At 53.0% G+C, this 121896-nt stretch overlaps 6 protein-coding genes across 6 annotated transcripts; 2 read left to right on the top strand and 4 right to left on the bottom strand.

Moving 5' to 3' along the window:
• Window positions 1-3732: 3732 nt before the first annotated feature.
• PEX16 (peroxisomal biogenesis factor 16) lies at window positions 3733-9740 on the top strand. Its single transcript, XM_052652831.1, has 11 exons — window positions 3733-4133; window positions 4347-4382; window positions 5210-5286; window positions 5596-5729; window positions 5869-5969; window positions 6902-6982; window positions 7127-7255; window positions 7345-7417; window positions 7544-7663; window positions 9068-9132; window positions 9582-9740. Exons 1-11 carry the CDS (start codon window positions 4022-4024, stop codon window positions 9638-9640), a joined length of 987 nt encoding a protein of 328 aa, XP_052508791.1. The 5' UTR covers window positions 3733-4021; the 3' UTR covers window positions 9641-9740.
• Window positions 9741-12208: 2468 nt separating this feature from the next.
• Window positions 12209-12785, top strand: FREY1 (Frey regulator of sperm-oocyte fusion 1). The gene is made up of 3 exons (XM_052653358.1): window positions 12209-12312; window positions 12435-12508; window positions 12664-12785. The coding sequence occupies exons 1-3, from the start codon at window positions 12209-12211 to the stop codon at window positions 12783-12785; spliced, it is 300 nt and encodes a 99-aa protein (XP_052509318.1).
• Window positions 12786-13663: 878 nt separating this feature from the next.
• Window positions 13664-32119, bottom strand: MAPK8IP1 (mitogen-activated protein kinase 8 interacting protein 1). The gene is made up of 12 exons (XM_052653108.1): window positions 32019-32119; window positions 20953-21058; window positions 18721-19044; window positions 17139-17220; window positions 16164-16976; window positions 15946-16021; window positions 15033-15205; window positions 14699-14808; window positions 14480-14596; window positions 14315-14385; window positions 14084-14182; window positions 13664-13736 (listed from the first exon to the last, which is right to left on the bottom strand). The coding sequence occupies exons 1-12, from the start codon at window positions 32117-32119 to the stop codon at window positions 13664-13666; spliced, it is 2145 nt and encodes a 714-aa protein (XP_052509068.1).
• Window positions 32120-34604: 2485 nt separating this feature from the next.
• CRY2 (cryptochrome circadian regulator 2) lies at window positions 34605-69523 on the bottom strand. The gene is made up of 12 exons (XM_052652182.1): window positions 69297-69523; window positions 59285-59393; window positions 56787-56929; window positions 55097-55281; window positions 54047-54135; window positions 48917-49057; window positions 47322-47633; window positions 46968-47119; window positions 46649-46851; window positions 46269-46361; window positions 45028-45169; window positions 34605-36701 (listed from the first exon to the last, which is right to left on the bottom strand). The coding sequence occupies exons 1-11, from the start codon at window positions 69521-69523 to the stop codon at window positions 45030-45032; spliced, it is 1794 nt and encodes a 597-aa protein (XP_052508142.1). The 3' UTR covers window positions 34605-36701; window positions 45028-45029.
• Window positions 69524-99180: 29657 nt separating this feature from the next.
• On the bottom strand, window positions 99181-106676 carry SLC35C1 (solute carrier family 35 member C1). The gene is made up of 3 exons (XM_052652679.1): window positions 106508-106676; window positions 105018-105544; window positions 99181-101095 (listed from the first exon to the last, which is right to left on the bottom strand). Exons 1-3 carry the CDS (start codon window positions 106603-106605, stop codon window positions 100536-100538), a joined length of 1185 nt encoding a protein of 394 aa, XP_052508639.1. The 5' UTR covers window positions 106606-106676; the 3' UTR covers window positions 99181-100535.
• Window positions 106677-119124: 12448 nt separating this feature from the next.
• LOC128060857 (non-histone chromosomal protein HMG-14-like) lies at window positions 119125-119560 on the bottom strand. The gene has a single exon (XM_052653222.1). It carries the CDS (start codon window positions 119558-119560, stop codon window positions 119255-119257), a length of 306 nt encoding a protein of 101 aa, XP_052509182.1. The 3' UTR covers window positions 119125-119254.
• Between the last annotated feature and the right edge of the window lie 2336 nt (window positions 119561-121896).

Genomic DNA, 121896 nt, shown 5'->3' with positions numbered 1-121896 from the left:
CCTTCAAAGCCCAGCCCAGGTGACCAAATTCAGGCAGGGGCCCAGGAGGGCGGGGCTGCCCTGGGTGCCTTCCGTACACACGACCCTCTTTGTCTCTGGGACCTAACGAGGCACAAGATCTGGAGAGGAAATTCAGGCCGCTGTGCTGCTGCCAACCTGGCTGAGCTCCTGATCCCTTCCCTGGCCTGAGGGAGAGAAGAGAAACAGCCTCCAGCCCCAGTGTCCCTTACAGTCTGTCCAAGGGTGGGGGTGGCGGGCGTGATCCTCTGTCTCCCATGCCCCTCTCCCTCCCCAGAAGCACTGGAACCACCAGCCCTGGGAATGCCAAAGAAACCCTGCACAGCCCCCTTCCTCACTCTCTCACTCTGCCTTCCACACTTCCCCTTCCTCACTCTGCGTCTCTAGCCTCAGATACAGGGGCAAGAGTACTGCTGATGAGGTTTGGCGAACAAGTTCTTTAAGATGGCAGGGGATGTAGGGAGGAAGGAAGGAAGAGCCCCAGCCAAAAGCCCTGAGCCCTAGTCTTAATCCCAGTTGCTAACTTGATTTATGACCAAGCGGTCTCAACAGTCACTGCTCTGGCTGAGCTGTGAGCAGAAGAAGAGAGGATCCCCAGAGAGAGGACCCCTCACTGTGGTCTCTTTGACCAGTGCCATGCTATGTGACCTAAGACTAGTCCATTCCCCTCCTTGGGCCTCTTATTCCCCATCTGTGAAATGGAATTCATACCAATCTGGCCAAGTTACTAGGAGGAGTTAGGTATGAGTGAGCCTGGCACCCAAGAGGTGGTGAAAAATAATGTAGATGATACCCTTGGCCACCTCTCTGTTCCCCAGGAGGTTTGCCACTCTTGAGGCCCTGGACACATCTCCCTGAGTCTTCATTCCCTGGCAGGGGCAGGGCGGGAAGTTAGATGCCCCGTCTGAAAAAGAAGAAAACTAAGCTGGGGGGAGACTTAGGGAGGCAGCTCAAAGATGGGTTGTGGTTTCTTGGTGAGGTATGTTAAAATGCCTGATTCTGTGGTCAGACTAGACCAGGATTCCAATCTTGATGAGGCGTTCTTAAGCGGATCCTTTGCTCTTGTGGAGATAATATCTGGTGGAGAGGATTAAGTAAAATACTGTACTATTCTCAGTTCAGTTCAGTTCAGTTCAGTCGCTCAGTCGTGTCTGACTCTTTGCGATCCCATGAATCGCAGCACGCCAGGCCTCCCTGTCCATCACCAACTCCCGGAGTTCACTCAGATTCACGTCCATCGAGTCCATGATGCCATCCAGACATCTCATCCTCTGTCGTCCCCTTCTCCTCCTGCCCCCAATCCCTCCCAGCATCAGAGTCTTTTCCAATGAGTTAGCTCTTCCCATGAGGTGGCCAAAGTACTGGAGTTTCAGCTTTAGCATCATTCCTTCCAAAGAAATCCCAGGGCTGATCTCCTTCAGAATGCACTGGTTGGATCTCCGTGCAGTCCAAGGGACCCTCAAGAGTCTTCTCCAACAACACAGTTCAAAAGCATCAATTTTTCGACGCTCAGCTTTCTTCAGAGTCCAACTCTCACATCCATACATGACTACTGGAAAAACCATAGCCTTGACTAAATGTACCTTAGTCGGCAAAGTAATGTCTCTGCTTTTGAATATGCTGTCTAGGTTGGTCATAACTTTTCTTCCAAGGAGTAAAGCGTCTTTTAATTTCATGGCTGCAATCACCATCTGCAGTGATTTTGGAGCCCCAAAAATAAAGTCTGACACTGTTTCCACTGTTTCCCCATCTATTTCCCATGAAGTGATGGGACCGGATGCCATGATCTTCATTTTCTGAATGTTGAGCTTTAAGCCAACTTTTCACTCTCCTCTTTCACTTTCATCAAGAGGCTTTTTAGTTCCTCTTCACTCTCTGCCATAAGGGTGGTGTCATCTGCATATCTGAGGTGATTGATATTTCTCCCGGCAATCTTGATTCCAGCTTGTGTTTCTTCCAGTCCAGCGTTTCTCATGATGTACTCTGCATATAAGTCAAATAAGCACAGTGACAATATACAGCCTTGACGTACTCCTTTTCCTATTTGGAACCAGTCTGTTGTTCCATGTCCAGCTCTAACTGTTGCTTCCTGACCTGCATACAGATTTCGCAAGAGGCAGGTCAGGTGGTCTGGTATTCCCATCTCTCTCAGAATTTTCCACAGTTTATTGTGATCCACACAGTCAAAGGCTTTGGCATAGTCAATAAAACAGAAATAGATGTTTTTCTGGAACTCTCTTGCTTTTTCCATGATCCAGCGGATGTTGGCAATTTGATCTCTGGTTCCTCTGCCTTTTCTAAAACCAGCTTGAACATCAGGAAGTTCACAGTTCACGTATTACTGAAGCCTGGCTTGGAGAATTTTGAGCATTACTTTACTAGCATGTGAGATGAGTGCAATTGTGCGGTAGTTTGAGCATTCTTTGGCATTGCCTTTCTTTGGAATTGGAATGAAAACTGACCTTTTCCAGTCCTGTGGCCACTGCTGAGTTTTCCAAATGTGCTGGCATATTGAGTGCAGCACTTTCACAGCATCATCTTTCAGGATTTGAAATAGCTCAACTGGAATTCCATCACCTCCACTAGCTTTGTTTGTAGTGATGCTTCCTAAGGCCCACTTGACTTTACATTCCAGGATGTCTGGCTCTAGGTGAGTGATCACACCATCGTGATTATCTGGGTCGTGAAGATCTTTTTTGTACAGTTCTGTGTATTCTTGCCACCTCTTCTTAATATCTTCTGCTTCTGTTAGTTCCATACCATTTCTGTCCTTTATCGAGCCCATCTTTGCATGAAATGTTCCCTTGGTATCTCTAATTTCCTTGAAGAGATCTCTAGTCTTTCCCATTCTGTACTATTCTCAGAGTACCATAAACCTGCTGCCCTGGTCCCCAACGGCGCAGCCCCGTGGGCCCCAGCCTTGCCCCGCCCCTTTGCCCACAGCCAATCGGCGGCCGCCTCTTCCGCGCATCGGTTCCCTCCACCTCTGGCCGCCTCCTCTACCGCCGCCACTTCCTTCCAGGGAGGCTACCCTGTTTGGGAAGAGATTCCCTGCAGAAGTTCTCATTTCTTGGGAAGCAGCTGAGAGCTGGAAGATGCACCGGAGGGCCAAAAAGCGCTGTGAAATTGATCCCGAGTTCAAACAGCCCGTCTGCCCTCTAACCATTTTACAGATGGGGAAACCCGAGGCCCAGAGAAGGGAAAATCCTCGTTAAGGTCACCCCGAGCGGAGAGCAGAAGCCCAGGCCAGGCTTTTCTCCGTGAAGATGGGAGTTCAGGTGCGCGATTTGGCGGGAGGGCGGCGGGAGGGAGGACATGCTCCTTGTGGGAGCCGGGGCACTAACGATGCTGGCCAGGGGGATCTTGACTGCGTAGGAGGCTGGACTTCTCGCTGCCTCAGTTTCCCCAGCACTACCTCTGGGAGAAGTCAGGCGACGAGGCAAGGGGCCAAACGCGCGCCTGCTCACAGTCCGATTGTCCTTAGGCTGTCCCCGCGCTCCCCACCCGCCCAAGTCTGATGGAGAAGGCTCCTCTGTGGGCGCTGCCTCCCAAGCCCTTTAAAAGCCAGTCTTCCCGTTCGAGCCTCTCGGCATTCTATTGGGAAGGCTCTCGATCCCTACTCCAGAATTAACTGCTCAGGCTGCCGCGGGAGCTTTTTCCCGGAGCTCTAACTGCGCAGGTGCAAGGCAGCAAACCCGGAAGGCGGAAGAGCCGGTGGGGCCGCCGGGGTCGTGGGCGGAGAGCGTGTGAACCAATGACCTGAAGGAGTTAGGAAGGGCGGGATTAGGCCCGCGGTTACTTAACGCTCCCCTGGTGGGAGGTGATTTAAGAAATGGGGTGAAGGGTGCCTCAACTGCTCTTCGCGTCGCCGTGCTTCTGGCCCGCGGAAGTTAAGCAGCAGAGAGGCGGGCCTAGCGCCGGAAGCAGGAAGGAGGGCGCAGGAAGCAGGGCCCCGTAGCCAGTATCGCTGTCGGTCCGTGGGTCCGTCGGTCCCGAGGGCAGGATGGAGAAGCTGCGGCTGGTGGGCCTCCGCTACCAGGAGTACGTGACTCGTCACCCGGCCGCCACGGCCCAGCTGGAGACGGCAGTGCGCGGCCTCAGTTACCTGCTGGCAGGTGCCACCCTGACCTTTGACCCATCCCTTCGGATCTCTGACCTCTGACCCCACCTGCCTCCCCCTCCCTTCCCTGCGGAGCCTGGGTAGTGATCGCTGTGCTTGAGGAGTTCCTTCCGGGTTCCCGTTAGGGCATAGGGAGGGAATGTCCAGGGACCCGAAGCAGCAGGGAGAGGCAGACTCACCGGCGCCTCCTTCTGTGCCTTCTCCCCAGGTCGTTTCGCCGATTCGCACGAGCTGTCAGAGCTGGGTGAGCCGGGCTCTGGGGTGGGTGGGGGGCGAGAGGGTGGGGGAGGGCTTCCCAGAGGGCTTCCTAGATTTCCCGTTAGATCATCCAGTTCTGTGATTGAATCAGACAGGGGTCCAGCGTCCACTGTCCTAGGCCGTCGCGTATGCCCCCTCCCCCGCCATAGTTGAGAGATATGTCTGGGGACCTTGACTGGTCAGGAGGCTGAGCCAAGCGCCTCTTCTGCCTTTGCTCCGTTAATCTTCCCTACAGTCATGTGAAGTGGGTACTGTTATTGTCCTCCTTGTCCAGTTAAGGGAACAGAAGTTTAAGTGGTTAAGGAACAGCCACCGAAAGCCTCAACCAGGATTCACGTCCCAATCTCCCAAATTCCAGAATGCCCAGACTGTAACTGCTTCAGTGGTGTTTACCCAGTCAGTACAGGAGAGACAGATCCTGAAAGGATGAGCTGGGTTCTAAAAGGTAGGGATGGAAGAGAATTTCAAGGACAGGCTGCAGAGAGAGCAAAGACCAGGAGGTGACTGCACCTCCCATGTCTCTTTGGAGCATGATGGGCGGTTCTGGGCTGCTGGATAACCAGTGCTATTCAGCAGGACAGTAGCTGGTATGTCATAGAGATCAAACCATCCTTTCTTGTTCTAGCTGCTCACACAAAGGTCGTTGAGGGGAGTGGAGAGCTCTGAGGAAGTGGGTGGCAGGACCTGTTGTTTCCACATATTGTGGGGATGGCTGAGCACAGCAGGGGATAGGTGATCCCTGCTGCTCTAGGGAGTAGGGGTGGGGGTGGAGGCTGCAGAGCCAGCCTCTCAAGGCCACTCTCTGCCCCTCAGTGTACTCTGCCTCTAACCTGCTTGTGCTGCTCAATGACGGAATCCTACGGAAGGAACTTCGGAAAAAATTACCCGTGGTAAGAATTGTGAAGCAGAGGGCTCAGGAACAAAATAGTAACCACCAGCCCATGTTTGGGGCACGCGTTATGGTCTCCTGGAGTACGAGACATGGCTGCATCCACCTGTGCCTGTAGCTGTTGGGCGACAAGTCCAGGCATCAGTGTCCCCTTATCAGGTGAAAAGACTGTGTTTCACAGGGCAGAGTCGCCTGTCCCAGCAGGAGATCTCAGGCTTACGCACTTAATCTTGGGAAGAGGGAGGTGTCCCCTGGGGGAGGAGCTGAAACCAGGGGGGCCTCCTGACCTCTTGGCCTGGGGTTCTTGCAGTCCCTGTCCCAGCAGAAGCTGCTGACATGGCTGAGCGTGCTGGAGTGTGTGGAGGTGTTCATGGAGATGGGGGCCACCAAGGTGTGGGGTGAAGTAGGACGTTGGCTCGTCATCGCCCTCATCCAGCTGGCCAAGTATGTCGGGACTGTGGAGGGCCGGCCTGGGGTGGGGGTCACTGAGACCAGCTGTACCGATGGTGTTCAGTAGAGCAGCCTGGACCCCTGCCAGCTAGCCACCTCCCCCTTCCCCAGCCCTGCCGTACTCCCAACCCAGGGCTGTACTTCGGATGTTCCTGCTGATCTGGTTCAAGACTGGCCTCCAGACCTCACCCCCCATCGTTCCGCTGGACAGGGAGACCCAGGCACAGTCCCGGGGTAAGTGCCTACCCACTCTGGAGTGGAATGGGGCACGGGGCTGATTGGTAGATGAGAGCTGACCTACTCACTGTCACCGTGGAGCACACCTCTCCCCATCAACTCATTTTGTCCTCATCGTCTTATACTGGTATTTTACAGAAGAGAAAGAATGATGAAGTCAGAGGCCAGATCAGAGCTTAAACTCAGAGCTTCTGACGTTGGAGTCCTCAGTCTCCATTGTTATGGGCTGCGGGAAGAGGGGACAGAGCATCAGGAGGAAGCAGGGGTCTTGCCAACCTTGTCTTTGGGCTGGCTCTGTATTAAGAGCACAGCCTCATGAGGCAGGGTACCCAGCAGATGCGCCCCTTTAGGGCTTTGGGCCCATCAGCTGCTGGCCTCTGGTCTTACCCCCTTGACTTTGAGTTGGGGGCAGGTCTTCGCTTCTGTTTTCATGGTCATGTTGAAAGCAAAGCTCTCAGAAGATATACCCTTCCCCTCCTTCTTAAAATTTTTTTTTATTGGCCACGCCACACAGCCTTTGGGATCTTAGTTCACTGACCAGGGGTGGAACCCTCGCCCCCTGCAGTGGAAGCATGGAGTCTTAACCGCTGGGCCACCGGGGAAGTCCAGATACAGCCCCTCTGGCTGTGGTTCCCATGGACCACCGGCCCCCCTGCCTTGTTCCAGTGCCTGGGAGGCCTTAGTTCTTGGCTGGTATATCTGCACAGGTGATACTGGCCTTTCCCCAGGTTGGGGAGGGCTGCAGAATGCTCCCTGCTATGGACAGGTCCCAGGCACAGCCTCTGCTGTGGTGTCCTTGACTCCGCTGCTGTCTTCGTACAGGTTTATCCATTCTCCCCATAGCCCATGAGTGTTCACTGCACCTGCATTCGCTTGTAGGCTCTGCACGTGTCCCTCTGACAGTATGACCTTTTATCTGTTCCCGCTAGATGGTGACCACAGCGCTGGTAGCCAGGAGCAGTCATATGTGGGGAAGCGGTCAAACCGGGTGGTGCGAACCCTCCAGAACAGTAAGTGTGGGAGGTTGCTGGATGAGACAGCTCGGTGCTGAGGTCAGCGTGGGCCTGAGGGCCTGGCTTTGGTCACTGCCTGCCCGCCCCTGCCCCAGCCCTCCAGCCTCTTACCTGCCTCTTACCTCTTACCTTGTGTTCTAGCTCCGTCCCTGCACTCCAGGCACTGGGGGGCCCCGCAGCAGCCGGAGGAGCTGGGCGTCGCCCCCACCCCACTGGGGCTGCAGGAGACCATCGCCGAGTCCTTGCATATCGCCCGGCCTCTGCTGCACTGTATCCTTAGCCCAGGCCTGGGTTGCGATAGACGGGGGCAGGCAGGGCGGGCCGTGTGCCGGAGACATCCTTAACGCCGTGGCCGGCAGTGCTCAGCCTGGGCCTCTGGGGTCAGCGGTCGTGGACACCCTGGCTCCTGTCCGGTGTCGTGGATGTGACCAGGTGAGCTGGGCCTGCCTGGGGGCCCCATTCCCTCCGTCCGGCTCTGTGCTGCAGGCCCGGCCTCACGTGGGCGGGCAGGGTCCCTGCCTCTGCTGTCGCTGGCCCGAACCTTGTCCCCTCCCCCAGCCTGAGCCTCCTGAGCGACAGGAAGGGCCTGGCCCGGCGGGAGCGGCTGGAGCTGCGGCGCCGGACCGTCCTGCTGCTCTACTACCTGCTGCGCTCCCCCTTCTACGACCGCTTCTCCGAGTAAGGGCGGGCTTCTCCGAGTAAGGGCGGGCCTCTGGCTCGAGGGCGCCCTCTCCGCGGGGCAGGGCGGGGGCGGTGGGCTGGCTCCCCAGGCTTGCTCACGCCTGCCTCCCCTCCCTCCTTCCCCGATCTGGGCTCACGGAGCACGTGCCGTGGGCTACCCTGGGTGTGCTCACTCCCGGTTTCTGGGGGCCGTCTGCCCAGTGTGCTGCTTAAGCTGCTGTTGGCAGGTGAGGGCACGGCCCCAGGGACCGTGGGCATGAACTTTCCCCATCCTAAGCTTGCTCGCCCACTTTCCTAAACAGTTGGGTTATTCCCCACTGCTCACAGGAGACACTGAAGTTCAAAGAGGCTGGGCAGCTGAAATGAAGCCACCCAGCCAGCCAGTTCCCACACCCATGCTCTCTCCTGGCCTGTCCCCTGCCTCACCCAGCCCTCACTCCATACCCTGAGAGGGTCCAGAGCTCCTAGCCACAGAGAGGCCTGCTGGGTGTGAGTCAGGGGTGACTCGGCGCCAAGTCTCCCAAAGAGGTCACCTGAGGTCAGACCGAGATTTGAGGAGGGGTCCCTATACTGCGACTGGGGCTGTGAGACAGGCTGGAGGCTCCCAGGACCCACTCTGTCCAGGTTGTAACAAGAACACTGCTTAAAGGCTGGGGTGATCGTTAAAGGCTGGAGTGATCATTGGAATCGTACTTAACATTCTGTACATACAACTTCTGTTCATTTTCTGAGTTGGTAGAAAGTAAGCTTAGGTCAGATTTAATAACCACCTCAATGAAAATAAGTTTCTATTTTCAGATCAGTTTGAAAGCTCACAAGGTTCCAAAGCCAAATCCTTTTCTACACTCCAGAGAAAATGCTCTGGAGACTTTGGTGGATTGTGACCTCTGCCCACAGATGGCTTGCACTCTACAGAGGAAGCATTGTAGCCCCAGTATTGGTCTGAATTGAGGATTACCTAATTGCAAAGGTGGCTTCCCAGGCTACAGGCCTCCAGTCTGGCCTGTCTTCCTGCCAACCTGACAAGCCCAGCACCCTTAGAGCAGTGGCCCAGACTGAGGAGGGCCCAGAGCCTGTCCCCCAGAGGACAGGGGCAGGGTGTCGAGGACCTCTGGGATATAGTCTGGGGAGAGAGAAGTTTCCTTCCCCATTCTTATTGTCAGACAATATAATCTCTGGCTCTGGGCTGCCTCCCAGCTGTGGGCTGAGGTGTGACCCTCCCAGGTGTGTGGCTGGGGATGGCTGGACGAGAGCCTTCTGTCTCCTAGGATGTCCTTGATGCACGTGGTGACCTTCTGGCTTCTGGGATGCACTGCCTTTAGTCAGGTGGTCAGCAGAGGTTTTACACGCCTGGGTTTGCAGGAACCCAGGACCCCTACTTAGGCTACTCCTTTGTTGCAGGGCCAAGATCCTCTTTCTACTCCAGCTCCTGGCAGACCACGTCCCAGGCATTGGTCTGATCACAAGTAAGCGTGGAGTGAGGGTGTGATAATTACCATCACGGAGCTTTTGTGTGGCCCGGCTCCCTGTACCTCCTTGTAATCTGACTCTTGGCACAGTTGGGAGAGGGAGCGCAGAGGTCAGGTTGGGAGGGTGACAGCTCCTTCAATGACATGAGACCAGCTTCGCTGGCCGGGGACTGTACGGAGGAATGACACCTGCTGGCCATTTGGAGAGGCACCCTCAGCAGAGAGGCCCTGGGCCAGGGCTACCCACAGGGACAGCGGGACAGCTGTGTGATTTCTGTGAGCTTGAAACTCTTTGTAAACATAGCCAGAGATGGCTCTGATGCTGGCGGGGAAGGTGGGAGGGCGGGGGCTCTGACCAGGCGGACAGGGGCCTCAGGAGGGCCCTGGGTAGAGCTGGATTGGAGTCTGGCCCTCAGCCCTGAACTTACTCCCCTCTGTCATTGCAGGGCCGCTCATGGATTACTTGCCCAACTGGCAGAAAATTTATTTCTACAGTTGGGGCTGACGGACATTCCGCAAGTGGGGTGTGGGGAGGGGCAGGGGGTGCCTCAGCTCTTCAAGTCCCTGGGCCCCTTTGCCCTAATAAAACTGACTCTGGCAGTGTCCACGCCTGTGACTGCTCCATGCCCCCGACCCGGGGCACCCGGCTCCTGCACTCTGGCTGGGCTCCGCACACAGCCCTGGTCTCCACTAGAGCGCCCTTAATTCCCTCTCGACTCCGCATCCTGAGGGGAAGCAAGCACACGCCGCACCTCATCACTGGCCGGGGTGCCCCGCTAGGACCGGGCCACGGGCTTCTGCAGCCTAGAAAGCTGGAGCCCACCTCACGGGAAGCTGCGATAGCAGATGCTGCTTCTCTCTTGATCCCTGCTGACGGCCAGCCAGGCTGAACCCAGACAGTGGGTGACAGCTGCCCCTGTGTCTTCCGGCCCACGCCCTGCCGGGGCCTGATGCCTGGCAGCTGCTCCATGGTGGAGCGTGGTGCTGGTGGGCCTGCCTCAGTGCAGAGGGGCACCTCAAGCCCTGACCCCTGCTCGAGAGTAGAAGGCCTTTGTCCTGTGGGAAGGGGACATCAGGCCCCAGCCAGGGCTGCGGCCGCCCCTGGGCAGCGGTAAGGTTGGCAGGGCTGGCAGCTGCCACGTGCGGGTTCACGGGGCATGAGCCGGCGTCTCCCCTGTGGTCTTCCTGGAGGCACCATGCAGGGATTTGGGCATGGCGGCTGCTGTCTTTCTGCCTGGTCTCTCCCTTCCCTCAGTCTCTGCTGCCTTTGTGCTATGAGCAGACCGCATGCTCCTGCTGGAGCTTCCAGCCGGTCAGGCAGCCGCTTGGGTTCTGAGAGGGCTCCATCTGCCTTGTGTCAGCTGTGCCTCCGCTGCCCCCAGACACCGTGGGACGGGCTGGCTGTCCCTGACTGCTTTACCCAAGTGCCTCTGAGAAGCCCCGTCCGGGTCCTGGGCCAGGGGCGAAGGCGCTGGGTGGTTACCACTTGAGACCCGCAGCCTTGGCTGGGAATGGTAGTGTGCTCTGGGGCTCGTGCTGTGCGTGGAAGCGAGTCAGGCCCAGCTCGCCGCCCTCGCTCTCGACAGCGCGGGGGACAGGTGTGTGGATGCCTCCGTGTGCCGAGTTGTTGCGGAAGTATGCGCGGCCCATGGTCAGACTGCCTGCCTGCCCCAGCCGGAGGGCACCCTGGTCAGGGAGCCCTCCACTCAAGCCGGCTTCTAAACTGCTGAGACTTCATCTGTTTTCAGCAGGCAGACGGGAGGTGGAGGCTGTCTGTGCAAAAACAGCACAGGTAGTTGTTGCAGTGGCGTGATGGCCCTGCCGGGGTGGGAGGGCGCCCGAGCGGCGGGCAGGGCCGAATCCACCAGGCCATCGCGCCCCAGGCCAGCAATGTCTCGCCCCAGGCCAGCAATGTCTCGGAGGAGGTGGTGGGGAGGGGCCTGTTTGAAAGCGCATCTCAGGGAGCCTGTGGGCACGGGAGGGGGAAGGTGGAGGCCTGCAACCATGGGTGGGGCCAAGTTAAGACGGTGGCAGGAGGGGTGGGGGGCGACCCAGCCAGGCCTTGGGGACTGGTTGTGGATACAAAGGAAGAGGGTGGCGTCTAGTCTTGGAGGCAAGGAAATGAGGGGTTTGGAGTTAAGAGGAGCCAGAGCATCTGAACTTGTGGTTCCTGGCGGAGGGCAGGGGGCGCAAAGGATGCTAAGGCAGTTTCGTGGGAGCCAGTTGTGTCCAGGGAGGGAGCCGGGTCCACACTGAGTTAACACGGGGCCGGGCAGGAAGCAGAGGGCCACACGGCCTCGCCACAGGCCTGTGAAGAGACAGTCTCTGGCCTCATCAAGGATTCACTGAGCACCCAGCAGGCATCCAGTACTGGACATCCCGTAGTCCCTGCCCTTGGGAAGCTTACACTCGAGAGGCCCAGGTCCCAGGCTTTGCCACCTATGCTGAAGTCCGTGTCAGCCTCGGAGGCGGGCCTGCAGCCATGCTAAGCTGCGGGGGGGCAGCCTGGGGGGAGTGCCCTCAGCATGGGCTCTGTCTGGTGGGGCCTGAGTGGGCCAGGGCCCAGGGACCTGCTCAGGGCTCTCCAGCTGCAGGACCTACCTGGGGCAATTCAGTGTGGGAGGAAGGGGGTGGGAGAGGGAGGCTGGGCGAGGAGCAGTGGAAATGCCGGGGCTCTGGGCGGTGGCTGTGACCTCTGCACAGGGCCTCCTGGGTGTCCGTCCCTGGGCAGGTTGTGTAGGTACCTTACCTCAGTGGTGAGGAAGCCCAGGCCCACAGAGGGAGGTAACGTTTCCGCCTGGCAAGAGGCGAGGTGGGGATCTGAGCTATCTGTGCCCTTAGCGGTGAGTCTAGAGTAAGATGGGCTCAGCACCTGGCTGCCCACAGCCTCAGCACAACCGGCCCACAGGCCTCAGCAGGGAGCTTCCCAGCCCGCCGGAGCCGCTGCCGCTGCTGACACGGAGCCACAGAGCTGGGGGCCTTTGTGAGGCGGCCGGGCGTGGGCAGCAGGTTCCGTGCTCCGGCCTGCCGGGGGAGGGGCAGGCAGAAGCCGGGATCAGGGACCGCGTGGAGGATGGTTCTCGCCATGCTGGGGGCTCTGCACCCCAGGGCCGGCCTGAGCCTCTTCGTCCTGTACCTCGTCCTGGCAGCCGCGCTCCTCCGCCCCCAGCCACTGAGGTAACTCCTGAGGTGGGCCGCCCCTCCCCGGTGTCGGGACCCCCCACCCTCAGATGTTGCTCCCGTTCTGGGAGGTGGTAGCTGCCCCCCTGCCTATGCTGAGCACCCCAACTTCTCCGCAGGCCTCAGCGAGCCGTTCCTGAGGAATTTTCGGCCCCCCTGGAACTCTCGGCGCCGCTCTCCGGCCTGGTGGATGGTAGCCTCTCCCCTTCTCTCCCCACCCTGCTCCCTGATGGGGGAGCCGTGCCCTGGGAGCGGGCACCCCGCCAGCCTCACACAGCCTGTGTGTGGGGAAGACTTCAGGGGAACACGGACGCTCCCTGCCACTCACCCCCTCTTCTCTCTCTCTAGACTACGGGGTCCGACCGAAACACCCGTGGCCTCGGGGGCCCCGACCCCTGCTCTCCCGGGCCCAGCAGCGCAAGCGAGACGGGCCCGACATGGCCGAGTACTACTATGACTCACGCCTGTGATGGGAACCCCTTATAAAACTATTCTGTGCAGCAAAGCCTTGGGCCTTCCTGGCGTGGGAATGAGTTGGGCGAGGTTGGGGGGTCCGAGCAGATGACACCCAGTGCGGTCCCGACAGGAAATGGCACTTTAATAGTTGAGGCCAGGGTCACAGGACCCAGAATGGGGCTACAGCTGAAGCAGCCAAGAGGCCCGGCTGGCCCGGGGCCGGGGCGGAGCCTCCTTTTCCTGCCGAGGTGGAGCCCCCGTTGCTGCCGTGCTCTCCCCTCCCCGCGGGGACCCCCACGCCTGCCAGGGGGCCAGCGCACCGGCGGGGTTGTGGTGGGAGCTGTCGGTCCAGAGGCCACACTGGTGACAGCTTGGAATGGGGGGCGGCACCCCCCACCTGCGGCCGTTTCCTGACCACAGAGTCCTCGGGAGGGGCTGGGCTTGAGCTCAGGGCCCCGCGGCTGGGGGTTGGGGAGTTGGGGGCAGGGCTAGGGTGGGCACTTGCAGGTGGCATGGGCTTTGTCAAGGCAGGGGCCGCCGGCCAGAGGCCCTGGTATGGGGGAAGTAAGGGAGGCCCAAGGTGAGACAGAGCCCTCTGCTCCTAGGAGGGAAGCCCATCCTGGCTGGAGGCTTCATCTTCCCCCCAGCCCTGTGCCCTCCCAACCCCCGGGCAGCCCACACCATCCTCCACAGATGAGTCTTAACCCCATATATTACAATAGACTGCATTTGCCTCTCCCGATAACCCCTGCCCTCCCCCACCCCGGCCAGCAGCCCGCCACTCCCCCTCCTCTGGCGGTAGCAGGTGCCCCCCTCAAGCAGTGCCACGTCCTGTCGGCAGCCCGCTGTCCTGGCCCTGGCCTGGGGATGCGAGGGCGGAGTGGCGCCGCCACTACTCCAGGTAGATGTCTTCTGTGGGGCAGGTGTACTCCACAAACTGCTTGTAGAACTGCTGAAATGCTCTCCTAGGAGGCAGGCAGACACCCAGGCGTCACTGGGGAGGGGCAGGATCTCCACCTGGGGTTTCCACCCTGGAGTGTCGGGGTCCCTATTCTGGGCTCTGTTTCCCACGCCTGCCCTGGTGAGAGCTGCTCAGCTCTGTTCTCTACACGTGATGTTTCCTGAGTAAGACTGCAACTGAAGAAAGGGCCCAGTGACTATAAAGTTGGGACTGCAGGACCGCCCAGCCCTCCTTCCGTGAGCCGAGGAGCTGTGCAGAGGCACTAGCAGAACTGGGGGTGTTGCCGAGCCTGAGGAGTGTGCTGGGGCCCTCAGGCCAGGACTGGGTGCTCGGCAGGACGCACACACTCACCCCACAGATTCTGCCAGCGCTTTGGTGGATTCTTCAGACACAAAGACGTGGCAAGCAAACCGGTGGTCAGCAGGGTGCTTGGTGATGAACCCAAAGTACCTGCAGAGGGGGAGCAGTCCGTCTGGGTGGGACAGGGGCTCAGGCCCCTGGGGCGCACGCCAGGCCCGGGGCTGGACTGCAAGCACCCTGAGCCAGCACGCCCGCCTCCACCCCTTTCCCCTCTGGTCTTACTTGTTGTTCTTTGGATGGTATCCACAGAAAGAGATGTTTTTTAACTGGAAAAAGTGGCTACATTTATTCCCCTACAGGAGGGAGAAGAGAAGAGGGTGGTCGTCAGCCCGTGAGGGCACAGGTCGGGAGTCTGGCGGGAGAGCACGGGGGGCCCTGGGCCGTCACCTTGGCCTCCTGGGAGTCATCAGCCTTGACGCCGATCTTCACGCCCCGCACGCTGATCTCTAGGACGCAGCTGGAGGGTGGGTTAAAGTGCACGGTGAGCCGGCGAGTGGTGGCGATCTGTGGGTGCAGGACGGGACATCAGGCTGGCGCCCCTCTCCCCAGGAGAGGATGGGGGACCAGGCCGGGGGGGGGGGGCGCCCTCCCCAGCGGAGCAGCTACCTTTTGCATAGCAGCACAGAGGACGTCATTGCCCTTGTGATAGGGGACCTGGACTGAGCCCAGGAACTTCACCCGGAACTGGTCCACCCAGTCGCTGTTTTTGGTCAGGGCTGGAAAGCAAGCGTGGAATGAGCAGCAGGCAACCCACAGAGGGTCACCACCCCTGCCCCTGGGGTTGGCCCTGCTGGGCTGGGCCTCACTTTTCTCTATTGTGAGATGAAGTCACTGCTGCGGGGCCCCCTCCCTGGGAGGCTGAGATCTGGAGCACCAGTCTGCCCAGGAGTGATGGGGCGGGACTGATGTGGGGGCGCCGGGGCGGGGGAGGAAACACTACCTGCCAGGTGCTCAGGCTCCTTGGTGACCTCGATGGCGTAGTAGGCAGGGAAGACGCCCCTGGCTCCCGTGCGCATGTTGTAGGCCTCGTACCAGTAGTCCTCAGCCTGCAGCTCCACCAGCAGAGGGTCGTCCACCTCCAGCTCGAGCTCGTCTTCATGTCGAGGCACAAACCTGTCCCCAGTGAGGGCCCGTGAGGAATTCACTGCCTGGGCCCCTTCAACCAGACATGTTTCCCCACCCGGCTCTGGGGTCGGGGAGCTACATTGACATCACTGGTTCAATAAAAATTTGTACAGCATCCCGTGTGCCTGTGACTCCTAGGGCCGGGAGGAGAGGACCGTCAATCAGACATGCATGTGCCACCGAGGAAATCACAGCCAAGGGAGCAGGGCCACAGGTCAACTGTGAGAGGTCATGGCGGTAGCAGTATTAGTCACTCAGTCGTGTCCGACTCTGCAACTCCATAGACTGTAGGCGCCAGGCTTCTCTGTCCATGGGATTCTCCAGGCAAGAGTGCTGGAGTGGATTGCCATGCCCTTCTCCAGAGGATCTTCCTGACCCAGGGATCAGACCCGGGTCTTTGGCATTGCAGGCACATTCATTACCGTCTGAGCTACAGGGAAGTTCTAAGTAAGGGGTCATGGGTAGGGACTATTTCCACGGGGGGAGGGGGAGGGGCTGGCGGGTTTTAATGTGTGGTCAGGGGTGTCTGCTGGGCACCCTCTTGGGCTCTGGCAGCAAACACATCACTCTGAGACCGTCCACTCTGTGTCCAAGCTCCAGGTTCCTAGAGGGTGGACACTGTCCTCCTGGGGCTGAGTGCAGGGGCTGTGTTTAGGCCATGTGGTGATGGTGGAGGCCAGGAGGGTGTGGCCAGCTCCTGCCTGCCCAGCAGGGCCCTCAGCTCTCACCTGAATATGGCCCGGTGGGTCTGCTCCTGCTCTTCCCCGTTGATGACGCAGGAGAAGAGCCCGAAGGACTCCGCACCTGTAAGCGACAGGGACAAGCTGGGAGAGGATGGTCCCAGCCACCGGCTCAGCCCTAATGCCGTGACCAGGTGGACCTGGGGCTGCCGCTGGGGACACCTCCCCCAGGTCCCCCCCCTCCCAGTTCCCTGCTGCCCACTCACTGGAGGAGCGCGAGCGGCCGCTCATGAAGACGTTCAGGAACTTCTTGGAGAAGTGGACGTCGGGTTCGTCGGGCGTGGAGTCCTCCGAGAGGCAGGCGGGGGGCCGCGGCCGGGGGGCCTCCTCGTACTCCTCCCCGATGGCCGACTCGTAGGGGGAGGAGGCAGAGGCGCAGTTGTCGTAGACGGTGGCCGAGTCGCTCTCGTCGCTGTAGTCGCCGAAGCACGGCCGCAGGCTCACCAGCTCCAGCTGTGCGTGCTCGTCCACCACCAGCGTATACTTGACCGAGTCGTAGGAAAGGGCGCTGGTATCGGAGCTCAGCGAGGCCCGCGGAGGCGGCGGCGGCTCCCCCAGGCTCCCGCGCCATCCTCCCACTGGCGGCTCGGCCCGCTCCGGGGACGACAAGCAGTCGAAGCCCTCGTCCTCCTCGCTGATAGAGGGGTGTGGCCGCCCGGCACTGGCGGGGTAGGCGGCGGGGTCGGGGTCGGAGCTGACCGACATCCGGCTCTCGGCGGGCGGCAGGAAGGCGGAGGTAGGCTCCGCAGGGTCCGGGGGCCTCTGCACGGGCGTCAGGTAGATCTCCTCGGTGGCCTCCAGCCGCACGTCCGCCTGGTAGTGGATGCGGTCTCGGTGCGAGTGGCTCCGGCCACCCGCGGGGGCGGCAGGGGGCCCACCGGGAGGCGCCATCTGGGTGGCGGCGCTTCGACGGCAGGGGCTGTCCGTGGAGGTGCCTCGATCCTTGGTGGGCGCGGGGCTGCTGGGGGGCGGCAGCTCATCGCTCAAGCAGATGTGCTCATGCGGAGGCGTCTGCTCCCCTGAAGAGCAGGCGGGGCGGGGCTCAAGTTGGCGCCCTCACCCGGGACGCCCGGACACAGACACCAAGACACGGTGGGGCCTCCCCACGGGGCGTGCGGCAGGCTCCAGGGCCACCGCTGACCACGGCTGGAGTTCAGGCAAGGGAAAGGGTCCCCACTTACCTGTCTTCAGTGGTGAGGATGACCTCGACACCCTATCCTGCCAACTGTGCTTCTTGCCCAGAGAGTTATTATTCAGTGTGTCCTGTGCAGGGGACAAAAGGCTCTTGTGACAGAGGCGCTCAACAGTGCCCGGCACAGGGAGGCCCGGCCCTGCCCCGCCCCCCCCCCCCCACACACACCCCAGGCCAGCCCTAGGCCATTTGCTGCTGCCCCTGCCCCCCTACCACTTGGCCAAGGGCCTCAGCCCTCTGGTACAGGCAGGAGGGGCGGCAAGTCACAGTCCTCCTCCCAGGCCTGCTGACGTGGGACAGCCCACCCCCTGGGCCCGGGGAAGCTGGCTGGGCCTCAGGGAGAGGTTCTCATTGGCCTCAACGAAAGTGGCGACACCAACATTGGTGGTGAGTGGGGAGGGGAGCCATCCAGGGACAGAGCCAGACCCCGGGGGTCTCTGACGTGGAGGGTTTACAGGCAAGATGCTCACTCCAGGCCCTACTCCCCTGAAGGCTGGGAAGCCATGGCCTAGGGAAGAGGCAGGGACGTGCTCGTAGAGCCTGAAAGAGGTGGGAAGAAGGGTCTCCGCAGCAGCTGGCCTGGGGGACTGGGTTGAATCATACAAACAATGGCTCCAGGACGAGGTTCCCCCACCCCTCCCCCCAGGAGCGCATGAGGTAGGAATGACAGATGTAATTGCCAGAGGCCCCCCTGCCTGGGTCTCCGGGCCACACACCCCACATTCTCTGGCCCCGGGGACCCCTCTCCATAATGCTTATATACAAGGCTCCCTACAGACACCTTGAGCCCCTTCCCCTGAGAACACCCTTGCAGGCTCCCACATTCCTGAGTTTGGCTGCCAAAACCCACCAGAGAGCATCCTGAGAAAGGGACCAATCCTCTCTCTGCAGCCCCTGCACCCTCCACCCACAGCCCCGCTCCCAGAGCTGCTCCTCTGAACCTCCCCAGACTGGGCCTGGGAGACAATGGCCCACTGCCGGCTCTCCCCAGACCTCATTCAACCCTACTTGGCATCCAGCCACCCAGCCCAGGGGCCCTAGGCCCCCAACTCAGCCCAGAAGCTCCGCCTACCATTTCTCTTCCCTGCCTTCCAGGAATTCCCAGCTGCCCGAATTTCAAAGCGGCAACCGCCACAACTCCTCACAACTTCCCCTGACTTTTCCCAGGAGGCCACCTCACGTGCCCTTTTCTCCAGGCCCTGCTTCTGCCCCACGTTCAGCAGGAGCCCAGACACCCTGGCAACCCCAGTTCTCTTAATCCTCTACTTCCCTCTCCAGCAGCATCTTCCCCCTGGCCCTCTCAGTCCCTACATTCCTTCCACGTCTCATCTCGAGGCTCAAAACCCAGCCAGAGCTACTCGGCCCGTCTCACTTAGGGCGGATTCTGCTTGCCTTCAGCGATCACCTCTCCAGGGACCTCCCCCTGGGAAAGCGAGGCCAAGCATCACCAGGCTGGAGACTTCTCCGACTCGCGCAGCCCCGCCGGCTCCGCGGCCCTTGCCGGGACCCTGAGGACACCTGCCGGAGCCCCGCCCCGCGGCGCCGCCCCCTGAGCCCCGGCCCCGCCTCACCTGAGACCGCGGAACCTGCGGGAAGAGGTTCAGCGTGGTGGGTCGCTTGGGCCGGTACGTGTCTCCGCCGCCCGGGCCCGGGCCCTGGCCCTGGCCCTGGCCCTGGCCCTGGCTCTGGCCGCGGGGCACCGTCTCCTGGCGGGGCTCGGCCTCGGGTGGCCCCGCTCCTGGCCGCCGCGCGGCGCGCTCCTCCTCGTCGTCGTCCTCGGCGCCGGGAGTCTCCCCCGCCGCATCGATCAGGTCCATCTGCAGCATCTCGGCCTGCAGCCTGCTCCCCCCGCCGCCGCCGCCGCCGCCCGCGGAGAGCAGCCCGGCGTGTGGGGGCTGCGCGGCGCGGACGGAGGGGCGTCAGGGGGCCGGGCGGGGGCGGAGCCCAGGCGGCCGAGCACCGCCCCCACCTGCCCCCGCCCCACACCCGGCGCGGGCGAGCCCATTCCGCGGCCGCAAAGAGGGGGAGACAGGGAGAGCGGCAAGGAGCCCCGCGAGAGGGGGCCGTGCCCTCCTGCCCCCTCGAGGACGCGCGAGGCCGCCGCCTCCTCCGCATGTCAGTCCGCATCTTTGGCAGTCCACACCGATCCCCGCCCCCACGGTCGCCCGCTTTCCGACTCTTTGCAACCCCCCTCGTTCCCTTGGCAACGGCCGGTGACCTCACCCGAGTAGTAAACCGAGCCCAGAGTGAGGTCACCGCTGTTGCCATGGGGACTGGGGACGGAGCGGTCGCCGAGGAGTTCAGGGCCCCACAAGGGATGGAGACCAGGGTTATAGTTTTTGAAGTGGGCAGTAAGGGAAACCCAGGAAATAGTCTCAGCCCGGAGGGCCGCAGTGCGGACAGGAGGACCCGAGCGCGGACGGAAGAGGGACGCCGGGCCGGGAGGAGCAGGTGGCAAGCACCCGCATGAGGCAGTGGCATCCACACCCTCTTCCGTCCTCAGGCTAAGGACCCTCCACCCTGAGGTCTTCTCTCGGCCTAACTTTGACAGTCCAGAGCTCCGTTCTAGCTCCAGGCCTGCCATTAATTCCCTGGCACCTTGGACAGATCCCTTGACTCTCCCAATTCCCTCGCCAGTTAACTGCCTCCCAGCGTCCCAGAGAGGCCAGGATTTACTGGCAAGAAAACGTGATAGCCCCCTGGAGCTTGGCTAAGGCCCCACAGGGTACACCCTGAGCTAGTACTGTCTCAGGGTCCGCTGGTTGCAAAGACCACCCTCTCCAAGGCTCTGCTTGTACAAGTCAGCCAAGAGGATGGTGCGGGAGTCCCAAACTGATGAATGACCTTAAAGAAGCTGTATTCGTCCAGAATCAGTGGCCTCTGCCTCCATCCCCTCTGGCCTGGCCAGGGGGTGGGGGTACAACGTAGGTAGGGTTTGCCCCACCCCTCAGTTTCCTCTTGCCTAGAAGGACTTACAGAATCTCTGGGGGTGAAAGGAGGTCAACACAGAGGCACCCCACCCCAACTCACACTGCGGCTCTCCTTTGCTAACATTCTCCCAGCCGCATGTCTACTCCGGCCACCCACCCTCCTGGGGGCTGAGAGAAACTCTGGGCTCTGCAACCTAGCTGCATGCTTGCTTTCCATCTCTTGGCCTGTGGCCCCTTTTTCCTGTTCTGAAAAGACATGAGGGATCTCTGTCTGACTGGGCCTCCCCAGACCCTGGGGACCTCCCTCCAGGCAGGATTCAGACCTTTGGCAGCTGAGAGAGCCATCTGTCCTATGGCAAAGCCACGGGGGCCCAGAGCAGCAATGCTGGATTAACCTTCCAGAGAGACCCTTAGGACAGGGGCCAGAGGGGGTCCATGAGGCTGTGTGGTGTGTTCGGTGCCTGGGAGTGCCCTGGCTCTCTTCTCCTGCCCCAAAGCACTGCAGATTCCACTGGACTCCGCCCTACACTGCCTCAGGCTCTCTGCCAAGGAAGCTTTGGAAAGGATTTAGGGTAGTCCTGAGTCTTCCCTTAATTATGGTCCTAACTGCTACTGTCCTAGGCCTCAAGACTTCCTGCTCTCTCCCTTCTTGTGGGCAACTGAAGGATCTGTCTCCTGCCTTTGCCCCTGGCAAAATAAATACATACATAATAAATAAAAAATCTGAGCACTCAAGATGTGCCAGGCATGGTCCTGGATGTTTCCTGCATGTTATTTCCTTAGATGGGAGTGCCAAAAAGACCCTGAGAGCCCCTCTAGATACGGGGATACCCTCCCTCCTGTCCCTACCCATCCCATCCACCCAACCCTTACCCGTAAGGACAAGGTGTCTTTGCACTGCAGGCTGATGCCACACTCATCGGTGATCTCGGAGAGGTCTTCATCCTCAAACTCCTCTAGGCTGATGTCATGGGTGAGCCTGGTGGGGACAAGAAGCCAAAGTTACCACTCAGGGGACTGCTGGTGGTGGGCCGAGGACCCTGGTGCCTCCCTTGTACTTCTTCCAAGGAGTAGCCCCTTGACATATCACAGCCCCTAGAGGATGGGACCTGAGGTCTGTCTGCATCAGTGCAAGGGGTACTGAACAGGCAGGGCAAGCTTGGGGCTCAGATCAAAAGGCAGGTCTCCTGGTGAGGACTGGAAGGGAGGGCTCTGGGTCACCGTGGCTCTACCCGGCTGGGAGTTTCCACCCTGCTGTCAACCAGGAGGCTGTGCCTAGAAGGCCCAGCTGGTCAGAGCCTCGGCTCTGCCAAAGAAATGGTTTCCAGAGTCAAGGCATTGACTTGACTCCAGTTCACCCATGGAGGAGGTGGAGCGTTGAGAAAAGACTCCAAGGGAGGCCAGGAGTGGGGCCTCCCTGTGCACCTTGGGGACAGAACCTAGGGTGCTGGCAGAGGCCCCGCCCCAGCTCAGAGGGGTGCTCCATGTCCCTGGCCCAGGAGGTCCCCCCTCAGAAGCCCTGGGAGCAGATGAAAGGGAACCTGGTGTCAATCTAGTTTCATCCAGTTCTAGGAAAGACAGTGCCCCTATTCTGTGCTCTTGGTCTCATCAATTCCAATGCAAAATCTCCTGCCTGGCATGTGGGCCCTGAACGGGAGGTCGCCCGTGGTGGGGCTGGGATAAGCTGGAGGTGTCCTGGACTCAGGAGACCCCACTCAAAGCATGGGAACTCTAACTGGCTGTACTAGGACCCTGTCCCCGCAAGGCCGGCCCCCACCCCAGAGTGGTGGGCTGTGCCAGCTCCTACTCAGCCCCAGCCCTGGGTATCCTGGTTTGGTGTGGGTGGGACAGTGGGAGAACTCTGTTAAGGAAGTTGGGCAGAATTCTGAGTCTTTTTTTCAAGAAGACCAGGAGATTGAGGGCTAGAGAACATAGACCCACTAGTCCAAGGTCACCTAGGAGAGGTGGTGGGCTCAGCCCCAGGGGGTCCTAGAGGGCCACACCCCCTGCCTCTGGCCTCCCCTCAAACCAAACAGAGACCTGGAGCTCAGTGGAGTCGCCCCAGAGCTTCCCCCTCCCCCACGCCGGGCCCCAAACCCCTACCAGTGCTCCCACTGATCCTCCAACCAGCTGTCATTGTCTGGGCTCGAATCCATCTTCAGCACCAGCTGCATGGAGAACCCTGCCCGGCCGGGGGGCTGCGGGGCCCCAGGGCCGCCCTCTCATGCCCAGAAGGGTTGGGGTGGGGGCCAGGGCTCGGGGCAGGGCTGGGGCCTCCGGCCTCCGCCGCCTGGGCCTGCCTTTCTGCGTCCAGCCCGCTGCAGAAGCCTGGGGAGCTCATTAAAAATAGATGGGCCGGGAGAGGAGGCAGCGGCTGGCTGCCGACCCCAGCTCTGCCCCGCCAGCCCTCCGCTGCAGGCAGCTTCCTCCCCGGCTCTTCCCAGCCGCTGCTGTCGCGGCCGCCTCCCCCGCGGGATCAGGTTACTGCAATCAATGCCGGGCTCCTCCTGCCCTTCCAATGCCCCGATCCTGTCAGGGGCTGGGGTGGCCCCCCCTCCCTGGCCCAGGCTTGGATGCAGATGGCAGAAATCTGGGCAGTTTCCCCCCAAAAGCCAGCCCCGGATCTGCTTTTAAAGGGCCAGCAGCACAATTAGGGCTCCTGGTGGTGAGATGGGGGTGGGGGTGGGGATGGGGGCTGTGCTTCCAAAATTCTCCACAAAGGGATGCTCAGCCCCCGCAGCTCATCAGGCAGGTTTCTGTGGGATCACAGACAGCGCTGCCTGGGGTGGGTCTGGGCTGCTTCTGTTGCCCACCTGGGTGCAGACAGAAGCCGGCCCCCTTCCCCAGGGCTCTGTCCTTCCATCCAGGAAGTGCCTGGAGGCAAAGGAGCTCCAAGGCCAGGGCTAAGGGCAGGTCATGCGTGGATCTCCCTGGGCAGGGCAGAAGGGCAGCCTGGGGGCCCAAGAGACTCCCGGTACCGTGGGGTGGCAGCAGTAGAGGCTGGAAGACCCCTGGAGGAGCGGCGCGGAGGCATTTGGCGGCCGAGGTAGCCGATGACAATGTGCTCTCGAAGGCCTCTTCTGACCTGGAGCCCAAGGGTGGTAGATTCCCAGGGCTGGGGCAGGGCGTGGAGGTAGGGGTAGGCTGGGGAGGGAGTCAGGGCAGCCCTGCCCAGTCTGGCGCAGGGTGGCATCTCTGATCCTGGGCTGAGAACCCATCTGCAGTGGGGAACACACACTGGCAGCCCGGCCCATCACGGAGAAAGCACCCCCTGGGACTCAGCTGGCACCAGGCAGCGGCAGGACCATTGGGTGACTAACCCAGACGTACCTTCAGACGACCCTTGGGGGCCTGGGACCCCTGCACACGTCTGCATGTTCTTGCCCTCACTGCCCAGCCTGGCCTAGCTCCTGCCTCTGCAGTCCCAGGCCTCCGCCCTGGGCTGTCTGCCTCAGTTTCCCCATGCCTGCATATCGCTCCCCCTCGCACCCACCACGATGAGGCAGATGAAGCACCACCCTTTGCACGCAACTCCTCTTGCCGACTCTGTGTGTGAAGGTCTATCTCTTGCATCTGCCTCCCAAGCGTCTAACCCAGCGCTTGGATGAAGCATGTGGCAGGCTTTCACCTGTGCCTGCTGGGAGAAGGTTTGGTTAAGCCCCCTCCTCCAGGAAGCCCTCCCGGTCCCCGGTGTCAGCGCCTCACAGCCCTCCAGGCAGCGCTTGCTGGTCCCTGTCATTCCTCCTGCTTGTGGTTGGTGTCATCCTGTGCGTGGAGGGAAGGCAGTGTGAAGGAGTAGAGGGAAAGAGGCCTGCATCAAGCATCCTTCCCATCCTCTCAGGGGGCTCCAAAGTAGATGGAGCTCACACCCCACCCCCACCCTGCACCCAGAAGGTTCCCCCCCCCCACCAGCAAAGTCTGGAGGGCAGAGCTGGTGAGGTCATCTTGCATACACTAGGCACTCAGTATGTGTCTGCTGATGGCTGTCCAGGACAGCCTCAGCCTCCACGGCTCCTCTCAGACCAGAGTGTTCACAGCAGACCTGCAGGGTCTGGCTTGGACCTGGGCCGGGGCTTCTCAGCTCATTTCTACACACGCAATCTCAGCATCACCCGATATTCTTGCTTCCTGGGAGGCAGGTCTGGGGGGCTGGCAGGGACAGCTGTCTCAGCCTCTACACATGAGCAATGAGGGTCACCGAGGGCAGTGGTGGACAGAGCCCTGGGCTGGGGCTCAACAGCTTGTACTTGATCCTTGGCTCTGGTGGGGCAGGTTCACGGAGCTCCTCAATCTTACTTTTTACTCCTAATCCAGGCAAGATGGTGGAATGGCCGCCATACCAGGCTCAGAAGCAGGAGGCCTGAGATCATATCCTGACTCCATCCAAGGATCAGCCGCCCTGTCGCCTGAGTGGCTGCCATGCCCTGGCCACCAACCTTCTTTATGCTCTGCGTCTCCCTTCATCTTCACTCCAGCCTTGGTAGATGGTTTTATTCTGCCCATTTTACAGGTGAGGAACACTAAGGCTCAGACAGAAGATGCCATAGGTCTGCAGCTTCTGCATATGTAAGATGAGGCCCCCCCATCTGGGTGCTGGTAAACTTAACTGAGTGGAGTGTGTGTAAATTACAGGGTGCTGTGAGGAGGTCCTGACCAAGGATCGGGGGCTGGACTAGTCCTGGAGTCATCTTTGCAAATCACACCCACCTCCCGCAAGGCCCACCTCTGCCCACACCTGTTCCCTGCCCTTCCCTCCTGCTCCTCCAGGCACCACGAGTTCTGGGTCTCTCACCTGAAGCCCCAGGAGGCCCTTTGTGGAGGGAAAGCCATACAGACCCTTAGTCCCTCCAAGTTCAAGGAGAGCAGCTCCTTGAGGAGGAAGGAAAAGATGGAGGGGAGGCGGGCAGCGGGAGCAGGAAGGAAGGAGGAAGGTCCCCTCCTGAACCCACTGATCCACTTTCCCCATGGAAACTGGCCCCCGGAGTGCCAGAAGACAGCTTAGGCTGAACCACACGACCCGCCGCAGGTCGGGTCCCCGGCTTTGCCTCTAGATCTGGGAACCCCAGCCCTTTGGAGGCAGCTGCCCTCATCACCCAGACTTGCTTGCCCATTGGGGTGAGACGGGTCACGAGGTCTCACCCACACTAACATCTGGTCACTCTATGGCAAGGGTTTGGTTTCTCGAGACTCCCCCCGGCCCGACCTTTGGCATCAATCTTTATCACCCAGGCTCCCTCTTCCGAGTTAACCTCATCGCCTCCCACTCTGGCGCCCCAGTCCTCCCCTCTGGCTCCTCACTGTCCTCTGAACGTGCCACCCTCAGGCTCCTGCTGCCTGAGCTGAGCTCCCCTAAACGGACAGACAAGCCTCTTGTGTTTCGATGTTTACGCCACGGCCTTTCCCTTGCCATGTGCCGTCAGTCACATCTGCGTTCCACCAACGGCAGCTCTTTCTAAGCTGCTGTTTCCACCCAGGAGGAGGTGGAGTCAGCAGGGCCTGCCAAGCAAGGGTTAAATGGTAAAGTGCTGAGGCTTCAAGCTGAGCAATGCCAAACCCAGCCAGGCATCTGGCTGCCCAGAGGCTCTTCCTGTCTTCCTGTTCCTGGCTTCTGGGGAGGGAGGTCAGGGTGCCAGTTGACTGACCGTGGGTCCCGGCCACGATGTCTCACGGGGCCCTGCTGTGATGGGGTCAGCTGCGGTCCGAGGGTCCCGCCTGTCTCTCTGCCGCCCTCTGAGTGCTGAGCACGGCTGTCCAGGGGTTTCTCGAACCCAAACCTGGGCTGCCCTACTCCGAGCAGCTTCCTCACCTCCCTTGGTCTCTCCTACAGGCCATTCTCCGAGGGGCCACCAAAACCAACACGTGAAATGCAAGTCTGGCTCTATCACCCGTTCCCAGCTCAGAACCCTAACAGCTTCCCCCATCCTTAGGCGAAAGGGCCCAAATTCTCACCTGTGGATCCTGCCCCCGCCTCCCACCCTGCCAACTCTTAGGTTCCTGCCCCACTGGCTCCCTGATCGGGCTGAAGAGCCCCGCTCTGGCCTAGGTCCCCTTTGCAGGCGTCCTGGGGTGGGGAGTCACTGGAATTTTCCCTGTGGGCTCTGTGACCAGAGGCGGGCTCCCCTGAGAGGCAACTGGCCCTTGAGGGCGGCATCATGAGGGGGCCTGACATGACAGGTACTTAGCGACTGCTGTTGAATGAATGAAACGCTGATGTCCCCAGGTCTTTCTAGACTTCCCCTTCGGAAATCTTGAAGCCAGCTCCCTCTTCAGCCTGACTTCCTGTGTGCCCAGAACCCTGCCTGCGCATCTGGGGTAGGAGTGGGGGCCTCTGGGAAGATGGTACTGGTTGAGACGGCAGAGTGGGGGGTGCCAGGCCCAGCCTCACCCTCAGAGTCTCCTCTCCATCCCACCCCCAGCTCTGGGGGACCCTGGGGTCAGGCTGGGTTTTCTCCTCTGGTCTGGAATTCCTTTCTCAACCATGTCCACACTGGGGTCATCTTCACTGAAAACTGAATCCAACCCAAGAAACCAGTCCCACAAGAACACCCCTACTTGGGGTTGTGCTCAGCCCGACTCTTTTGCAGCCCCATTGGGCTGTAGCCCACCAGGCTCCTCTGTCCATGGGATTCTCCAGGCAGGAATACTGGCGTGGGTAGCCATTTCCTCCTCCAGGGGACCTTCCCAACCCAGGGACCGAACCCAGGTCTCCTGCACCGCAGGCGGATTCTTTGCCAGCTGAGCCGCCAGGGAAGCCCGGTTGCACTGGCAGGCGGGCTCTCTACCACTAGGGCACACGGGAAGGCCCTGCTTGGGGTTAGCAAGCATCTAATCTGTTTAGATACTTTGGTGCTGATATGGAGCAAGAACTCTGGGATCTGGTGACTCGACTTTCAGGACACTATCCTATGGAACCATCCCAAACTTGGCAAAACCTTTCTGCCCAAGGGTGTGTATCCTCATGATGGAGACCACCGCGGAGTCTGGCACGCGGGGTCTTCCAGCGGATGGAGCATTGCTCACTGTTCGGGATGAACGTTATAAAGTCTGTGCGTTAATGTTGAAAATGGGAATTAATAGAATAAGCAGAAGACAGAGTGTGTCACCTTATGGGTCCACGTGATGACTCGCACACAGGAAGAGACCCTGACACAAACAGCCGTGGGACGCGGTGAGATCTGGGGGGCGTCTTCTCCGCAAGTCCGCTCTGGGTCGCACCCCCGAGCCCCCGTCCCTCGCAGAGCCGGGTTTCCTGGGGTAACTCTGACTCTCGCCCCTGCTCTGCTCTGCACGTGAAGCCCAGGACCCGTATACTGCAGGCACTAAATAAATGCTTGTTAGAAGCAGCGCTGGTAGACCCAGGCCCTGGGCCCTGCCTGTGTCTCTGGTGCCGGGTAAGGCCAGGCCCACGGTGGACGTGCCTAGAGATTTCTTGAATGAATCCAGGAGCAGGGCCAGCTGCAGAGACAGTGCCCTGGATGCGCAAGAGCCCCTGGATGGGAAACGGGACCTGGGCCCAACCTGTGGGTCCCCCTGGGGCCCCAGGAATCCAGAGGCCAACTTGTGGTTCTGACACCCAGTCGCTGGGTTGCAATGCTGCCTTGACCACAGCCGGCTGTGTGAGCAGAGTCCACGTTCTGCCTCATCGCAGCCATCTGGGGGCGCTGCCCAGGGCGGGGTTGGGGTGGCCCCAACAGCAGCAGCTTTTCACTGCCCCCCAGATGTGGCAGGTCCCCAGCCTCTCCCTTCACTCTGTCCCCCCCACCCCCCACCGTTATGATGCTCCTCCTGAGGCTTCAGGCCATCACTCGCTCTCTGAGCAGACTCCCAGGGTCTGTGGCCCCAGCCCCATCCTCTCCTTTGAGCTCCAGACCCCACACCAACTGCCTGCTTGAACCCTCTAACTGGGTCCCCCCTTGATCAGCAACCTCAGGCTCACCTTCAAGTGATATCATCAACCAAGCCTCTCTTCTCCCACAGGGCACCCCCTTCCTCGGACCAGACCGGCCTCATCCCAGGCACCTCTCTCCCCTCCCCCGGCTCCCTCCCAGGTGGGCTAATCTACCCTCCAAATGTCCCTCCCCGGAGCCCCGTCCACACCCACACAACAGCCGGTCTCCCAGTGGCCTCCCTGTCCACTCCTGGTCAGAAGCCCGAGGCACCATCTGATGCTGTCCTTCCCGAGACCCCTGTGGGCTCCCCTGCTTGTGGGGGGACAGGCCAGGGTCCCCACAGGGCCTTTGGGTCCCTGCACGCCCAGTCTCTGCACTTGGGCCAGCCTGGGTGTCACATGCCCCTTCCCTCTTCACCCCTCCTCTTGGGTGACCCTCACTCGCCCCCCAGGCCTGTGCTGAGCTCACCCTGCCCTGACCCAAGGCCCCTCCAGGCCCCTGACTTGAGTCACCAGCTCACCTACAACTGCCTGGTAAGGCCTTGTCTGTCTGTCTGTCCGACCACATAGACCACGTCGCTGCCCGCACGACAGGCCAGGCCCTCATCTGTGCCTCTGGAGTGTCTCAGTGAGCCCAGCAAAGTGCAGGTAACTTGGGTTTTTTGGGGGTGAGGTGGAGAGCCGGGCAGCACAGCTTATGGGATTTTAGTTCCCCAACCAGGGATCGAACCCAGGCCCTTAGCAGTGCCAGGGTAGAATCCTAACCACTGGGAATTCCCACAAGTTCTTGCTGAGTGAATGAAAAACAGCTGAGTGCACAGAACCCTGTGAAGAGGTGGGTAGGGGGCCCTTGGCTCCTGCGCCCCCCAGGCAGCGTGGGGGCCAGAACATGACCATCGTGCCCAAGGAGTCCTGAGACCCGGTGCCGCCCCAGCTCCGCTGCAGCTTGCTGTATGTGCTCCAGAACCTCCTCAGCCTCTCTTGTCTCCCCCTAAGGAAGGGGGTGGGCTGGGAGTGGGCTGGTCTCTAAGGTCCTCTCATCCACGCCGCCTTCGGCACACCCCGGGAAAGCCGCTCACTTGACCCCCCACCAGCCTCTCACGAGGACTGTCCCTCTCTTCCTCCTGCCACTTAGCTCAAGGTATCCGCTGCTAAGTCTTTAAATTCTCTCACAGAATTTCCTTAAAATGAACATGTATCACTTTACCCTCCAACTTTCTTTTATTCTTTTGTAGGTGACAGAAGTAACTTATGCTTATGGTAAAAAAGAACTCAAAGAATACAGAAGTTTGTGAAATAAGTGAAAATCCCTCTCCCACACTGGAGTCAAAGGTAATTACTAGTAACTGGTTGGAGCATTTCTAGAATCAGAAAAAAAAAAGTTTATTTACACCACCTCTCAACAAATAAATGCTCGCCCTCCTCAGAGCCACACCTGTGTCCCCCTCCCCAAACTCTCCATCCTTATCCCTCTGGGCCCTCTCTTTCCAGGGTGGCTCTGAACTTGACCTCTGCCACTTATCCAACCTCTTCCCTTCTCAGTTTCTTCATCTGCAAAGTGGGGATAACGACAAGATTCTGTCTGTGTGGTTCTAGGCAGGACGAGGCGCCCTTGCACAGAAAGTGCTTAGAACGGCGCCTGGGCAGAGCAAGGCCTCCCAAGTGGCAGGGTTTCCAGCGTTCTTCTCTGAACTCTCCAGTTGCATCCCCAGTTAAATAGTAAAGTACTGCACACCTACTCTGTGCCGGGCTTCAGGCAAACCGAAGTTTAGGTATTGACGTCTTGTGCCTTCTGGAAGTGGACAGTGGTGCTGGGTCACACGCACACATGCACGCATGCACACACGTGTGCACACACACACACAATAATACCCACAGGAACAGCCCGACATGAATACAGCTCTTCACAGCCCTTGAAACACTCAACATGTATTGTTTCATCCAAGTATTAGGGCCGCCCTGAGCAAGGGCCAAAGTAGGCATCATGGAGAAAAAACCAGCCCAAGGCATTCGGCACCCACTCAGCATGTGGCTAAAGGGACGGAGCCAGGATTCAAAGCCAGGCCAGAGCCACAGGGGCGCAGTCCCACCCGGGCTCCATCAGCCGAGCTCAGAACTGTGAGAGGCGGCCGGGGAAAGGGCAGCGGGGGCTGCTGGAGCCGGCAGGGCAGGCCTCGGGGCCAGAGACACTGGCCTTACTGTTCACATCTCCACAGCCAGGCCATGGTGTCCTGGAGGGCCAACCCACACTTAGCCTTGGCACAGTGCCACCCTTGCCCACCGGGCCCAGGGCTGGGCACACTCACTGGCGGGCCCTCCTTATCAGTCACTGTCCCTCAGGAGTCCAGGATAACCTGCCCGCCGGGGGCAGCAGGGACAGAAAGCCCTCTCACCTGCGGAGGGGGAAGCAGGTGGGGGAGGCCAAGCTGTCCTCCGGGTCAGAGGCAGGGCCTGAAGGTAGAGTGGACTGAACTCGCAGCCTCAGGCCCTGACTCCCCTCGGGGAAGCCACCCGCCTTCCTGAACCTCAGTCTCCTCATCTACAAAATGGGCAGGCCCATCCTGACGCCCAGAGTGGTGGGGAGGGAGACCTCAGCCAGCCCCGGGAACATGCCCCGAGCAGGAATGAGCCGCCTCAACGCCCGCCGGTGTGGAGGGTGACGCTTGTTGAGTGCCAGCGTGATGCACCTGAAGGAGTCAATATGAATTAGCTCATCAACAGATGAGACTCAGGAAAGCCCAAAGAGCCCAGGATTCGCATCCACGTCTGTCCCAGAGCTGTGCTCAGCCACCACAGAGGGGCCTCCTGGAAGGAGGGCAGCGCTGGTGGGAAGGCAGCGCAGTTCACCTCGGGTGGAGTGAGTCTCAGACCTCGGCCTCCTTACTCTGAGGCTCGAACCGCAAAGCCCCCAGCCCTGGAGCCTGGCCTCCTCCATCTGGTCTTTGGCAGCTCAGCTCCGGGCCTTCTGGGAGATTTCCAGTCCTGAAGATGATGCCATTAGCGATCCCTGGAGGTCCCTGCCCACCTGAGGGCCGGGGAGCCAGCAACCCCTTGGTCAAGAAGAGGGGCTGGCGCCAGAGCCCAGCTGGGGCCCGGCGCGGGTGGAGGCCCCAGGAGAGGGGCAGGCACCAGCTCATTACATAGAGGAACAATGGGGAATGGAGGCCTCTTTCTGGGGGCTCGGGAGCGGTAACCCCTCCTCTTCTTCCTCTCCAACCCGCCAGGATGAGGACGGAGGGACGTCCATCCCAACCCCCACAACACCCACTGCCACCTCTCTGAAATCCACCTCCCAGTTGCCTAAGGCCAGACTAGGGGCACGGAGAGAGCTGAAGGAGGAGCTCAGATCAGGGTCCAGGGTACTCACCCCAGCAGGACCCACCCCACCAATAACCCTGGCTACTCCCGCGGGCTCCAACCCAGACTCCCCCTCCCACAGCCGGGCCTCGATCTCGCGGGTTGAGGCTGAGCCTTCGTTCGGCACCTACAACGCGCCTGACCAGGTCAGTGCTTGTCCCAATGCACAGAAGGTCCTGGCCACGCCAGGCCTGGGAGTTGGGCCCCTCTGGCCAGGCAGGGCTGGGGGAGGGGCCTGCGACTCTCTCTAGCACCAAGGCTGTCGGTCGCCCCAAGAAACTGGGACCCGAGGGGCACCCCAACCTAGTGTCATCCTCTATTCAGGAGCCTTCCGACTGCGCGCAGGCAAAGCCCCAGGCTTCCTGCCTCCTGCGGGACCTCAACGCGGACCCCAGACCCCGCCGCAGCTCCAAAGTCGGAGAGAAGGCGGCCTCCGCGCCCCCTCCTCCAGTTCCATCTCGGGATCTCCTCGCCTCGGACACGGAATGGCGGAGAGAGCCGCACCGCGGATATGCATCGGCCATGAGTCTAGACTTGAGGCTGACGGGGATTCGGGAAGAGACCCCATCCCCACGCCGCCCTCTCGTTCTGCGGTTTCCCATGAGTGCGTGTTGCGAGGCGGGTGCGGGGTGGGGGGAGCCCGGGCAGATCGATTTAGGTTGAAGGGTGGGGCGCGGCGGCCGGAGAGCCTCACCTGAAATTGGGCGGCGACGCGATGTGCAGCCCCAGGAACGGGGAGGCGGCAGGCGGGGACGCGGCCCCCCCGCCCAGGCCGCCGCTCTCTCGCTCCGCCATTCTCCCGCACAGCCCTGGCCATCCGGGCGGAGCGCGGCGCGGAGGCGGCGGCGGCGGGGAAGGAGGCGCGGGCGCGGCGAGAGGCCGCCGCCGCGGGGATCGGCTGGGGACTGCGCGGCGGGCGCACCTGCGCAGGGCAGGGCGCGGCTCCAGACCGCGCGCCGCTCTCGGGACTGGCGCGAGCGCCTCTGAGCGCGCTCCCGGGTCCTCGGCCAGGCTTGGGTATGCCCCGCCCCGCCCCGCCCCTTACCCGGGAGCCCCGCCCAGCCGCGCTCTCCAAGGTGCTGAAGTCGCAGCCCCGCGGTCCCCGAGTTTGGCTCCGCCCCGCCCTCAATCCCACGCAGTAATAACAGCCTCCCCTTCCGCAAAGCCCTCTGTGTCCCTGCGGGCTCTCTTCCTGGGGTGGGCCTAGCGTCCGGGTATGCGGTAACTAATGGCGGGATCTTGGTCCCTGGGACCCGAGTTGACCCCCTCGCTGCAGACAAAGAAGGCAGTCAGGAAAGGAGAGTCGTGGAGGAAGGCAGAGAAACACTAGTGGGTGTTGGATGCTGGCTCCTAGGACCGACAGATTTTTGGAGTGAGGTAGGGTGAAGTCACAGCCCGGCTCTCCTAGTAGAATAGGTGGTGTGACTTCACATTAGTTACAACAGTCCTAAGGCTTGATTTTTTTCTCATCTGTGAAATGGGGATGATAATGGTCCATCTCATGGTCATGAGGATGAAATATAATACAAATGTTGGCACTGGAGGCTGGGAACACCCCACCTCCAGCTGGGAACCAGGGCTCACCCCTTGAGGGGACTCCCCCCCCAACTCAACCCAAGGACTCTGCCGATGGTCTCCTCTCCAAAGAGTGATTTAAGCCCCTTTCAGCCCCAAACACTTCTAATGGTGAATTGAGCCCTTCCTTTTGGCTTCTCTCAGCTTCTCCTCCCTCATGTCAGGACTTTGACGTCACCCTCTCCTCACTTAGCACCTCAATTGTATTTCCTGCAGAGCACCCCCTTTTGCACTCAGACACCCCATAGCAGGCTTCTCACATTCTAAGACTTGGGGCCTTTCCTCCTGCCCCTACGGTTGACTTCTCGGGATTCTTTTGATGGTTTTTCGGCTCCCTCCAGTGCCTCTGCCCTGCAACTCCGGGTCATGGTTCCTCCTGGACTTCTCTCCCCTAAGAGGATTAAGCCTGTGTGTTCTCTCACAGCACATGGACTTCTGGGCACTCAGGCTGCTGGGCACAGCGAGGTCCCCAGCTCTGGTGGGTCATAGAGCCTCTGCCAAATCTCACTGGCTTGTATGGCTAGTTGAGAGAGCCGCAGGGGTCCTGTCCTTCTGAAAAGGCACTGTTTCACAGCTGTGGAAGCCTATGTGCAAATCTAGACTGCCCACTGGTTGCGCCTACAGCGTAGTGCCCAGAAAGGAGCAGTGGGCACCTGCCCTGCAGCCGACAAGCCCTGAGCTCCAGTTCTGAGGTTAATACCTAGAGCTGAAGGCCTTTGCTACCTCTCTTCTCCGTGTTGCTGGGCCCAGAGGGGACACATAATCTTTCCTGTCTTGGTTCAGCCTCCTTTCACTAGGACCAAAAGGTAACCGCTTGCTGCTATGGTGCTGACTTTTCCTCCCAGGAAAGCAGTTTTGCCACAGTGGCTGATAATTCTTCCTTAGTGTCTGTGCTTCTCTACTAGGGAGCACCCTTAGGTCAGGAACGTGTGTGCATGTAGGACAACTCCACCTTCCAGAATCTTTGGCTCAAGAGCAAAGGTATATTAGCTCCCAAGGGCAAAGCAGAGCCATATTAGAGGGAAGGCAGGAGAAGGCGGAAGAGGGGAGGCCAGGCCCAAGTCTCGGTCATCAAGAGCTTCAAAGCAGAGCTGAGAACCAGACAAGTCCCAGGGTCAGGTTCTTCCTTTTTCCCTTTCTCACTCTGTGCGAGGCAGCTTGTGATATCGTTGGCCTGGCCTGAACCCCTTCTCATAGGAACTTGGGATGAAGGTTAATAAAGCTCTCATGTTCAGTGGTCCAAAACTGGAAACCCTCACACAGTAGAGAAAGGGCCACTCTGGCCAGATGGTACCAAAGTCAGCATCCAGACTCTGGGCTTGGCTCTCCTCTGCACCAAGCAGCTGCAGCTTACATGCCCCAGTTAAGAATGGATTGAGGGCCAGGAGGGGGCCCTGCCATCGACTGATCCCCAGATTGGGGGTGTTGAAGTGGGCTGAGAGGCTGGGTCACTGCAGGAACCTCATCCCAGGCCTGCCATGCTCCACACCATTCTGGCTGACCTCCAACTCTGACCAAGCTCTGGTGTCGAGACCACTAATTGCTCTAGCTGCTCAACTAGGGACCTCCCTGGTCCTCCATCTCCCACCCACTCTTCCCTGCTACCTCCAAGGTGGGTGAGAGACTCCTGGTTCACTCAGATTAAGCCCTACTGCCGCCCAGTACCCAGACCTCCCACAAAATTGACATTACAACTTTGCTCAGATAGGATCAGACATTTATGGGACACATGGATATTCACAAACTGTAGGAGAAACACATCTTCCTAGCAATACAAAATCTCTGTATAAAGTGCATTTGGCCTGCGACCATCCCTCCCAACACTGGCCCTTGAGTCAGGATTTGGGGTAGTGCTCTGCAGGAGCCCCCAGGGACACCTGGGCCAGGAGAGGGGAGACATGAATCCATCACAGAGCTCCAGGCCACTGGATAGCCCCTCTCCTCATTTCCAGTCCACTGGGAAAGGGCCAGCATGCCAGGGATGGTAGGAAGTAGGGGGCGGTGGTCCTGCCAACATGTACCTTAGGGAAGAGACCCATCATCAAAAAGGCAGGCAAAGGGAACCATCCTGCCACCTGAGGTGCTGTCAGACAAACACCGACTCTGGCCCTAAGCCCTCTGGCCATCCCAGTTTCATCGGTCAGTCCTTCCAGGCTTGCTCTCCCCTCCTTCCGGTGGCGGCCCCCGATGCTCTTTCCTCCTGGCTGAGGCTAAGACAGCAGTGAAGCCCCCAACCCAACACTGCAGAAAAAGCTGTTTCCCCCATGCAATACGGGACATTTCTTGTGAGTTGACACAGATACAATGGTTGGACTCCAAAGGCAGCTCTCCAGCTGAGGAAGCCTGAGGACATCTCAGGGAGAAGCCTGTCAGTGTGCTGGACAGACGCGGGAGACAGGGGCCTGACCCAGGGTTCGGGTCCTAGGACAGAGAAGAGTGGAGGGCATGGCTGGGACAAGGTCACAGGGGAGGTAGAGAGGAGAAGGCCCAGGGCCAGCTTAATGTGACACGTGAGGACAAAAGTCCCACGAGGGGTTGGTCTCTCAGCCACACACACACACCTGCACACACTCCTGTGCGCACACACGCTGTGGCTCAAGTCTGGGCCGTGGGTGGGAGGAAGACGCGCTCCAGCTGGCCACATAGTCCTCCTTTCCGCGGGGTCCTCCTCAGCACAGACCTCCAGCAGCGGGAGGGTTGAGGTGGGAGCACCGGCCGCCCCTGGATGGCAAGCCCTTGGCTTCTCTGGGTCAAACGCCCCACCTGCTGCTTCCAGAAGGGTTGGTGCGCTGGGTGGGACCTCAGCTGGGGCCCTTCCCAACCGTCCCTGGCCGTGCACCTGCCTGGGCCCTTGACGTCCAGCTACCGGGAGGGCTGATGTGGCAGCTCGGTGCTGACCAGCCCCGGGCAGATGGCAATGGCTTCCCTGGCTGCCGTCAGCTGACCTCGGGGGCAGGACTGAGGTGCCATGGAGTGTGGCCAGGGGAGCCAGGGGGCCCTCCACCACCAGGGACCTGGCCTCCTCCTGCTGGAGGCTCTGGGTCTCCAGTCTGCTCTGATGGTGAAGGAGTGGTGAGAGCAAGGGTTAACTCCTAGCCTCAGGTTTTCAGCCCCGGAGAGTGAGAGGCTCCTCTCTCCTACTGTCAGACTGCACACCCCGCACTCAGGTCAGGCCCCTGGTGCACTTCTGTACGAAGCAGAAAGGCTGCAGATCTGTCCACAGCTCAGCCCCAGCTCCCCTAGGAAGACTTTGGGGAGTCCACTGGCAGGGAATTTTAAAAAGCAGCAGCCAGGCCAGGTGACTGTCTGGACAGCAACTGTCCCCTCCAGCCTGCCTGGCCCCCGGGGTCATAAAGCAGGAACTCAGGAGAATCCCACACTCTGCACAAGAGCCAGAAATGCTTCCCTCTGCTCCTCAGTCTGATGTGGAGGGAGGAGGGGGAGGGGGAGCAGGTGTCAGAATCCCACCTAAGGTCTGACCACCCTTCTAGGCATACGAGGCAGCGGGCCCCCAGGGATAGGTATGGGGTGACCGCCACCGCCGTGACCTCTAGTCCAGGGTCCGGAGGCTGAGGTGAAGCTGCTACCCGCCCTCCTCTGGCCCAGACAGCTTTCAGAGACACATGAGTGTACACAGACGCATGCACACGCTAACAGGCAGCCCTCCTTCCTCTGCACGCGCACACACGCACACACGCTCGCTCTGTCTCTGCAGGTGATCAGCGGCTCTGCAGGTTGCACTTCGCTGCCACAGTGGCGGCTCGGGCAGCCAGGCTTTGCTCACGGAGCCACGGCACTGCAGCTGCAAGAGAGACGGGGCGAAAAGGAGTGTTCAGGAGACTCCCCGTTGCCCGGGACACAGCTCCTCTGGCTGCTTCTCTGGGGAACCAGGGAGAGCCCAGAGCGAAGTGGGGCCGTGGCACCTGGGGACAAGGTGGCTGCTGGGATGCCAGCGGGTGCCTGGACGCTGGCCCTCTCCCTCTGAGGTGCTGACATGGACCAGCTCTCGCCGGTGGACTCTCTGGGCCTCCTCCCCACCGAGGCCTGAGGATGGCAGAGGAGGGGGTCACTACCTGAGGCCTTGGTTGACACTTACTCAGATACGACAAGGGCAGTTTCTGTATCAAGGCACAAGGGCTGCTGCCAGAGATGGGAGAATCAGGAAAAAAAAAAAAAGGCTGGAAGAGAAGCCAGCCAGGACCAGTAATTCTGAAGATGAAGGCAATGACTGAGTTTGGAATCAGCGGCTGAGCGAACTTCCACATAGAGATAAAAGAAAGCTGGCGCTGTGCTAGAAGACTGAGGGGGCGGGGGAGAGGAGACACAAGGATGAGTCATCTTAAAGATTCGTAACATCCTGGATCTAGGGCAGAGGGCAGAGATGGCCTCATGCTGGATAACAGGACAGGGCAAGCCCATCACAATGCTGGGTTGCCCGTTTCAAGACGTCCAGGGTGCCTGAGAGTGCAGAGACACGCGGGCCTCTGTTCAAAGACTGTACCTCTTAAACGATGATCAGGTGGATGACGAGACGGCCTACTGAGCCTACAACAGGTCAGGCACTATACACATGGGTTAGATTCACATACAGATTTGTATACTGAAGCCCTGATCCCCTCAGAATGGGACTGTCTTTGGAAAGAGGGTCTTTAAAGAAGTGATTAAGTTGAAATTAGGCGCATATCGTGGGCCCTGATCCCAGATGACTGGTGTCCTTCTATGAAAAGATCAGGGTGCAGACACACACAGAGGCCAGAGCCTGTGAAGACAAGGCGGACGACAGCGGTCCTCAGGCCAAGCGGAGAGGCCTCAGAAGAGGCCAGCTGCCGCCAGCTTGACCTCAGACTTCCAGCCCCAGAGCTGTGAGCGGATGCATTTCTGTCATTAGAGTCACCCGGTCTGTGGTACCTTGCGCGAATCCAAGCGAACTAATGCAGCTTGCGACCCCATTAACTCTGAAGACACAGCCTCCGTTTTCACAGATGAGAAAACTGAAGCCAGAGGGCTACGTAAGCTGCCCAAGACGACAGCATTCAGGAGGGACAGAGCCAAGCCAGGAAACCTAGGTCTGTCTGCTTCCACAATCTACGTTTTTGCCACTAAGTAATCTCTACATTATAGGATCTCCCATTTAAGACTTTCAGAGGATATAACAAGAAATTCAACATGGTGGCATGAAGATTAACATTCAAACAACATCAATGGAAGTTTAGATATTAACAGAAAAGGAAAAAATGCTCTCAAGAGTTGAAGACAATGGAGTCAGGGGTTCAAAATCAGTCTTCTGACACATGCAGCCCTTTTCAGACAAATGTTAAATCCAAAGAAGATTTTAACTGGACAATGATAATTTCTCTGGAAGCTGGGAAAAATAAAAAACAAATGTACGAGTGGATACCTGTATGGGCCAATACTGAATACCTCTTTAAAATATTTTCAACAATTTTCTCTTTAAGCTTGTACTACAATGACCTAGCCATATTTTTTCACTACAAGTAAATTATTTGTTACTAAAGTGTATATATGTTTATTGAAACATGCTAATTGACTCTTCTGAAACTGATAACTTCAGGACTGGAAAGTAAACAGGTGCTCCTACCCACTACCTCCATTTCTGGTGTTTTCTCCACCTTCAGGGACGAGGGACGATTAAGGGTGCTTGAGGATTCCTTAGAACACGGGCTCTTACTCCGGGGTTCCTGATCCTTAAGGGGTCCAAGGATAGGCCTTAAGGGCCAGTCCACAGAGACCATGACATTCTGTGTACATTTCGCTGTGTGTGGGAATAGGTGTAATTTTCCAGGGAGAGGCTTCATCCTTCATCAGACTCTTCAAAGCATGAGTAACCCAAAGAGGAGTTAAGAACTGATGCCTCAGCTTAGAAGATGAGGAGATGAGGTGTAGTTGGGCAGATATAATACTAAAAATTCATCGAGACCTATGCTCACCTGGACATGGTTTAGCCATGGGGCAAGACCCGTGAAGGGAGGTGGCAATGACCTGGCCTCAGGTGAGCCCCAGTGACCCACGACCCTCTGGGATGGCTTCAAAAGCCCACACAGAAAACCAAGGTTTGGAAGAACCAGCTCATCCTTGCCTACAAAGCTAGTCAAAGGGCGGGTCAACTGCTTACTCAAGCTGCTCGGTCAGCAGACAGTTAGATGGCCTCTGCGCTCTTACTCTCAAGCTAGGGCATACGCCCGCAGAAAAAGGCGCTCGGGGAAATCAAACGAGGCCGTACAGGAAAACGACAGCATCACTGAAACAAAGAGAAGTGCAGCTAGGGGAGAGGCGCCAGGGGAGGAATCAACTCAAACACGCACTGAAGACAAAGTCAGTCTCACAACGGTTCCACTCTCTCAACCCGTCAGAAGTGGCGGAACACAGACTAAGTTAATGACCTTCCCTCAGCGTGCCAATGTCCGTCAGGACGGCCCCTGTGTCCCTGGGCCCTCACATCGCTTCTTCCCCACTGGACGCTCATCTGCAAGACCGCCACACCCCGGCTCCCAGCCCGGGAGGGGCGTGTGTGGCCACTGTGCACACCTGAGCCTCGTCAGCAGACGAGGCCGCTACAGCTCAGGGTCTGGAAGAAACGTGGCTTGGAGCTGGACCAGGCCTCAGGGGCCACCCTCCCCACCACAGGGGCTGAGGTGCAGGGCCCGAGCCTGAGAGGGGCAGAAGGCTGGCTCCCAGCCCCCACATCAGGAGCGGGGAAGGGCAGAGGTGCGGCTAGGCCTGGACGGGTTTACAGCTGGTCTCTCGGCTCAGCCTCTTGCTCCACTTTAGCTACTCGCCTGCCCTTCCTGCTGGACCACAGCAAAGGGGAGGAGTATCTGTCAGTCAACAGCTACTGAGTAAGTGCCAGGGAAAGCACGAAGGGATGTCAAGTCCCAACAAATTCTTGTTTCAGGAACTGAGTCAGAGAGGCAAGAGAAACCTGTGTGAAGGCTCCCAGGACGGGTTTCTGACCACCACACAGCCTCCGTTTCCCCGGGCAGCGTTTTACGGATTGCCCAGTGCCCCTCACACACGGTCTCACGTAAGGATGGAAATACATGCGACAGACATCAGAAGGACAATGGAGCGATTCCAGAAGTCAGGCTCCCCTCGGTGGAAGTGAGGTTGTTAGCCGCTCAGTCGTGTCTGAGTCTTCTGGACCTGGCAGACCGTAGCCTGCCAGGCTCCTCTACCTGTGGGACTCTCCAGGCAGGAACACTGGAGTGGGGAGCTGCGCCCTCCTCAGGGGAGCCCCACGGCTAACCGAGCCTGCGTGAACTTCGGGCGGAGGAGGGGGAGAGGTGGTCCTTGCCATGAACCTTCCGTGTTCAACGGGCTTCTCTCAACAGATCGGTATGCACCAGCAGCAGGGCGAATGGATCCTGCGCACTGCTGAAGCAGCTGGACCGGTACAAAGTCCGCACACAATCGGAGGCTGATGGAATCCCGAGTGGTCAGCAGCTTTGGGGATTACGCAGTAGCGGCTGAAATGAAAGCTATTTGAGGCTGGCTTTTCAGTTTTGTGAACATCGTACAGTAACCAAGTGCAGAACAGATACTGATGTGGGTCTGAGGTAAGCGTGGAACCAACTGATATCAGGATATGTTTTCCCACAAGATCAGTTTAAATCATTGTCTGGCCCAGGCCTGAGGCATCAGAAACAACAGAATAACAAACTAGAGAGGCTGGAGCTAAACGCGGCCTGAAGGGTCCGTGATGGAGCCTTCCGGCTGGTAGATTGTGCTTATTCACGCCTGACAGCTATAGCATCTCGGAAAGGTTATGAATCCGGTCCTGAGTCACTAAGCTCCACTGACAGAGAGGAGAAGGGGCAAAGGCAGTGAAGACTATCGGCTCAGGCCCCGGGGCCGCTGCTGTGCGGCCCATCCAGCCCAGGCTGCTGGCTCTGACTGCGGGGATGACAGAGGCAAAGACTCCCTGAGAAGCACGTGCAAGGCGGCGGCGTGATTTCATCTGTGGTGCATTTTACTCAGAGGCTTTTCACACATGGTTTCTCCTTCTCTTTCCCCAATGCGTGTGCTTGGTGGGTAGGGCAGGTGACGAGATGCTGTTATCACTGGTTCACTGGTGATGACGCTCAGCACATGGTGAAGCACAAGCGCCACTGAGAAATTCTTTTCCTCCAGGGTCTCCAAAGAACACGCGTATCTGTCCTGTCCTCCGACCTCCGGGCCCCACTTCCAGTCGACTGGCCACGATGAAGGGCTGACCCTTGAGAATCAGTCCTCCCGATCCCGACAGGCTGATGGACACCCTTGGACTACACGTGAGGAGAGGCGCTGGCCTCTGCACCCTTGCAGTGGCCTCTTGGGATCACTGCCATGGCCTCTCGACTGGCTCTCTCCCCACACCGCTTCCTCTCGCGTCCCAGCCCAATGCCTGGTTAATCTTCAAAAAAGGCCAGTTTGATCATCCACTCTGTTTCAAAATGCACCTTTGTTCCCAGAGTACACACCAAGGACTCTGTCTGCCTGACATTTAAGACCCTCCACGACTGGACCCAAGTGTAACCTTATGTTCTTATAAAAAATAGTAATAACAATATCTGTAATAATAATAGCTATCATTTTCTTTAGGAACTTCTAAGGCTAAGCGGGGCTTCCCAGGTGGCACTAGTGGTAAAGACCCTGCCTTCCAGTGCAGGCGATGTAAGACACGGAGGTTGGATGAGTGGGGAAGATCCCCCGGAGGAGGAAATGGCAACCCACTCCGGTATTCTTGCCTGGAGAATTCCAAGGACATAGGAGTCTGGTGGGCTACAGTCCATAAGGTTGCAAAGAGTCAGACACGACTGAAGCGACTTATCACACAAGGCTAAGTACCCTGTGTATCACACAGACAGTGTTAGTTACTGACAGCACCCACACTCTGCAGCTAATAGAACCTGGATTTTGTCTGGCGGCTTGTGGATGTGGCTCAGACAATAGATCAGGAATGGTCTAAGTCAGTGATTCTCAGAGTGTGGTCCCGGAACAGCAGCATCATCAACTGCTGGGAACGTGTTAGAAATGCAAATTCTCAGGCCCCAGCCCAGGCTTGTTGGGGGCGGGGCCCAGCCATCTGTGGCTTAACAAATCCTCCAGGGGCTTCTGTTGCTCACTCAGGTTGGAGATCAACGGTCTAAATAATCTGGACCCTATTTTCCAGCTTGGGGGTGGCTTTATGAGGCAGTTCTGGCTCGTGATGCCAATGTGAAAAGCTGGGGAAGAAGAGGTGTCCTGGTAAAGGTTTTATTTTCTTGATGAAAAGGAAGAGAGGCACCCCCCTGATGACCTGGCACAGTATAAAACTGCAAAAAACTTCACTGTGCCCCAAACCCACACTTTACTTTCTTTTACTCAACTTTATTTTTCCTTCGTACCACTTAGGGCTTCTTGACACAACATGTATCTATCTGTTTACTGTCTGTCTCCTCTCACAGAGATGCACCCAAGGGCGGGCAGGACTCTGTCAGTCATGTTCACAACCATATCCAGTGCCTACAACGGTGTCTGGAAAAGTGTGATCACTTGATATATGTTTATTGAATGAGTAAGTACAGCTGTCTCCGCGATTCCTTCTCTTTTTTGCTTTGAGCAAGGAATTGATGGCTGAAGCTGTGGCAGCCACCTTAAGGCCAAGAAATAAGAGAATCTCAGAAAAATTGGCTCTGACATTGTTGAGCCATCAGACTCAAACCAGCAACACTGTGCTCTGGGCCTTTTGTTCCTTCAGTTCAGTTCAGTTCAGTCACTCAGTCGTGTCCGACTCTTTGCGACCCCATGAATTGCAGCACACCAGGCCTCCCTGTCCATCACCAACTCCCAGAGTTCACTCAGACTCATGTCCATCGAGTCAGTGATGCCATCCAGCCATCTCATCCTTTGTCGTTCCCTTCTCCTCCTGCCCCCAATCCCTCCCAGCATCAGAGTCTTTTCCAATGAGTCAACTCTTCACATGAAGTGGCCAAAGTACTGGAGTTTCAGCTTTAGCATCATTCCCTCCAAAGAAATCCCAGGGCTGATCTCTTTCAGAATGGACTGGTTGGATCTCCGTGCAGTCCAAGGGACTCTCAAGAGTCTTCTCCAACAACACAGTTCAAACGCATGAATTCTTCGGCGCTCAGCCTTCTTCACAGTCCAACTCTCACATCCATACATGACTACTGGAAAAACAATAGCCTGGACTAGATGGACCTTAGTTGGCAAAGTAATGTCTCTGCTTTTGAATATGCTATCTAGGTTGGTCATAACTTTTCTTCCAAGGAGTAAGCGTCTTTTAATTTCATGGCTGCAGTCACCATCTGCAGTGATTTTGGAGCCCCCAAAAATAAAGTCTGACCGTTTCCACTGTTTCCCCATCTATTTCCCATGAAGTGATGGGACTGGATGCCATGATCTTCGTTTTCTGAATGTTGAGCTTTAAGCCAACTTTTTCACTCTCCACTTTCACTTTCATCAAGAGGCTTTTTAGTTCCTCTTCACTCTCTGCCATAAGGGTGGTGTCATCTGCATATCTGAGGTGATTGATACTTTGTTCCTTAAGAAAACTAAATTCCTCTTTTGTTTTCATCATAGTAGCCATGTTTTTTATCCTAGCAGCCCCATTTATTACTAACATATATTTAATCATTTAATCTTTGTAACAAGAACCTAATTTTTGACGAGGAAACCAAGTCTCAGAGAGCTTAAGTAATTTGCCCAGGATCATGTAATCATTAGGCCCCCCTTGCTGCCTACATTCAATTCACCGTCCAGGTCCGCTAAGGTAAACTTCTGTGCTGTACTCCTGGATCGCTCTAGCCCACCACATCTGTCTAATGCTAAGCTGGTAGAGTCTGAATCATCTGTCCAGGAATTATAGATCATTTGTCTTATTTCTCTAAGCAGACTATTACATCCTTATGGATGGGCATCGTATCATGTTTTATATGTCTTAAGCTCCCTTTCCTCACACATTTGCTGGCAACAGTTTCAGGCTCAAGTGGATGCCATTACCTTCCTGAGCAACCATAACCCAGACGATTAACCTCTCTGTTCTTTGATCTTCTCACCTGAAAGTCAGAGTATCAGCTTGGCAAGTTCCAGATTTGTAAGATAGAATGAAATTTGCTTAGTATCACAGACTTAAGAGAGAACTAAGAGGTAATATCTAAGGTTGCCAGTACTCTCAGGGCGAGATAACACAAATCTGTCCACCTGTGACGTCTGTGACAAAGTGCCTAGTCGGGTAAAGGGCATCAAACATCTGCTGTGTCACTGACACGTGAGTCTAGACCAGATGGCCCCGCCTGGCCTTGAAGTGCAAGAGCTTAGAAAAAAACGAACTGGCTTCACGGAGAAAATTCCCCTCCCATCTAATCTTGCGGACATGGCACATAAGGAATAGCCCAAGATGATGACCCAGAGTGGATAGTAATTTATGTCTTCCCCAGAAAGGCATAAAAGGCCCTTCTTACTCTGGGGAAGGAAGAGCCAGGTTTTTGTTTTTGAAGACATTCGGGGGCTTCCAAGGAAGATGAGCACTGACAGGGAAGTGCAGAGCTGAAGCCAGGAGAAAAGACGTGAATGGAGGCGTGGCTCTAAGAGGCACAGATGACTGATGGGAGCCTGGGTCTTCCGGTTGGTGATGGGGCTGGGCTGAGTGAGCCTCCAAGCACCCCAAGCCTACATTCTGGAAGTGTGTGCTGCCCTCTGCTGGCCAGCCTCAAGCGCACAGCCCGTCGGGGCAACTGGCAGAGGGGCCTGGAGCACCCCCAGCCCTGCCCTGGGACGACTTCCCCCTCAGCTTCACACCCAGGTCTCTGCTTTCTTTTTCTGGATATGGCTCACTTTGATAGGTAGAAAGAGTCTTTTTTCCCCTTTCCCATAGCTAGCAAAGAAGGAACAAGGCTTTACCTGTAAATTCTCTTTTTAGTATTAGAAAGTGTAAAAGTCAGAATAGTAGAATTTGAGCTGAAATCCTAAAAAAAAATCATGCAGTCCTCACCAGGCTTTAATCCCATTTGCTGGGTTTTAAGCTTCACCTGGCAGGGCAGTAGTTTCCCAAACTCACCCCCAGCCCTCCCCGCCTCACCCCACGAGACTCTCCCCCCCTTACCCACGCCTCCCTGCCCGGCCTCACTCACTCTCAGACGCCCCTGCTCGGCAGTTCTGAGGGGAGCGACTCCGCCACCCTGGCCCGTTTGCTGAGCTCTCCACCAGGCGGCTCCTCCGCTGCTTCCAGCTTGCGCTTGGGAGATGCTGGGCCCCCGGGCAGTGGTCTCGGGCCTGTAGGGAAGCAGGTCAGTGTCACACAGACACATGTGTTCAGCCCACATGACCCTCAGCTGCACAGAGGTTGCTCTTTAGGGGGCAGGGAGACTGTTCCTCAGTCCAGCCCCTCTCCTTTCAGCAGTGACCGCCTGGAAAGATCCGAGGAGAGCATGACCAGGCCTGCAGGCACGTGTGCCAGCTCTGGGGGCCCAAGTGCCAAGGGTTCCAGGCCGGAGATGGATGGGCCTGGCGGCTCTCCTTGCTTGGGGACTGAGGCCTTCCCTCGGCAACCGGCCTCCCGAAGCTGGGATGAGCACACTCTCCCCTGTGGAGCCCACCTGGCCAGGCAAAGTATAAAAAGCTCTGTAGTTCTCTACAGTCTGAACTTGCCAGTCTTTGTCCCAGAGCCGAAGGGCAGAGGTTAAGAAGGGGGCAAGTCTGCCTACCCCTCACTCCTGCCACCTCCTGCCTGGATGACTCGTCGCCCCTAAGCACCCGCAATCCTCGGGGGCTCCTGCCCACGCTGTGCTCTCCACATACACACAGCAGGTAGAGTGAGCTCTTTAAAACATAAAGAGGTCAGGCCTCTGCCCTGCTGACCCCGTCAGCGCCTTCTCCCTGCACACATGAGGGAACGCTAACCCTCCTGTGGACGCGGAGTCTACACGGTGCTGCTCTGGCTATCCATCCTTGTCTTGCTCCCGCTCGTCGCTCAGGACACGCCAGCCCCACTGGCCTCCCTCTCGTTCCTGGGACGGGCAGCTCGCTTCCTTCTCTGAGTCTTTTCTTGCTGCCCCCTTTGCCTGGGATGCTCTTCCCCTCTTACGGGAAGGCTGGCTCTGCTCACCACATGGGGCCCTGCTGCTCCACCTAAAGTCACCCCCCTCCCCAGCGCTCTCTTAGCAGGTCATTCGGCTTGACTTTCCTGCAAAGCACTTGGTATCTGAGATGATCCTGCATGGTTCCTTTACCATCTGTGTCCCCGGGGGGAGTTCAAGCTCCACCGGGGCGTAAGCGTTCTGGTCTCCGTCCTCAGCTCCCTGTGACTGAAGCGGAGGTAGCTTTGCAGTGCCCCTGGGATGGGCACAGGCCCCCGGAGGCCAGCTGTACTCACCCACACTGCTTGAGCTCCCTGCCTGGCTCGAGCTGGGCTCTGCCACTGGGGTGCTGAGGTCTTCCACACAGGAAGGGACAGATGCCAGCAGACCTGGGAAAGGGGCAGGGGAGTAATCGGAATGCAAACTCACAGGACTGAAGGGGCAGGTGAGGACAAGACGGGGCGGGTGCTAGGTTCTGTCTCTCCCCACTGGCTGCAACTAATTCAGCCCAGCCTGAGCGGCCTGTGCCCAGGAAGTCAAGTCAACAGCCTGGAAGGCAGCGCTCGGCAGTGTTCCTCTGCAAACATCTGGGAATCCCCATTCCCACCCCAGGAGCCCGGAGGTGCTGCCCCTGTCCGGGGATGAGGGGATGTGGGGGCGGGGGGTGGCTCCTTACAGAGTCCCCGGTAGCGGGAGAGCTGCTGGTAAACTTGCTTCATCCGCTCGATGTTGAGCCGGCTGGCCTCGGCGTGGTTGACGATGGGCCGGGGGTAGTCCACGCCAATGATGCACTTGGCTGCCTTCTGAATGGACTCTGGGGCGTTCCAGGGCTCATAGATGTACCGGGAGGGGAACCCTTTCAGTTTGGGCAGGTATCGTCTGAAACGCACCCACCGGACGACCTGTCAGCACGCCGGGAGCCTCCTCCAAAGGCCAAGTGCTTCTCATCCGAGGAGGAGGCTGCAGCGGTCAGACAGCCTGCTCTGCACCCTCACCTGATGTAGTCCCCACTGGGGTCCGTGCGGCGGCCAAAGCCCACCGGGCAGTAGCAGTGGAAGAACTGCTGGAAGAAAGCGCTGCAGGACAGCCACATCCAGCTGCCGGCGTTCACGCTGAAGTCCGCGTCCAGGAGCAGCTCATCGAACACCTAGACGCAGGCAGGAGAAACCAGGAGCCTCCAGGGGGGCCTCGACCATGGTTCTCCCCCAGTCACCACATGCCCCCAGAGAAGGGTGTCAAAGCCTTCTGCTGCGGGCAAGCCAAGAAGGATCTGGAGGGAATTTCCTGGACCCAGGGGCCCCAGCCCACCCCCCCAGCCCCCACGGGGGCGGCCCGCTGAGAGCACTCACCCGGACCCCGCTCTCCCAGCTGACCCAGAGGTCTCCGCGCGTAAGGAAGCAGGCCACAGCATGCCGGGCCAGGTGGTGGATCCAGCCCTCCTGCCTCAGCTGGGCCATGATGGCGTCAATCCAGGGGAAGCCTGTCTTGCCCTCGGCCCACTTGGCCAGGGCCTCAGGGTTGCGATCCCAGGGGATCTGGATGCAGATGGGGTTCCCCTCCATGCGGTCGAACCTGGGGTTGTTGGTGGCCGCCGTGTAAAAGAACTCTCGCCACAGGAGTTGCCCAAACAGGGAGAGTGGGGGCGTGCTGTTCCGCTTCACCTGGGGGCGGGGACAGCACACGGGTACACACGCGGGCCTCACCCCTGGCACCTGCCCCTCGGCCTCCCCACGGAGGACCGGAGCTGCCATCTCCACCCTCGATGCGGGGAGGAGCCATGCCCAGGAGAAACGGCAGAAGGTGCCCCCAGAACCCCGCGTCCTGGCTGTGCCCACTGCTGCTCTGAGCACCAAGAATGGCTGAGGGACGGCAGGCGGCGGCAGGGACGGTGCTGTGGGACTCGGGGCTGGGAACTGAGCTCCCCAGGCTGGTCACGACCCTTGTCCTCAGGGGCCCCTGTGTTAACTCTCCTTTCTAAAATGTCAAAGGGGGTCTTCTCAACAGCACACACACAAAAACGCTCAGTCTAGATTTTGGTTAAATACGTGATACCCGAAGCCTGGATCTGGGGCCATGTGGGAACTAAGACATCAGCCCTCCAAGCAAATGATGCGTGTGCTCATCACATCCGAGCTCTTTTCAGCCCACGGACCGTAGCCCCAGCCTCCTCTGTCCCTGGGACTCTCCAGGCAAGCACACTGGAGTGGGCGGCCATGCCCTCCTCCAGGGGATCTTCCCAATCCAGGCATCGAACTTGTGTCTCCTGCACTGGCAGGCAGATTCTTTACCACTGTGCCACCTGGGAAGCCCCAAGGGAATGATACTTTTCCTAAAATCACAAGATTACCCACCGAGTGGCAAAGCTACCCCAGGCCACAAAATCGGGATACCGGCAACGTAAGGACACATGAAACAACGCAGATGCGAGGACGATCTGATCAATCTCAGGAGCTGGAGGTGTGGCCCTCTCTCTTTGTGGGGGCAGGTACATTACCACAAGGCGCTCTGCCCGTTGCCCCATCCGGCCCTGCATTTGGCCCTCTGGTTACTTCCTCATCACTGACGGGCAAGCACCACGAGACAGTCTGGACACCACCCCGTAGCGGGCCACTGCGCTCCTCACCTCAGGACTGGCTCCAGCCTCACTCGTCCTGCCTCCCGCCCTGAGGGCTCAGCCCTCACCACCCTGCTGCTGGCAGCTCTGCCACCCCGGGCTCTCGCCCTGAGGCCGGCCTGTTCGGCTCCACTTGAGAAGCTGGATGTGGTTTCGAGTGGAGGTTGGTGCTGTGCTTGGCTCCGCCACCTCTCGGATGTGGCCTGCTCCTCACTGTCTCTGGACAGTGCCCACACTTTAGCCAGAGGGAAGGCCTCCCTGCATGCTGACTGGCCGGCCCGGAAGACCCTGGTCCCCTCGGCTGCGCGGGGGCGGGCTGACGGCCCTCACCTTCCTGTACAGGTCCCACAGGCGGTAGTAGAAGAGACGGCAGGAGAGGCACCCAAAGCGCAGGTAGGGGCTGAGGCCCGTGGGGCTGGCCAGCAGGGAGCTGGCGTTCATCCGGGGCCTCTCGTAGCTGGCAACCCAGGCCTGCAGCAGAGAGAGAGGACGGAGGAAGGACAGGCTGGGACGCTGTCGAGGAGCAAGCCTGATGCAGCTGGTGGTTAAGGAACCTGCTGAAGGTCGCAGACCAGAAAGCCAAGGAGCCAGGACCAGAGTCCTGCGCACGTCCCACCCCTTCAGGCTGGCGCGATTTCTGATGGAACCATCACCAGCCAAACAATGGGGCCCAAGTTCTCACCCTGACTCTGTTTAATTTGTGCTATGACTGTAGTAAGTTATTTAGTCCCTCAGCGACTTTTCTATTAAATGAGAAGAAAGTTTCCTACCTGCTGGAGATTAAATAAAATGACAGATCTGGAAGTTTCTGAAAGCACTGAACAGGCCATGACTCTACAGAAGAAAGGAACAGGGCCTTCCACGTTACAGAAGAGGGCAGCTCTCGTTCAGCTCCCGGTCACAGGGGCCCTGAGGCTGCTGCTGCACAGATTCGCCCAGATTCACTTCTGCCCACCGCCCCACAGCACTGAGAAGCCCACTGCTGCGGACCCAGAGTCACGAACTGCGGGGGTCGCTTGTCTTGTTTTTCTCATCAGTTGCTGCCAGCAGGGTACTTAACCTCCACAACTCAGGGACCCCTGCTCTCTCATTTGCGATTAACAATCCCGTGAGGCACCATTTGTCACCTCCTTTTGAAAATGAAGAATAAGGCTAAGAAGGGTTACGTGACTGCTGGGGTTACAGAGATGGTAAGAGATAGGGCTGGAGGGACTGACTCCAGTCTTTTCCACTCCCTCTAACAACTATTTTCTTTCTCAATTCCTAAGGCCCTCTTGTTCTTTGTGAGGACTATTTCACAAACTTATACCCTCTTGAGACCTCCAATTCCATACTTGCCCATCCCTCTTCAGCAGATGACCTTCTTCCCTCATGATAAGGAAATGGAAGCCATCAGGTAGGAAACACCTCAACTTTGAGCCACAACATCTACAGGCTCACCTGCACCCACCGCCTCTGCGGCCCTGCCCAAGGCTAAGGCCTCTGCCCGGCTCTGGAGCCCTCCTCCATCTCTTCTCACACACACTGCACCTCTCCCTCTCTTCTGCGTCCGCTCTAAGAACACTGGGGAAGTGGTCTCGGCTCTTTGCAAACAAAACAAAACGAAAATAGATACTTTCCAGTCACCCTGCAGACTTCCCCCTGCATCCTCCTTCCTCCCTTCACAGCCAGCCTCACTCTATTTCCTCGAACCCAGCTCCACGTGCCCCTTTACCACTCCCACCAGAGCCTCCATGACGTCCACGCCACTGAATCCTGTGGGCACCTTCTGTCCTTTCGTTTCTGGGCCTCCCAGCCACTCACCCTGCTGCCCACGCCCCTGTCTCCATTCCCACCATTCCATTGGCTCCTGGTTGCCTCTCAGCTCTCACCTGGCTGGCTGCTCATGCTTCACCAGCTCCACCGTGCCTCCCAACCCTGAAGTGCTGGCGTCCCAGGGCTCTGTCCTGGGCTCTCTGCTCCACTGTGCTCCAGCTTGGTTCAGCCAGTCCTGTGGATCCTCTAAGGCTGCTTCCTTGTAGACAATCACCACGGCTCTAGCTTGCGCCCCGACTGCGACCTAAGACTCCCAAATCACCCTAGCCAACTCCCTGCCAGAGATATCCACTGGACTGACTTTCAGGCCTCAAGGGGAGCAGGCTCTTTTCTTTAAACTGCCCTTCCACTGGCATGCCTTACCTCAGAAAGCGCACTGTCATCCACCTCGTCGCCTGAGCCAAAAGCATGGCCGTCACCGTTACCTGCCCTCCCTCAGCAGGTCATGTCAGTCCCACTGTCCAAGTATTTCTCCACCCCATCCTTTTCCGTCCATCCCCTGTTGCCATCGACCTGGTTTAGGCTAAGACTATCTATACTGGACAACTGTGACAGCCTCCCACCTGCCTCTCTGCATCAGCTCTTGTGTCCTCTAATCCACTGTCCACACCGGGAGCAGAGTGGTTCTTTAAAATGCCTGTTCCTGAGGGTAACATCTGCACCAGGCTTCCTGGTGTTCTCAGGCTAGAGTTCCAAATCCTAAACAAGGCTCACAAGCACCCTGCAGTCTGCTGAGGGCCCATGTTTCTAGCTTCCTCCCTTGCCACATGCTCTTGCTAGCCTTTGCACACGCAGCTCCCTTTCCTTGGTTAATTTTGACTCTTCCTTCAAGCCTCAGCCTCAAGGCCACCTTCCCGGCAGGTGATCCTCAGGTACTGGTTAAGTACCTCTAACAGACCCAAGGTATATTTGCCTGCTCACATCCTTGCCCACCATTCTTTGAAAATCTTTTTAAGTGAAACATAGATACAAAAGCACACTGATGGGTGGCTTAATGGATTATTCTAAGGAAAATGCCTCTGCAACCACCACCAAAGTTCAAGAATCAGCATCTTGCCGGCCACCCCAGAAGCCCACCTACGTGCTCCACCAGTCAGGTCCCTTCCCTGCTCCATCAATAACCACCGGCCCAACTCTGTCAATAATCAGGTCCCAGCATTTTAAAATGTTAACATTCTTCTGTTTTTTCAAAGCACATTTGGAAGGGAGGGCTTTACCTTTTCAGTTATTCCTTGCATTTTTAAAGTGTTTTCTATTCTTTTTTTCATCCAAATGTACATCCATAGGCACATTTTGCTTAGTCTTGGTCATGTAAAAAGAGTTCAACGTGTTATTTATTTTATTCTATGCATTTCTTGCCATTTCCTTCTTTTCCTTTTAGATTTCTTGTAAAAGAACTCAAGATCTTTGACTTGCACTAGTTCCCACAATCTGGATTTCCCTGTGTTCTTACGGGTGCAGTTCAACACGTTCCTCTGGCCTGTGTGCCGCTTGCAAACTGGTGGCTGGTACCAGAGACTGGCGTGGACTCAGGTTTCCTGTCTTTGGCGAGACTACAGGGGAACCATGCCTGACAGTCACTATCCTTGGTGTTAGCATTCATTAGTGAATCACCAGGGGCTGCAAGATTCCTCTGTTCCTTTTTCATTTAATAACTGGGACACTTTTGTGGAGAGATGCTTGCCCTCAGCTACTACTGGGTAGCCCACTGGTAAAGATCATATTGTTTGGCCCCCTCTTTCTGGTAACAGCACTTAATGTTCTTGTGGTGACCCACCCCTTCCCTAATCTCAGTTCAACTGGGTAAAGTAGAGCTAAGCCCACCTTGGACTCTGGGAGTGGGCTCACCCCCAGATTCAAGTCTGAACAGGGAAGGGGGCACCCCCTTCCCTGGCCTTAGTCACAGTCAGGGACAGTAACATGACCCAAGCCAGACCAACGAAAACACTTCTTGGGACTTTTTCTGAAGCTTTTGGAAACTTTCTCAGGTAGTACTAAGCACACTGAAAATAAGCCTCTGGTGACGAGCCTTGCCACCACTCAAGGAAAGCCTGCCTGAGAATGAAACAATACACAGGAAGGCAGTATTGAGATGGAGAATGCATTCCAAGTAGCGTTAGTTCGACACCTGGGTCCAGCTATGCCTGAAGGCTACATCCTGGGACTCTTGGGTATATGAGTTAAGAAAAATTCCTTTTTCAAAAGCCATCTTGCAAACAAGAACTGATCAATATAGTCAGTCCTCTTGCTCTTCCACTTTCACAACCCTCTGAACCACTCCTTTCCTCACCCTGAATGGACTTTACTTCCCTGTTTCACGTCTGTCATCTCTATAGACTATGTTTTAAACTCTATGTCTGTCGTGCTGGGCAGGCTTTCTAGTAGCTAGACCGTCCTGACCTAAGAAAATGCTCACTTCAGTTTTGGAGAAGTGAAGTTGAAATAAACCTCCTGAAATGGTTTAAACTCCTGTCCATCAGGCACCTTGTGTTCTCCCAGATATGTAAAATACAGTATTCCCCAAGATCATCTTTGAGTCTAAAGGGCCCTGACATAGGCTCCCCTTTCTGCCCCCTCGGCCCAGCCTTTGTCTCCAGACTGACTACAAGGATGTCTGCATAAAGCTAATGTGGGCAAAGACGGCTGGTTCCCTCACAGATCTTGGACATCAATGTTCCTCCTTTTAAATGGCTGGGGCTTGCTTTCGGCCCTGTCTGATGGTAAGATCCAAATGGGGACCTCAAGGCCGCCGCGCCTTGGGGAGACTAGGCCCGTGACCCGCCTTCACTGCTGGCGAGGTACTTCCTGGGCTGGGGAGCACTCTTCCCAAGTGGGCTGTCTTAGCCTCCTTCCTGCACTGTTATCACCTGGCTGCTGGGCCAAATGCCCACTACCTGAGCAGGAATAGAACACGCCGTGATTCTAGGGACCCAGTCTATAAACCAGCTGCAGGGGGGCAGGAAATAGGAGTGACTGTTCTCGAGAACAGTCTCTGCTCCTCTAGTCCCGGGAGGTGTAGGTGGGAGGGACACTGTGAGGGCCTCCTTGGGGGCCTCAGCCTCTTTCTTACCACTGAGCAATTCCCGCTTCACTGGGGGGTGGGCCATTCGTTCTGCGCTGAGCAAATGGAAATCAGCCTCGGAGGAGACTCAGCCAAAGCGAGCAGGGGTGGGGAACACGGAAACACAAAATAATCTTCTACACTTTACTACCAGATATCCTCTTAGTAAGAGAACATCTGACCTCTTACCCACTGACCTCTTAGGAAGGGGACACACCAATGAAAAAAAAGGCAATCTAGCCCAAGTTTTAGAACCGAGTAGAACAAGGTCTCACTCTGCTACTTAGAAACTGTGTGACCTCAGGCAAGGCTTGGTTTCCTCCCTGGTGAAATGGAGAGCTTAGTATCCACCTTGCAGAGCAGATGGGAAAATGAAACGAAACAGCACAAGCAGGTGCCAGACCCAGAAACGCTCAGCCCCGTGGCCAGCCCACGGGATAAGCACTCACTAATGGCAGCTGCTCTTACTGCTGTTACCAACCAGCTTGAGTTAAGAGGCACTCAGGGACATGAACCTGGCTCCATCCCCCTGGCTGCACGGGGGTGTCAGCATCTGAAGCCCTGTCTCCGCATCGGGGCCGTACCTTCCGTTCCAGGTGCTTATCCAGGCGGGCCAGTGCTTCCGTCTCTCCTCCCCGCCAGACTGCTGGGCCGAGCCCTTCAGTGGGGAATCCTACAGAGGGGTAGCAGGGCCACAGGACTGGGGGTCAGGTCAGTCTGGTGATGGCGCAGCAAGTCCTCACATGCGGCTCTGTTCTCTGAGCTCCGTGCGAGCTGAACTATGGTGTTCTTGGTGCTAAGAGGACTAAAGCCAAGTGAAGTGAAGTCCCTCAGTCGTGTCTAACTCTTTGCGACCCCATGGACTGTAGCCTACCTCCTTCCATGGGATTTTCCAGGCAAGAGTACTGGAGTGGGTTGCCATTTCCTTCTCCAGAGGATCTTCCCAACCTAGGGATCGAACCTGGGTCTCCCGCATTGCAGGCAGACACTTTACCGGTCTGAGCTATCAGGGAAGTCACTGAGATAATCCTTAATGTTTCCTCAGTGATGTTTTCTAAGTCATGCAGGTTTTCTTCCCACTGTGACCTCTTCTCTCCTTTCCCTTGCCTCCCTCATCTCAGCCATGTCTCATCATAGGCAGGTGAGAACAATCTTATATGGCTGGCCCTGGCAGGTTAGCTGGCTACAGCTGTGGTTTTTAGGTGAGAAAGGCTAACTTCATTCAGATCAAAAAAAAATGTGTGATAGGTGGGGAAGGGGAGAGAGGCTGACATAGCCCCTTTCATCAGAAGCAATACCAGTTATGTCGGTATTGAGAAGCCCACTGATGCCAACACCAGGCTATGTCTATATCGTCTGAGAGGTAAAAGTATAAAATTAGTCATGAACTAGAAACAGAAGCTGAACATGTGACTACGAACAGGAAAAAAGACCAGAAGGACTGCTATAAAATGATCAGTGGTAGGTAACTGTGACAGCTATTTCCACTTTCATCTCTCTGTATTTTCTAAAGTGTCCACAATGACATGCATCACTTTGACAAAAAAAAGAAAAAAAAAAGTAAGCTGGTTTAAAAAAAAAAAAAAAAGGTAAAAGGAGGTGACAGTGTGAGGGGCTGGGGCAGGAGTACGCACCCAGCTCCTCCAGGGAGGGCACGCCGTAGGTCTCATCGTGGCTCTCCTGGATCTCGGCCTGGCAGCCCTCCATCTGCTGGCTGGTCACGGAGCCCACGGGCTTCCTGGGCAGCTCCATGCGGCTGATGATGGCCTGAAAGCGCTTGTAGGTAAGGGGCGGCTTCTGCCCATTCAGCTCAATGATCCTGGGAATCCCAAAGACGCCTGCCGTCACTCACGAGGCCCTTCATCTCAGGTCCCTGCCCGCCCAGAAGAGCCCAGACTGCGCAGGCCTGGAGGGTGGCCTTCCTCATCCGCTCTGAGTCCCACCCCTAGGGAGAAAGGAGGGGGCAAGGGAGGCTACATCTCCATGTTACTGAGAGGGAAATGAAGCCCAGACTGCTGGAGCAGATGCCTCGGGTAATGGAGCAAGTCAGGGCCAAAGCTGGGCCTCAATTCCAGGTTCCCTGGTGCCGGTGTGGAGCCGCCTTAAAGACAGAGACTGACCATATCTCTCTTGTCACAGTAAAGTCCCCACTGGCCTTCACGGTCCTTGGCCTGCCTGTCCAAGCCCCAGGGCGCCCTGTGGACTGTCTCTACCCCAGCATAAGCCTCCAGGAAGTTCTTTGATGAGAGCTGCAAACGGGTTCCTTGGTTGGAAATTCATTCTCTCCTTGGGCCCTAGTTACTAGAACGGAGAGGTGGGAACAGCCTGTCCCTCCCTAAATCGGAGGCTCGGGGTTCATAGTCACAACTCAACCTTAAAGGGTTTTTTGCAGTTTACAAAAACACAGCTGCACTCAGATAAGAAGAAAAACTATAGGAGTGTTTAGAGGCGAATTGAGGCTGTTTATGTAAGGATGACCTCGGACGGGCGGGAGCCAGACTCCTGGGGCTCCTGCTGGCCAAGCAGCAGCTGACAGCAAGCCCGGACTTGCCGGCGAGTCCATCTCTCAGGTCCTCTCTCCTCCCCTCCGTTAGCAGAGGCAGAAGGTTGGCTGCTGCCCGGCAGGGCCTCCCGCCACCGCCTCTTCCGGCACGTGGCGGAAGGAGGCGCTCCACACCCAGCGCCTCCCCCCGGGAGCCCAGCTCACATGCAGAGCTGTGTGACCCAGCCTCCCAGCAGCCACCACCGGTCTGGGGGAGGCGGGCGGGGAGCCGTGGTGGCGACAGCAGCCCAAGAGGGACAGCCCTGGCGGGGAAGGAAGGGGAGGAGGGGGTTTCCTCCTGGCCTCTTTGAAAGCACAGGGCCCCGCAGCGATCTCTCAAGCCTCCAGGGCAACATCTAAATGCGAGACCTGGAAACCCAAGAGCCAGGGGAGCCCAGGGAACGCAGCTGGGGAACAGAAGCTGCGCCTGCGAGACCAGAGATCTACCGGGAGGGGCCACAGACAGGGCCCCACTGGGGTCAGAGGGCAGTTTCTGAGCAGCAGGATGGAAGCAGGAGTATGTGGGGTGGGTGGGCCTGGAGCGTGTGAGGAGCTATGGACACCCTGCTTGCATCTCTCGGGCCTAATGAGCCTCTCTGCACCCAAATCGGGTAAGCTCTACGGGCCCCCACTCTGACCTGTTCTCCCCCGGCTCCGAGAAAACGCCAGGCCCCATATGGCAGGGGGCCCTACTGCTAAACCTCCCTGAGTTTCCGCTCAGCGGGGCCCCAAACCACCAACTCCCACAACGGGCGAGCTGAGCCCTGGGACCCGTCTCTTACTTGTCCAGGTCATAGAGAGTATGCGAGTTCTCGGTGACCACCTCCACACCAGCCTCCTTGGCCATCTTCATGATGGCTGCGTCCCGTTCTTTCCCAAAGGGTTCAGAGTCATACTCAAAGGTCAGGCGGGTCACCCCCCATTCCTGTGGGGGAGAGAATCTGTAATGCTCACCACTGCTGGGGAGAAGGAAGCTGGGTGGGCACTCAGCTCCCTGGTGAGAGGAAACCAAGCACGTGGGGAGACCCATCAGAACAAACTGCGGACGACTTGAACCAGAAAGCCAACCATCTGAGGGCCACGAGGTTTGAGGAGGGCAGGCCCCTGAGGAGAGGCCAACAGCCCTCACCAGTGGAGCCCGAGGCTGGCGGTCCCTGTGGCATCAGGAGAGAGGTGGGCAGCTCTGGGCGCCACCAGTGTCCTTGTGGGAGAAGAATACAGCAGGAGGCTATAAATACACGCTCCCAGGGGAGCCCCCTGTCCCAGAAAGAGGCAGAGGATCGCCACCTCCTGCCTGCTCAGCAGCCTTTCCCAGAGCTCCTCTGGGCCCTGCAAACTTCTGGCCTAGTTTTCTTGGCAGACTTGTGCTATGAGAAGTGGCCTCATGGTTTCCATGGCAACACTCCTGTGGCCAGTAGCAAACAGAGCTAGTAGGCTCCAGCTCTCAGACAGCTGGGAAAGGAGCAGCCGCCCTTGGCCCAGAGGTCAGAGAAATCAGAGCAGAGGGGCCACATATTTTAAAAGAAGGGGATTCTTTTCCAGGTCTTTAGTCATGTCTGGTAGAAATCTCTGTATTTCCTAGCAAACCTGGGAGAAAGCGGCCCTGTGAAAGGCTGCACCCTTTCTGGAGCCCACAGAAAGCCCTAGGGCATGCAGCTAGCAGGAGGGAACCATGTTCCAGCCCAGGTCTCTGGCCATGGTCCCTGAAAACCCTGAGCCCTTGGGGATAGTGTCCTGGCCATGCACACGCCAGTCCAGCCTCGACTCTGCCCTGCTGCCTCTGGGTCCTGCGCAGAGCTGCTTCTCTCTCGTCCAAGGTTAAGGTTGGCACTAAACATTTATTGGGCGCTTACTAGGAGCCAAGTATTCTGCTTAGCAGTTCATACTATTATGAACTATCAGTAATAATAAAGGGTCACTATTAGATGACACCTTCTCCAAGAAGCCTCCTTGGCCCTCTCCAGAAAGACTCTCTGGCACCTGCCCGTTGTCCATCACAGCAGTTACCATATGGCAGGGGAGCTGCCCACTACTCGCTCGTTTCCTCCACTGGAGTGCGAGTGCCGGGAGCGGTGATCGTGTCGCCTCCGTCTCCATCATCCTAGGACCCAGGATGGGGCCGCGCACGTAGCAGAAGCTTAATAATATACAGAGAATGGCGCTCTGTCTGTATCTCTGGGCTATCAGTGGGCTGGCCTCAGAGGTGCTGGGAGGTGGGGCAATGCAGCAGGAGAAGAGAGGCCTGTGTGTTTAATGGTAAGGTGGTCACGAACACAACTCCGGGTTCACAGCCTGGGCTCAGGTCCCAGACTGCTGCTCTGAGCTTCGCAGGCATGGTCAAACTATTGCTTCCCTGTCTGCAGGACAGGGACAGCAGCACCTACCTCTGAGGGCAGTGGCAAGGAGTACAGGCATTAATGTTCATAGAGCACATACTGAGAACAGCGCTTGACTCACAGTCAGCCCTCAGCGAATGCTGGCTCTTACCAGCACTGTGTGATTTGTGCATGTGTGTCTGTGTGTGGGGGTGTGGGGAGGTGGGGAGGTGAAGTGAATGCCGAAGTATTTACTCAGCTGCCTGCCTTGACATTCAGTCTTTCCTCTAGTCTTTTTCCTCCAGGAAGAACAGGAAAGGAAGCAGGGTGCAGAGAGGCATAGAAACAATTGTGTGCTGATGTCCTAGAGCCCTCTGTTCATGAGCACTTCTGTCTTTTTAAGACCCGTTTGGGTCTTTAAAAATGTGTATTATAAAGGGTTTGTGGGGGAAACTGGGCTGGCTACCTGATACAGCAACCAGAGGCCTATGTGGTACTGAAATGAAGATTTTGTCAATCATTTACAGAGGAAGTAGGGACACTCCCTTAAAGAGGCTGATTTTTTTTTTCCCAATAAGAGGAGCAAAGCAAGAGGGGAAATGCCCCTAGATAAACAGGAAACCTCACCCTCCAACTCCTGGCGCAAGAAGAGCCCTAATAAACCTTGCTGGCTTGAACCAGGAAAATAGTTAAGGGAGCCAGGGTTGTCTGGGGTGAAATAAGTCGCTACATCCCATGTCTGAACTGAGCTGGGAACTTTCCAGCAAGACACCAGATTCCCTGATGTTTTCCTTAACACAGTTTCCATTCTGTGGGCAGCTGACTAGCTCCATCCGCTCCCAGCTTCCCTAGCAGCAGTGGTCAGCCCGGCCCTGACTGTCTCCACTTCCTCAGTCCGAAAGTCGTTTCATTCAGTCCACGGGGAGCAGGCGCCCACCGTCTTGTCCCGCACTCTGCGCACGTACCTTGAACAGCCTCGGGAACACGTCAGCTGGCTGGCCCCGGACCACAAAGAGGCGGGAGTTCAGTTTCCTTAAGCTTCTGTCCAAATCTTCCAGAGACTGAAGCAGGAACCTGCAGAAGCCACGGAGTCCTTGTTGGTGGTAACATAACAAACAGCCACTCCTTCCTAACAAACCAGCGAGAACCTTGTTTATGCCAAACCAGTAGCACAGTACTCCTGGGTTCTTGTCCAGGCGTGATGTGGTGGGGGGTCAGGGCCACCTCCGCTGAATCCTGCCTTTGCCATTACTAGCTGCGTGGCTTTAGGTAATTACTTAACCCCTTTAGCTTCTCCCCCCCTAATCTGTCATACACAGTTGGTGTTAGTACCCATCGCATAGAACTGTTAAGGAAAGAAAGCCAAATAATGCAGAAGAGCATTCAGTACAGACCCGGGAAGAGAAGAACCTGGGGGAGTGTGAGCTGCTCCTACTCGAGCCATTCCTCGCGATCAGAGGCAAGTCGCTTACTCCCTCTTGGCCTCAGGCCCTGGGTGTAACTATCTGCCCATCACTAGGGGGCTGTGAGAAGCACAAGGGAGAAGAGATGGGGGAGCCATCTGAGAAGCAAGGGCAGTCCTGTGGTATGTAGGCAGAGGTCCCATCAGCAAAGGAACGAGACTGCAGTTGCCCTGGAAGGTCTCATCCACCCTGGTCCGACAGATTCCTTGTCTTTCCGCACTCACGCTCTGGTCTGTGTGGGTGTCTCCTGACACGGCCCTATGGCCTGGGCTGGGTCCCCAGCGTTTCATTTGGCAGGTAGCCCCTTCCTCAGGCCTCTCCAGGGCCCTGGCCATCAAGTTCTCATCCCAAGAGGGAGAAGGTATGTGTCTGGAGGATTCCCTCCCATGCATCCATGGGTGTGGGACTCCAGAAACACAAGCCACCTGGCCTGAGGGCTGGATCAACGTGGGATAGGGACAGGAAACGACCATTGCCTGAGAGCTTTCACGGTCTGTTTACTTTACAGGACCACAAAAATGTATTACCTGCACAGCTAGGCAAAGGAGAAAAGGAAAGATATACTCATCTGAATGCAGAGTTCCAAATACTAGCAAGGAGAGATAAGAAAGCCTTCCTCAGCGATCAATGCAAAGAAACAGAGAAAAACAACAGAATGGGAAAGACTTGAGATCTCTTCAAGAAAATGAGAGATACCACAGGAACATTTCATGCAAAGATGGGCTCAATAAAGGACAAAAAAGGTATGGACCTAACAGAAGCAGAAGATATTAAGAAGAGGTGGCAAGAATACACAGAAGAACTATACTAAAAAGATCTTCACAACCCAGATAATCACGATGGTGTGATCACTCACCTAGAGCCAGACATCCTGGAATGTGAAGTCAAGTGGGCCTTAGAAAGCATCACTATGAATAAAGCTACTGAAGGTGATGGAATTCCAGTTGAGCTATTTCAAATCCTGAAAGATGATGCTATGAAAGTATTGCACTCAATATGCCAGCAAATTTGGAAAACTCAGCAGTGGCCACAGGACTGGAAAAGGTCAGTTTTCATTCCAATCCCAAAGAAAGGCAATGCCAAAGAATGCTCAAACTACCGCACAAATGAACTCATCTCACATGCTAGCAAAATAATGCTCAAAATTCTCCAAACCAGGCTTCAACAGTACGTGAACTGTGAACGTCCAGATGTTCAAGTTGGTTTTAGAAAAGGCAGAGGAACCAGAGATCAAACTGCCAACATCCACTGGATCATGGAAAAAGCAAGAGAGTTCCAGAAAAACATCTATTTCTGCTTTATTGACTATGCCAAGGCCTTTGACTGTGTGGATCACAATAAACTGTGGAAAATTCAAAAGAGATGGGAATACCAGACCACCTGACCTGCCTCTTGAGAAATCTGTATGCAGGTCAGGAAGCAACAGTTAGAACTGGACATGGAACAACAGATTTGTTCCAAATGGGGAAAGGAGTATGTCAAGGCTGTATATTGTCACCCTGCTTATTTAACTTATATGCAGAGTACATCATGAGAAATGCGGGGCTAGATGAAGCACAAGCTGGATTCAAGAGAAATATCAATAACTTCAGATATGCAAATGACACCACCCATGGCAGAAAGCAAAGAAGAAATAAAGAGCCTCTTGATGAAAGTGAAAGAGGAGAGTGAAGAAGTTGGCTTAAAGCTCAACATTCAGAAAATGAAGATCATGGCATCTGGTCCCATCACTTCATGGCAAATAGATGGGGGAACAGTGGAAACGGTGACAGACTTTATTTTTGGGGGCTCCAAAATCACTGCAGCCATGAAATTAAAAGACACTTACTCCTTGGAAGAAAAGTTATGACCAACCTAGACAGCATATTAAAAAGCAGAGACATTATTTTGCCAACAAAGGTCTGTCTAGTTAAGGCTATGGTTTTTCCAGTGGTCATGTATGGATGTGAGAGTTGGACGATAAAGAAAGCTGAGTGCCGAAGAATTGATGCTTTTGGTGGTGTTGGAGAAGGTTCTTCAGAGTCCCTTGGACTGCAAGGAGATCCAACCAGTCCATCCTAAAGGAAATCAGTACTGAATATTCATTGAAAGGACTGATGTTGAAGTTGAAATTCCAATAGTTTGGCCACCTGATGCAAAGAACTGACTCACTGGAAAAGACCCTGATGCTGGAAAGATTGAAAGTGGGAGGAGAAGGGGATGACAGAGGATGAGATGGTTGGATGGTATTACTGACTCAATGGACAGGAGTTTGAGTAAACTCTGGGAGTTGGTGATGGACAGGCAGGCCTGGCATGCTGCAGTCCATGGGGTAGCAAAGAGTCGGACACGACTGAGTGACTGAACTGAACTGAACAGCTAGGCATGATCACCTTTCTGAGAAATTCATCAATACTTTTTCGGTGGTGGGGGAGGGGTGCTCACCATGGGGCATATGGGATCTTACTTCTCCGACCAGGGATCAAATCTGTGCCTCCTGCATTGGAAGCATGGAGTCTTACTGCTGGGCCACCAGGTAAGTCCCCATCAATACATTTTATGACATCTAACAGTTTAAACAGATTAACTATTCATGTGGTTCAAAATTCAAGTTACAAAAGGGTACACAGTAAAAGAAGTCTCTTTCTCCTGCACCCCCGGGAATTTTATGCTCCTCTCTAGAGACAACTAATGTTATCAGTACTATTATATGCCTGAGATACTTTCTAAGAGTGTTTTCTTTTGAATTCTCTCAGCACATTTTGAAGAAAAATACTACCCTTTTTTATAGATGAGGAAAATGAGCTACAGAGAGGATAATAAATTTGCTGAAGATCACAGTTATTGGGGACAGGTTCCTACCCGACACTGTTGGTCAGACTCAAACCATGTTTTCTTCCTTAAGCCTTCTAGCGGCACATCAGACACTGCTCCAGGGGCTGAGATTCTTGTAAGCTTGTGTTATGACGAACACACACCAGACTCCAGGTGATCCACTGACCTGCTCTTCTGCAGCAAAGAGGCCCTGGCAGGTGAGCTTGGTTCACAGCCACCTCCTGCTACCTACCCTGGGGTCTCCCACCCAGCCTCGTCAACAATGGGAGTCACTAGAGTTTACTTTGAGCACAATGAAACCCAGGGGATCCTCCGCCGCACAGCACAGTCCCTTGACTGTGGGAGCCTTACAGAAGCATCGACTGTTCTCAGGCCCCCCCGCCGCCTCTGACGTCTTCGATATGACACTCCCAGGCAGTGAATGCCAGAGATCCACATTCCGGCACGAGCTGAGTCCTGGGCTCAGCCGGAAGCATTGTGCTAGCTGAGGAGCAGGCAGGGACCCTCTGAGAGGCTGCAGTGGGAGACTGACAGGCTGAGAGCCAGAGCTCCGCCTCTGCGAATTTCTATTTTTGAGCACTGACACCCTTAGAAAAGCAAAGCTGAGACAGTGACGCACTGCACTGCACTCGCGCTGGCCTCCTCTCAGGCCTCACCCTCCTCTCAGGAGGGAAATACGAGAGATTGCTTCCATGCCACCTGCAGGATGCCTAGGGGTAACTGGCGACTTTCAGACTTCACAACCTCTAGACAGAGGCTCCTCCATCTGCGGCTCCCAGAAATGTGCCTGCCTTGCACTTGGGGGCCCGCATCCTTCACAGTCCACTAGGCTGAACAGGACGCTGAAGCTACAAACAGGACTGGCATGCACGTGAAAGCGAGGTTCCAGCTGCCTTCTGTAGACTCTATTTCTAGACCTCATGTATTTATTTGGCTGCAAGGGGTCTTAGGTGCCGCACGATCTTCACTGCACCGTCTTTTGTTTCAGTGCATGGACCCTCTACTTGTGGTGTGTGGGCTCCAGAGAGAGCAAGCTCAGTGCTGTAGCCCCTGGACTTCGTTGCTCCATGGCACGTGGGATCTTAGTTCTCCAACGAGGGATTGACCCACAGTGTGTTCTTTGCTCTGCAAGGCGGATTCTTAACCACTGGACCACCAGGGAAGACTCTAGACCTCATTGATCAAAAGGAGAGATTCTTGCAGCACCTCTGAAGTACAGATGACCCAGTGAGAACCCTTTTCTGACAAGAGAAGTCTACAGCCAAGGCAGGCAGCAGAAGGCAGGACTCCGAACTCAGCAACCAAACGATGGTAATAGTAAGAGCAGTAACTAACATTTCATGAGCATTTACAGTGAACCAGGTACTATTCTCCCTGGAGGAGGAAATGGCTACCACTCCAGTGTTCTTGCCTGGAGAATTCCATGGACAGAGGAGCCTGGTGGGGTACAGTCCATGCAGGTGCAGAGTCAGACAGGACTGAGCACGCACGCACAGCTTTTATTCTACCTGCTTTACATACATCAGCTCATTTAATTCTCATTTTACAGTTGAGGACAACTGAGGCACAGAGAGACTAAGTAATTTGTGTAACATCATTCACCTAACGAATAACCAGAATTCAAACCTGGACAGTGTGGCTTGGTGTCTGCATTCGTAACCACCAGGCTCCAATGCCTCTCAACCAGTACTCACCTCCTGAACACTGAGGCCAACACTTTGCTACCAAATCCTTGTTCCTCGAGGGGGATCAAAACAGTTGTGAGTCACCCAGAAGCTTGCCAAAATGCAGGACCTCAGGCTCCCTCCGAGACCTCCAGAAACAGAATATGCATTTGTAGCAAGCTCCCCTGGTGATTGCTTTGTACATTAACGTTTCAGAAGCACCATCCCAGAAAACAGAACTTGACTTCTAGCTTCTATTGACAAGTTGCCTGCCTTGGCTTCTAGTTTGTTTTCACTAAAGTTCCTCTCTTTGAGATCCTGGTTTTGGCCCTCTAGAAATGCTATTACTTCCAACTCCCCCAACCCCCAGTCAAGCCCTGCAGAGGGTTTCTCCAGAAAGGGAGGTCTCACAATGACCTCCAGGAGCCCCAGCCTCCAAGCAGAGAAACTGCAGCCGCGGCTAGGGCACCACCCGAGAGGCCTGCCAAGAAGGAATGTGGAGCAGTGCTGCTGCTGGGCAAAAGCACCCTGGTGTTGGCAGGCACATTCTTTCACCAGAGAGAACCTTGGGCCTTTGTGCTCCCCTAGAGCCCTCCTCTCCATGTGGCCAGTTTCTCTCTACTCCAATGAGGGACGACTCCAGAGAAAACTGGCCTGGGCACTGGAGGTGGCAGTGTTTGGGCAGCAGCTCACCCTTGGCAGCTCCCAGCTGAGCTCACACGGCCGACATTCAGAGCACACAGCCCTGTGTGAGCGGCTCATGCTCACCCTTTGGATCAGACGCCATGTGCAGCTCAGCTGCATTATGTAAGTGCCCTGCAGTCAGAAGCACAGCGGAGGAAACCAACTTGGGATTTCCAAAAATACTAAGAGGACAGTAATTCAGGGACTCCATGGAGCTAGCCTTTCCAAACAAGACAGGCAAATCTTCAGGCAAAGACTTCTCCAGAGACAGCAGATTCTGTGTTGAGAAATATTTCTGTTTATTTGTTATTAATAGGAGGAAGGAAAATGATAATGAACTCTTTTTTGGGGTCCAGATCGCCCTTGACCAAGTCTCTCTGTTTCAAGCCAAGGTTATTTAACTGTAATGATGATTAACTGTTGGCTGGCCCAAACTGGCTGCATATGGCATTAATAGAAATTAACTTCTCCTAAGGGCTGCCCGGGTGATGCAGTGGTAAAGAAGCTGCTGCCAATGCAGGAGACACAAGAGCCGAGGGTTCAATCCCTGGGTCTGGAAGGTCCCCTGGAGCAGGAAATAGCAACCCACTCTAGTATTCTTGCCTGGAAAATTCCATGGACAGAGGAGCCTGGCAGTTTACGGTTCATGGGGCTGCAAAGAGTTGGATATGACTGAGAGAGCACGTGCACACACACACACAATTTCTCCTGGAAATGGGACGAACTGAGAGAGTAGCACTGATTGATATATAGACGTGGGCTGTCTATAAAATAGCTGGGGAGAAGCTGCTGTATATAACCCAGGGAGACGAGCCTGGCGCTCTGTGATGACCGAGAGGGGCAGGATGGGAGCGGGGTGTGAGAGAGGCTCAAGAGGGAAGGGATATATGTATACAGATAGCTGACTCATGCTGTTGTAAGCAGAAGCTAACACAACATTGTAAAGCCATTATACTTCAATTAAAAAAAAAAAAATTAAGAGTGCTTAGGCCAAATGGAAAAGGACAACCCAAACCCACAGTCCATAGCAGGGATGGATCTCTATGTATCACTTGGATAAAAATATATTTATTCTTCCCTAACTTCAAAGAGAAAGATGAAGTTCAAAGTTTTCACGCCTTTGGGGCAGATGGAAACATTTTCTCAGCAGTAGAACAATAAAAATGACTCTGCTGGGTACAGAGAAACTCAAATTCCCTACCAGCAGACCACAGTTTACAATCTCCTTCTTGCTGGCCAAGCTCCAGGCAAGAATCACCCAACATGGACAGTGCACACGTGTTTAGCTCCCAGCAGTGGGAAGGGAGTTGTTCTTACCAGGCATCCCGGGTCACCTTTTATTAACAGCAATTTCAGCTGATATTTTATTTCTACCAACTCCTCCTGTCCCCAAAGTTCCTGACGACAAGTGCAGCACAGAGCCAGAGAAAATGACAGAAATAAAGGCTGAGGTGAATGAACTGTTGCCCAACACCTGTCGCAGTTGTAGTAGGGAGAGAAAGGTAATTTAAAAAGCAAAAAATGCAGAGGCTTATTTGGAGCACCCATTTTAGAATCTAGAAGCAGTTCACAGCCCCCCCCTTTTTTTTTTGATTCTCACTGCAGTATGTCCTTCCAGATGCAGTAAATTTGGGGCAAGTAGGGCTGGGGAAAGTGGAACAGGGCTTTGCTAATTAGTGCTTGACAAAAAAGAGTCCTGAGGTTCAAATGCTACCATGAGCCATAAACTTCCCACTGCCACCAAGGCAAGGAGTGCGCTAGCCCTTCTCCTACGCTAATAAATCTACATATTCTCGGCTGCCTTTCTCTGTCCATTTTGACTCTTAGAAAGTGTCCTTCATGGTTATTTTAATCTGATTTATCTGCTGAAGAACGCAGTGTGGGAGTCAGTGTAGGAAGTGCAGGAGGATAACAGAGACACAGATTGTGGCCCCCTGGCCTCTGGCAGAAGGCCTGGAGCCCACTCTTCCGCGGAGGCTTCTCAGAAGCAGCAACTGAAGTATCTGCAGAGCTAGAATGTTCTGCTGTGGCACAGTTCTCCCAGGTCACTTCCAGATCCAGAAACAGCCACTGGAAGACTACACCTACTGTAGTTATGCAGAGGTGCGTCCGGCTCTCTCTCTCCCCCAACCCCCAACAAAATGCACAAAACCGCCTGCAGTTCTGCCTTCATGCTGAACCTGGGAGCAGAGTATGGTGGGGGTGGTATGAATGCGTCTGTGTCCAAACCCAAGAGCAATGATCATATTCCATCTACTTTGGGTGACTTCACCTCTCGTCTGATGCCAAAACAAATCGCACTTCTTGCCAATGAGCTGCAACACGTATCCCAAGTTGTCAGGCTGGGGTTCTCGGGCCAGTGCTTCTCTGGCTTTGCTGCACATGACAGCTTTAAAGACCCTAGTGCCCAGGCCATAACCCAGAGCAATGAAATAGAACTGGGAGAGAAGGGGACCCAGGCATCTTTTAAAGGTCCTTAAATGATTCCTGTGTGCCGCAAGGTTAAGAACCACTGCTCTAGTATGTCCCCCAGTTTTATTTATTTCATGGCATCAATTCTACTAAAGGAAGGCTGGTTACTTGTCTTGTGCCACGAAAACATAGGCTCCGGGTGCTCTGGATACCACATCTGTGTGTCCACTGCTGTGTCCCTAGCAGCAGTGCCTGGCAGATATTAGGCAGTCATTAAATAATTGCTCCATTAACATCTGCATTCTTGCATGGCCTCTGACTTCAGGATTTGACCCGAGCATCTGAGTTTAATCAGCAACAGAGTTTTCGTCATTGATCTGTGACCTCCACTACCACAAAAGTATAGGCAGTCCTATGCAATGTCCTCCAAAACCTAATAAAAGAAGAACCTCCTTCGTGACAATACAACCAGCAAGCAGTCTGGATTCTATTTACTCTGCCTGGCACGCTGCCACTGGGAGAGGGGCAGAGTCTGAGACTCAGTCCATGCTAGGGATGGCAGGTCATTTGAGAGTGTTTGTCAACCCCAACCTCCTATCTATAGAAACTGGAGCAGAGGCAGAGCAATACAGCAGCTGAAAACTGTGTGGGCAGGCTCTCCAGAGGACTGTTTTTAGTGGTTCTCTCAATATTATATTAAGTGGGGCGGGAGGGGCACTGAATAGACCCACTGCTGGGGGCACTCACTCTCCTCGCAGGGCACACACCTTGGAAAGGAAAGAATGGTGGAGAGCCGGGAATAACTCTGCCCCTTGTGCAACAAGGCCACAAGCAAATATCCTCCAGAAAAATGCAAACAAACCAGAGGACTTCTGCAGGGCGTGTTGCACACAGATGGGAACACAGTGTCTCAGAACCCCTTGGTTTCAAACACTGCTTAGAGAGAAAGCACATCCACTGCCTATCTGTTCATCTTTTCCCATGATCCTGTCCACTCCATCTCCTGGGTGTCATCAAAGAGGGGCCCTCGATACCACTGCTTTCCTGCTCCCTATCTCAGTACATCAGCTGATAAAAGTCTAATTCACAATCGCTCATCCGTGCTTTAAAATCAATCTTGGGAGAAGAAGAGGAAGGAGGGGACATTTTTGGTTCCTTTTTTTTTTTTTTTCCTGGCGAGTCCATAGCTGCTGAGGGAATTCTCCAAAGTGGGTTAAGCACTGTTCTCTGCTCTCTAGCTCAGGACAAAGTGTCTCTAACTGAACATGCCCTTGAGCCTGGCACTTTGCTTTATCTGATGCTAAGCCAGAGTCTCTAGACATCTCCCAGAGACAGGATGATCTTGGTGGAGCGAAGGCAGGATGGATGAAAAAAATGGATTAAAAAACCCCGGGGCTTAAAGATGACCTTCAGGAGCTGGGCAATGCGCTCTTTACTTGAAGAACGCAGGCATCTGCTGTGCTGTCAATTCAGGAACCCTCCCTGTCCTCACCCCACCCACACCCCGCCCCAGGTTCATGCCTAGACAGGAGTCCCTATTCTGCCACTCACTGGCTGCAAGTCCTCGGGCAGGTCAGCTTGTCTCTCTAGGATTCGAGTCTCACCCGTACAGCGGGGATCATGATCTGTCCCACAGGAACGTCGTGAGGACCAACCAAAGAGAGCAGCACCCAGTGCGGACCCGCGGTGTCAGAGGCTAGCCCTTCTGAGGCTAACCCCCCGACCGCAGGCCGCTACCACCGGGACTCACTGCTTCCCCGGTCCCGGCTTCTCCCCTCCGGGCACTTGGCTCCGTCGCCCTGCTGCACCTCCTTAAGGTCGGGGTCTTTCGGCAGAGGCGACTGGGACCAGAGCCTCCGCTTCTGAGGGTGGGTGCCCCAGAGGCCAGGCTGCGTGCTCCGGGCCCACGAACCGCGCCCCCGCCCCGGGGCCCCCCTCACCTCCATCGGTTGATCCCGACTGAGGAGGAGGCCGCGAACCAAGGGTCGAGGATGTAAACGCAACGCACGCAGTGCGCCCCGCGCACGGCCGCCAGCAGAGCCGGGTTGTCATGGAGCCGCAACCCCTTGCGGAACCAGTGCACTGAGGAGGCGCCGTCCCCACGGGGCGCGGGCGCCTGGGCCGCCGCCGCCGCCGCTGAGGGAGCCGCCGCTGCCGCCGCCGCCATCACCGCCCCGACTGCTGGGGCCGCCACCGCCCCGCCCCCATAGGCGCCGCGGGCCTGGCCCCCGGCCCGCCCAGTGACCTATGACGCCACGGCTCCTCCCTGGGGCCCCGCCCCACGACCCTGGAGCGCCTCTGCTATTGGCTGAGTGCCTCTCGCCGGGCGATTGGCTCCGAGGCGCCCCGGTTTGTCCCGCCCCCTCACGTTCCCGCCATGTGTGGGCTCTCTGGAGAGGAGCCCTAGGGCGAGATGGGGTGACGGCGAGTGGCGCTTCCCAGGGAGGTCTGGGCGTGGACGGTGTCTGGAGGGACAGTGGGTCCCAGACGTCTTGCTTGAAGCTGTGCGGGCTGGCGGGGTTGCTGTGACTCCAGAAAGTGACTAACAGGACGAACAAATGGCTGCCCTACGTCATCATCGTCATCGATAGCATCGTCACCTACCTCACTCTGTACAACGTTACAACATTTTACTACAGCCACTATTTATTGAGTGCATCTTTTAAGCCAAGCAGCATGATCATACCCTCACACTGACGCGTGGAGAGGTGCCCTGCTGTGCAGCAGCAGATGGGTTGGGAGTAGGGACTGGAAACGTGGAGGATGTGATTTGAGGTAGTAATGATGCCATCAGATGAATTTTTTCCTTTTGTTCTGTGTTTAGTAGACTCGGTGGTACCTCTGTGTGCAAAGCACTGAACTGAAGTCTGTGTGAGATTGACACGTGGAGCCCTCTGCTTCTGGGGGTCATCAAATGAATCTGCCTCAATTTGGCCCTAGGTGTGCCTGTGCTCAGAACACTTCCTGAACTTGGGAATGAGAAATGAAGGAGTTTAGCAATATAGCCAGCAATTTAGCAGCATTACTTGGAACAACTCTGTAAACCACAGTGTTATTGCAGTCCTAGGCTCTCTCATTGTCAGGGCTTTGTACAAACTGTTCCCTCAAACCTGAATCACATACCACACCCCACCCCCTTTCTAATTTCAGTTTGTCCTGTGTCTCTGCTCAGTGTGACTTCACCAGGGCTTCCCAGGTGACTTAGTAAAAGAGAATCCACTTGGCAATGCAGAAGACATGGGTTCAATATCTGGTCTGGGAAGATCCCCTGGAGAAGGAAATGGCAACCCACTCCAGTATTCTTGCTGGGGAAATCCCTGGACAGAGGAGCCTGGTAGGCTACAGTCTTAGGGTTGCAGAGTCAGACACGCCTTAGCGACTGAACAACAACAAAGCAATGCTATTCAGGGTAGAGGTCGTTTACTGTCAGTGTAGACAGCACATCTCACTCTGTGCTTTTTATCACTGGCCTGATACATGATATTGGAATTTCTCATCTGTCTGCCTCATTAGATTATAATCTCCTGGAGGGCAAGGACTGTGGCTCATTTACAGCTATATTTCCAGGATCTAACTCAGTGCTTGGCACTTAATGCTCAAGGATTATTTGAGTAAAAGTTAGACAGGGACTAGAATCTTAGGTTGCCAGGAACATTAATGGTCTATCCCAGTTATTTTTAAATCTTCTCTCCAAAGTCTTGCTGAATAATGAGATGCCACCTTTTGTTATTTTTTTAAAAAATATTTATTTATATAATATTTAAATTGAGACATAGTTGAGCATTACTTTTCTTTTGAGACTTTGTGTCCTGTCTTCTAGCCCCTTTTGCCTCCACAAGGAGTGGAACAGAGAGTGGAAGGAGATTGTTCTTTCCTATAGCCTCAAAGATGGGTATTTGCTTCTTCTCCTCTGAACTCCCATGATGCTTTCTCTATAGAGTATGAGCTCTGTGAGGGCAGGGACTGCATTTATCTTGCTCACCAGTGTATTCCCAGCACTTAGTTTGGTACCTGACATGCAGTGGGTGCATAAATGTTTGGTGAGTGCCTGGATGATCGCCATTTATCTCTCTCTTTTTCTTTCTTTTTTAGTTGACATGTCTTGCAAGTTTGGCAGTTTATTTGTTGAGGAAATAGGGTCATTTTCCCTGCAGAGAGCCCACATTCTGGGTTGTTCTCATTGGCTGCATCTCTGAGAATCATTTAACATACCAGTCTCTAATCCTGTACTTCCTGTCAACTGGAATCCAGGATTTTTTTTTTTTCCAGACAAGGATAGCTTATAAATGATCTTTCCCTAGGAAGCAGGCACAAGATATCAACCTGTTCCTCATTTTGTGATTTTAAGATTGAGCACTGTTTTCCAGTGCCATGGCTCTTTCTATCTTATAGGTTATTATGAAAGGCAGTGTGGTTAACCCCAAGGTCTTACACATTTGGAATGACTATGTTCAAATTCTGATTCTGCTTTTGCTCTGAGTGATCTTAGGTAAACTAGTTGACCTCTCTGTGTCCCACTTTCTTAACCTATACAATAATTAGGATACAGTAAGCATTTAATAATAGCTAGCTACTATTATTCTAACCACCAGGATCTCTGTCTGCTTTTATTTTCCTTGCAACACCCATGCCCTGGGTCTTTACACATAATGAGTGCTCCATAAGTTGCTGAGTGAATAAAAGATTTTAGTCAGTTTTTTAAAATCCTCAAAATTATACCAATAATGAAAAGGGAAGTCATCACCATCGATCCCCAAACAAATCAATTAATTTTTATCTTCATGTAGCCTTCCAGACTTTGTCCATAAACATCTGAGTTCTGCAACTTTAATCAAAGCAGAGGTGCAATGTTGCATGCATCTTTGAACAAAATATTAAACATGTTTCATAAGGCTGAGCACCAAAGAGCTGATGTTTTCAAACTGTGGTGCTGGAGAAGATTCTTGAGAGTCCCTTGAACAGCAAGGAGATCAAACCAGCCAATCCTAAAGGAAATCAACCCTGAATATTCATTGGCAGGCCTGAGGCTGAAGTTGAAGCTCCAATACTTTGGCCACCTGATGTGAAGAGACGGCTCATTGGAAAAGATCCTGATGCTGGGAAAGATTGAGGGCAGAAGGAGAAGGAGGCAGCAGAGGATGAGATGACTGGATGGCATCACTGACTCAATGAACATGAGTTTGAGCAGACTCTGGGAGATGGTGAAGGACAGAGAAGCCTGGTGTGCTGCAGTCCATGGGGTCACAAAGAGTCAGACATGACTTAGTGACTGAACAACAACATATTGCTATGTCATTGTCTTTGTGTTTGTTATTTTTATTTTCAAGTTGATAAAGATGAATTATCTTATTGAATGATTGCATATTGTTTGGGTATAATAACAGGATAATATCCAAGAATCAGGACGTAAATCTGGCACTGGATGGAATACCAGAGTGCAAAGCCCACTTTTGGACTTTGCAGTTCAAAAGGGACATAGAGAAACTGGAGAGAGACCAAAGAAGTCTGTAAATTGCTAAGTAGGTGAAATGTACTTTTGAGTTATTACATCTTTGAGATAAAAGAGAACGGAGTTATACATTTTGTTGTTTATTTATTAACACGTTGCTATTTACAAGCGTCTCTGAAGAGTAGTTCCCATGTGGATGCCAAACGGTTACTCCTTGTTTCCACTAAAGAAAGTGAAACTCACTCATTTGGGTCCGACTCTTTGCAACCTCGTGGACTGTAGCCTGCCAGGCTCCTCTGTCCATGGAATTCTCCAGGCTGGAATACTGGAGTGGGTATTCATTCCCTTCTCCAAGGGGGTCTTCCCAACCCAGGGATTGAACCCAGGTCTCCTGCATTGCAGGTGGATTCTTTATTGTCTGAGCCACCAGGGAAGCCCATGTTTCCACTAAGGGCAGAACGGAAGAATCTAGTTTAGGTCAGAAAGAGTAAGAGATTTAAGGAGGGACTTTATACTAAGTGGGCTTCCTTGGTGGCTCAGTCGTAAGGAATTCACCTGCAATGTGGGAGACCTGGGTTCCATCCCTGGGTTGGGAAGATCCCTGGGTTGGGAAGATCCCCTGGAGAAGGGAATGGCAACCCACTCCAGTATTCTGGTCTCGAAAACTCCATGGACAGAGGAGCCTGGCAGGCTACAGTCCATGGGGTCTCAAAGAGTCAGACACAACTGAGCGACTTTCACTTTCACTTTTTATACTAAGTGGTTTAGGAATGAGACAAATTAGCCAAGTATTGGGAAATTTCTTTCTTTGCTAAAAATATTTAAGAAAACAGAGGTCAGAGTCCTGTTTTCTCTTTTTGTAGCAGTCTTGCATGGAGATTGGCTTAGGCAGTTTTTTACATTCCCTAAGAACTACACTTTGTATTATTTGACAGTTGGTTGAAAGGTAACCTTGGAAATGAACAGAGATCATTCTGTCGTTTTTGAGACTGCATCCAAGTACTGCATTTCAGACTCTTTTGTTGACCATGATGGCTACTCCATTTCTTCTGAGGGATTCCTGCCCGCAGTAGTAGATATAATGGTCATCTGAGTTAAATTCACCCATTCCAGTCCATTTTAGTTCGCTGATTCCTAGAATGTCGACGTTCACTCTTGCCATCTCTTGTTTGACCACTTCCAATTTGTCTTGATTCAAGGACCTGACATTCCAGGTTCCTATGCAATATTGCTCTTTGCAGCATCAGACCTTGCTTCTATCACCAGTCACATCCACAGCTGGGTATTGTTTTTGCTTTGGCTCCATCCTTTCATTCTTTCTGGAGTTATTTCTCCACTGATCTCCAGTAGTGTGTTGGGCACCTACTGACCTGGGGAGTTCCTCTTTTGGTATCCTATCATTTTGTCTTTTCATACTGTTCATGGGGTTCTCAAGGCAAGAATACTGAAGTGGTTTGCCATTCCCTTCTCCAGTGGACCACATTCTGTCAGACCTCTCCACCATGACCCGCCCATCTTGGGTGGCCCCGCGGGCATGGCTTGGTTTCATTGAGTTAGACAAGGCTAACTGTGATTAGATTGACTAGTTTTCCGTGAGTATGGTTTCAGTGTGTCTGCCCTCTGATGCCCTCTTGCAACACCTACCATCTTACTTGGGTTTCTCTTACCTTGGGCGTGGGTTATCTCTTCACGGCTGCTCCAGCAAAGCACAACCACTGCTCCTTACCTTGGACCAAGGGTATCTCCTCACTGCCTCCCTTCCTGACCTTCAACATGGGATACCTCCTCTAGGCCGTCCTGCGCCTGCGCAGCCACCGCTCTCTGGACGTGGGGTTGTTCCTCCCAGAAGACCTCGGGGGTGGGGTGGCCTCGGGGGTGGGGTGGCTCCTCCCAGCTGCCGCCCCTGACCTCGGACGGATGCGAGGTGGCTCCTCCCGGCAGCCCCTGGCCTCGGACACGGGGTAGTTCCTCTCGGCCGTTCCTGCGCCATCGCAGCCTGGCACTCTAGGCCGCTGTCCCTGACCTTGGACGTGGGGTAACTCCTCTTGGCCTCTGCCCTTCGGGCATGGGGTCCTCCCGGCTTCTGCCCCTGACCTCGGATGTGGGGTAGCTCCTCTCGCCCACGCTTAGTGCGCCGGTCGCAGGCACCCGCAGAAATGGTATGGACCTAACAGAAGCAGAAATTAAGAAGAGGTGGCAACAATACACGGAAGAACTGTACAAAAAAGATCTTCACAACTCAGATAATCACGATGGTGTTATCACTCATCTAGAGCCAGACATCTTGGAATGTGAAGTCAAGTGGGCCTTAGAAAGCAGCACTACGAACAAAGCTAGTGGAGGTGATGAAATTCCAGTTGAGCTGTTTCAAACCCTGAAAGATGATGCTGTGAAAGTGCTGCACTCAATATGCCAGCACATTTGGAAAACTCAGCAGTGGCCACAGGGCTGGAAAAAGTCAGTTTTCATTCCAATCCCAAAGAAAGGCAATGCCAAAGAATGCTCCAACTACCGCACAATTGCATTCATCTCACATGCTAGTACAGTAATGCTCAAAATTCTCCAAGCCAGGCTTCAGCAATACATGAACCGTGAACTCCCTGATGTTCAAGCTGGTTTTAGAAAAGGCAGAGGAACCAGAGATCAAATAGCCAACATCCGCTGGATCATGGAAAAAGCAAGAGAGTTCCAGAAAAACATCTATTTCTGCTTTATTGACTATGCCAAAGCCTTTGACTGTGTGGATCACAATAAACTGTGGCAAATTCTCAGAGATGGAAATACCAGACCACCTAACCTGCCTCTTGAGAAATCTGTATGCAGGTCAGGAAGCAACAGGTAGAACTGGACATGGAACAACAGACTGGTTTCAAATAGGAAAAGGAGTACGTCAAGGCTGTATATTGTCACTGTGCTTATTTAACTTCTATGCAGAGTACATCATGAGAAATGCTGGACTGGAAGAAACACAAGCTGGAATCAAGATTGCCGGGAGAAATATCAACAACCTCAGATATGCAGATGACACGATCCTTATGGCAGAGAGTGAAGAGGAACTAAAAAGCCTCTTGATGAAAGTGAAAGTGGAGAGTGAAAAAGTTGGCTTAAAAAGCTCAACATTCAGAAAACGAAGATCATGGCATCTGGTCCCATCACTTCATGGCAAATAGATGGAGAAACAGTGGAAACAGTGTCAGACTTTATTTTGGGGGGCTCCAAAATCACTGCAGATGGTGACTGCAGCCATGAAATTAAAAGACGCTTACTCCTTGGAAGAAAAGCTATGACCAACCTAGAGAGCATATTCAAAAGCAGAGACATTACTTTGCCGACTAAGGTCCATCTAGTCAAGGCTATTGTTTTTCCAGTGGTCATGTATGGATGTGAGAGTTGGACTCTGAAGAAAGCTGAGCGTCGAAGAATTGATGCTTTTGAACTGTGGTGTTGGAGAAGACTCTTGAGAGTCCCTTGGACTGCAAGGAGATCCAACCAGTCCATTCTGAAGGAGATCAGTCCTGGGATTTCTTTGGAAGGACTGATGCTAAAGCTGAAACTCCAGTACTTTGGCCACCCCATGCGAAGTGTTGACTCATTGGAAAAGACTCTGATGCTGGGAGGGATTGGGGGCAGGAGGAGAAGGGGACGACAGAGGATGAGATGGCTGGATGGCATCACTGACTCGATGCACATCAGTTTGGGTGAACTCCGGGAGCCGGGGATGGACAGGGAGGCCTGGCGTGCTGCGATTCATGGGGTCGCAAAGAGTCGGACACGACTGAGCGACTGAACTGAACTGGACTGATAGGTAACCAGGAGCAGGAGAGAGGGAGGGAGTGAGTTTAAGTGACCCTCGCCCTCTAGTGGTTAGCCTGAGAAAGAAGCAGCGGTTCAGTTTCAGGCTGAGCTGGGAGCCCTAGGGGGCCACCCTTTTCTTTTAAGTTAAACGCATTGTGCAATTGCAGCATTCTTAGCTTCACTACTTCACTCAAAGCCTACTTTGATGTATGCTATTTGAGCTATTTGGCTTAAGAAGCTGTAAAACTTATTAAGAGGATGGACTGAAAAGCCAGATGACTTTTCCATGTCCAACTCTGTGGTTAACTAGTATTAATAAACTACTTGGGCAAGTTACTTAATCTCCCTGGGCCTCAGTTTCCTCACTTGTAAAATGGGGATAATGATAACAATGATGATGATGATGATAAATAATAATAATAGTAAAACAGGTGCAACATGGAATTGGAACAAGATAAAAAAGATAAACATCTCAGAATTGAGAATCCAGAAACAGACCCTCACATATGTGGGTATTTATTTATGACAAAGATGTCTGTGTAAAAAAGTGGAGTAAAAATGGTTTTTCCCACGATGAATATGGGCCAACTGGGCGACTTTCAGCGACTTTCATTGTAGGAAAAACCATTTTTAGTCGCTCAGTTGTGTCCAACTCTTTGCGACCCCTGGCAGGCTACAGTCCATGGGGTTGCAAAGAGTTGGACATGACTGAAGTGACTTAGCATGCACATAAGAATACTGGAGTCAGTTGCCATTCCCTCCTTCAGGGGATCTTTCAGACCCAGGGACTGAATTCTTGTCTCTTGCATTGCAGGCAGATTCTTTATTGTCTGAGCCACTGGAGAAGCACCAGGTCAACCGGGTATCCTAGTGTTAAAAAGAAAAGAAAATTGACCTCTGTGTCAGGGCCTACACACAAATCAATTCCAAGTAGATTACATGCTTAATATGAAAGGCAAAACAGTAAAGCTTTGAGAAGATTACATAGGAGAATATCCTTATGTCCTTGCGGGAAGACAAAGAATTCTTTAATACAACATGGAAAGTGCTAATCATAAAGGAAAGATTGATAAATTGAACTATATTAAAATTAGGTTTTGTGTATCAAAAAAAGCATTATTTAGAGAGTGAAAAGGCAAATTACAGAATGAGAGAAGATAGTTGTAATACTTATTTTTAGAGAGCTCAGATCCATAATATTTAACAAATTCTTACAAATAAAAAAGAGAAAAAAGATAGGCAACCCAAGGTGAAAGTCATCCAGCTGTTGAAACAGGCACCTTCCACTGCCTCCCTGACAAAGGATATACAGAGGACCAATGTTCACAGGAAAAGGTGTTCACCTTTCTAAGTTCAGTGGAAGGATATGAACAATCACAGTGAGATGCCACTGTCGACCTTCTAGAACAGGTAAAGTTACAAGAGTTGACAAAACTGTGTTTTGGGGAAAATGTGAGCCATCAAAACACGCATATTCTGTTGTTGGAAGTGTAAATTGGTACAACTCCTTTAGAAAGCTGTGTTATAAACCAAATCTGAAAACCCAAGTGCCCTTAGAAGCTTAGGAAGATAGGATGCTGGCTCCGATTGGGTCTAGTGTGGTGAGTCCAGAATTCCACGCATTTGTCCCTGTCCTCTCTGGCTGTGTTTGTCCCAGAGTGTTTGCTCCTAAGGATGTCCGGAGTTGAAACAGCCAGTGGCTGCCCAGATCCTATAAACAATGGTGGTTCTGGGACTTCCCTGGCAGTCCAGTGGTTAAGACTTGCTTCCCCTGTAGGGAGTGCAGGTTCCATCCCTGGTCAGGGAACTAAGGTCCTGCCTGCTATCTATGTTACATGCTTCATCGTGTTTGACTCTTTGCAGCCCTGTGGACCAGAGCCCGCCAGGCTCCTCTGTCCATGGGATTTTCCAGGCAAGATACCTGGAATGGGTTGCCATTTCCTCTTCTAGGGGATCTTCCCAACGCAGGGATAGAACCTGGGTCTCCTGCGTTGGCAGGTGGATTCTTTACCATCTAAGCCACCTCCCTGCTAGGTGGTGCAACCAAAAAATACAAAGAGAACTGGCTTTAAAAAATTCTTTACTTATTAAAAACAAACAAACAAAAAACAGTGGCTCTCTGAAGATTGCCCTAGGAGCCTTCCTAGACTGTTCTGCTGGTCAAAGAAGTTGAGGAAGATCATCTTGAGGAAGACTGTCCTGCAGACACACAGGAGGTATCACCTGAGGCAGGAAGTAACCAGTATCACCTTGTTGTTAAATCCTATGGGGGCTTGAGGACTTCCCTGATGACTCAGTGGTAAAAATCCACCTGCAATGCAGGAGCCTCAGGAGACAAGGGTTCGATTCCTGGGTCAGAAAGATCCCCTGGAGGAGGAAAATGGCAACCCACTCCAGTATTCTTGCCTGGAGAATCCCATGGACAGAGGAGCCTGGTGGGCTACAGTCCATGGGGTTGCAGAGAGTTGGACACTGAAGCGACTTAGCATGCAGCACTCACGCATGGCGGCTTGAACCAATTGTCAAACCCAAGGAAGGGACAACATTGAGTGGGTTGGGCCTCACCTCCTGCTGACTCACCACTTGAGACTTTGATAACATTGACCAAAGGGCCAAAGAAATGAATGAGTACTTTTCTAATCTTTGTCGTAGATGACCAGGAACTGACAGGATGTTTGAGCTGTGATCAGATGAGGTGCGGCCAGAAGACTCTGGGCCCAGAGGCTGGTGGGGGATGGGCTGGCAGCTGTGCTCAGATCCCCTGGGACTTAGACCTCTGTCACTTTCATCAAAGGAAAGCTGCCCTCAGAGGTGAGGCCCCAGCCTAGGATTAGTCACTCAGTCGTGTCCAGCTCTATGAACCCTTGGACTATAGCCTGCCAGGCTCTTCCGTCCATGGGATTCTCCAGGCAAGAATACTGGAGCAGGTTGCCAGTCCGTTCTTCGGGAGATATTCCTGCATTGCAGGAAGATTCTTTCCCATTTGAGCCACCAGTGAGCAAAAGGAGTAAATGTAAGAAAGCAAAACCAGGGGAAGGACTGCAACTGGGAGTAAGGGGTATCAGTTCAGTTCAGTTCAGTTCAGTCGCTCAGTCGTGTCCGACTCTTTGCGGCCCCATGAATCGCAGCACGCCAGGCCTCCCTGTCCATCACCAACTCCCGGAGTTCACTCAAACTCACGTCCATCAAGTTGGTGATGCCATCCAGCCATCTCATCCTCTGTCATCCCCTTCTCCTCCTGCCCCCCATCCCTCCCAGCATCAGAGTCTTTTCCAATGAGTCAACTCTTCACATGAGATGGCCAAAGTATTGGAGTTTCAGCTTTAGCATCATTCCTTCCAAAGAACACCCAGGACTGATCTCCTTCAGAATGGACTGGTTGGATCTCCTTGCAGTCCAAGGGACTCTCAAGAGTCTTCTCCAACACCACAGTTCAAAAGCATCAATTCTTCGGTGCTCAGCTTTCTTCAGAGTCCAACTCTCACATCCATACATGACCACTGGGAAAACCATAGCCATAACCTTGTTTAATTTCATAGGTTCTTGAAATTTAGTTCTATGAAATTAGTTCTATGAAAACTGAAATTTCACAGGTTTTTGCTCAAGAAAACAGCAACTGCTTTTTATGCTCAAACAAGGGAAGCGTGGTGTGTGTTTGTAGGTCTGTGCACGGCAGGAACCCAGCTAGCAAGAGTAGCCACAAAACACATGCCTTTAGGCCACCAGAAAAAGGACCTCATTAATGAGCTTGTCTCTGCTAATCCCGCTCCAGGGCCCTGGCAGGGATGATGACTTCGAGGAGATGGATTACTGAGGCCACTTGCTTGGGCTGCCCTCAGTTACAAGCCTTTGTTGGAGGAGTGGCGTCCCCACCACCTCTCTCCACACAAAGAATAGGCTTTTGGCTGCTATTGTGGGATCCATGGGCATAACCCAGATCCTGCTTCATCAGAAATTAAATCAAGCATCAGAAAGCCCCCAAGGGGCTTCCCTGGTGGTTCAGTGGTAAATAACTCACCTGCCAATGCAGGAGACACGGGTTCGGTCTCTGATCTGGGAAGACCCCACGTGCTGAGGAGCAGCTAAACCCTCGAGCCACCGCTATCGAGCCTGCTAGAGCCAGGGAGCCACGATGCTGGAGCCCACTTGTCCTAAAGCCTGTGCTCTGCAACAAGAGGAGGCACTGCAATGAGAAGCCTGCACGCCGCACCTAGAGAATAGCCCCCACTGCAGCAGAGACCCAGCATGGTAAAAAATAAATTAAATTATTTTTTCAAAAAAGCCACTGGATATAAAGACAGACATCCTCTTCCCACTTCCCTCTCACTGTAAGATCTTGTGATCTCTTGTTGCCTCTCTTTGGATTTTTCTGCATTTTCTTTCTCTCCAGACCAGTTTTCTCTGCCTGCTCTAACTTCTGGCTATGTCTAAGAGAGGACTGACCAGTGTCTCTTGAATCCTGGCTTAGGAAGGGTGATTGGCCTGGGACACTGGTCCAGTCAATAGTGGACTGGGGGGTTGTGTGTGTGCTCAGTCGTGTCCGACTCTTTGTGACCCCATGGACTGGAGCCCGCCAGGCTCCTCTGTCCATGGGATTCTTCAGGCAAGAATGCTGGAGTGGGTTGCCATTTCCTTCTCCAGGGGATCCTCCCGACCCAGGGATCAAACCCTCATGTCCTGGGTCTCCTGCATTGCAGGTGGATTCTTTACCTCCTGAGTCGTTAGGGGTGCGCTTGGAGAACCTCAGTGCCTTGTTAAGTGACCTGAGTAGGAACTGTGAAGCAGCGGTTTAAACACAAGTCCGTCTGAATTCAAAGCCTAAGAGTTTCTCACTGCATCAACAAAGTTTTTAGAAAATGCCAAGGGCTTATATTATGTCAATTTTATCTCCATAAAAATTAATAAAGAGGATAAGATTAATTTAAATTAATTTAAAAAAACGCCAGCTATGAAATAATAGGTACAGGATGAACCCATCTCTTTTTTTTTTGGAAAAAATTTACATGTGTCTGAAAATTTGTGAAAACAAAGAAATGATTCAGAAACATACATCAGAAGGTAATGGGAGTTAACATTGAGGAAGGTGATGTAACTGTGTTCTCAGGGATAGGTTACTGGGATTGGGAAGGGGTGGATGGAGGAAAAATTGACTCTATGTTTCTGGGTCATTTGAATTTTAAAAATATGTATTGTTCAATTTATGGTTAATTAATAACTTTTTTCAAAAGATACTATGTTAACAAACTAACTTAAAAAATGACAAGGACAATGACTTTGCTTAGTTCTCATTCAAAAGGAACATGCTCCCGTCCTGTTACCAAGTGGTGAGGGGCTTAGTATCCAGAGCTGGGGACTAAGGTGTCCCCTGTTTCCCTCCCATGTTACTCTTAGAAGCCCTGCAACCCCACCCAGCCTCCTTTTATAAGACAGAGTGTATTAACAGCTCTTCCCACACCTGCCAACAGTCCGGTGGGGCTAGAAATGTGATGTGATTCCAGCCTCTCTAGTGGAGGTTCTCAAATCAGAGTGTTCCTAGGTGTTCAAAATGCAGATTCCATGTAGAGTATGACTCAGGGGAGTCTGGGGTGATGCCTGGAAATCTGCATTTTGGATGGTGCACAGGCAGCTAAGATGCTGGTGATCCTGCCTGAATCACAGACCGGAAGAAGCTGCTTTAAGGCATGGCTGGGGCATGCTGGGTACCCGAGGTTCTGAGGTCCCTTTGTCAAGCCAGGCGAAAACAACCAAATCACACCGAGCCGGAGCTAGGCCTGCCAGCATCGCGTTTCCCAGTACCTCTTCCAGTCCCACCACGACCCCAGCTCAGGAGAAGGCGTCCTGGGGCTTGGTAACACTGGCTGGGGGAGGGGAAGACAGAGGAACCCAACACTGCGCAGCCTCGAATTCTGGCTTAGGGCATATGTGGGGGAAATCAGCACTAATTAGAGCTCTTCATAATGCATTGAGCTTGTCCTGTGCCAGTTTCTCTACTAAGCAAAATATGTAAGTACAGTTCAGTTCAGTTCAGTAGCTCAGTCATGTCCAGCTCTTTGCAACCCTGTGGACTACAGCACGCCAGGCTTCCCTGTCCATCACCAACTCACGGAGCTTGCTCAAACTCATGTTTATTGAGTCTGTCGTCCCCTTCTCCTCCTCCCTTCAATCTTTCCCAGCATCAGGGGCTTTTCCATGAGTCAGTTCTTCCCATCAGGTGGCCAAAGTACTGGAGTTTCAGCCTCAGCATCAGTCCTTTCAATGAATATTCAGGACTGATTTTCTTTAGGATGAACTGGTTGGATCTCCCTGCCGCCCAAGGGACTCTCAAGAGTCTTCTCCAATCTCACAGTTCAAAAGCATCAGTTCTTTGGTGCTCAGCTTTCTTTATAGTATGTATATATATTATGTACATATATTATATATATTATATAGTATGTATATAGTATGTATATATAGTATGTACATATATTTGTAAAAAAAAAGTTGGTTTTACCTCTTCTCTACAGAAGTGGAGGTGGGGGCCTCACAGAGGTTAAGTCATTTGTCCAAGGTCACCCAGTGGCAGAGCCAGGGTTTGAACCTAACCCAAGGAAATGAATAACGGTCCTAAGGCTGGTCCTCACACCAGGGATAGCTAGATGGGTCAATGTGGTTTTCAAAAGGCCTGCCACGCATGAGTGTCAGGAAAGAGTGGGATGTTCCCAGATGTTCCTGGAGGGGTAAAATCACCCTCAGTGGAGCATGGCCAAACCAGGGGGTGAAGGCCTGAGGGGCAGAGGGAGCAGTCGTAAAGGTTGATCCAAAAACCTGGCCCAAATGGGGGCCCGGATACGGTGACCCATAGGGTTAAAAAGCCCCACGTTGAAACCATGTCCTGTAAGGTTAACAGAAACTGGTGACTAACAGACGTCCTTGAGCTAGTCACACAGCTTACTAAATCCCCCGCAACCGGTAGCCTGCCTTAATTATTTTGAGCAAGCCCGCTTTAATTATTTTGTTGCAAGCTACATACGCTCCAAGCTTCACTCGGCCTAAATGATTAGAGATTTGCCCATGTTGTTTTCCAGGAACTTGAAGTCAACTGTGTCTTCTTTGAGCTCAGTTGTTTGGAACCAACGACACTAAGATTGGGCCTCTGCAGGTGTTGGATAAACACCCTTTGACATTATGGAGGGCCCAAAATGCCATCCTCAGATCCACGCTGAGCGCCTCCTTTTTTGAAATCCGATGAGGCAACTTGTAACTCGATATGCCTGAGCAGAACACGGATTACTTCATCTTTTCCCTTCCTTCAATCACCTTTCCCCACAACTAAGGCCAACTTTCTTCTTAACCCTGTGACTATCCCAAGCCCCTTGCCTTTGGGGAGGCAGGTGTGAGATTTGTCCTCCTGTCTCCTTGCTTGGCTGAAGTGAAAGTGAAAGTGTTAGTCACTCATTCGTGTCCAATTCTTTGCAATCCCATGGTCTGCCCAGGGAATTCTCCAGGCAAGAATACTGGAGAGGGTTGCCATTCCCTTCTCCAGGGGATCTTCCTGACCCAGGGATCGAACCTGGATCTCCTGCATTGCAGGCAGATTCTCTACCATCTGGGCTGCCTGGGAATAAACCCTTTCTTTGCTGCAAACCTCTGTGTCTCAGCATTTGGCTTGGCGTGCCACATCGGGCAGCAAGCTTAACCTCGTTCAGGAACAGAAGCACATATGTGGAACCATACAATATTTGTGTCTTAATTTCACTTCGCACAATGTTTTCAAGGTTTATCCATGTTGTAGCGTGTATCAGTACCTCATTTCTTTCTATTGATGTTGTTCAGTTGCTAAGTCGTGTCTGATTCTTTGTGACCTCATAGACTGCAGCATGCCAGACTCCTCTGTCCTCCACTATCTCCTGGAATTTGCTCAAATTCTTTTCCACCGAGTCTGTGATGCTATCTAACCATACTATTCCACTGTGTATATATTCCACTTTTGTTTACCCATTCACCTGTCTGTGAACTCTTGAGATATTTCTACCTTTTGGATATTGTGAATAATGATGCCATGAACATCAAAGTACTCTTCCCCTTAAGCAGCTTTATTGAGATAGAATTTACCTACCTAAAATAGTACCCATTTAAGTGTGCAGTTCAATGCTTTATGTTGAAGCATATGTACAGAATTGTACAACTATCACCATAGTCTAATTTTGGAACCATTTCCTGACTCCAGAAGACCAACCCCCCCCATACCCATTAGCAGTTACCTCTCCGTTCTCTCACTTCCACCCTCAGTTCTAGGCAGTCACTAATCTATTTTATGTCTCTAGAGAAGTGCCTGTTCTGGATATTTCATATCGGTGGTATCAACATGATGTGGTCTCTCATACCTGGCTTCTTTCATTTAGCTTTATATTTTTGAGCTTCCTCCATTGCTACCTGTTTTGTAAATAAAATTTTGTTACAACACAGTCCCATTCATTTTTAAAAAAATATATGCTTGATGGCTGCTTTGAGCTACTAAGGCAGAATTGCTACAGAAACTATGGCCTGAAAAGCCCAAAACAGTTGCTATCCAGCCTTTTACAGAAAAAGTTTGTCAACTCTGGATTTAGGCTCTTTGAGTTGGGTTTTCTAGCATCTAAACTGATAAAGGCACCCAAAGAGAAAAAACCAAATGAGGAGAAATTGATGCCAAGAACCCTGGGTCAAAAAAAGCAAAGAAACACAGTGCAAGGAAAATCCTCATTGCCTGGGAGCAGAAGGCCAATCTGCTTAGCAAGATAGGTGACCTGAACACTGGCCCCTTGGGGCCCTGAACAATGTACTGGAAACTAAGGGGAGAGGTGTGTACAGACACTGCGCCGCCTTCCCGGTGGGGGAACAATGAAAGCTCTGTCAGGGCAGAGGTTCTACCTGCCATTGCCTGTCAGCAGGTTGAATGCACTCTCACCTTTCCCCACCTCCCCCATGCTGGAATGCACTTAAAAAATATGTATTAGGAGCCTTCTCTGTAATAGCCTCTTAACCAGTATTGAGGATTCAGTTGTGAGCAAGGGAGACCCCCATGCCTGCTGTCAAGGACTTGACAGTCAAGTGGGGGAGAGAGCGCTAAGGCAGAAATGCCGAGGGTAGGATCTTATCGCTTATCGTTTCTGAAGCACTTACCTGTGCCAGGGACCTGCTCAACTCATTTGATCCCCATGACCTTTTTTTTTTTTCAATCACCATTTTGCAGGTGAGGAAACCAAGGCACAGAAAGATTAAGGAACCCCTGCAAGGTTGCAGAGCTAGGTGGTGGCAGAGCTGGGGTTTAAATCCAGGCAGTCTGACTCCAGGGTCCATGTTGGGTGAATAAAGGATGGCTTTTCTGAGAAATCAGCATGGACCAGGTGTTCCCAGATGCCCGCTTCTTACCATCCAATCTGTCTTTGATGCTGAAAACTCAGCTTCTCTGTACACCGTACCGAATCGAATCTCGCAGACAGAGTTCTGGTTCAAGTAGAAAAGGGTAGCTTTATTGCTTTGCCAGGAAAAGGGGGCTACAGAGGGTTAATGCCCTCAAAACTGTGTGTCCCCACTTGGGGAAGATAGTTCAGTTCAGTTCAGTTGCTCAGTCATGTCCGACTCTTTGCGACCCCATGGACTGCAGCACGCCAGACTTCCCTGTCCATCACCAACTCCCGGAGCTTATTCAAACTCATGCCCATCGAGTCAGTGATGCCATCCAACCATCTCATCTTCTGTCGTCTCTTTTTCTTGATGCTTTTCAACTGTGGTGTTCGAAAAGACTCTTGAGAGACTCTTGAGAAAAGACTCTTGCAAGGAGATCCGTCCAGTCCATCCTAAAGGAAATCAACCCTGAATATTCATTGGAAGGACTGATCCTGAAGCTGAAACTCTAATACTTTGGCCACCTGATGCGAAGAACTGACTCAGTGGAAAAGCCGCTGATGCTGGGAAAGATTGAAGGCAGGAGAAGGAGGAAGATAGTGAGAAGTTTTATAGTAGTTGTTCAAAGAGGGCATGATCAGCTTGTGGATATTCTTCCAAGGGGTCAGTGGTGAGGTAAGTAGGAGTCAGCATCATGTCCTACATTCAGGTCCAACTGGTCTGGGGTCTACATGCTTGTGGGCAGCAAACCATCCTTAATCGTTAACATCTCCCACCTAGAGGGGGTTTCAGGGAAAAGAGCTCAGTGATGCTGTTGTGTGTTGGGGGGCGTCCCTGGTGGTCAGACGGTAAACAAGCTGGCTGCCGTGCAGGAGACCTGGGTTCGATCCCTGGGTAGGGAAGATCACCTGGAGGAGGAAACGGCAACCCACTCCAGTATTCTTGCCTGGAAAATTCCATGGACAGAGGAACCTGGTGGGCTACAGTCCACGGGGTCGAAAAGAGTCACAAGACCGAGCCACTAACATGTACTTGTTGTGTGTATCTGTTGCTGGGGAAACAGGAGCTTGGCCCAAGGCTGCTCTTGACGGTTTGTTTCTCCCTGGTCTTGTGTCCCCTCCCTTCCCTAATTGAATCTGCCCATAACCTTATGATTATACAGTGGAGTGAGAAATAGATTTAAGGGCCTAGATCTGATAGACAGAGTGCCTGATGAACTATGGACGGAGGTTCGTGACATTGTATAGGAGACAGGGATCAAGACCATCCCCATGGAAAAGAAATGCAAAAAAGCAAAATGGCTATCTGGGGAGGCCTTTCAAATAGCTGTGAAAAGAAGAGAGGCGAAAAGCAAAGGAGAAAAGGAAAGATATAAGCATCTGAATGCAGAGTTCCAAAGAATAGCAAGAAGAGATAAGAAAGCCTTCTTCAGCGATCAATGCAAAGAAATAGAGGAAAAGAACAGAATGGGAAAGACTAGAGATCAATTAGAGATACCCAGGGAACATTTCATGCAAAGATGGGCTCCATAAAGGACAGAAATGGTCTGGACCTAACAGAAGCAGAAGATATTAAGAAGAGGTGGCAAGAATACATGGAAGAACTGTACAAAAAAAGATCTTCATGACCCATATAATCATGATGATGTGATCACTAATCTAGAGCCAGACATCTTGGAATGTGAAGTCAAGTGGGCCTTAGAAAGCATCACTACAAACAAAACTAGTGGAGGTGATGGAATTCCAGTTGAGCTATTTCAAATCCTGAAAGATGATCCTGTGAAAGTGCTGCACTCAATATGCCAGCAAATGTGGAAAACTCAGCAGTGGCCACAGGACTGGAAAAGGTCAGTTTTCATTCCAATCCCAAAGAAAGGCAATGCCAAAGAATGCTCAAACTACCGCACAATTGCATTCATCTCACATGCTAATAAAGTAATGCTCAAAATTCTCCAAGCCAGGCTTCAGCAATACGTGAACCATGAACTCCCTGATGTTCAAGCTGGTTTTAGAAAAGGCAGAGGAACCAGAGATCAAACTGCCAACATCTGCTGGATCATGGAAAAAGCAAGAGAGTTTCAGAAAAACATCTATTTCTGCTTTATTGACTATGCCAAGGCCTTGGACTGTGTGGATCACAATAAACTGTGGAAAATTCTGAAAGAGATGGGCATATCAGACCACCTGACCTGCCTCTTGAGAAATCTGTATGCAGGTCAGGAAGCAACAGTTAGAACTGGACATGGAACAACAGACTTGTTCCAAATAGGAAAAGGAGTACATCAAGTCTGTATATTGTCACCATGCTTATTTAACTTAAATGCAGAGTACATCATGAGAAACGCTGGACTGGAAGAAACACAAGCTGGAATCAAGATTGCCGGGAGAAATATCAATCACCTCAGATATGCAGATGACACCACCCTTATGGCAGAAAGTGAAGAGGAGCTAAAAAGCCTCTTGATGAAAGTGAAAGAGAGCGAAGAAGTTGGCTTAAAGCTCAACACTCAGAAAACAAAGATCATGGCATCTGGTCCCATCACTTCACGGGAAATAAATGGGGAAACAGTAGAAACAGTGTCAGACTTTATTTTGGGGGGCTCCAAAATCACTGCAGATGGTGACTGCAGCCATGAAATTAAAAGACGCTTACTCCTTGGAAGAAAAGTTATGACCAACCTAGATGGCATATTCAAAAGCAGAGACATTACTTTGCCGACTAAGGTCCGTCTAGTCAAGGCTATGGTTTTTCCTGTGGTCATGTATGGATGTGAGAGTTGGACTGTGAAGAAGGCTGAGCACCAAAGAATTGATGCTTTTGAACTGTGGTGTTGGAGAAGACTCTTGAGAGTCCCTTGGACTGCAAGGAGATCCAACCAGTCCATTCTGAAGGAGATCAGCCCTGGGATTTCTTTGGAAGGAATGATGCTAAAGCTGAAACTCCAGTACTTTGGCCACCTCATGCGAAGAGTTGACTGATTGGAAAAGACTCTGATGCTGGGAGGGATTGAGGGCAGGAGGAGAAGGGGACGACAGAGAATGAGATGGCTGGATGGCATCACCAACTCAATGGACGTGAGTCTGAGTGAACTCTGGGAGTTGGTGATGGACAGGGAGGCCTGGCGTGATGCATTCATGGGGTCGCAAAGAGTCGAACATGACTGAGCGACTGAACTAAACTGAACTGAAAGGAGAGCAGCTCATACATACCCTTTTCTGCAGAGTATGAAATTAGTGCTTGAAATCAGATAAGCAAAAGCAGGACCCATCCTTTGGGACTCACCACAGTGTTTAGTTTGAAATTATACTCTTCAACCAATGTTGAGGAAGTTTATAAGACATGATTTGATAAGAAACAAAACTGTAATTACTTTAAAACGAACTTGTTGAGGACAGTAATGTTCACAACATTATTCAATGTTTTCTTTATAAGACCCATGAGATAATTTTCCTTTGGACAGAGAATAGGATGAATTGAGGCTCTGTTAAGCCATGAATTTTGTAGTTGATCGTATGGCTTCCTTTGAGTTGGCTGCCCCATGGCTCAGCTAATTTTGAGGACCACGTAGAGCAAGTGTTTGGAATTTCTCAACATAAAATATATGTGGTCAATTGGTTCCAGGCTTCAGCTTATTATTTTTCATCCTTTATCCAAATCCTCTCTGATTTTCTTACTTACCTTGACTTTATCTTACTATATGTATTTTTGTAATCCACCTAGGGGAGTAAGATATAGTATAAACTCATGTATAAGCACATATCATCTAATTTGTAGTTAGGGCCACCTCATGTGCAGAGTTGACTCATTAGAAAGGACCCTGATGCTGGGAGGGACTGGGGGCAGGAGGAGACAGAGGATGAGATGGCTGGATGGCATCATGGACTTGATGGACGTGAGTCTGAGTGAACTCTGGGAGTTGGTGATGGACAGGGAGGCCTGGCGTGCTGCGATTCATGGGGTCGCAGAGAGTCGGACACGACTGTGACTGAACTGAACTGATTGGAACTCAGGGGAAGGTCTCAGAGGCTGAATGGAGGGTGTTTCCTGTAATCAGAGAAATTCAGAACACAGAGAGGCTTTATGCCCAGGAGCCCCACAGGGCCCTGCTCGGTGTCATCCTGACCATATTTTAGTGAGGCTTCTCCCTTTCCGCTGGACTCTGCTTGCCCCAGACCTGAGCAAGCACCGAAAGAGTAGAATGTGCCTCCCCTGTCAGCGTCTCCTGGGAATCAGCTGACCACAGCCAGGAGATTTTCTTACCAGATCCCACTTGTCATTTTCCACGGCTTGTTTGGCTTCCCTCCAAAGATCCTGCTTGCCTCCTCCTTTATCCTAGAAAAGAAAAACCTTTCTTGGCCTGATCTTGAGATGCTCACGGATTTCTGAGACGGGTGTGTTCTGTCTGTTGCAGTAGGCTTTCTTTCTAGTGAATGTCTCTTCCTAGCTACGTCCTGATTTGTTTTTATTGGACAATGTTTGCGCTGAGATCTGAGACGTGTGGAGGAGGGAAAAACAGTGTTATGGGTAAGGAAACAGCATATACAAAGGTCCGGAGGTGGGTGGGAGCATTGACCACTTACGACCCCATAGACTGTAGCCTACCAGGCTCCTCTGTCTATGGGATTTTCCAGGCAATAGTACTAGAGTGGATTGCCATTTCCTTCTCCAGGGGATCTTCCCAACCCAGGGCTCGAACCCGGGTCTTCAGCATTGTAGACAGACGCTTTACCATCTGAGCCACCAGGGAAGTAATCTGAAGAATTAAAGATTAGATGCTAAATAAATAAGCCCCTGGTCAAGGACCCAGGTTCCCTCTATGTTTCTGCTCACTTGTCCTCAGGTGTTAGCTGATTCCCTCAAGGCGGCAAAATAGCTACAGCAGCTCCACTCACCCTACAGAAGGCTTCCTCCTACTCCTTTGTAAGATGGAGGAAAGTCTTCAGGGAAGCTCCACCAGAAGACCTCCCTCAGGTCTCATCGGCCAGGATTGTATGCATGGCTTTGCCCTGGCCAATCTGATATAATTTAGATCAATCACGATTCACCCCTGGGGTCTGGAAGAGGCTGGCCTAGGGAAAGCAACAGGCCACCTGACACTTGAACAAAATGGGGGCTCTTTGGTCTAGGAGAGAGGGTTATGGGTGAACACCCAACAGTGGCTGCCATTTGCACCTTCTATTAACATGATTATAAGCCTTGAGGAATTTCTGGAGGAGGTAGATGGGATAGAATTCACTCTCTCAAAATAAACTGCAACCATATACAAACATTCCTTGCAGGAATAGAAGGCTTTGTGATGATTACTGTTCTGTGAACTATTCTTAGTATCTGCAGTAGCAACAGTGATCACAGAAACCCCCACAGGCCTGCTCCTGCATTTCTGCGCATTTCAAGAACAGAGTGAAGAGAGGCAATAAAATGTTTAAAAGACTGTAAGTGTTGTTTCTCCTTATGGCTGCTGGAAAATGCTGGAAACAGAGACTGATTCCCTGCAGGAAGTTTCTCTTCTGGGGAGGTAGCAAAAGAAGGGCATTTTCAGCTGGCACCTTCCAGAGCAACAGTCCCCATCAGCTCTGGTTCAGAGAGATCCTGCCACCTTTGCCAGCTGGTTCTGTGTCCTACGGCTCCCCTTGTGCTCAGCTGATAAAGAATCTACTTGCAAAGCGGGAGACCTGGTTTCAACCCCTGGGTCGGGAAGATCCCCTGGAGGAGGGAAAGGCTACCCACTCCGGCCTGAAGAATTCCATGGACTGTATAGTTCATGCGGTTGCAAAGAGTCAGACACAACTGAGCAAATTTCCTTTCACTTCTGTGTCCTACTTAAGTTTCCACAGGTATGACAAGGCCACCAAAGAAGGCAGATTCTGGGTCTTCCCTGGTGGGCCAGTGGGTAAGACTTCATGCTCTCAATGCAGGGGGCCTGGGTTCCATCCCTGGTTGGGAAACTAAGGTCTCACAGGCCAAAACTAAGAGTTCCCATGTCACAGTTAAAGATCTTGCATGCCGGGACTGGGAGCCAGTGAAGCCAAATAAATAAGTGAATATTTTTTAAAAAGGGAGAAGAAGAAGTTATATTCCACGAAAAAGGGCGTGAAATGGTGGCCCGAGGCTGAATCTGGTCGATGTACATGCCACACAGCCTACACAGTATTTTATAAACCTGAGTTACTGTTTAAACAAATCAGGAGATGGCATGTAGAGATTCAGATTTCCAGCTCCTCTTGCCAAAATAGAGGTTCTAGCAATATAGCCCCACATTCCCAAACAGCAAACATATAGACCCAGAGTCCTGGGTCCCCTGTGTGAAACTCTGTGGTGCATGCTAAGTCGCTCAGTCCTGTCCAACTCTTTGCAACCCTGTGGACTGTAGCCTACCAGGCTCCTCTGTCCACGGGGTTCCCCAGGCAAGAATACTGGAGTGGGTTGCCATGCCCTCCTCCAGGGGATCTTCCCGACCCAGGGATCAAGTCCACGTCTCTTGGGTCTCCTGCACTGACAGGCGAGTTCTTTACCACTCGCACCGCCTGGGAAGCCCCCCATTCCACCACAATCCCCATCCAGCTCGCCTCCCTCCCTTGTGTGACTGGCGGGCCTCATTGCTGTTTTTATCGGGAGTTCACCTCTGTGATAAATAGGGGTTCACCTTCCCTGTGATTGCAGTGGGAGGGAGAAGCAGAGACCCATTTAGCAGATGAAGGTGGTCCTGGCAGCTCCAGCTCCGGCCAGGGCAGCTCTTTCCCACCCAGCAGGCGGCTCTAGGCAGGTCTCAGAGCTGAATCCACAGGCCTGTGTGGCAGAAGGGACAAAATCCTGTAAATCTCTCTGCTGAGAGCTTCCACCTGACAGTCACAGCTGCTGTTCACATAGCAAACAACATGCTAAGTATGCAACCTGCATTACCCGATCCAGTCACTGCGTTGCCCTCTGGAGCAGGAATTTTTGTCATCCTTGCTCTGCATATTAGAAGCTCAGGGATATCAAGTCATATTGCCTATGGCTGCACAGCTGGGAAGTGGACAGGAAACTGAGTCTGCAGAGATGTTATCCTGCCCATGTAAAGATGCCCAGCCCACAGAGAGCAGAGCTGGGATTTCGACTTAGGTCCAATGGCCTAGAAGTTGAAAACTGATGGTCAGAGGGGCAAACTAGTTTTGGAAACTAGGAATTTGGGGCCCTTTGCTGGGTTCGCTGGCCCCCAGTCTGCTGTAGGTCCCACTAACCCTGTTGACTCCCACCCTGGCTTCTCCCGGTTGCCTGTTGCTCGCCTGGCCTCTGGAGAAGGCGACAACCTTCATGTTCTTTTCATGCCCCCTCACCTTCTCGCAGAGTCCAACTCAGGTGAATATGAGCTCTTGGTTCTAGGACAGAGCTGGACGTCTGTGATTGTCTCTGTTGACCCCATCCCACCAAGTTTCATGGGAGCTGGGAGCTGAGAGCTGAAATCAAGGAGGTATGGTTTGGGTGCAGGTTCAGCTCCATGACCACAATGCTATTAGGAAGCTCAAGCTTTGTTGGATTGATTGGGCTGGCTCCAGGATCTACTGGTTCACTGGGGGTGGTGGTTGAATTGACTCTACCGTTTTGAGTCATTTCTTTCTATTTGAGATTCCATGTAAAGTGGCCCTGCTTTAAATCAGGGTTTGTTAAAGGGTATGTCAGGTGTGGGTCCTCAGGGTCTCATTTTCCTTTCTGGGGGTAGGGGGCAGGACAACCTGGGTCTACATGAGCAGGTATCAGGGCAAGAGTTTGGGATCAGGCTGGATGGGGCTGGTGGTTACACAGAGCAACCAGAAAGTCCAGGAGACAAGGGAGGGTGGAGGTTCGGGAGCCGAGTCCAATTTGGTACAGGGGAAGGAGGAAAGCCATGGAGAGAGGAGAGGCTAGAAGCAGACCAGGGATCACAGTGCAGAGTGGAAAGAAGATAGGGGGGTTGCTTGGAGGTTTAGAACCAGACAGGTGCCCAGGAGCATGCTCTGACAGATGCTATTGGATGAGAAATTCAATTCAAGCCCCAGATGGGCTACGTCATCCCATTGTTCTAGGCATGGGTGCTTAAGGCTTAGGACAGGACCATGTTAACCACAAAACAGAAAAGGAGATCTAAGCCAGCTAAAATACTTCTGGCTACAAAGGGAAAGCCTACTGAAAGAGGCTTAAATTGTGCCTGAGTTTCTTAATTCCAACACTCAGTGATGTCACCAAGGACCCAGGTTCTCTCCATCTTTCCACTCTGACGGTGTGTAGGCTAGACTTCCTAAAAATGACTCTTCTCATGATTCCAAATGGCTGCCAGAGCTCCAGCCATCTTGCTGAGGATCCCTCAAGAGCCAGAGCAGGAACATTCCTGTTTTGTGTCTCTTTTGAAGAGTTAGGAAAGTTTCCGAATAGTGGACTAGCCACTAGTAGACTTTTCACGTCTTCTTAGTCAATTCCACTTTAACTAATAACAGACCAGGAGACTGGGATTACCATGATTCATGTTTACTCATCAAGATTTAGTGCCTTCTTTACCCTCTGCAAGTCTCAGGAGAAAAAGGATCAAAGTTATGGCAATGGCAGCAAAGACAAAGAAGCAGGGATTGGTACTGGGTCCACAAAAATACTGTATGTGCCACAGAGTGTTCTCATGTTCTCTGCTGAAGTCTTAGGGGCCCCATTAGCAGGGTAACATGCAGAAGGCCCCCTACCCCCTTGTGAGCATAGTGGACCATAGTGTTAGTTGCTCAGTGATGTCCGGCTCTGTGACTCCATGGACTGTAGCCTGCCGGGCTCCTCTGTCCACGGAATTCTCCAGGCAAAAATACTAGAGTGGGTTGCCATGCCCTGCTCCAGGGGATCTTCCCGACGCAGGGATTAAACCCAGGTCTCCCACATTGCGGGCAGATTCTTTACTGTTTGAGCATAACTAAACCTAAATTGCACCCTCGGTATGTAAATGTGTGAAACTGAGGCTGCCCTGGAGTGGAGACTGGGGGGCCCACTTGGTTCTCCCTTCTGCTTTAAGGGGGCTCCCCAAATTTCCTAGATGAACTGATCTAATCTAGCCTCCTTCCCCCTGTTTTATAGGCAAGGAAACTAAGTTATGGAGGGTCGGGGATTAGATGACTTTGGACACAGAACTAAAGACCAGGGTATCTCAAAAGCAGTGGAAAGATGATCTTGCCTCACAGAGTACCTGGAATGCAGATGTAAAGAGACTAGTTCAGGCCTTGCATATAGTGCTCTCAATAAGGACTAGGGGAATGAAAAGTGAGGTAAGGCAGGGACCCTGTGGATGGTGACCTGGGGAGGAAGCAGAGAGAGGCTCGCTAGCTGGATGGAAAATCATATAACCCTCTGGGGCTACAGAGCAGCCTGGGAGCCAGACTGCAGACCAGGTAGAAGTGCAGCTGCCCCTACCCAGCCCCCACCCTCACCCCACAGGCTCCTTCCAAATCCTTCCACCTGCCTGGGGCTCCTCTGAGACTATTTCCTCCTTCCCAAGCCAGTCTGTACCTGGACAGAAAGCTGATGGTGAATGGGAGTCACAGAAGTAGACAAAAGCCACCCACATGAGAACAAGCAGGCCATCTATTCTGAGCTTGCTATGGCAGCGGAGGCAGCCACCATCACTTGTAGCATGGCAAAGATTCAAAGGCAGGCAGAGGAGTGGGAAGGCTTTCTAGAGAAAGGGAATGCTTCAGGAAGCTATTAAACGGATCAGAGAGGTGGAGGTGGGCTCATTAGAAGCGGGAGGGGGTCCTGTGTGATTGCTTGGTCCTTAGTTGGAAGCAGGGCGTGGGTATCAAAAATAGGGAAACAGGCTGTCATTGTCCAAATCCTGACTCTTCTGGGCTCATGTCACTGGAGGTACCGGTTTAGCTTCCAGGGCTGACTGCTGCCAAAGCTGTGGGTCAGAGTTCTCTTGTCATATATGGTTTGGCTCAGGTCCCTCTGTGTTTTCAGTCTCATTGTACAGAGAGGTCACCCAGCTCTGGGATTTGGGGCAGGATACTAACTTCTCTGGGCCTCGGTTCCCTCATCTGTGAAAGGGGGCTGTTAATAGTACCAGCTGCAGGGGCTTCCCTGGTGTCCTGGTTAAGACTTCGCCTTTCAACACAGAAGGTGTGGGTCTGACCCCTGGTTGGGGAGCTAAGATCCTATATGCCTCCCGACCAAAAAAAAAAAAGTTCCACATCTTAAAAAAGGAAAAACAAAACAGCACCTATTGCAGATGTTAATCTGGGTCAACGGGTGTCAGATGTTAACGGGTAATATGCTTAGATTAGCACCCGGCATGTGGTGAGCATCTAACAAATACTAGCAATAATGATCGTCACGGTGACTGTCATTACTTTTAAAAAATGGCGATCGATGATGCTTAGCAGAAAGGGCACTGGCTTGAGAGAAGGGGGTCTGGGTGCTGCCCCGTCGCACTGCAGCTTTGGGCAAGTCAGTCACACGTTCTGAGCCTCAGGCTTGTCTGTGAGATCTGGGGCTCATTCAGACTTGCTCCCAGCTCTACAGCTGTACACTCCCCACCAGGCCTCAGCGATACCCTGCAGTCCCCCCGCCCCCCGCCCCGCCCCCCGCCCCGCCCCGCTAGTCACCGCCCCCTCCCCCCTTCCCCCCTCCCCCAGCCTCCCTTCATCTGAGCTCCCAGCACACCTGGGCCAGCTGCTTCAGTGCAGCTGGCTCGGGTGTCCCCGCTTTAGCTGGTTCCAGGTCCTAAATTTAGCCCTCTCACAGGAGCCAAGGTTTGCGGTGGGGGCAGGGCCTATGTCCAGTGAGGCAGCTATGGGATCTTCAGATGAGGGGCCAGGAGGACTGAGTACCACACTTTAGTTTGTCCTTAGTGTCTCAGGCTTATCATGTGACCCTATGGAGACCTCAGTTTTCTCATCTAGTAACCAAATTTCATGTATGTCAACTCCTTAAATCATCATGTTATCTCCTTTCAGTCACTCAGTCGTATCCGACTCTTTGCGACCCCATGGACTGCAGCACCCCAAGCTGCCCTGCTGCTGCTGCTAAGTCGCTTCAGTTGTGTCCGACTCTGTGCGACCCCACAGATGACAGCCCACCAGGTTTCCCCATCCCTGGGATTCTCCAGGCAAGAACACTGGAGTGGGCTGCCATTTCCTTCTCCAGTGCATGAAAGTGAAAAGTGAAAGGGAAGTCGCTCAGTGCCCGACTCCTAGCAACCCCATGGACTGCAGCCTACCAGGCTCCTCTGTCCATGGGATTTTCCAGGTTATGAGTACTGGAGGGGATTGCCATTGCCTTCTCCGGATAAGAACAATAACTCACTGTATTTTCAGAACAATGCTGAGCATCGATTCACAACCATTTCGTGTGGCAGGATGGACAAGGATTATCCCCATATCTCAAGAAAAGTGAGGCCTGGAAAAGGTTAGGAGACTTGTCTGAGGCCCCCTAACTTCTAAGAAGTGGAACCCAGGTCTCCAGACTTCCGATCAAGTAAGTGCCCTGCAAAAACAGAAGTAAAGAGTGATACAGTCTGGAAAAGTGTGTGTCAGTGTTGAATCAGCTTCCTGTTCCTAAATTTTCCATTTCATCCACCATTCTTCTTTCTGTTTTTTTCCTGGGCAGCTTGACTTCCACATCTCTGCCTTTTTGTACCAAACTATTTTATGCTTGTTTTTTGGAGGCATATTAAAAATTTTTTTTTGTTGTTTTTTTCCAAGTTGTATTCCCACTATTTCAGGGTATCTTTGTTGATGTCAGATGTGTATATATGACATGTATATGGTTCTCTTTAAGCCTTCCTGGCCTTTTCTTGGAGGAAATTTTGGAGATAAACTCCTTGATATGTACATTATCCCCTTAGCAACCTGTTACCACTGGAATCAAAGGGAAAAGTGATCTTATTTTTATGTTATAAACAAGATACTTTGTTTAAAAGAAAGGTATGGAGGGGAACCAAAGAGAAGGGGAACTGTGAACTTGCCAGGGAAGGCACACTTCCTTTGCTTCTTGCAGGGGAAACATTCCTGGGGATGGCCCTGGCTCCTTTAAATACCATAGAGACGAGCTGGGGGCGCGGTGGTGCTGACTGTGGGAATCTGGGATGCTGGAAGGCTGGCTCTGGTTGTTCCCTGGGCTTCATGTGCATCAGAACTGGGGTGTTCTGCTGCATGTGGGCGCGAATCCATCCTCAGACACCGTACATCTTTGTGCTTTTCTGTGTGGAGGTCTTGGACAGTAGGCTGTTGGGTTGTGTCCTGTGAATTGAGGCTGCCTGAATTTTTTTCAAACTATTTAGATTTTTCTTGAATCTTGTTCAAGAAAGGGCTCATAACATGAAGAATGTTGTCTCAATCTTCTGACTATACAGAGGGTGCAGAAACGATTATGTCCCTTCTCTGTTTAAGGGACCTGGTGATGGCTTTAAAATTGATTAGAATCAAGACCAGACAGACCACTGCATTCAAGGCTGTTCACACCATGACCCACTCTCCTTTTCTATACACCCCTCTCGCCAAACAAAACCTCTTACCACTCCCCATGTACTCTTTCCTCAGCTTAATCTTGTTTCCTGGTCAGTCTACCCCTGCTCCTGGAGCCCCTGCTTGCCCAGGAATATTCAAAAACCCTGGCCCTTGTGAAGACGTGGTCTCTCTATCTTCTGAGATCTCAGAGCAATACTGCATTTGTTACGGGAGCCTTAACGTGTGTTTATAGTCTTGTCCCTTGAAGCAGATTGGGGTCCTCATACCAGTATGTCCTACCACCAGTGCCTGGCATGCAGTAGGTGCTCAAAAAATGCTGGGTATACTTAAGGGCACTGTGGTTAAGTAGCTGTGCTCGGAAGGCAGAGACTCTGTCTGATTCCTACTGCTGCCTCTTTCTTCCTATGCTCCTTCCTGAGCTTCAGTGTCCTCATCTGTAAAATGGGTGAATGACTGATGGCGCCCACCTCAAGGCGTGTTGGGGAGGGCTGTGGAAATGAACGATGGAACAGAGCACTCAGCAGTGTCTTGCCTCCGGCAAGTACCCAGAAAGTGGCAACAATTACCAAATAGGAAACTTGAGGTCTGGAAGCAGCTTTGGTCTTTGGATCAACCCCTGGCCTGGAGGGAGAACAGGTTCTGAGAAAGACTGTTGTGCTAGAACCCAGGCTTGCAGATGGCAGGGTTGGGCCTTAGTTCACAGGTCCCATCCAGACCCTGCCTGTCCCTTCTCACTGCACACACACAAGATGTTTTAGTTAAATTTTTAATTAAATCGCACACAATTCAGGGCATCAAAGTCCCACCAACTTCATTAGAAACCACCTGGGAGGGTGGAGGGACAGGAAGAGAGGGGAGGTGAGAAGACCCACTCTCCCCAGCCATTTGCTACAGGGACAGAAAACATCAGGAGTTACCCCCCAAAAGCTGGGTGGAATGAAACACCCAAAAGAAGGGACAGGAGTCACGAAAGCCACCTGAGGCCTGGAAGGTGGGGATGAATGGAAGAGAAGATTCTTTCAGCCTTAAACTCAGGGATGTTTGCAATTGTTAGCTGAATGCTTTCATCTAGATCAGGTTACCACCCCAGCCCCACAGGAACTGTATCTTGAGGGGGCCTGGCACAGCTGAGGTAGAAAGCTCTGAGCTGGCCCTTGCTCCCTCAGCACCTCCTGGGGAGGCACAGTTCCCAGAAGCCAAAGTGGCTCCCTGGCTCCACTTCTGGGAGGCTGTTCCCTGAGCCAGGTAGCTGTGCCAGGTGGCAGCTGCCCCTTAGGGGCAGGGGAACGAGGTGGGGAAAACTGGTGTTGGGGACTGGGGGAGAGCGTCACTGAGCCTGCTGAGCCTGTGAAGGACGTACCATGTTCAAACAGTGGAAACATGGGGTGCAGACGGGGGGACAGGGAGCTCTCCCATGATGCAGCCCATTCCCAGGCCATTTTCCAGCAGCCCTTGCAGGTGCCAGGACCAGGCTTGGGTACTGCCTACCTTTCATCCCCTTTCATGGGACCTGCTGGTCTCACCACAGAGAAGAAGGAACATTTGCCCATTTACTCCCTCAGCCCAGCCCATGCTCTCTTCCAAAAGAAGGTTGGTTTGGGGTGGGGGTGTGGGTCAAAGCTATGCTACCTGCCCGGGACACAAAGAGGTGAGGTTTCTCAAACCCTAAGCGTCTGGTGGGGTGGTCACAGCCCCATCTCCCCTGAGTGTAAGTGAAGACTGGCTGGCTTTGCCAACGCTGTCCCTTCAAGGTTGTGGCCTGTTCGCAACATCAAAGGTCGTGTGGAGGTAGAAGGCCCTGGAAGGGGGCACAGTCTCTGGCACGTGCCCTTGTCCTGCTCCCTGCAAGCTGGTGCTCCTCCAGAGAACCTAACTGGCTCTTCTCACGGGGGCGTCCCTCCTCCCTATGGGAGGACAAAACCCTGGAACTAGGAAAGGGGGTTGAGACGGGTTTGGCAACTTTCTGACGACACTGGGAAACACTGGCGGTTTCATTTCAACCACCAGATTCCCGTCACGTCTGTAAGGCCACAGTCTCCGGGTCCAGAGAGACACCTTCATTGCATTCAGGGGCATGCTCCCCGGGGGCTGGGCCGTGCCTGGGTCTCTGGAGAAGCTCACACCTCCATGTTGCTCTTCTCGTTCTCCCTGGGGTGGGGCTCCTCCTGTGTCTTCTTCATCTCCTGGCCCCTGACCCAGGTATAAGCAGAAGAGCCCCCCAGCACCATCATGTTGCTCGTCCACCAGAGAAAGCTCTTGGCCTCCTCGTAGTAGAGGACGGCCAGCACCGTCTGGGCACAGGCTTTGGCTGTACCGGACACGTTGTGGGTCAGGGGACTGGTGAACTTGATCTGCAGTCCTGTCACGTAGCCGATGGCGAAGCCAAACAGGCCGCCCAGTGTCATCATACCCCAGAAGTGGGCGCTGCCCAGCTGGGGGAAGGTGAAGAGGGCCCGGAGCTCCCCCAGCACCAGGAGCAGGGGCAGGAAGAGGACGCAGGCGTTGACGTTGTTGTAGAAGGTCAGACGCCAGATGCTGCCGTCCACCGCCGGGAGCACCTTCTTGGTGTAGATGGCGTTGAGCGAGACGCAGAGGCTGGCGAGCACACCGAAGAGGGTCCCCGTCCAAGACAGGGTGCCCTCCGCGCCTTCCTGGTCCACTCCGAGCCAGAAGCCACCTGTAGCGGGGAGAGGGGAATGAGCATGGGGAGGAGGAAGGACAGAGAAGTTTGCCACCCAAGTTCACAGACTGTGTCATGCTGATCTCACCATTCCATCCCCCCGCCCTTCCTGCAAGAAAGGTGTGCAAAGTCTCCACTATGTGCAAAGTACCGCACAAGGGCTGGGGGAGTCAGTCCAGGATAGGAACCCTTCCTCATGGGGCTCGCATTCCGGCAGAGGAGAGAGCCATTAAAATGACTCCTTTCCCAATTACTTCTTCAATTGCAATTGTACTGAGGTCCATAAAACAGGACAGGGTGCCGTGAACAGCCCTGTAACTGGATGACTGGGCTGGCCTGGGGCCCCCTCAAAAGCAACGTGTGAAATGGGTTCTGCAGGTTGAGTGTGGCTACAGCACTCAGTGGTGGAGGTGACCCTGGGCGAGTGACTTGAGGTCTCAGAGCCTCACTCAGCCTCCCCGTCTGTGAGCTGGGAGTCTACCTTGCTGAGCAGCACTTATGGCCCGAGGTCTTTGGGGCTGCTTACTCTTTCTGAGACTATCATTTTGTGACACCTCCTACCCATGGAGCCTCCTCGGCACCCCACTGCCCACCCTCAGCTTGGCATGCTGGGCTCCCCAGGCCCTCGAACCCCATCTCCGTGCCACGATCACCCTGAGTGGCCACCCTCATCTCCCTGCTTCTCACACCAGGGTTCAGCACCCTTGATCATTTTCTGAACCAGAAATGCCCTCCTTCTTGGGACATTCCACTCATTCTTTAAGGTCAAAGCCAGCCTCTCCAGGGCTGAAGACTCTCCTGGTACCCCCCAGCACCCAGACCTCTTCCTGGCTTCCTCCTGCCTATGCTTTCCTTCAAGACCCTTGCCTGCCCTGGGCTGCTAGGCACCTGCCCATGGGGACAGTACAGTCTCTCTAGCTTAGACTCCACTTTCCCAGAAGGCAGGGGCCGAAATCTTATACGCGTTGTATCTCCCGCCACATGGTTTTGGTGTCAGAGATCTGGACTCCGATCGGGCTCTGTCATTTAAAGGCTGGGTGGCCCGTGGAAAGTCTACTTAAATTCTCTGAGCTCCCATGTCCTTCTGCTGTAGACATCTGGGTTCACGTTCTTGACCTTCCCACTCCGATCAATCTACTCTCTACCTTGCAGCCAGCATGATCTTCCTACAGAACAGATCTGCTCGGGGCCTGTCCTGGCTTAAAGCCTCTCTGGGCATCTCCACAGCCCTCAGGAAACAGTCCGGGATCACTTAACTTGGGCAGCCTCACGGGCACAGCCTGCTCTGGCCCAGCCATGAAGAAATGCGTGTTTTTTCTTCTGCCTAGAACGTTCTCTCCTCACTCCTTCCTTACTCCATCTAGTACTTCCTCTGGAACGCAGGCTTAGAACCCTCCCTCCCGGGTCTTCTCTCTCCCCGTCTCCACCCCTGCCAGGGTTTCTGCAGCACCTTTTATGTCCGAGTCACGGCATAACTCCCTGACTGCTAGGCAAGCGTCTCCACCCCTGCCAGGGTTTCTGCAGCACCTTTTATGTCCGAGTCACGGCATAACTCCCTGACTGCTAGGCAAGCGTAGGAGCTGCGTCTACCTTTTCAGAATCTGCATCCCCAGAGCTCTTGGCGCATGCTTGGCCAGTGAGTAATATCTGCTGAGTGAATGCACATAGGTTGTTCTGGAGGTGGTCTTGAGGATCAGAGGAGACAAGACTGGGCTGTAAGCACGTGGGCAGTGTTCTCTTTCTCAGCAGAACCTTTGCAAACAGGTACCCCCAGCCTGGTTCTGGGGGCATAGCCAGAGGGCCCCCAGCCCTCCTGCTGGTTACCTTTTGAGTCCAGAAGAGGGACTGCCCCTTTTAAAATTCCAGACCCTAGAGGGAATCTCAGCCAAGAGGGAGCAATGAATGATATAGTCCAAGGAAGGGAGGGGGAGGGCACAAGGATGGGAGGAGGAGGGGGCCTGGAGAGTCCCCTGAGACCCAGGTTCCCTCACAAGGAGGACGGGGGTGGGGTGGGGTGGAGGGGGTGGGGGGTGGGGCAACACTGCAGAGAGGAGGCCCAGGCGCTGGGCCAGCAGACAGCACTACCTCCTGGGCGCCTGTCCCGCAGCAGACGTGAATGCACTTTCCCAGAAGCTGTCTCACCATCCACTACACTGATTGCTGATTACTTTTCGGACTTGAGCCTAGTTTCCCTAAAGACTTCACCAGCCTGCATGTAAATTAGCCAATCAGGAAGTCCCTCTCTTTCCCCTCACACCCCCCAACTCCATAAGGTCAGTGGGGCTGAAGTGGAGATCCCTGGGGCATTTGTCTAAGTGAGGCCTGGGAGTCCATACCAACTCCCTGGGGGAGGAAATGGGAGCTGCTGAGACAGAGCTGCCAGGGGTCTCGGCAGCTGCCCTCACTCCAACCTCTGCCCTTCTCTCTCCCACCTTGAACTGAGACTGGGCAGGCCTAGGTCCACAGTGGCTCAACGAGGAAAATATTTTCTAGGACAGGTGGCATGGGATGGGCCCCTCCCCACCACTGGTGCAACTCAGCCTGGGGACTCAGATGCTAACCAAGACGATGTAGGTCAACCAAGATGAAGTCTGCAGAACCAGGAAGAACCTGAACAGGTTCAAAGAAAGATTATGTTCCTGGAAGACTGAGCCTCAGGAGGACTCTGAGGGGGTGGGAAGCTGGGGGTGCTCCTACCTAACGGGCTGCAATGAAACACTTTGTGATGATGGTAATGATCTACCCTCTGTGTCGTTCAGTACAACAGCCACTGGCCACACGTGGTGACTGAGCACTTGAAATGCAGCTACAGAATCAGCTCACAACTGAGTAACTGAACTTTAAAAATTTCACTGAATTTGAATGGAAATAGACACATGTGGTCAGTGGTTACTGAACTAGATGGCACAGTTCTAACCTCTAGGGCAGGGTCCCCAACCTCCAGGCCGTGGACCAGTATGTCCTGTCAGATCAACGGTAGCGTTAGATTAGAAATAAAATGTGCAATAAATGTAATGGGCATGAATTATCCTGAAACCATCCCCCCACTCACAAGTCCGTGGAAAAACTGTCTTCCACGAAACTGGTCCCTGGCGCCGTAAAGGCTGGGGGCTGCTGCTCTAGGGGAGAAGAACAGAGCGGAGTGATTAGAAATACAGGCCTGGGGGGCCAGCCAGTTTGAGAATCCATCCCAGGCTGGATACTTCCTAGCTGTGGGGCCTTGGAAGTGACTTAACCTGTCTGGTGTCAGTTTCCTTGTGTGTATGTGGTCGGTCATGGTGATGATAATACCATTCAGGGAACCTCTGGGGAACATAGGAGATGCTGTATGCAAATGATCAACACAATGTCCCCATTAATAATTTTTATTTTCTGAGGGTCAAGTCTGGGAAGACAGCTAAGTAATCTCAAAGCATATCTCTTGCCACCGTCTCAGGCATTATTGTAAGCCTGCAAGGTCAGAGGATGATGGCACACATATATTTATTAAAAGATGCAATGTCCTCTAGAAAGAGCACTGGATGAGAAGTCAGGACACTCGAACTCTTGAGAAGCAATAGAGTACAGTGGTCAAGTGTAAGGAGCCAGATTACTTCAGATCAGATCTCATCTCTACCACTTACTAGCTATGTGATCTTTGACAAATCACTTCACCTCTCTGTGCCTTGGTTTTCCCTGTGTGAAGTATAGATTGTAATCCCATCTTGTTTGAAGGACCCTGATTAGGCCCCTAGCTTGCTGGGTGACCTCCAGAAAGTTACTTGCCCTCTCTGGACCCCAGGCTCTTCTTCATATGATGGTCAAAACAAGGGAGCCGGGGCAGATAAAGCCCAAAGATGTTTGACAGGGTTGTTCTTTAGGGTTTCAGCTCCCATCCTCCCCCAATCCCTACTCCCTGTGTCCCTGGCTGGCCACTCACCGATGATGACGCTGCAGGTGAGCAGGGCATAGAAGGAGGTGGTTTGCTTGAGCAGCAGGTAGGAGAGCAGCACATTGAAGACGGTGGTGAGCGAGCGACCCACGTTGTAGAAGGCCACACCCACATACTTGAGGCAGAGGTTATTGAAGGTGATCATGCCAATGAAGACCACCGACAGGGGCAGGACGCTGCGGGCCACCTTGAGGTCCAGATGCAGGGTGGGGAAGTCCACGGTACCAGGGCAGCAGGTGGCCAGGGAGCTGAGGCCCCTGCACAGCAGCACAGTCACCAGGCACTGGTAGAAGGTGACGAAGATGGGGGTGTCCAGCCGCAGGGAGGGGCTATCCAGCAGGTACTTGTTAAGGAACACCATGGAGATGGACGTGACCCAGTAGAGAGAGACGACCAGGGCGATCTGCAGTGCCCGCAGCACAAAGGGCTTCTCCTGGCTGGCCTCTGCCTCTCCGGGGGGGTCGGAAGTCCCCATCAGTGCCATGTGCAGGATTTTTGACCGCTTCAGAGAGGCCCTGTTCATGGTAGCAGAGGAGCTGGGTCAGCTCACAGCCAGACTGATTTCCTGGAGTACAGGGCAGCGAGCTCACATCTGCTTTCTGCAAGCTGAAGTCCTCAACTGTCACATGGCGGGTGGCCTGGAGGCCTCCCACTCTTCTCTCAGATGGAGAGTTCTGATTTGGGGTGAGCTCCACCACCTGCTCCCACCCTCAGGGGGCTCATCAGACACGATAGGGGAAAGGTGCCGGATAGGCTAAGGCTGGACGGAAATGACAAGTTAGGGCAGAAGGGGCTGGAACCGAGCAGGCAGGAAACCAGCGGGAAGTGAAGGAGGGCAGGAATGGAAGGAGAAAGAGGGAGCAAGAGAAACGCAGGGCGAGGGGGCTTCAAAAGGGCGGGGGACAGCGTGAGGAAGAGGTGCAGAGAGAAACAGGCATGGGCTGCTATGGGAGAGAAAAGGTTTGCAGGGCGAGAAGGGGGAGGCATGCAAGGAGCTGAAAGGAGGGTGTGCGGGGGAGTTTGGAAAGAGGGTGCAGGCGAGGTCAGGGGCGCTCAGGGCCCGGGTCTTCTGGACCCGCAGTGGACTGGACCGGTACAAGCCCACAGCGCGCGGTCTTCCCAGGTTCCAGGCTTCCACTCGGCCCCGAAGCCTCCAGACATCCGAGGCCCCTCCCCCGGGAGAGGCGGGACCAGGACTCATTTCCTGACACGCCCCCAACACCCTCCTTAAAGAGCCAGCGCGCAGATATCTCCCTTAAAGCCACAGCCTCGGAGAATTGGCCTTCCGAGTCTGGCTCGCGGCGGCCCCTGGCAGCCCGTGGGCGCTGCCCGCCCGCAGCTGGTGGTGCTGGGTGTTGGATCTCGGTAGCCGCGGAAGGGTCCTGTGGGTGCTAGAGCCTCGGCCCCCTTCCAGCAAGCCCTCCCTCCCTGCTCCATCTCCTCGAGAGGCTTAACTCCCTCCGACTCAGCTCACTTACAGGGCCATGTTGTCCCTCATCCGGGCAGGACCGCGTCCCCGGAGCCCTGGCGCCACCCCGAGTTCCCCGGGGTCCAGAGAACCGTGGCCTCGCCGCATCCCTCCACCTAGCCGCGCTCACACTTCCGAAACCTTGTTGCAATGGCCTCCTTCTCCCTACTTTTACAGCCCTCAGCCCTCTCCCGAGCCTGAAACCTACCCCCCAGCAACGCCCCCACCCCAGATTCGAGGCCCTCCGGGTGGCCCGATCCAACCCTCAAGGCATTACCCCACTCCCCCTCCCCGAAAGCCCCCCCACCCTGCCCAGGCCGGACCCAGCCGCAAGCTCCTGGCCCAGGGCTGGCTGTCCCTAGCCGGGAGGCGACCCCGGCGCTCACCTCCTCTGCGCTGGCCGCCTGCCCACGCCGCCTGGCGCTGCACCTGCCGCGCCGCGCCCAGGGCCGGGCCCGCGGGAGATTACTTCCTGCTCCCAGCCCCTGGCGTGGGCGCCGTGCCAGCCTCGCCAGCCAGCTCCCCACGTGGAATTGGGTCGGCCGCAGGGCGACCCAGGCCGCAGCCTAATCTTGGCTGCGAGTTATCCCGCCGGTCGTGGGAGCAGGTCCCCTTCTCTTTCCAAGGCCACCCCAGACCCGGGTATCCCGCCCGGGATCCCCCACCACTCCAGTTACCGCGGCTTGCAGGTCCCAGTACCCCGCTGCATTCGCCCGGCTGCCGGCCTGTGCTTCCAGAAATGTGTTGGGGGAACAGCCGAGATTCTTCCCGCCGTCAGTCCGGCGGTTAGTGGAGGGTCCCCCTCCCCCTCCCAGGGACGGGGCCTGGGAAGTGGTCGCCAGCCTGGGCCATCACTCACCAGGCAGCCGGGAGGACCGACTTTTTCCTGGTTCCCGCTCTAGCCGCTAACGTTGGGTAGCTCACTTCTCCAGAGTTACCGTCCTTAACTAGGAGGCTGGACTTTGCCAGTGGGTCTCAACCTCCTAGCTGATACTGTTGAAAGTAAAGACTGCTATTTGTTTGTAACATTTCAAACACCACTTTATTAGTCCCTTTTGATTTGTGAATGAGAAGTCTGAGATTTACTTGAAGATACTTAGAATTCTCAAGACCACCCCGCTCCCCTGCAAGAAAACGCCAAAGGTTGATGGATAAAACGAGACAGGCAATTGTTGAAGTTAGCCTTGGGTACATGGAGGATACAAGAGTCTCCTTACTTCTATGTACATTTGAAAATTTCAATAATAAAAAGGTAAAATCTATGGAGCACATTTAGAGTCTTACTTGCTAACTGCATAAACCCTCACCAGTGTTTCAAAGAGCCCATGGCGGGCTATGGGAACTGGAGGGGTTGCAATGGAATAAGCACCCACCAACAGCCCCAGCCAGTGCAGACCCCCAGGGTGAACTCTGCCCCAGGCCTGCTCTCTTCCTCCTGAAATGAGACTTCCTGCTTCCTAGTCATGGGCAGGTCTCTACATGGAGGATACCATTTGATCACCTTGTCACCTTGGGGATCAAATTACCCTTTGGGGGAAGGAAAGGCTTAAAGGGACTGAGCTGGTCCTCTGATTTGGAGAGTCTCACTCCAGGGCCCAACATTAAAGGGTGTGGGTTTCAGTTTGTGAAGAGCAACCCCTAAACCTGCTCTTCTCTCTTAGGCCTGATATTTCACTATGACAAATACTTTAGTGACACACAGGGCAAACTTGTCTCTGAGAGGCCGTGGTTTCCTGGAAGGGCCCTTCAGCTTGGCAGGTTCAGTTCAGTTGCTCAGTCCTGTCCGACTCTTTGCAACCCCATGGCCTGTACCATGCCAGGCTTCCCTGTCCATCACCAACTCCCGGAGCCTACTCAAACTCATGTCCATCAAGTCGGTGATGCCATCCAACCATCTCATCCTCTGTGGTCCCCTTCTCCTCCCACCTTCAATCTTTCCCAGCATCAGGGTCTTTTCCAATGAGTCAGTTTTTCGCATCAGGTGGCCAAAGTATTGGAGTTTCAGCTTCAGGGTTGGTTCTTCCAATGAATATTCAGGACTGATTTCCTTTAGGATTGACTGGTTGGATCTCCTTTCAGTCCAAGAGACTCTCAAGAGTCTTCTCCAATACCACAGTTCAAAAGCATCAATTCTTCAGCACTCAGCTGTCATTATAGTCCAACTCTCACATCTGTACATGGCAGGTTAACAGGAATATTAATTATTTATCTGATGAATGTGCTGTCACCTGGATCCCCTAGAGCAGAAATATATGATCTATATAGGCCCAATGCACTTCACAGAGAGAGACCCAGGGACAGTCTACACTGAATATTTGGGGCACAGTCTGGGCTCTCCGGAGGCCAGGAGACCAAGGCGTATCCCTGTGTCCAATCCCTTCCCGGATGCTGTATCTGAAACTCCACCATTGTCTGCACTCCTTTGATTAAGGTTGTGATAGGCCAGTACTGTAAGTCTCACAGTTCCCAATCCTCTTAGCTTTTCACAGGGAAAGGAGCAGTGGGGATGTTTCATAGTGATCTAAGGCCTTGGGAGCTGTGCACTTTGTGCAAACTGCTTTTGAGTTGTTTTTGAAAGTGAAAGTGAACTCACTCAGTCGTGTCCGACTCTTTGCGACCTGTGGACTGTAGCCCACCAAGCTCCTCTGTCCATGGGATTCTCCAGGCAAGAATACTGGAGTGGGTTGCCATTTCCTTCTCCAGGGGATCTTCCTGACCCAGGGATGGAACCCAGGTCTCCCATATTGCAGGCAGACGCATTAACCTCTGCACCACCAGGGAAGCCCTTAAATACAAGAATACAGTCTCTCAGAAAACCTCCTATAGAGACACAGAACTTCAGATCCAAGTACTAACATCAAAGATTTCAAGGGAGAAAAGGAAGCCAGGCTGAAAGAAGAAGGGGGAGGAGGCGGGGGAGGGGGGTGAAAGGGGTGGCCTTACAGACATCTCCGGCCACCTACAGATACCCAGGCGTAATGGGACTTTTCCCTGGGCCTCCAGAGAAGGTAGGACTGGAACTTGGCCTTACCAGAAGTCAGACCAGAACCAGAATTCGAGTTCTCTGCCAAGAGGAGGTGATCAGTCTCCAATCCTCAGCTCAGGCTGAGGGCCCTTCGACCAGATTCCTGCGTCCAGGACTGGGGGACTAGGAAAACAGGGAAGGATAGGAAGGGTTAAGGAGAGGAAAGAGAGAGGGAAGGGGAGAGAGGTCAATAAAGTCTCTTGTTCCTTACCGGTTGGGGCACTCTAAGTTGGTTTTAAAGGAATGTTAATTGTTTAATCCATTTATAAAGGGTGAAGTTTTAGGTTTTGTCAAGAATAATTATCCAGGGTGTGAACTTGGTATGAGGCGGGTCATAAGGTCATTGATGTGGCAGTTGGACATTAATGGGTGTGGTCCTATTTTCTTAACCTTGACTGGGAGCCACTAATGATGTCAGAAGGAGACAATACCTACCAGACAGGGTGAACAGAACTAACCTCCCAGGGATGGGGGAGCAGTGGACTGGTACCAGGAGGGCCTGAGTGCTCCTGGGAACACACAGGTATTGACTGTCTCAAGCCTGAGTTCAGCAAGGACTCCTGAGCCAGTTGTATGTGGTGGACATTACTGATTTTCCACTAAAATTCATTTCCCATTTGTCCAAGATAATTGTATGGCTGCCTAGCCAGATGGCACATTTCCCAGGCTCCCTTGTGGGGAGGTAAACCACCACGTGACTTTGTGGATCGGGAATGGAGGTGATGCGTTGTATGTTCCAAGTCTAGGCCTTAAAAGGTTAGGTGGGCGCTCCTCCGTGTTCTCTCCCTCTCTTCCTATAACCCGAGACCTAAATGTGCCTATCACCCAGCTGTTACCATGGAGATGAGGTCAATTTTTAGAGGCTGTTGGAGAAGGATGATGGAAAGAGCCAGGGTTTCTGATTGTGTAGAGTGGAGCCACCTGCCAACCTGCCCTGACTGCTTTGAGACTGTTCTTGGAGAGGGGCATCAACTTACATCCCTGAAACCCTGATGGCGTTATGAAGGGATCTCTTCGTTACAGCAATTAGGCCTTTACCCACATACTGACCGTAGTCTATACTCCTTTCTCCTCAGATATATGTGTATTCTCTAGACAAAATTGGGGCTTCCCTGGGGGCTCAGACAGTAAGGAATCTGCCTGCAATGCAGGAGACCTGGGTTCGATCCCTGGGTCAGGAAGATCCCCTGGTGAAGGGAATGACAACCCACTCCAGTATTCTTGCCTGGAGAATCCCGTGGACAGAGGAGCCTATTGGGCTACAGTCCATGGGGTTGAAGAGTCAACACAACTGAGAAACTAACACTTTCACTTTTCTTTTTAGGCAAAATTAAGAAGGCATGACATTGTGAGTCAGATCCCTCTCTTGCTTTCTCTCTCTCTTCATTTATCATCTATCCATTCATCCATCCATCCTGTCCCTATCTAGGACCTGACACAACTCCCACCACAGTAGCTATTCAGCACTACTTCCCTGGTGGCTCAGATAGTAAAGCATCTGCCTACAGTGCAGGAGACCCGGGTTCAATCCCTGGGTTGGGAAGATCTCCTGGAGAAGGAAATGGCAACCCACTCCAGCCTGGCAAATCCCATGGATGGAGAAGCCTGGTAGGCTACAGTCCATAGGGTCGCAAAGAGTTGGACATGACTGAGCGACTTCACTTTTGACTTTCAACCTCTTTGTGGAATGAGTGGAAGTCACACCACCACTAGAGATACCTGATTTAAGACCTGTGGCTCTATGCCCTGAAAAGCTTAAAAGGCTTCCCATTCACCCTGTGTGTGATTCAAAACAAAAATCTGTCCTAAACTGTTCAGTTCAGTTCAGTTGCTCAGTCGTGTCTGACTCTTTGCGACCCCATGAATCGCAGCACGCCAGGCCTCCCTGTCCATCACCAACTCCCGGAGTTCACTCAGGCTCACGTCCATCGAATCCATGATGCCATCCAGCCATCTCATCCTGGGTCGTCCCCTTCTCCTCCTGCCCCCAATCCCTCCCAGCATCAGAGTCTTTTCCAATGAATCAACTCTTCACATGAGGTGTCCAAAGTACTGGAGCTTCAGCTTTAGCATCATTCCTTCCAAAGAAATCCCAGGGTTGATCTCCTTCAGAATGGATTAGTTGGATCTCCTTGCAGTCCAAGGGACTCTCAAGAGTCTTCTCCAACACCACAGTTCAAAAGCATCAGGTCTTTGGCACTCAGCCTTCTTCACAGTCCAACTCTCACATCCATACATGACTACTGGAAAAACCATAGCCTTGACTAGGCGGACCTTAGTCTGCAAAGTAATGTCTCTGCTTTTGAATATGCCATCTAGGTTGGTCATAACTTTTCTTCCAAGGAGTAAGCGTCTTTTAATTTCATGGCTGCAGTCCTAAACTGTAAAATAATGTGAACAGAGAAGAAAAAAGTTCTGATTTTTTTTCATGATTGGAATGTTCTTTAGAGTGTTCTGGGCGGGGGTCGGGGGGGGAAGCCTTTCCTTTGCTGGTACTCACTGCTCACCCCGGGAGTTGGCAAATGTTTTCTGTAAAGGACCAGAGAGTAAACATTTTAGACTCAGTGGATTATACGGTCTTTGTCACAGCTATTCAACACTGCTATTGTAGTGTTGTAACAAACAGGTGCTGCTATGTTTCAATAAAACTTTATAAAAATAGGCCATGGACTGGATTGGCTCACTTGTGTAGTTTGCTGACCCCTGGTTCACCCTCTATTAACTTAACCTTCTTTCTTACTAACATTACCCATATTTTATTTGTATGTCAATGTGTCTACCTAAAAATACTCGTTCACCAGACCTCCTTGCAGCTAGATGTGGTCATGTGACACACTTTTGACCAAAGAGTTATAAGCTGAGAATTTCTGGAGAAGCCTTTGCTTTCTTATATAAGTAGTCTTTATTGCTTCTTTTTCTTACGTGTTCTGTCTATAATGCAGACATGTGGTCTGGATGGGCAGCAGCCACCTTGTAACCATGAGACAAGAGATACGAGGAAAGCAAAGGATGGCAGAGCAGAAGTGTGGGGAGAGCCTGCCCGAGTCCCTTAGAGCTTGCAGGAGCCACCATCCAGCTCTGCCCCGCCTACTCTTTATTGCAGGAGATGAATAAGTCCCTGTCCGTGCACCCTTACAGCAAGGTCAGGGTCGTCTCTTCCTGCTTTACAAGCTATATCAGGTAACTCTTTATTGCTGGAACTCATGTCTAAGATTCCAGTAAAACCTGGGGTTGGGTGATACTGGGTCTGAAGCTGCAAGGGAGGGGATACAATTATCAGGGAGTGAATACAAGCTGCAGAGCTGGAGGCTGGCTAGAGAATTCCAAAGCAGGGCTTGTTTGCTAGATGGGGATTAGGAGTGGCAGAGCCGGGCAAATCCCAAAGCATGAGATGCGTGGCCAGGGGACGAAGGACTGTTAGCAAAGAAGTTCCAGTGTGGGAGAGGGTGTTCTGTAGACGAGAGAGGAGAATTGAGGATTAGCAAGAGCTGGTTCTCTGTAATGATAACATCTATCAGAGACAGCACTTTTATGCTAGGGTCTGGCTTCTGGGAAGCACTTACCTTGAGATCGTACAGGCCTTTTTGGTTTTTTTGAGATCTAGGATAGCCAAAAGCATTACTTCCCAAAGCTCCTCTAACACGCACCCGAGTAATCCCCAAGCCAGAGTGATGATTCCCCAGGTTAGGTGCGAACCTGTGGGAGTGAGTGACAGGACCAGTCCTGCCCGGTGGAGGGTGTTTTAGTAACACTTAACCCTTATTGGAGGCGGCCCCATGCCAGGATTTTCCATGTACAACATGGCAGTCCTTGCAACAAGGCTGCGAGGGACACTCTCTTGTTTTAATCTCTGTTTTACAGATGAGGAAAGTGAGATCCCAGACACGACGGGTCACTAACCCAAGGTCACCCGGTGAGGAGGGAAGAGTCAGATTTAAACCCAGACTAGTCTGATCGCTGAGCTGAAGTTTATTCCGTTGCATGCGCTCAGTTCTCGGAGCCCCGTTTCCTGGTTGGTCTCCTGGGTCATTGGTCCTATAGGGTGACCCTGGCATTACTGCCCTCTGTCCTGCAGTTTGTTGAGGGGCAGATATGTGCCTCAGGCCTCACTGCCCCAACCCTCAGGGAACTTGCCGAGCTGTCTCAAGAGCCCTCTGGTTGACCCACTATTGGATCTTTTTCTCTAACTTTTTCACCTGTTAGTTTCATCTCCCACATGAATTGTAAAGTCCCAGTGGCAGAAAGCATGTAGCTAATAGTTGAATGTCATTATCCGGCCCTGCTCTGGGCCATGCCCTGGCTCAATACTGCATGAACTAATTCTTCTAGCCTCATGATAACTTTTTGAGATGCTGTATTATCCTATTTTATGGAAGAGGGAACCGAGATCCAGGGAGACAAAGTAAGTCACCTAAGGTCATAGGAGCTTGTAGACGGTAGAGCTGGGATTTGAATCCAGGCCAGCTGACTTACTTAACTATGAATGTTATACTGCCTGTCTTTGAGTGTACAGCGCTTTGTGGTTTACAAAGCATTTTCAAACACATTAAAAAAAAAGAGTTTTCAGAATATTAGAACTCTAAAGTGTGTTAGAGATCGTCTGTTCTAAACCCCTTACATTACAGAGAAGGAAACAGGTCCAGAGAGGGGCAGTTTATGAAAAATTGAGACAGCCACTACTCTCCTGGCTGCTGACAGCCTTGCAGATGCCAAGCTCCTTCCCTGGACTGGAGCTCCATGAGCACAGGGGCTGTGCCACTGGGCACCTTTAATTCTTCAGCACCTAACAGAGTCTCAGACATAGTAGGTGCTCAGGGAGTATGTGTTAAATGAATATGAGTCTAGGCTAATCAACGTCGATAATTACCAGTTCAGTCGCTCAGTAGTATCTGAGTCTGCCACCCCATGGACTGCAGCACGCCAAGCTGCCCTGTCCATTACCAACTCCCAGAGCTTGCTAAAACTCATGTCCATCGAGACGGTGATGCCATCCAACCCTCTCACCCTCTGTCATCCCTTTCTCTTCCTGCCTTCAATCTTTCCCAGCATCTGGGTCTTTTCCAATGAGTCAGTTCTTTGCATCAGGTGGCCAAAGTATTGGAACTTCAGCCTCAGTCCTTTCAGTGAATATTCAGGACTGATTTCCTTTAGGATTGACTGGTTTGATCGTCTTGCTGTTCAAGGGACTTTCAAAAGTCTTCTCTAACACCACAGTTCAAAAGCATCAGGTCTTCAGTGCTCAGCTTTCTTTATGGTCCAACTCTCACATCCATACATGACTACTGGGAAAACCATAGCTTTGACTAGACAGACCTTTGTCTGTAAAGTAATGTCTCTGCTTTTTAATATGCTGTCTAGGTGGGTCACAACTTTTCTTCCAAGGAGCAAGTGTCATTTAATTTCATGGCTGCAGTCACCATCTGCAGTGATTCTGAAGTCCAAGAAAATAAAGTCTGTCACTGTTTCCATTGTTTCCCCATCGATTTGCCATGAAGTGATGGGACTGGATGCCATGGTCTTTGTTTTTTGAATGTTGAGTTTTAAACCAGCTTTTTGACTCTCTCTCCTCTTTCGCTTTCATTAAGATACTCTTTAGTTCTTCTTTGCTTTCTGCCATAAAGGTCATGTTCATAAGGGTGTCATCTGCGTGTCTAAGGTTATTGTTATTTCTCCCGGCCATATTGATTCCAGCTTGTGCTTCTTCCAGAGCAGCATTTTGCATCATGTACTCTGCATATAAGTTAAATAAGCAGGGTCACAGTATACAGCTTTGTCATACTCCTTTCTCAATTTTGAACCAGTCCATTGTTCCATGTCTGGTTCTAACTGTTGCTTCTTGACTTGCATACAGATTTCTCAGGAGGCAAGTAAGGTGGTCTGGTATTCCCATCTCTTTAAGAATTTTCCACAGTTTGTTGTGATCTACACAGTCAAAGGCTTTGGCATAGTCAATAAAACAGAAGTATGTGTTTTTTCTGGAATTCTCTTACTCTTTCTATGATCCAACAGTGTTGACAATTTGATCTCTGATTCCTCTGCCTTTCCTAAATCAGCCTGAATATCTGGAAGTTCCCGGTTCACAAACTGTTGAAGCCTAGCTTGGAGAATTTTGAGCATTACTTTGCTAGAATGTGAGATGAGTGCAATTGTGTGGTAGTTTGAACATTCTTTTCAAGAAAGCATTGCCTTTCGTTGGGATTGGAATAAAAACCGACCTTTTCCAATCATGTGGCCACTGCTGAGTTTTCCAAATTTGCTGGCATATTGAGTTCAATACTTTAACAGCATCATCTTTTAGGATTTGAAATAGCTCAACTGGAATTTCTTCACCTCCATTAGCTTTGTTCACAGTGATGCCTTCTAAGGCCCACTTGACTTCGGACACCAGCATGTCTGGCTCTGGGTTAGCGATCTCACCACTGTGGTTATCCGGGTCATTAAGATCCTTTTTGTATAGCTCTTTCATGTATTCTTGCCACCTTTTCTTAATATCTTCTGCTTCTGTTAGGTCCATACCATTTCTGTCAATATTATCAGGGAAATGCAAATCAAAACAACCATGAGATGCACCTCACACATGTCCAAAGGACTATCTTCAAAAAGAACACAAATAATGAGTGTTGGTGAGGATGCGGAGAAAAGGGGACCATCGCACGCCTTGGCGGGAATGTAAATTGGTGCAGCCACTGTGAAAACAGTATGAAGAGCTCTCGAAAAGCTATAAGTAGAACTACCATATGACTCAACAATTCCATTCCTGAGTATGTATCCGAAAAAAACCAAAAATACTAGCTTGAAAAGATCCATGCACCTCAGTGTTCACAACAGCTCTATTTACAGTATCCAAGTCATAGAAGTAACCTACATATGTCCATCAGATAAATGGATAAAGACGAAGACACACACACACACACATACAACGAAATACACAGAAAAGATAAAAATTTTGCCATTTGCAGCAACATGGATGGACTCGGAGGGCATGAAGTGAAATAAACCAGACAGAGAAAGACAAAGACTATATGATATCACTTTTTACATGGAATTTAAAAAATACAGTGAACTAGTGAATATAACATAAAAGAAGCATCTTCACAGATATAGAGAGCAAACTAGTGTCCACGAGTGTGTGTGCTGGGGGTTAATATAGAGGTGGAAGAGTGGGAGGTACAAAGTATTGGGCGTAAGATAGGCTACAGTGATGTACAGTGATATACAATGTATATCAACAAGATATAGCCAATATTTTGTAATAACTGAAAATGGAGTATAACCTTTAAAAATGGAGTATAACATAAAAAATTTAAAAATAAATGGACATGAGTCTGGTGTGGGCACATTATCACACACACCATTTCACCCCAGTTATGCCTCAAGGCATGTAAGCTTGATGCTTGGCACAGAGTTAAGTGTCGTGGGTTGACTAGAGTTCAATCCTCCAACTCATCCCTAGAACCTCAGAATAAAAACTTACTTGAAATTGGGCTTTAACAGATGTATTTCAGTTAGAATGAGCTCATACTGGATTAAGTTGGACTCTAAACCCTGTGACTGGTGTTCTTATAAAGAGCGAGGTTTGGAGACAGAGGTGGCACACAGGGAAGAAGGTCATGTGAAGGCGGAGGTGGAGGCTGGCGAGGGTGGAGTGAGGCAGCTACCAGTCAAGATGCTCCAAGAGTTGCTGGAGAGCGCCGGAAGCCAGGAGAGAAGCATGGAGCAGATTCTCCTCCAGAGCTTCCCAAGGAACCCACCCTTGACACCTTGATGTTGGACGTCCAGCTGGCCGAGCTGTGACAGAGTAAGTTTCCATTGTTTTGAGCTGCTGAGTTTGTGGTGATTTGTTATGACAGCATTAGGAAATTAATATAGAACCTGCGTGCATGCTAAGTTGCCTCAGTGGTGTCCGACTCTTTGCGACCCCATGGACTGTATGTAGCCTGCCGGGCTCCTCTGTCCCTGGGATTCTCCAGGCAAGAATACGGGAGTGGGTTGCCATGCCTTCCTCCAGGAGATCTTCCCAACCCAGGGACTGAAACTGCATCTCTTAACATCTCCTGCATTGGCGAGCAGGTTCTTTACTGCTAGTACCACCAGAGAGGAAATTAATACAGCAGGTTTGTGAAAAACAAAATTAAAAACTCTTGCCTGACTGATAAATGTCTTGATAGCAACAACTATCAAGTCTTTTCTCAGCCTTGGCTGGGGGTGACAGGAGAAAGGGCACCAGCTGCTAATTGAATGCTAAACCCCCCCAGCAGGCCTCAAGACATAGTGGAAAGCTCCTTAGACTTCTAGTTTTGGGTCTGGTATCTACAGTCTTTTGACTTTGGATAATTCTCTCCACCTCTCTGGACCTTTGTTTTCCTATCAGTAAAATGGGAGAGGAGCCAGGCTTGCTGGTCTCTAAAAGAAGAAACTCTGACCCTTGTCGCAGATGGTATGTGGAGGGACGGGGAAGAGCTTGTTGAAGCAAAATGGAATATATTGGCTGATGTTCCTGAGAAGTCCAGGGGGAGTGGCCGGCTTTAGGTGAGCTTGACCCAGAAGCTTGCGCATGCTGTGCTGAGTTGCTTCAGTCCTGTACTTCTCTTTGCCACCCAATGAACTGTAACCCACCAGGTTCCTTCCTCTGTCCATGGGATTCTCCAGGCAAGAATACTGAAGTGGGTTGCCATTCCCTTCTCCAGGGAATCTTCCTGATCCAGGGACCGAGCCCATATCTCCTGCATCTCCTGCATTAGCAGGCAGGTTCTTTACCACTAGTGCCGCCTGGGAAGCCCCCAGCAGCCCAAACAATGTCAGCAAACAGATCTTGGTCCGGGCTCTTCTCCAAGCGTTGGCTTTGTTCTCAGACTCCATATGATGGCAAATGGCTTTAAGCATTCCAGACCCCACACCATTCAGGTTTTTTATTTTTTATTTTTTTTCTTTTATAACTGAGATTTTATTGGTTGTTTTGAGGATCACTACACAGACATTTCAATTTGTACACAATTCTTCACATACGTACCAGAAATCTAAAATATCATGCAGTTGTGATTCTTAACAGTTATTCCAGTGACTTTCCAGCTTAAAATTTGGAGCAAACTTTCCTTAACAGGATATCAAGTACCAATATCTTCAAATATTGATATGTTGTTACATCTTAAGTCCCACTGATTCACAATTTAATATCATATACACTACATACCCAAACTGTCAATCGTTCACAGCGCATTAACCAAGTTACTAGGAAAACTGGACTACTACGACCAAAGATGTTATAGTATAGTGCACAAAATTCTGACCAGGAGAGCCAAGATCAAAAAGTGGTTTTCTGTAGGAAATAATTCTACCAAAACAATATGGGAAGAGAAGTAATTTAAAGCATTCAAGACATTAACTGCACAACTGACTCCAAACTGCCATTTAGTATGCTTTTGTATTATAGGATATAAAAGCTACCCCCCATCTATGGAATGTTAAGCTGACACCCAAGACAATCAAAGCCTGCCATATCCAATATCCCACTATTTTCTGGTTGTACCAAAAAATAAACAACCAGCAAATGATTTCACCTCTTAAAAAAAAGCATTTACACTTAAAAATGGGATGAGGTGGGATTCCCTCCTTTTTAAAAATGTTTCTAGAGCTACTAAAAAACTTGCATTTACAAAATAGTTGATAAAAATATTCCTCTGGATTGTACAAGAAGGGAAACAGGGACCACTGACAGGACTTGGTGTGTGGTTATTAATCAGACTTGGCTTCTTTCTCTTCTGCTTCATCAGAGGCTGGGCTCTCCTCGTTTTTAGTCTCTCCATTTTCTGCAGGTAAGTCTTCTTTAGTCTCCTGGTTGGCCACTTCCGCCTGTTTTCCCTTTGCTTCTCTTTTCCCTTTCGTTTGCACTTTTTTGTCTGAAGATTTATCCTTTCCCGCCGCCTTTTTTGGCTTCGTTTCCACTTTCGCAGGAGCCGGTTTAGCTGACAACCTCGCCGATCTCCTCTTGGGCTCCTCCTTCGCCGCCCCCTCGGCGGAGCTGACCTTTCTCTTGGGCATCGTGGCGACGGGGCGGGGGAGAGCCTTCGCGAAGCTGAGTAGCCTGACCGCAGCTGCTCCTCCCGCCATTCAGGTTTTTTTTTTTTTTAAAAAAACAGACTTTATTTTTTAGAGCAGTTTTAGGTTCCCACCAAATTTGAGCAAAAGTACAGAGATTTTTCATAACCTCCCTCCCCTACACATGTACAGCTCCCCATTATCAACACCCCCCACCAGAGTGGTACCTTTGTTAGAATCCATGAATCTACATTGATACATCATTATCACTCAGAGTCTGCAGTTTACATTAGGGTTCATTCTTGATGCTTTATATTTTATGGGTTTTGACATTGAATATGTATATGTATAAAGACATATCTACCATTATAGTATCATATACAATCATGTCTCTGCCCTAAAAAATATCATTCAAGTTTAAGTCTGGTGGAAAAAAAAAAAATCAGGTTCTCAAAAGCCTTGAGGTTAGCTCTGATTGGTCCAGCTCTGGTCACATGACCACCCTTGATCAATCATTGTGGGCAGGTAGATAAATCTAGCGTCTGTAAGCACAGCAAGCTCCACCATTGGACCCAGATAAGATGATCTGAGAGTGGGGAAGCTTTGGCTCCAGAAATAAAAGTTAGAAGGGGGAAGAAGAAACGGGGGTGATGCTGAACTGGCAAACTACCTGTGTGTGTGGTGAAGGCCTGTACTGGATTAAGGAAAGCGTATCTGGAGGGTTGTAGGGACCTCTTCCCTCTTCCTTTGCTCCTGTGGTTACACCTTGTTCAGTGTTCTTGCACATTCGCCCCTAAATCTGTCTAGATCCTTGTCTCAGGACTCAGTGCAGACATCACTTCCCTAGGGAAACTCTCCAATTAGACAAGGTCTCCCCGATGTGCACTCCTGCAACTTCACTTTGTCAATGAGTTATGAAGAAAGTACACACCGGAGGCATCTATTAATATTCCTTTTTTGGGCAAGGAAGTCTTGATCTCCTTTTGGGACAGCGCCCTCCTTGACTCTTGCTGTCACTGGTGCCATCAGTCCACTGTTTGCTTTCTTCCAGCCTAAGTGTTACTGAAAGTGGAGGTCTGGCTGCCGGTCGCTCTAAAGCCAATAAAGAGACAAGGTTGGTGGAATAAAAAGTTGGCTTTATTTCTGAGGCCAGCAACCCGGAGGGGAGAGCGGACTCTTACTCAAAGACTGACTGCCTACCACTAACCATCAGTGGGTTATAGGTAGAGGGAGGGGCTGCATGCAGAAACAGCACAGTCAGCTCTGACTATAATCTTGAAATTGGCCATGGAGTGGTCTGGTCCGTGTCATCTTGATTGTTTTAAATACAGGTAGTCTATAGTTCCAGCGTTAGTTTGTTCCCCTTAATTTAAGGTGGGTTCTCGGAACTGTGGCAGCTTAGGTCACGGCTATGGTCACGTCATCATGTATTAATAGTTAATTTACTCCACCTGGTGGGGATTTCAGCCTCCCTGTGCCTGTGAGTGCCCAGTCGCTTCAGTCATGTCTGACTCTTTCTCGACCCCACAGACAGCAGGCTGCCAGGCTCCTCTGTCAGTGGGATTTCCCAGGCAAGAATACTTGAGTCGCTTGCTATGCCCTCCTCCAGGGGATCTTCCCAACTCAGGGGTCGAACCTGCGTCTCCTGCATTGCAGGCAGTTTCTTTACTGCTGAGCCGTTAGGGAAGCCCTATAAGACAGCTCAAAGGACAGGGCTCAAAATATTGTCTATCGCTCTTGAAGAGAAACTAAGGTCCTTGACTCTGCTTAATTATTTGGTCTTGTTTTAATGTTTTCCACAGACAAAAGACAGGCTAAAGACATGCGGGTGGGGGTGAGGCAAGGACCACTGGGTCCTGCTGAATTTTAAAAGGGGTGAGTATGACCCAGGTCATGCTAATGAGCCCACTGATGATTTATTCCTTCTCTGAATCTAGCTACCATAGCCCCGCTTCCCCCAAGTGCTGTGGTTCCAAGAACAGGGTGGGAGAAGAGAAAGGGAAGGGAAGCAGGAAGTGTAGACCAGGATGTGTTCATAATGGTTTGTTTGCAGAATGGCTGCCAGTAGGCAGATAAAGGTCAAGACTGGCTTCTTTCTTTGGTTCTTGGCTGTAAAACTGGCAGGTGGCATATAGTGATGGTGAGGTGGGCTGGTGTGGATACCTGGGAATTTAAAATTGGTTTAGCAAATATCTTCTGATTGATCTTTCTGCTTGACACCCCTACCCCTGGCCCTCTCCTCTCTGTTGGATTCACTGTTCAATTCATATTATTTATGAAACACGTTGGGCTTCCCAGGTGGTGTTACTGGTAAAGAACCCACCTGCCAATATAGGAGA

The sequence above is a fragment of the Budorcas taxicolor genome, chromosome 15, assembly GCF_023091745.1.
Source record: "Budorcas taxicolor isolate Tak-1 chromosome 15, Takin1.1, whole genome shotgun sequence".
Lineage (NCBI taxonomy): Eukaryota > Metazoa > Chordata > Mammalia > Artiodactyla > Bovidae > Budorcas > Budorcas taxicolor.
The sequence above is the reverse complement of the archived record's forward strand: the minus strand, read 5'-3'. Positions and strand labels throughout refer to the sequence as shown.

What these genes read in the sequence shown, in the direction of transcription:
- PEX16 (XM_052652831.1), top strand. Translation starts at nt 4,022, where the DNA reads ATGGAGAAGCTGCGGCTGGTGGGCCTCCGCTACCAGGAGTACGTGACT. An exon ending in CCTCAGTTACCTGCTGGCAG is followed by an intron (nt 4,134 to 4,346) that starts GTGCCACCCTGA and finishes CCTTCTCCCCAG; the next exon opens with GTCGTTTCGCCGATTCGCAC. An exon ending in AGGCATTGGTCTGATCACAA is followed by an intron (nt 9,133 to 9,581) that starts GTAAGCGTGGAG and finishes CTGTCATTGCAG; the next exon opens with GGCCGCTCATGGATTACTTG.
- FREY1 (XM_052653358.1), top strand. Translation starts at nt 12,209, where the DNA reads ATGGTTCTCGCCATGCTGGGGGCTCTGCACCCCAGGGCCGGCCTGAGC. An exon ending in CTCCGCCCCCAGCCACTGAG is followed by an intron (nt 12,313 to 12,434) that starts GTAACTCCTGAG and finishes ACTTCTCCGCAG; the next exon opens with GCCTCAGCGAGCCGTTCCTG. An exon ending in GCTCTCCGGCCTGGTGGATG is followed by an intron (nt 12,509 to 12,663) that starts GTAGCCTCTCCC and finishes CTCTCTCTCTAG; the next exon opens with ACTACGGGGTCCGACCGAAA.
- MAPK8IP1 (XM_052653108.1), bottom strand. Translation starts at nt 32,119, where the DNA reads ATGGCGGAGCGAGAGAGCGGCGGCCTGGGCGGGGGGGCCGCGTCCCCG. An exon ending in CGGCCGCTCGCGCTCCTCCA is followed by an intron (nt 16,022 to 16,163) that starts GTGAGTGGGCAG and finishes TGTCGCTTACAG; the next exon opens with GTGCGGAGTCCTTCGGGCTC. An exon ending in TACCATCCAAAGAACAACAA is followed by an intron (nt 14,183 to 14,314) that starts GTAAGACCAGAG and finishes CCCCCTCTGCAG; the next exon opens with GTACTTTGGGTTCATCACCA.
- CRY2 (XM_052652182.1), bottom strand. Translation starts at nt 69,523, where the DNA reads ATGGCGGCGGCGGCAGCGGCGGCTCCCTCAGCGGCGGCGGCGGCGGCC. An exon ending in GCCCTCCCTGGAGGAGCTGG is followed by an intron (nt 54,136 to 55,096) that starts GTGCGTACTCCT and finishes ACCCCTCTGTAG; the next exon opens with GATTCCCCACTGAAGGGCTC. An exon ending in CCCAGTGGGGACTACATCAG is followed by an intron (nt 46,852 to 46,967) that starts GTGAGGGTGCAG and finishes GGTGCGTTTCAG; the next exon opens with ACGATACCTGCCCAAACTGA.
- SLC35C1 (XM_052652679.1), bottom strand. Translation starts at nt 106,605, where the DNA reads ATGCGGCGAGGCCACGGTTCTCTGGACCCCGGGGAACTCGGGGTGGCG. An exon ending in ATGAGGGACAACATGGCCCT is followed by an intron (nt 105,545 to 106,507) that starts GTAAGTGAGCTG and finishes TACCATGAACAG; the next exon opens with GGCCTCTCTGAAGCGGTCAA. An exon ending in CACCTGCAGCGTCATCATCG is followed by an intron (nt 101,096 to 105,017) that starts GTGAGTGGCCAG and finishes TCCCCGCTACAG; the next exon opens with GTGGCTTCTGGCTCGGAGTG.
- LOC128060857 (XM_052653222.1), bottom strand. Translation starts at nt 119,560, where the DNA reads ATGCCCAAGAGAAAGGTCAGCTCCGCCGAGGGGGCGGCGAAGGAGGAG.